Genomic DNA, 121,896 nt, shown 5'->3' with positions numbered 1-121,896 from the left:
CCTTTAAGTGTTTTGCTGCACTTCAGATCTGTTGCCATAGCGGCCAAGTGATGATGTCAAATCAGAGGCATTGGAATAAAACCACACCCCTTTTTCAACGGAAATCACAGTTGGAGTGAGATGGAAAATACTGTTCAGTTAGCCAGAGCCAATCACGTGTCACCGAAAGCAGAACAGGCTCTGGTTTCACACACAAAATATGTTTAATGGAACACACTCATGCTGGTTTGTAGGGTAGTTGCTCCTGGATAACTCACATACAGACATGTGTGAAGAGAAGGAGGGCCCAAAACACTTAAAGAAATATTTATCCTATCTCCTGGCAAGTCCTGATCCTGTAAGATGTCAAATAGATAATTGTGGGTGGATAGATGACATAAGAGCTGTGTCGTTCAATCAGTAAGACACTATGGTAAGACCTGATACCATTATTATCTATTTCCAAAGTATTTGCTTGCCCCCGCTGACCAGCCTCATACATGATGTCATGGGACTGTGTGTAGATGACTAGGACGACCTCCAATGGCTTCAGACTTTCAAAATACCCAGAAACACAAATCAAAGTAGCATTTGTTGACATACCTATGATTTTAATTAACTGGTATGTTAGTGGCAGATGTGCAAACATGTTCTCATAGCTTGCATATGATGGGATTTCTGAAAACCATAACATGACTTCAGAGGGAAAGTTTGGACTCCAAATAATTTCGATGGCTACATATAATCTGTCTTGTTGTCAACCACGCCTTGAACTCTTGCCCTCCTTCATCTGCAATCTCATCCTGTGGACCTAAAAACAGAGTGAGAGAATGAGACCCCTCCAGGATTAAGGCTTTGAACCATCAAAAGGGGCTTTGGCCCCAACAGCTGTGAAATGCCCCCCCAGACACTCTGGATTATTCCCATCAGTCTACAGGCAGTGTCGAGATGCTTCAGTCCTGTTATAAATACATGCAGCACTTGACAGAGAGTTCATATTGCTTCTGCCACACAGCCAAATTTGGCCCCTGGGTTCAATCCCAGAGGCTTCAAGTGAATCAGCTAAACCAACAGTCACTAATTCCAGCAGGCCAAGATAGGTTTATTAAAGGTCTTTTTAGTGTGTAGTTGCTTTTTACAGCCTAACCACTTTTTTTCGGTCTCCTGTGACTCAGACGAGGAATATGAAATCTTCCCACACACCCCTCAAGAGTGCCTGAGGACATCATATGCCCAAATCAAATCAATGCTGTAATTATGTAGCGATACATATGGATCACACATTAAGTATCAAGGGGGTGTGAAAGGTGTAATTAGTGAGGAGTTCTGCAAATTATTGCTCGGGCAATAATTGCTAGGGCATATATTGTCTAGAGTTAGGTTTCATTGACCTTCTCGTCACCTATCAGTCTGCCTTCTCTGAAAGCAACTTAAGTCTCAAAAGCTCAAGATAACTGGTAGATAAAATCAGAAGGAGGATTTTTGGACCATTGTTCTTTGGGTTAATAATCTTGGTGTCACTGATAAGAAAGTCTCTGAACTCAAAAGTGCAAAAGTGACCACGTTTTTAGTACATTGGTAAACACTCCTAGATAGTTTAGTGGAAGGGACCCCTTCAAGTTTTTTTGGGGGAAACACAGGCTCCTCCTCTTCAAAACTTTGTCATGGGTGTGGGAACTCCCTGCTTCATGTATCATGAGTAGGTGACTGGAGGAGGCGTGGGGCCAGAGAGAAGCAGAGAGAGAGAAGCAGAGTACGGAGTGAGGACGCAGAGAGAAGCTGACGGAGCATTAATGAGATACTGGCCGGTTAGAGTTACGGGGATGCAGTTTTAGCCATATTCCACCATTGTTTTTAAGGCTTGATTGGCGGACGTGAAAAGCGCAAACCTGGGACAATTCCAACATTTAAAACGTACTTTGGTGGATTAATTTATTCTAAAAAATGGGCTTGGAACGATTTCGCGTAAAGACGCCGGGGATAGTGGACCTCCTCACCCGCGCACTCCTTTGTATCATCGGGCTATTACTCACTTTTTCTCAGCCTGTCTGCAAGGCGTTCAACTTGGACGTGGAGAATCCAGCTGTTTACAGCGGACCTAATGGAAGCTACTTCGGATATGCTGTTGACTTTTATTTGGCGAATTCTTCCAGGTGAGTTTCTTTAACAAAGAAAACGTGTTTTCCATTTTTTTAAAATAGTAAAAGTAGAAGGAGGGGCTTTTCATCAATAAGTCCCTGCACAAAGTCTGAAACATTTGGTTATCATTTAATCTGGCCACTTCTCGTCTTCACAATTGTACACAAATATGTTGCATGCAAACTTTCCATTGGAATATGTCGTAGTTTGTTTGTTTTTTGCCAAACTTCAGAACATTTACAGCTCCCCAGTTAAAGTTACGGTACGTTTCCAATAGGAAATACGGAATGCATTTGTTTGATGTTGGCTCTGACAGTAAATCAGGCTTTTTGTGATCTCTGTGGACATATGCCTTACACAGGCTCACAACAGTGGGCACACTACAAAAAATAAAAATATTCAGGAAATTGCATTTGTTTACTAAATGTCTCCTACATTAAAGCCCAAATAATGCTGTGGCTATTTCATCATAAATAATGAACCCATTCCAAAACCTTTTTGGAATAATCCTCAAATTATAATCTTATTGCCCTACAAAATGACCTTTATTTCTGACCTTTTAATCTGCTCTGGCCTTTAAATGCCAGGAAAAAAAGCCTGTTAACTGCAACCTTTTACATTTCATTGGTCTGAAATGCTGCTGCTGTTTGAGATGCTTCCTTGCTTAGTTGGGATTTGATCCCAGTGACATCCAGCATGCTGTGATTGTTTCGCCATTCCTTCTTAAGAGATTTTGGCATCAGTCACTTTGAGGGACTTAAACCCATGCATACATGCTTGTGGTCACTTCTAATTTCCCAGTAATGTTAGTTTGAGGAGAAAATAATAGTGTGGGACATCCTGACTGTCCTAGGAGTATGTAGTCTTTACACCTACAGGGATGCAGCAAAAAGCAAGGCATGGGTTAATTTAGCTGCTGACAGATCTACATTTGTGTTGCTACCCATTCTGTACATTTTGGTGAGCCTTGGACCCAACCCTGTAATCGTAATAATCATTAACAAAAGGTTTTGCAGCCGCAGTCAAGGTTTCACTCAGACTTCCTGGCTGAGTCTGTGTCTGCTGTGAGCACCAGTGGCGTCTCGGCCCACTGTTCAACCAGCCAGCATGCTGCGATTTGAGAGAGGGCTTTGTGCCGAGTGGGCCGCCAGCAGCAGTTCAAGTTTTCCTGTTTCTCCTCCCCACTTCCCTGGATGGCAGACACTCAGACATGGGGAGACCCCCCTCCCTTCCCCTGGCCCTCGCTGTCTTGTTAAAAGCCTGCTGCTATTGGTCTTCATTCCTCTGCCTGGGAAGCAGGGGCTTCAGGAGAGCTATATGATTTAGGACGTGAAGCATGAATGCATGGACTTCTCTTCTCTGTCCAACATCCCCCTCCTTACTTCCTCCTATGCTGATGTCATTCTGCATAGCTTTTTAATTCATCCATACCGTAGACCTTCCCCCCTGTCTAGCCTCTCTCCCAATCATTTCTCCTCGTCTCATTAAGTGTGAGACAGAGAAGACGTCATCTTAATGATGACCTAATCTGAACTTTTCTACAGTTGACATGCCATGCTTATGGAGGAGGACATGAGACAATGCTTTGTACGTGCAGAGCAGTAATAATCTTTAAATGTAAGTTCCTACAACCCAGTTCCCTGTAATTTTCCTGTGGATGATGCGTATTCAGAAGTCAAATGTCAAACAAAAAAGTTAGTGGGCAGATTTAAGACCTTGAGTCATCTTTTTATCGGCAAAACCACATGTATCTGCCACTTTTCATTCACAGTTTAGTAGAAGTTGATAGATCAAAACATAACAGTACAGTCATAAAATTAATTTCTGTTATCTCTTGTTTTTGCTGTCACATCATCATCACCCACACTTTGGAGACATCAGGAGTGGGGGAGTAGCTGAAATCCTGGGGTGAGGTCAGTTGAGGGTTGCACAGGGAGTTTCGTCTTGTCAGGATTAGCTGCTTTTAGCCTGGCTCCGACTTTATGTGTAAAATTGTTGCTGCTTTTGGAAAAACCTGTGTTCATCACCCGTTGGATTACAGCGTTACATCAGCAAAATGAGACTGATGTCAGATGTAGATACAGAGACATGGGAGGAAGATAGTTCTCCCATCCATAAACACAAAGGCTTACTTTGACGCCCATGCTTGACAATGAGTTTATATATGCGGGCCTGTCATGCCCTTAGGCTTGGCATAATAAAATTAAGTTTGGACACTGGCAGGCGCCCACCATAGAAGAACGCCCGAGGATAGTGTCTGTGAACTGTGTGTGACAGCTCTTGTCAGATACACAGGAAGGGCAAGAGGATATGGTCCCCTGTTGTGTGTGTTTTTTCATGTTGAGCGAAGTTGAACTTTTCACATGGATGCCAGTCCCCATGCCCATCCCCCGTCTATACATCATGGGAAGGACTTCTGAGGGCTGACACTTTCCTCAAACACTTAATAATCAAACGGCATTAACTGACTCCTCTTTGACTTTCTCCAGTGCCAGGCAGGGATAGGGGAGTGGATCATACTGAGATAGAAGGAGTCATAGGTCAGGGGCTGTAAATAATAACAGACTTGTCCTGGAGTGTATGAAAGGACAAGACAAGCTTCTGGTGCCTGTTGGACTTTTGAGGAAACTTACATTTTAAATATTAAAAAGCTGATTGAGGACACCATTATTGAGACCGTAATATATTCCAGTCCACACATGTGTGACATGTTGGTGATGTGCATTAGATCATGGATGGTTAGGCTATGACGAGCACATGCCGAGGTCAGCCCGTCCATGTAAGTCACTTTCCTACAGTTTACCCTCTCAAAAAGGGTAAGAGATGAACTAATATTGACATTGGACTGGGGTCTCTTTTTGCCACTAAAGCAGCAATGTTTTCTCTGTCTACTCTGAGGTCCCTCTCCATATATGATTAGACTTATTTCTGTTATTGTTTTCATTGGTATCCTTTTCTATGGACCTGTTGCTAAATCAAACCAGTAAGTGTTTGACCTGCAGGAGCACATCTTGTATATTTGAGCTGCCAAGCTTTTCTTCACCCAGGTTCTCGTCGTTGCGTGCAGACAATGGGGTTCTTTGTTTGACGGCAGAAATTGTTTACTGTTTTCCAGTGGATTTCTCACTATGACTCATTTAATTTAATTTATAGCCCTTCTAAAAAGCTGCTTTAATTTTCTGTTGTCAAACTTTATGCATCTATGATAATCAGGCCAGTAGGTTGGGAGCATTAGTGTCTGTTGCTGTAGGTTGGAACATACTTAGCATGACTACACTGCAGTCTGTCTCAAAAATAAAGTGCCTGTCTAGCTTTTACTGGTCTGTTGGTAAAAGGGGCTTTAAATAATGAGCCTGTGTGTGTTTCACTGGAAAAAGATGTCAGTGTGGATGGTGACGATGTGTTTAAAGGGCCTGTGGACCCTGCTGTCACGTCTGCTATATTGGGTCAGGAATGCCCCGAGGACGTCATGTCTACTTTGGAATGGAGTTGGTTATTGGTCAGGGTCGTCCTGACTCATACTTTGTTAGATTTAATCTCTGACTGCCAGCAGGCCTGGTTTGTTTTAACCCCAGGTCGCTAAATCACTCACATCTAAGGTAACTTGATAAAGTTTATCCTTCATATAGCAATAAGAAAATGACATCATAGCCCGCTTGTGCACTATGAAATTCAATTCTAAAATTCAAATTAGCATCCGATCTCATATTTGAGATTTAAATGAGATGTAACCTCTGGCCATCACTATCATGTGGATGTGTGTGCGCGTTTGTATGTATGCATGAGTGGGTTGAGGGCGCACAGACAAAGTGTTTCAACAGCTGCTTCAGCCCCCCCCCCCCCCCCCCCCCCCATCACCATGTTTAATAAAACAACCCCTCTATCCTTAGGTGAGAGGATGGGACCCCCTGACGTGTGCATTGTGGAGAGGTGTGAACCACCAGTAGTTAAACTCCCTGCAGGAGGATTTTAGGGTTGTTGGAGGAGGGGGGGTTGTATTTGGGGATGGGGGTGGGCAACAGTTTAGTATGAGTAAATGCATAGGCGTAGTCATTTTAATGTTTTTTTTGGAGAAGCAGGAGGTTTCAGATTTTTCACTTGCCACTTGTGAAATGCTTTTTTTTTGCAACAGCTGCTTATTTACACACATTAGCTGTATCATACAGTCACAGAATGATTGTTGCTTGGTGAAAGGTCGGAAGTAAAAAACATTTGCTAAATCAGCTTGATGTTGACTTGCTGATTCAGTTATCCGGCAGTAACTTCTACCCAGATGCAGAGTAGCGTAAAATCATCCAAACTATGATTTTGAATTGCCTTTAGATGTTCACACGGCTTCCCTGTGTGACAACAAACAACATTGTTTGGCTACTTTGGCCAGAAGCACTTGTAATTTGCAGACCACCTGTTGTCCAAAACTATTATCCTTTTGAGGATTCCAAGGAAATGGTTTTGTGGTGATGGAGAGATCAGATCCTTGACAGACTGGACTGTTTATCTGATCAACACCCGGTTGGTGCAGATTCAAATTTCAATGGATCCTTTTCAAGTTTTTCCTGGGATGAGGAAATGTCTATAGATTGTTATAAAAGATGTAATTTGCTCCAGTAGAGCAACGTACAGATCTTGTTCTGCTTCTTACAGTACAGTCACCAAGAATACAGCTTCAGCACAGCACTAGCATTAGACTGACTGTAGTCAGCACACGCCATCCCAGCAGCCACTGCTACTCTCATCATCTTCAGTCTCCTGGACAGCAGCACTGAGAACATGTGTGTGTGTGTGTGTGTGTGTGTGTGTGTGTGTGAGAATAGACTGTCGTCCATGTGGCAGACGTAAGGACTAACACAGCTTCTGTCTGGCCCTGGCTCTGAGAATACGTTAGACTATTCGTATGGCTCCATGTGGTCTAGAATAAGTCATCACACACTACTTGTGCTTCTCATTTCTGTCATTCAGCTGATCTCACTCTAAGCGCCCACGCATGCTTTGAAAAGTCAATATTGCAGCAGTATGACATCATTCAGTGATTTGTTAACTTTCCAGCTCCATATTTCCACTGTTCCAGGTGTCGTTTAATTATGTTGATAAAGTGATTCTTCAGAGTCAGAGGGGTAGAGATGTTGTTGGCATGCTCAATTTCTCCACTGCTGGAGGGAGAGAAGTGGAGGTCAAGTGCTGCCTCTGGCTCAGATCAGATCACTGTACTCTTAAGTTCATTTGCTGATATGGAACCACTCCAGTGTTTAAGCATGTGTTGATAGCTCAGTGTAAACTCCATGGCTCAGTGTACATTTTTGACTTAGGTGTTGCTGAGGCTTGAAGGCCACTACAACCCCCACCCTGCCACTCGCTCCCTTTGCAACTGTGCCATAGCGTTTGTTGAGCCGTGTTTATGACTGCAGATGGTGACTGCAGCTGGAAATGGCAGGCTTAACAAATGTGACTGTGATTTTTTTTCTCACTTTCTAGCTTAAAGCAGTTATAATTGTGTTCAAGTGACACCAGCTTTGCAGCTGAGTGGAAGACAGTTAAATGTGGAATGGGGGGACAAAATGTTTGGGCTAAAGGGGTGGGGGGAAACGGAGGAATCTACCCTCTGACAACCTCTTTCTGTAACCTCATCATAGACCTTATTAGCAATGGCTACGCATGATAGTGTCACATCAGCAAGTTCCAGCAGTCTGCATCTCCCCTAATTTCTCAACCCCACATAAATGTCTCTCAATGTCTCTCCCTCTGATTGCCTGAGCTTCTAATGAGAAAAACCAGTCCTTGTGTACAGTGAAGCTGGTGTTTACACATTCTTCGCTGCAGCCCAAATCATTTACAGTAGTTTAATTAATGCTTAATTGTCTGCTGGGTGGTGGAGGTCATTAGTGGCTGTTGTATGGCAGCTGGTGGGGTTAACTATGCTAGAATGGTGAAGCTGCTAATGTTTTTCATCTGCCTACTCCCCCACTAGGACATTGCTCAAGTCTTTCGCTTGTGAAATGGGTTATTTGTTCATAGCAACATGAAACTCATAATCAGAATCAGAAAAGGGGTTTTTGCTAACTAGGTGTGCAGTAACGATAAACCTATATAAATATATCTAAAAAATATGACATTGACACTGAAACTGACAAATGAGCAAGTGAAGATTGGTTTAATTCTCCAGGAGCCAAAACATTTCAGTTGACTGTTAATGGCTTTTCAGATGTATGCTCAGCTTTGCCTGCTGTGATCTTTATCAAACCTCTGCTGGTGCCTCTTTCAATCCCACTCTGAACAGACTTTTGCTTAGATTCACTTTAGCCACAGAGGCCTGGACACAACCCTACGCGTTTGTCCTTCAGCTGAACAGCTGAGGATCACTCACCCCCTACCAATTACATATATTTGCATAACCATCTTAAGACCAAGTCAAACACTCCACCTCCACCACTTTCACAAAGGAATTTGTAATGCAGCACTCAGCCGACTGCAGTTAGAGTTTCATTAAATGCTAATGATACGAAAGCTCTACCTTTGAGCACACAGCTAGCAGATAAGGTGTAGGGCCGGGAAATGCCAGTTAAGAACTAGACTGATCCTCACCAGATAAAGACCCATTAAATGTTAATTTGTCCTTATTTACAGTGCTTTCAGATTACTATCAATCTGTGTTTGTGTGTTATGTGACTGTATGTCTGCACATCTGTGCATATCTGTGTAAGGTAGTGAAAACTCGCTTCAGCTGCCAACTTGCTGATTAAAGCATGATCTGCTCATTTTGTTATTTCCTGTGTTTTTTCCCTTTGAAAAGCTGCCACGACCAACTTTGGCTGGACTCCGTTCCGTTCTGATTCAACAAAAGATGCTGCAGCTTCCAATTTCCATGGCCTCGTTAGAGAGCTCGTCCAGTGGTGTCATTTAGAATCATTTACATGTGCTGCAGTCAGATTATTTCTATAAGGTTTTTTGCCATAGAAACATCGGTTGATCTCTCTTCTTCTGTCTGCTCCATAACTTCTACAACCTTGTTGTTCAAAATAGTAATCTTTCTTACAGTTACGTATTTTTTTTCTCCAAACCCATCTCTAGGGCTGGCAGGGGATGACTTGTAGATGGGCACTGTACTTGTTCAGAATAGATTAACAGAGTGTGGTCTGCTAGTGTGAAATATTTACTAACTGCTTTGCATATCTGTGTGTGTTAGTTTTGAGACAGCGAGAGGGAGATCCTCAGCTGTCTCATCGTGAGAATCCCTGACCAGGAAGCCTCTCTGATTTAGGTTATTGTACAGGTGGAGCTCTGCTGCTCTAGTGGGATATTTCTGCATCTGCATATGCAGTATTTTTTTCAAGTCGACTGGTTTCTTTTTCTCTCTTCCAACACAAACCAGGATTTTTTGCTCCACATTTGGAATTGGCATTGTACTGTATCTTTTCTGAGATATTAAGACCACAGTAACGGTGTTATACTAAACTCATAAGTTCTGCTCTATGACCTTCCCTTTGTTCTCCCACAGTTGTGTTTTTTCAAAACTATAGATGCTGAAATGATTTGAAAGCTTTGTACTGACCTCTAACACACCCTGCCCACTTCTGTTAGATTTTTCCACAAGCCATCCCATAACTTTCTGGATTTTGTCATCTGAGGTAATCGGGAGGTAATCAGTGGGATTAATTAGCATGGATCACAAGGCTGTGGAATATTACACAATTTAACTGCTTTTTGACTCAAGCTGGCTCCCCTGTCTTCCTCTGGACCTTGCTGAGTAGTTACCCTTGGGGGCAGGATGCTAAGTTTAGCCAAAATGTAAACATTCATGCACTACTGGAAGATCTGGGGCAGGAAAGGGTGTGCTCTTCCTGTTTTGGATCCCCCCTAGACACCGTCTGGTCTCAGTGGTCCCATGCCTCCTTTACCCACATCAATCCCAGCTATGGTGTCTGTGATGCTTGTCGGATCAAGTGGGTCCAGAATGAGGTAATGGCTAAGCCATCCACTTAAGACACATTATCTACGAGGGATATTTTTTCTAACTTTACCATGCCCAATCTTGTTGTCTCCATTAACAAATCATCACTCTGTCTTTTCTTCTTCTCTTTCATCTATGAAGGCTGTCCTACGTGTTATTAGTCCCGGGCTCACCTGTGACCTCACTGATTTTTTTCTATGTCAGTTGAAGTGGTTGGCAGCCCTTCTTGTAGTTGTACAGTGTAGCTCCTAGTACACAGAGGAGTATTGTCACAGCTGAAGAAACAAGAGTGTGACTCCACTTAGCCTGTCTGCATTCTTGTTTTCCTATTGAATCTGCCCTACAGGGATGCATGTGTGACCGTGTGAGTGTTTCTGCTTGTGTGTCTGACTGCACAAGAGTGAATGTGTCTGTGAGTATCACATGTACACATGTCATTGCAGCAGTTTCTCCTGGTTGTATGAGATTATGTAAAACAGTGCTGCAACCTGTTAAAATGTTTTGCTTCTGAGTCAGAATACAGCTCGCGCTAAACGGTAAAATGTGCATACTGCATCATGTTTAAGACTGTCAAGTGGGAGGTCTGTAATGCAATTTTTAATTGAGACCAGGCTAAGAGCTACAAATGTTTAGCATTGGTTTTAGTAAAGAAATTCAGGTTTATAAGGATCTTGTGGTAAACTTGTGATAATAGATTTACAGCAAGTTGTCTCTCTCTCTGTCTCTTGTTTTCAGTGCAAGTGTGGTGATAGGCGCTCCCAAGGCCAACACAAGGCAGGTTAACGTTACAGAAGGAGGATCTGTCTTCTACTGTCCATGGAGACTCAACCAATCAGATTGTCACACTATCGAGTTTGATACTGAAGGTAAGCAATATGATAGATGTTGAAAGGTCTGACATCTGCACTGTCAACTCAGCTGCCAAACACTTTTTTATTCTCCTGATATTCGGAGAATAAATGCTCAACAACAAATGCTTTTCTAACTTTAGGATTTTTAAATTATGCAATCTCTCCAATCTGTGACTAGCTGGTTGTTGGAGAGGTTGAGAAACTGGAGAAGGTGTTTAAACTCTTAAAATGGCTGAGGTTGGCTGATTCTCTGTACACTTTTGAAGCCATCAGAGCATTTCCTTTCTGCTCCTGCTGTCAGCAGCATCTCTGGATCAGGCGTCAGTGTTCCACTCCACTGAACTGCTGTTGGCTGCGGTGGTTCCTGGATGTGGGATGATCCTTTTTTCCTGTTTGTGTCCTCTCTTTGGGGATGAAAAGGATAATGGGGTGAAGGATAGTCCTCCCTTCTAGGTTGTGTTTGTGTTTCCTTGCCCCAGGACTTATTGGGAGATAAGGAGCCAAAAAACAAATGGGTCAGACAAAGAAATGTCCTGTTTGTATGACAGGTGGAGCAGACACTACTGGCCCTGACAAAAAGGCTCCAGTTGAGTCAGTCTGTGAGGTCGTCTAATGAATGGATTCATATTTCAGTATGTTGACGGAGTATCCCTTAGCCTGTTTTGCACAATGGAGTCATGGCAAAGTGAGGAAAGGGACAATCAAAGACTGTGTAGTTACTGGCTTATAGATTGAGCATGCCCTGAAAACACACACACACACACACACACACACACACACACACACACAATATGACTCACACATATAGAAGACAGTTACTTCTGCACTTTTGCCTTATTTCCTGAGAAATCAAAGCTTAGCACTGTTGGCCAACTTAAATTTAGCGTCCATAATGCACAATAGGGAGAAATATTCCACTGAGTGTTTCACAAGCCAAGTTTAACAACATTCTTTTATTGGACGCCGCTGCTTGGTACCCTTTGCTCCATTATTTTTCTTGCAACATAAAATGTGTTGCACATCCAGGGGTGCTGGCTGGAGGCCACAGTGAGTGATGTCATGTGCAAGCAACGATGCTTCACAGTGAAGGTCAGTCCCCTGGGTTGTCAGAGAATGTCCTTCATAGTTTTTAAGGGGCTTTGAAGGAGCTGATTTGTGTGCCAGAACTGGTTCCGACATCTGGATCATGACAGAACCACTGTACAGTGGAGGAACACTCAGTACATAGACATCTGCATGCCAGTGTGGCTGTGCCAAACAGCTGTTACTTGGATGACATTTATTGCTGCAGTTCATTTACTGTAGCCATGAATGTTGTCTTTGCCAACCCTGATAGTAAAGAATATAGTAATAAGTTCAGTGATTATGCTTGCAGTCAGAATTTTTTCTTTTTTTAAAAACTGTCTACACTGCAAATTCTTGAGTAAAGGAGTGCAGCTGCATTGTATTTTATCTTCCACTAGATTATTGTTACCTGGTCTATTTCTAAAATGAATTGGTGTCATTGGTGTCTGTGTCTCTTGGTGTGTTTGAGCTCTGACCCATAGGCCACAGACCCTCTTAATTAGCCTAACTAATTAGGTCAAAGTAGCCAGAGGCCCCTCCTATCCACTTCCTCTTCCACTGAGATAAGAGCCTGTGTATGGATCTGAGAGGAGAGTGAGGGCAGTAGGGAGGGTGTGAGAGGGGCACATAAAGTATGGGAGGAAGGGAGGGGGGTAAGAAGGCCAGAGGGAGTGAGGGGAAAGAGGGAGAAACCAGAGTCCTGTCCCTCTGCTCTGCCCCCCTCTGTTCTCTTGCTGTTGGTACTCCCACAGGGGCAGCTGATGTGATGAGTGAATTTGGCCATTTGTCTTCTCACACACACACACACACACACACAAATATACATACACACATACTCACAATGAGAGGCTCTAACCCCACTAATGGCTGTCATCTCACACACAGTTCAAAGGCGACACTAAGTCTATGGATGCACTCCAGACCCCCACACTCCTCTGCTGGTCCCAGGAGAGATGGGGCTGCGCACCATGTCACATCAGCACACCACACTAACCGTCCTACCAGGGGGACTTTGGTCAGATGACATATTGTTGTGGCACTGCTCTGGGTTTCCCTCTATCTCCCCTCTGAATCTCCTCTCTTTAGAGATTTAGCGTGACTCCAGCTGGCTGCCTTCAGTCACCTTGCATACAACAAACGGAACTTTTCATCACCCGTTATAGTGACACAAAACTAATCCTATAGCTATTGCTGCCATCTGAGAACTTGACTTAGCTTCTTTAGGCAATCACACTGATGTGCTTCATCTGCTGGCCAGATTACTGATCACAGTTATGCTGTATGGATCACAAGAGGACTTTTTTACCGCTGCTTCTGGTTGGTAACATGACTCAAATCAACACAGTTACTGTTCAGCTTCTACCTTTCCTGGTGGCTTTGCATTGGCCTTATCCAAACAAAGACCCCTGAGTTATGAAAATATTAAGAAGGTTTATGCTATAAGAAAAAGTACCATGCAGCTAAGGCAGATTAGTTAAAGTAACTAGCTCATAAGTATCCATTTGAAGTGATGGTCATGTTACTGCCTGTATGGCTAAAGCACTTCTTTTCACACATAGACTTCTGAGCACTTGAGACACTGGGAGCAGGGCTGCCTGCCATGATGAATAACGTTAGCAGGAAAGCCCAGTGATGGAGATTAAGCAGAAATACAGTTGGGTTATTAAAAAACTATAATCTCTCTGCTTACTGTCCTGTGGTGAGGGAAAGCAGCCCTCCCTGAAAGCAAAGGCGAGAAAGGCCTGTATAGACATGGAGATATGGGCAAGATAGTGTAAGAAAAATGAATAGGAAGATGTAGATTATAGTGAAAAAGAAAACAGAGAAAGAGAGACAGAAGTGTGTGCCTAAACAAAGATGACTGAGAGGTTGCTATGTGGAAGCTAGGCCAGTGTGTGTATGTTTTCCTTGGACCCCAGGCCCTTCGCTGTTTCCACAAAGACACAGAGCAGCTCCAGGCTGCCTAGTTGGCTGGGAAGAAAGACTAGGGGCGGACAGTCATGGATAGAGAGGCCTCATGGCCTCAGCCTGCTTTCTTCAAATCCACATAGGTCATGATATCTTGCAGTATCTACTGATCCTAAGTCCCTATAAGTGGAGATGGAGTTTTGCTCTTTTGCAATATGCCTGTGATTTGATCATTTACAGTGGAAATGAGTCTTCAGGACTGCAAAAGTTTAGGGTGGAGTACATCCTCACAATTGCTTAGGTTGCTCCTGACCTCACATTTGCAGTTTCGTTATGACAGCTCATACTCTGAATGGGCAGCCCTCAGTGTATGAGCTATGTGTTACTGATGTAACTTCCTTGTCTAATCAGTTTGTTTGCATTTCATTCTCCATTGCAAGACAGATATAACATCTGTCTTGCAATAAAGTTGTGCTTAAACCTGACTCCCCAGACCATCTGTCATGTCACCTGCTTCTGTCAAAGCGTTCAAGTAGGAGATCAGCGTTAGTGGCCAGGTGGTCAAACAGAGCAAAGGGTCAATGAGGTTAAGCTATGCTAGTCCAGTCTAAACCAAGCCAAGAGAACTACCATCCCCAGAGCAGTGACAGAGTAGTAAATACCATTCTTTTCAAATCCTCACCCTGATTGTCTTTGCATGAAAAATTGTGTAACTGGAGTTGCACTTGGAGCCTGGACTTAAAGCCAGCTTTCTGCCAATTGTCCAGATGTTTGCAACGGCCTGGGAAGGGAAGGGGGAATTAGGATGCTCAAGGATCAACTAAAGGAATGCATGTTTTAACATAATACTATTATTCAGTGTCATTTTCCTGTGTTTTTCCCAGGGGATCGCACCGTCAAGCTCAACGACACAGATCATCAGGTTGATTTCAAGTCCCACCAATGGTTCGGTGCCACTGTGCGTTCTCACGGTGACACAATTCTGGTAAGGGGACTCCCTTAGAGTTTCGGCTTTGCGTCACACCACTAGTGCTCTGTGCTGTTATGAGTGGGCCTTTCAGTGGAGCCTGGTCTGGCTATGTGACTGTGAGAAACCTTCTACTACTTTCTACACTGTTGAAGTGTAGTAAGTGAATGTGTTTGTTCTTTGAATTTTATCTCTCAGATTGCTGTCCATTATGTTGTTGTCATTCTGGTCCAGTTTTCACCTCCAGTCTTGACACACTGTAAAGAAACATTTTGTGCCACCCCTGTGACATCAGAGTTGAAAAGCCTGTTGTTTGGTCTGATAGTAAGGGTTGTGCCCTGGGTTGAGTTACGTGGTTACCCTGCTCCAGATGTACCACTGACATAGGCTTGGTTCTCCTCCTGAGTTCACCAGGGTGTTGTAGCAACTGGAAAAACATCTCCTACCTACAAGCTAACCCCATTCATCACCACATTTCATCCCTCCCCACCAATGGCCATCTCTCTTCAACCTTCTCTCTACCCCAGGCATGCGCCCCTCTCTACTCCTGGCGGACTGAAAAGGATATCCCCCGTTCTGACGCTACAGGAACCTGCTACCTCTCAGCCTATAATTTTACCAAATTTGTGGAGTATGCTCCTTGCCGCACAGGTAACTGCCACCTCTCTTCAAATCTGACAGGAATGTTAACATTGATAGTTTTTTAGTGTGTTTTTCTCTTTTTTTCTCTCTTATTATGACAGCTGTCCTCTTTGTGGGAGTTAGATATTGGAAAATGTATTTTATCCATGATTTACATTGAAAACTATTTGCTGATGCAGTGTAATGCCTTTAAACCAGAAGCATGTTGCACTACTCCACACCTGTGTGTTTCAGAGATCAGTGATGCGGTGGGACAAGGCTACTGTCAGGGAGGATTCAGCGCTGACTTCACAACGGTAATAATCATGTTCCTGCTAGTGAACCACCAGAGGTTTCTTGGTCTTTTCCTTTTTCATTGTAGTAATGCGCAGGTTTTATCTTTCAGGATGGCAAAGTGGTATTGGGAGGGCCAGGCAGCTACTTTTGGCAAGGTATGTATAACATATCAATCAACCATGTGAAAATCATAAAAATTCAAGCCTCAAAATGTTCTTCCAAGTTTATTTTCATCCATCTTTCATTTCTCTTCCTTTAGGTCAGGTGATCTCTGCACCTAAGGAAGACATTATCAAAGCTTACTACCCAGGTTATTTTATGCAGTCCGTGGACAGCCAGATCCAGACAAAACAGGTCATGGCTGTACATGATGACAGCTACCAAGGTAAGAGAGGCAATATAATCTTGGTGCTTTTATGTTGCCCGTTCACACAAACAATATCTTCATTTGTTTGCCAAGCAAGATGAGGCTGATGTCTTTACTCTTGCCTACAGGGTACTCTATTGCTGTTGGGGAATTCAGTGGTGATCAGGTGGAAGGTAAGTCAATAAAATAGGCTATGCACCCACATGGCCAATGTTAGGTGAGGACAATATTTTACACGATTATTGATCTGGAAACATTGTCAAAACTGGAATTCTCTTATCCTCCTTCTGTGCTTGACCTGTATATTTTCCCTTCTAAAACATAATTCATCTCTCTGTGCACCTCTTAGATTTTGTGGCTGGTGTTCCAAAAGGGCTCATGCTTTATGGTTTGGTAAGAAAGCTTAATCATCACTCTTATTTTGGCTCTCATGTTGGTGCTTTAAGAATGTGAGGCCTGGGCTTTAGACTTGGGACTAATACAAGAAAGTAAAAGAAAGAAAACAGCCTTAGTGATATTGTCACAGTGGGAATTATTTTTTGCAGCGAATTCCATACCAGAGACTGTGCTTATATTAGAACATAAAAAAACCTTCACCATATGTGGCTGCTGTGTTGCAGGTGTCTTTTCTGAACGGTACAGATCTGAAGCCCATGATTAACTACACTGGTGAGCAGGTGAGTCAGAGAGCTCCTATCTCCACCCTCTACAGCAAGCACTTCTTGCTCCAATTCCTCTGTTTTCATTTCTCGGCTCCTCATGAGAGCTCCTAATTTGTTAAGTCAGTGTAAGCAAAAATAATTTCCTTTTACAACGTTCTGTTTACTAGATTTTGGTCTCTTTCGTGGTTTGCTGTGAAGCTCAGTAATTGAGGGGAAAGTGCAGTGGCAATTAGTGCAAATGGTTCTGGGAATAGAAAAGTACTGAGCTCGTTTAAACAGTGATGATTGACTCATCTGAATAAATAAAATCATAAGTGAATTTGCTTACAGTCTGGCAGTTCAGACTGCTTCTACAATGTCTGTGCTTTTTAGACTAAGGTTCAGAAAATTCAGAAAATGAAACTGACCTAGAAAAGAAACGGGACTAAACTGGGCCAAACCTGTAAAACCCTTCAACCATTCACATTTTCTTCAAGCCTCCCTCTTTTCTTGTAATGCAGAAAGCAAGTCTGAATCTGGCTATAGCATGACTGTTTTGTTGTATTTAAGAACAAGCCAAATCGTAATGATAATCCTTTTTGGCGATGACATTTTCATTGGCCAAAGTTATTGAAACACTTTTAACTTTTAACAGATGGGATCATATTTTGGCCATGCAGTGGCAACGACTGACGTCAACGGTGATGGGTGAGTTGTAGATAATTAGCTGGCACAACCGATATTGGATGCCACCAACAACTCAGGCGTTGATTTGTGTCTGAGCTTAACTAAGTTTGTGTTATTTTCTTTTCTTGTTTGAAGGATGGTTGACCTGCTAGTGGGAGCTCCCATGTTCATGGCCCGGGGCTCCGATGGCCGTCTGGAAGAGATGGGCCGTGTCTATGTTTATCTGCAGCATGGCCCACTTAACCTGGAGCTCAGCCTACCTCACCTAACAGGCACCCAGGTGTTTGGGAGATTTGGCAGCACCATTGCACCATTGGGAGATCTGAACCAGGATGGTTTTAATGGTAAGAATGGTGATTGTAGTAGGGGGACTGATGGAACTTTGTCAATAAAATTAGTTAGCATCATGATTTATATTTCTTACCTGCATGAAAATGATCCGAGGAAAGTACAAGTGCAAATTAAGTAATAAAGTAGCAAACAATTGCAAAATCTGTAAAAAGATGGCAGTGTCGTTTGGTTGGTTAGCCTGGTCCAAACTATTGTCTGTATTGTGATGCAATTTTGTACATTTCATTTCATGGTCCCAAAAGTATAAAGCTCTGACGATTCCTCTAGCCAGTCATTAATTTGCTAAAACTTTATGACAAGGCAGCAGCAAAACTAATGACATGATTAGCCTCAGCTGTACTTTGTAACATTTAGCAAGCATTAGCATTTAGATTTAAAAGCAATGTTCACCCTTATAATATTAGATGCTTTCTCTGTTAGTGAAAGTTTTTTTACAGGGATATTGTGGCTACAGTATAACATTTTTCCTTAATTTTGCCCATTGGCAGATGTGGCTATCAGCTGTCCATTTGGGGGGGACGATCGTCAGGGACTGGTCTACATCTATAATGGATACTCAGAAGGTCTCAGGGAAAAGCCATCTCAGGTTATCACTGGGCAGTGGGCTGCTGGGACTATTCCTGCCAGCTTTGGATTTGCCCTCAGAGGTGCTAAGGACCTGGACATGAATGGATACCCAGGTGAGTGAGACTCACTCAAGTATGCAGTGACCATTAGTTTAAAAAAAAAAAATCTTTTTAGTATTTTTTCCAATTTTGTTCCTTTATTTCCTCAGATCTCATTGTTGGTGCCTTTGGTGTTAATAAGGCAGTTCTCTATAGGTACGTTGTTTTGAATCATATACTATAATCATGCAGTGTGTTTGTTTAAAATAATTCGATATATATTTATTCACGTTTTTGCAGAGAAAATCAATAGTCGTATTTACTATGAAGCTGTAGCTAGCAGACAGCTAGATTAGCTTTGCATAAAGACTGGAGACAGACAGAATTGTAAAATTGCAGGTTTTAACGTCGCTGGTAGGCAGATTTTTTTTACCTTTGGACAGAGCTAGCTAGTTGTTTCCCTCTGTTTCTAGTCCTTATGCTAAGCTAAGCTAAGCTAACCATACTGCCATAACATACAGCTGAGCTGAGAGTGGTATCAATCTTCTCATTTTACGTTTGGCAAGCAAATATTTCCCAAAATGTATAATCTTTGATTATTGAGTCTTCAATCTACATTCTTTTTGTTACCCACAGATCCCGCCCAATAGTAAACACCACTGCCTCTCTGACAGTATACCCCACCATGATCAACCCAGAAGAGAAGAATTGCATGGTCACCAATGGAAACACCAGCATTCCTGTTTCCTGGTGAGTGTTCAGCTTGTCCAGTACTGACACTCATCTTCCTGTGGCTCAGGCTTCAGTACTGCTCCCTTGGTATATGTTTGACTCAACTGCAAAATGATGGGCTTTCCCATTTTCTCCACATGCGTAAGCACTCCTATCCTGGCAGGAAGTTCTGATAAGCAATATCCTCTCCATCAGCAGTCATGGTATTCATTTATACCGAGAGCTGTTATCTAACCTGTTTTCAAAAGGTCTTCATATTACACTGATTCTGTTGAGGAGCAGAGAAATAACATGCTGAATAGCAGCATTGTTAGCCATTTTTGGCCTCCTCCAAATGTGCACAGTATTCAGTTCCAGAAAAGGGGAGAGGAAACAGATGACGGTTGCTCGCTGCTCAACATGGTTGACACTGTGCTCATGTGTCTGCTTTTTCCCCCTTTCCAGATCCTGATCCATAAAGGAAACTCTTGTATACACATGTGTCTTGATTACACTACGTTGCCTGGTGATGAAGAGTTTTTGGTGGGGGTGAAGCGAGAGCACAAGGGATAATGGGAGGGAGGACGGGAGGGGAGGGGCTAGAAGAGTTCTGCTGTTGCTTTGAATGAGATATTGTTTGGTGGTGGAACACAGCTGGGAAACATCAGGACACGTAGACTCCCGTGAGATGCACATACAGTCGTGCAGAAACAGGCAGACACAGGAGCATATACATGAAGTTATTACTGCTCCTCGAAAGAAGTCCTTGTACCTGTGCCTTTTTTTCCACTTCTCTTCCCTATCCTGTTTTTTGTTTCTCCCTTTTTCCCTTTCTCACTTCTTCCAGTTTTTGCTCTGTACCTCTTTTGTGGGTTTACTAGTAAAGGGATTGAAGGTTTTGGGGTTGCAGACTTTTGGACAGCAGCAGCGTGTTGTGCGACTGATGTCATGGGAGAGAGCTACAGGCTTATACAGACAGCCATTGACTGGTCAGCACTGAAACCCGAGTCGTTGCCCAATTTCACCCTTCTTAACTCTGCTATTCCTTTGTGTGTGTGTGTGTGTGTGTGTGTGTGTGTGTGTGTGTGTGTGTGGGGGGGGGGGGGTGACACAGATTTATCAGCTTGGCTGACGAAAGCAGTTAGATGCCAGTATGTCTCCAAAAATTTGGCATTTTTTAAATATTATTCATTGTATTCCAATTACGGCTGGTGTGTTGCAATGTGAACCATGTAAGGAGCTGACACAAAAAAAGTGGGCCATGAGAGAAAGTGAGAGAACAACTGAGGGCAAATGAGGTGTCTTGTGTGTACAGTATATTTATACTGAATCTCTGCCATAAATGAACATGTTCCCCTCATCATGTCCTTGTCCCCTCTGTCCAAAACAGTGTCAACCTGAGTTTCTGCATATCTGCTGATGGGAAGCACCTACCAGGCATCCTAGGTGATCCAATTTTCCACATCTGCATTTTATTACATATACGGAAACTGTCAAGTAGCCACCAATGGTAATGTTTTAAATTCACAACAGTCTGTAGGTTAAAGTGTTTTGACAGGTGATGTAGCTTTTGGATTTTTTTTTATGACAAAAAGTGGAGAACAGTGTGCCAAATATTTTCTGTGATCCACCTTTAATGATCAAACCTCTTCTGTGCTCAGTCTGCTTTACTTATCAACCCCTAGTTATTATCTTTAATTATTTCTTCCTTTATCCACATGTGTTCCCGTGCCATTAAGTTTAAGTTACATTGACTACATTGTGTGTGCTGTGGAGTATTTATGGAGGTCTTTGGAAAACCTGTCATTACGTGACTCACGAACATTCATCATGCCATGAATGCTCATTTGTGTGTGTGTTACGTGTTCCAGATTTCCAGGTGGAGTTGCAGCTTGATAGTCATAAGCACAAGCAGAAAGGTGCAGTGAAGAGGGCTTTGTTCTTGGATTCCCAGCAGCCTTTGCTCCAGAGGAGCGTAATAGTGCGCCATGGCGAGCGTATATGCAACCACACCAAGATCTACCTAAGAGTATGCCCTTTTTCTCACAAAAAAATCTCTGATTGTCGTTATTCATCCTGTGATTTAAGTCAATGCAATATCATAATCACCAGAATAAATTTCAATAAAAGGAGCTTTTCTAAAAAAACATATGAATCAGTAGCTGTAGTTATTCTACGATTATAATTGCAAACCTAAATCCCGGGAACAGCAGTTTCTTCCTTTTGGTATAAATTGTATCTGACAAAAGCCCTGGTATGCGTTTCTTTGACTGCAGGATGAGAAAGACTTCAGGGATAAACTCTCCTCCATTTATGTGGCCTTGAACTTCAGCTTGGATCCAAAAGCTGCAGCTGACTCCCACGGCTTGCGGCCCATCCTCAACTATCAGACCACCAACGTAATTGAGCAGAAGGTACTTTGACGTGCACTACACCTCCCCAATCTTCTATCCAGCGCAGTTACTAACCACAGGGCTTCTAGTGTGTGTGTGTGTGTGTGTGTGTGTGTGTGTGGTATATATGGTGGAGCAGTGTTCCCTAATAATGTGCATATGGTTCTTTGCTTGGATTGCTTGGACTCATTCTCTCTGAGCTGATAAGATTATTCACCACATTGAGTAATCATTCTCCGTATCACCGCCCAGCTACTCACTGACTTTCTCCTGTCCCTGATGAAAGAGTGAGCCTGCTCTTTTTAATGTAAAATCTAAGCTACTCTGCTGGGAAGAGGTCCAAGTTGTCTGCTGTTTTTTTTAAAAAATGAAAATGTGAGGCATATGTACAATGGAGCATTTCCCTGTCCCAGCAGGAATTGTTCTCAGCCTGCTTGGCTGCATAACGGTACATAGGTGACTTGTTCCAGAGCTACAGACACAGAAGGTTGGTAGATATTTCAGGGTGGGGCACAGCCACGGTGTTCGCCCATCTGGTTGAAATTTCTCGGCATTTCGCCAGTTTTCTTCTGGCAGTGAGAGAGTAGAGTTGGCTCAACAAGTGGGCATCTTTCCGCTGGGGCACAACACGCACCATATGTGACTTCAGCAACAGTCAGTTGGAGTGTTTGGGGAATGGCAATCAACGTAGTTTTATCTTCCCTCTTTCTCCATTTCTCTCTCCATGCTGGTGTGTTTCTGTCTTTTTCCTGTTGGATCAGGACTGAACCCTGTCATTGATGTTTTCCCTAGATATCAAAATTCGGGCCTCCAACAGATGTGGTCTATGGCCGAACCAAGACCTTGACACAAGCCTTAGCTAAGATATCAACCTTAAACATGAAGAAAGTCTTTTTTGTGAAACACCCAAAGAGGGCAAACTGGATCTGTGTATATGTGTGTGAAAGGGGAATGGTGTCAGACTGCCAACATATTTCATTAATCTTGCTTTAGATTGTGTGAATATAACAGTGTATAAACAGTGAAGTTATACCGCAGCCTTGGCCTTCATCAGACACATGATGCCCTATTGATTTCCACATATGCTTTGAGATTGTGTGGCAGGCCATGTGACATTTCATTGACTCTGCCAAGTTCTTACTTTCCTCAAGCCAGAGTGAGAAAGGGAGATGGTTGATGTGCACAGCACATTTTCTCTCTCTCTCTAATCTTAACATATTCCATATGTTTCTATGAGAGTTATGGACATTATGATGGATCTATTAATTTGCATAATACTAAGGTCTTGTATGAAGGCATACATTTGTGCAAAACCAGAAAGAATCCCAGTTATTGTCACCTTTTTAGAACTTGGAAACTTCTGAGATTGTGCATCAATGCCCCCATTGTTCTGAATAATAATACCATCTGACCAAATTATTGTGAATTTGATTAATGTTCTCCACTAATTCTGCCAAGTTAGTATTTTGATTTCACAGCATGATGCTTGATCTCATTATGTCACATGCTGAGGTCAGTGTTGTTGTTTGACTACAGTTACGGGCCTGCAAACGTTGTTTTGCTGCCCTACACATACAGACCAGGGTGCACATGTGGCCAAGTTAGCATGGTGGTTACCATGGTGTCCATAATTAGAGCCCCTGGATGGTGTAATGACAAGGGGGGCGCTTGGCTCTCTCTAATCTCCTCCTCCATTTCTATTTATTATCCTCATCGTCCTGAGCATCATCACACTGTCACAGTCACAGCGGGATGCAATTTAGCAATCCGCAGGGCTTTCCCTGCCACACGTTCAGTGGTCATCCACTTATCCAGCAGTGTTTCTGTTGCTTTGTTGTCTATCCATTCACTGTAATCTCTGAACCCCCACTTCTGCTTTTCATGTCAGCAGAGAAATTGTATGTCTCAGTAGTTCCTCTAGGCTGTAGGCTCATCCCTCTACATATGATCATATACTGCTGTGGATCGCTGGGTGGCGTAGCGTGTGGTAGAAGTGCGGTATGCCACATAGTGCCGTGATATGGGACACTGGTTTAGAGCTGGGAGCTGGCAGCTTTGTGCTCAGCACCACAGGAGGATCTCCTCTGGCAGGTTCTCCAGGCCAAATGTTTCGTCAGTTCATCATTTCCTTCTATTACGTTGCAAACAGAAAGCGTGTGAGTGTGTGTGTGTTTGTGCAGGGACAGCTGGATCAGGAGAGTGCATCTGTGCCTGTCATGACCTCACTGAGTCAGTAATCGTCCCTCTGAGCCACAGCATTGTTTTTAACTGTCTTATGGGCAGTGATGATGTCTTGTAGATAAGGGGGACTGCAGTGCAGGTGTGTGTGTGTGTGTGTGTATGTGTTGAATAGTTGTTGGGAGGCAGGGGGGAATGTATTAGTCATACCACATGTCGCATCTTGTTACACTCATCCTGTTATCTCCCATAAACAGATATTTAATTTATCTTGTGTTCTTAATTATCTTCATATGCAGAAGAAGTGTGTTTTTAGTCAGAACCTCCAGTATGATCATCATTGTCTGCAGCCCCCATTAAAACTTTTATCACCCCCAATGTGCATCTTTCAGGCTCAGATTCTGTTGGACTGTGGAGAAGACAACATCTGTGTTCCTGACTTGAAGCTGGCAGTCCACGGGTAAGTCTGTTTGTTTCCTTATATATTTCTAAAAATCCTCAGAGCATGTGGATTTCAGGAAATATACTAGAATGCACTGGATAATACATGGTAAACTGTGAACAGGGTCACATTCGCTGAACTCTTCACCTCTACTCTGCAAATGGGACCTTGGATTTGAGTGCTAAAGTGTAGTGTTTTTGTTGTTCCACTGATTTGTTTAGTTTACAATACCAGAGAGAGACAGTTAATAGCCACAGCCTTGCGGTAGAGTAGGGGTACACCGTCCTCTGAAAACAGGAAGCTCTGCTCTACAGGTGCTATGACAAACAGTTATGGGGAAAATACTGGAGAGATAAAAGGGATCTGTTTTGAAAGTATGGGAGCTGTGTGCCAGAGTCCCAACCTCTCCTGCTTCTGAAGCCGTCAGGAGCACCCTGCCTGCCACACTTTGATTCAAGAAATCTGTTAGCATTTTTCTCAAAAATAACAGCCTCCTTGATACTCCCTTCTCTGCTCTGTCATTTTGATTTCACATTCCTATATTTATCTACCATCTGCCTCCATTTCTTTCAATGTATGGCTGATCCATCACATATGGAACCCGCTGTGAATGCTGCTCTCCGTCCAAGTGCAACTCTAGAAATTGAGCTGTAGAAAGTGTGATTAGTGCAATTAAAATAATAGCTTGATGTTTTTGTCTGGTCTGTAGTAAATTAATAAAGCCTAATAGTAGTTCGAAGGGTTGACGGGATGGCCATGATTTAGTGGAATTTTGGACAAAAAGTATCCGTCATTCCTGCAATGTTGTTTCTTTTGTTGCACTGCCAAAGCACATAACCTGTTAGACCATGTGTCCCTCAGGGAAGCTTTAAGGTTTTGTGGAGTTTTCTAATTTTGAGCCATTGTTTGGTTTAAAAAAATGCAGTGGCAGTTAGAATCAGACCATGGTTGACTCGCAGGCCGGCTGAGGATCAGCTCCAGAGCTTCTCTCTCTTGCTCTCCTGCACTGCTCTATGAGAGAGGGCTGTAATTAAAAGCGTCTGTGTGGCCCTCCATATGGAATTTCTCATTGTTCTTAGCTGTGGAAGGAGGTGGAGGGAGTGAGAGAAAGCAAGGAAGGGGGAGGTGTTTTACAATCCTACGCTCTGTTATACAGCATGTTTGACTTTATTACCACATTGGAAAGGTTTTCATTTAATAGGGTGCGGGGGCTTTGGTGAAGAATTTAATTAATATTTTTCTGTAGCCAGGCATTAAAGAAAATAGATATGCCAAGCAAAAAGCCTGACAATTTAGTAGTTTTATTAAAGCAACAGCAATTTATTGCCCACTCTACTGCTAGCAAACACAAACAAAGAATGTCATGTTTACTCATGTTCACGCAACGGTGTAACACAACTTGATCCATGTTTATTTGTCTAAGGAGTCTTGACACTATTTAACCTGACCATCGACCCTATTAGTAATCATTTTTTCTTTGGTTGGGTCCTCAGGAACAGGAAGGAAGTCTATCTGGGTGATGACAACTCGCTGACCTTGACTTTCAATGCCAGGAATGAGGGTGAGGGAGGGGCGTACGAGGCAGAGCTGTATGTGGTGCTGCCCCCTGAAGCTGACTACAGCGGTATTGCCCGCAATAATGAGGTGACTAGAAATGCAAAACACAGTGAAAACCCACAACTTCCAGAAACTAATACACCTCTTGAGACATGATTACGGTTGTTGGTCTTTTTCTTGATGATTATCCTTTTTTTGTGGTTTGACCAATGTGTTCTCTTGTTTTTCAGAGCCTGGCCCAGCTGACCTGCAGCTATGAGACCGAGAACCAGACCCGATACCTCAGCTGTGATTTGGGCAACCCGATGAAGTCTGGCACCAGTGTAAGGACACCACTATCTCTTGGCAGATTTTTTTCCCTCTTTAGCTCCATGCCCTAATGACTTTAAGGATTGTAGAATACGCAACTCTACCTGAAATGTATATATTGGTGGTAAACAGTTAACACAATATCATGATTTGCTGCTGTTTGTAGGAAACGGTTGTATGTCATCCCCAGGTTGGATATGAACAGCACAGGAACAGTCTGTATGTGTTAGGAACTGTTGTCACAGGAAGAACAGACTCCATCTGTGCCCTCAGCTTCCTGCTGGGTAGAGTTCCCCTTTTTAACGATTGTGTCACATGGTGACATGCTTTAATAGGTCTGTAGAGGAAAACCATCAACTACTTGTTAACTGAAAGAGACAGATAGAACTTTCCAAGTGCGTTTGTTGAATGGGAGATGGAATTATAAAGAAAGAAAGGGCAAAGCAAGAACTCTCAGACACATTTAGGACCTGTCCACGTGCATTGCATCTGCCTGCGGGGCATAAAAGGAGTTCACAGACTGACACACCAAAAACATCACATATATCTATCAGAGGATTAGATGAGTGGAGTAGAGAGTGGAGGAATGGCTGCCTGATAGTCCTTTACAGTACTTTAAATAGAGTATATAAAGCTCACACAGACATTCTAGTTTTAGGTATGTTACCCACCTTTGTCTTCTCTGTTACTGGTTAGGTAATAATGTAGAAATAATGATAATGATGATGATTTATGTGTTGGATCTTCCTCTCTGCAGCTCTGGGCAGGTCTGCGCTTCACAGTGCCACGACTGAAGGACACGCACAAAACTGTTCAGTTTGAGCTGCAGATTCGCAGGTACAACTTCATGTCAACACACAATAGAGTCGCCAACAGTTTATACAATATGTGTGGATACTGAATGAGTAGTACCACAGCTCTCGAACGATGTCATCTAATCAGAATCTTTTTGTTCTTGATTGACAGTAAAAATGAGAATAATTCCCACAGTGAGGTTGTACCGTACAAGCTGGAGGCAGTTGTTCAGGCTGATGTCATTCTACAGGGGTGAGTTGAGCATTAGGATTCCCTGATATGAACTTTTGGAATTTTATTAACTCTCTGGTGCCCCCTGACACTTGTTCTCACACCCCCACTTCTCTCTTTTCAAGTGTGTCTCGACCAGATAAGGTCTTCTTCCCGCCAGTCAACTGGAAGGTGACCAAAAGCTATGGGGTGGAGCAGGATGTCGGGCCTGTAGTGGAACACATCTATGAGGTAATCAGCCATGTTCTTAGCTGTGCAGACTCATTGGGGCGGAGTAGATTGGGTTGGAAAGCAGATTCTACTGTTTAGAAAGCAAGTCAACTTCCCAGGGCAGCAATGAGGGAAAACCAAAGAAAGCACTGATTTATTCTCAGGCTGTGCAGATCCACTTTAACTTGGGTGAGATTTAACAGTACTGTACTTTGGGTGACCTATTTGTAGATTAGGGAAATAAGTAAAATATGAAAGAATGGAGAAAAAATTATTGCAGCCTCCCAGTTACAACAATCCAGCTGCTTTAGAAGTTTTCTAATACTTCACATACTAAAGTGTCCTATTTAATTTCCTTTTTTCTAGCTGGTGAACAACGGGCCCAGTGGGATCAGCCACACCCAACTTGAGCTGCGCTGTCCCCTCAGTGTCCAGGGTCACAATCTCCTTTACCCCCTGGAGTTCTCCACAGAAGGCCCCATTAACTGCACCTCCGACAAAAACATGAACCACCTACACCTCAAAGTAAGTGCTTTGTACGCAGAAGCACACCTCTCAGGGTCAAATGAGGCAAAATCAGATGGTAAACATCTCCCACCAATTTCTAGTCAGATGTATGATTAACAGCTGAGTCCTCCTGCTAGTTGGCCCACACCCACCTCCTCCTCCTCCCAGCTTCCCAGCCCCACCCAGGACACTTACCCTGCCACCGCTTTGAAGTTCCAGCTCTTTCTTTTGCCCAGCACAGCTTGATGAACCACCTCATCCAGTACACTCACTCATCTTCATATCCAGCGACGCACCCCCTTACACCCAGTAGCAGCTTTGGGATTTTGTAGGCAAAACATTTCAGTGCAGTTTGTGTTTACATTTAAAGCTTGACAGATGTTGAGCAGGGTTGTGAGTGGTCATTTATCTTAGCTGTGAAATAATGTTTTTTCCTTCCCTGATGAATTGCTAGGTATGTTGCATTTCCACATGGAGTAGAACTCACATGCTTCTGATTAATGACAAAAAGCCAAAGGGTCATTCTAACATTGGTTTTTATATTGACAGAAAGGGTGGTGGGCTCTTCTGCCTGATGAGGTCAGTGTCTGTGTTGTCCTAATGGGTGGTGTGTGTTTGTTCCCTCTCCTCCTTTTAGCTCCAGCAGACATCCACAGAACCTATCCTGGCACTGAAGGCACAAGAGCACCATGTCGAGAGGAGGGACGTCCACAGGAATCCACTCACTCACTTGACTAACCTGGTAAGATGCCTAAAGGGGAATTGTCACGTTCTATAAATACAACATGTTGAATGCATGAATGAACATAATCAAGCCCAAATGTGAAGTCGAATGTAATAAGAGGACTTGAATGTGAGGGAATGAAGAGCTTGAGTTTACAGTTAAGAGTAAATGTGGTTAAAGCCTATTTTTGTGTCACTTACACAGCAGGACAGAACACTGTCAGGTTTAAACTATATACTTTGCTGCTTTTCCTTAACTTAAGTGTACAGATCTGGATCAATTTTGGTGACACTTGGCCCTGATCTTATATGAGTCTCCTGGGATTGGGTAATTAGGTTATGATGTCGTTAAAAGGGAGGGGTCAGAGGGCACAGCCTTGTCCCGTCGTGAATACCATTAAAGAGCCTTTAGTAGTGGTGGAGGGGTGGAGAGGCTGAGAAGACATGGGACATGGGAGGGCTTTTTGTCAGTGATGCACTGGTTACTTCACAGACTGCTCTCTCATTTTCGGCTCTGGGTGTTGGGAGGCCCCGAGCCCCCACACACTAGCCCTATTGATCCACCCAGCTGCAGGTAGCTTCTCCCTCTGCCTACGTCTGTGGATACCTGCCTCCACTAAAGAGGTCTTTGTCTGTGCGCCTGTCGCTCCTAAACGTGCTCGTTTATCAAGCATGTCCAATGACACATTTGTATGAAAGACCCCATTCTCCCGTTTCCCCTTTTTCTGCACTTTTGTTTTTCATGCTCGGGACAACAGACATCTCTGTTCAAAGTGTCTCTTGATCAAAGTGTGTTAGTGTTTAGCAATGCTTGGATGAAGCTGTCAGCCCAGGTCATAGTGTAAGAATTTAAAAAATGACCTGCTGAGTCTTTGAAGAGCTGAGCATAAAGAACAAAGGACTGGCTTTAGTTGCACTCATAGTCAAAAGGCATTTCATAATTACTTGGATTATTTTTTTAAATGTTTGTCGTAGTCTCATTGTCTTGTAGTACTTCTAGTACTGCAGCAGGAATCTGGACCAAATCCTCTTATTAACATGTGTAACTATACACATAACTATTTATTAGAAACTGGGCAACCCATAAGCATTTATTAATGTCTATCAGTTATAACAGCATTATTACTAAATACAAAAATTGACACTAGCCAAAGGGATTTTTAAAAACAATCTGGCAAACCAAAAGTTGTTCTCATTAATGGCTTATTACTGATCTATGAAGCATTTGTAAGATATTTATTAGTCATTAATAAATCCATTAGTTAAACTACTATACTTAAAAACTAACTAATAAAGTTATTGTATCAGAAAGTGCAAAATCATAATTTTATTTTACATCACTTATTTTACATCACTTATTTTATTTTACATCACTTATAAAAATAATACTTGTTCTCATGTTGTTTTTTAGAAATAGGGTTGAAAATGAGATTATTTTGTCTAACCAACATTACAGAACCCAAAAGGATAAGATTTACAAAGACACAAAATCAGAAAAATCATCATTGATGATTTTTTATCGATCGACTAAATGATGAATGGACTAATCGTTTCAGCACTTTTTACAAAGTGTCAACCTATGCAGGCCCTGTGTGTACAGCAGCTGTGTAGTGAGGCTTGCATTTTATGAAGCTGTGGGAACAGCCTCCATGCCCACAAAATTCAGATAGACCACATAATCCCACCAGGGAGGATATGTGGGACTTAGGTCTGTGGCATCTTTGGCAGTGGTCCATGTTCATGTCATTTCCACAAACCTTTGTGACCCCGGTGCCCTGGGGCATCGAGGAGGAAGTGGACAGATACGCTCCTTGTCAATCTGAATACCCTCATTAAATCTGTCTAAGACTGAGCCTGAAGGAACAAGGCGGGTACTCTCTTCTCCTCTCCTGTTTGCCCTACTTGGTGTAATAAGTAAACTAATGCATTCCTGCAAGAAACCTGCATAAACCTCTCAGTCTGGGGGTGGTCTAGCTACAGCACCAGCTCTAAAACACAGTGTGTACATGTTCTAAAATGTTAAATGTACCAAGCTGCATTATGGGGATCTAATTAAGATTGTGTATTCTACAGTCTTGCGAAAAATGGGTCGGTTTTAGTGGTTGGGCAATATTATAGAGAGTGGTGCATGCTGCATTTTTACAGTCTCATGACATTCCTTCAATCTAATTTGAAGCAGGCGTGGAATAGAGATCATAACATTGGGCTCTTTGTTATATTTATTGGACCTGCAGCACTAACATGATGGTTATTTGTCCTTCCCATATCTGTTCTACCACTGTTCACTTTTGTCTGTATGACTTTCACCTGCGTTTAAGTCATGTGGCCTGGTTGGTCAAGTTTTGTGGGAATAATCTCTTTTATTACATTCCATCTATGCACAAGAATGGCTTAAACAAAACTTATTTAGCATTTCATTAACATTGTCTTAACTCCTTTCGCTCTGTTCCTGCAGTCCTGCTCTAATGCGGAGTGCTGGAAACTCCTGTGCAACGTGGGTCTGCTGGAGAAGGGGACTACTGCTATCCTCAAAGTGCGATCCCGCATCTGGGCCGAGACCTTCATTGAGGTTTGTTGGAGATGACCCTTGCCTTACAAACTCACTAGACATGTATTGTGCATGAACATGACTTCATACCAGATGACAAAGGCAGTGCAGAGGAAAACGCTGTGCACTGTAGATTAGTCTCTTCCCATAGGCCCCTCTGTGTTTTCTTATGTCAAGCCTTGGCAGGAAGTAAGAAGTTAAAACCTCAAATGTGCAGCTGGCAAAGGTGCATAGCTGCAGTAATCAGTCTCACATATTTGTTTGTGTTGACTAGGCATCAGCATTGGTTTTGGATCAGTTCTCAAGACTGTCAGTATGTCTCACACATTTGCCTCAACAAATGGGACAACAGTTGCTAAGAATCTAGATAGCACACTGGTTGTGTAGAATGCTGTTTCTATGAGTTAACCTTTTTTTTCGTCTGCCTGCCATGTCTAAGCTACACACAGACTATTTACTAGCTCCCGCATGCTGTAACAGAACGCACATGTGTGAATGCATTGAAAATTCATTATCTGGTTTCACAACTTCTCACAGGATAGGAATGCTGAATGGATTCTCTTTGGAAGAGGCACACGGTCTCTGTCGCTACCTAGTGTATTACTGGTGCATAGCATGCATTTTGAATCTGATTTTGTAACTTGCTTTATACCTTTCTTCAGAGAGCATACAAGCAATATGTACTGGAGTGCCTTGCCAGATACAGCGTGGAGAAGATGCCCTATGCCATCCTACCCAAACATTTTCCCAGTGGACACAAAAAGGTATTTAATTCATTAGTCAATTCATTCCAGAGGGTCTACTTTAATAAAAAGGTTTCATCTTAATTGTCTTTGTAGAGTTAAACTTACAAACTGGTTTTGTCATCAGGTGGTGACCCCAGTGATGTGGAACAAGCCAGATATCGAGAACTCAGTTCCTCTGTGGATCATCATCTTGGCGATTCTGGCTGGTTTACTGCTTCTGGCTCTACTAATCTACGTCTTATACAAGGTCAGTGCTGCTGTGACACTCAGATTACTGAAGAGTACTGAAAGATGAATGAAATCGTAACTAAACTGTGCTCATTTCTACTTTTAAAAAAATGTTTTCTTGTAGTTCGGCTTCTTCAAGCGATCGCTACCTTACGGCACTGCCATGGAGAAAGCACATCTCAAACCACAGGCTGCCTCTGAGGCCTAGATGACAACCGGAGCTACCAGAACCACAGTACCTGGCCATATGATTGCAACGGAGAAACACAATGGAACATGAAGAGTGGATCAGAAAGCAGCTGAAGAGAAAAGAAAGACCACTGGAACTCCGCTGTGCTGCACAAGAGGAAGACAAAAATCCAAAGATCTCCAAGCCAAATGAATGTTTTTTTTTTTCTGTTTTAATTTATGTCTTGTTTGTTGGCGGGTTGGGATTGTTACCAAATAGAACTTTTTTTCCTCAATGCCTCAACTAACATGAGACTGAACAACACGAAAGTGACTAGAAAAGAAGTGCAGGCTACCGTTAGCCTGTAGATGCAGTGAGATGTCTGTCGGGTTTCCTTTTGTTGATTCTTTTGATGGAGAGTTCTGTATTACCCCTTTAACTGCCTGTTTTTGGTGCTAATGATCTCTTGTGCTCACTGCCTCTGACAGAATATGGCCACATGTAGCTTGTGGCAGTCAGTAGCTGTGACTTACGCTGCCTACTGAGGCCTGGAAGTAGTCTTCTGGTGTTTCCTTAACACATTCTTATTGACAAAAGATTGGTAAACGGGTTTCAGGTGAAAACATAAACTGGCTATAGCAAAGGCAATATTATCTGTCTAAAGGTTGAAACCTAATCTATTGAATAGCTTAGCTTTTATCACAACATTTTAAATTTTACATAATTTAAATTTAAACCCTGACCTGTCTGAAGTGTTCCCTTGATTCTTGCCTAATGCATGCTGAGATGCTGGGCTCCAGCACCCCGCAATCCTGAATGGGATAAGCGGACATAGAAAATGCATGGATGTTTCTCAACTGTTCATGAAAAGGATCTCTCTCTGCCTCAGGTTGGTGGACAGTGCTGGCTTGAGTTGTTTTAGCACTCAAAGGAAATCTACTGATATAATTCCAAAGACACCAAAGACTGACTGACTGACCTTCCTTTGAGTTGATTTTGACTCCTACTGATCGCTTTGTTTAAATCCTGTTTGTTCATGTTCAGAGTTACCAATGCTGGCATCGTCTTTGTTGCATAGTCGACTGGGATGGGACTGGAACCACCACAGACCTGTGAAACCTCAGATTAGGCTTGAATCGGTGTGGTGTTCTCCTAAAGAGAAGAAGTCAGTGGCCATGGCCCAATGATGCCTTGAACCAAAGACGGGACAATCAGCAATGTTGTAGCCTTGACAGAGAGTTTTAGTCTGGGAGCAGGTGGGATCATCACTCTTTGAGTGTGAAGGATCCATTTTCAGCTTACAGTGTGTGTTACTGTGAGATACTGTATTTTTGATTGTCTTTGAGTAAAAGTTGCCCATGTTTAGAAAGAAAAGTGGCTCAAGCCATCCCACTACCAAAAGGCTACAGGGACTGAACATTAAAATACTTTGTGTTGGTTTCTTTTATTTGTACATAGATTTTATGTGCCTTAAATGTAAATACTTAATGTCTGTGGATTAGAGTTACGGCTGTGTGTGCTTGCATGTATATATGTGTGACTTCATGAATACATGCAATTGTGTGAATGGTGTATTTATGAATGTTTGTTTTGTGTATGAATTTATTACCTTTCCCACTGCTTAGTCCTGCTTATCCCTATCACCTCTGTAGCTTGAGATCATTGAGGTTAAGCCATTCTGCATTCTTATTAGTCTCGGTAGCATAAATACAGTCAGGAACCTATTCAGGAAGACCGCAAGGCAGCAATTAAAATACTTACAACCTCAGTGGAAATGGAAAAAAAAAAGACTGTAAGACTACCGTCCAGATGTTAGCGTCCTACAGGATGTCTTGTACCTCGACCAAAGGGATAATAACAGGCACTGGGAACTAAATGTTGTTTGGAAGTGCAATATTTATATTCACTCTTATTAATATTACATTGCTTTCTTTTGTTTTATGTTTTATTTGTGCCTGAATTGCCATAAACCAGAACTTCTTCTGTCAGAGTATGTGATACGCACATAGACTAAATCCTTTATAAGGTTCTGAGTTTTTATTTTCACTTGCTTTCTCCCTAAGCATACTTCAAGTGTGAAACTGTTTTTTTTTTGTTTTTTTTTAAAAGGACTTTTCCACTTCATACATATTCACCACTTTATTGCTGGACCACTTTTCTGATCTTGCTGAGTTTTATACCACAGACTGACACAGGAACACAAAGAACATATTTGAGTTGAACTTGGGTATGTTGACACAGTTTGATAATTTATGTGCTGTGCTGTTGCACACCTGTCCAAACACCAACACTATACTAACCACATGTTATACATTTGTTTGCCTCATCACACTCTTTTTATATGCCCCCTCTTATTGAATAGTGATTTATTATTAGTCAGATTCTCCATAAAATCCCCTTTTGGTAATTGATTTAAAATGTCTTTTAATATTGCTGGTATGAAAATTCTTTACTGAACATGTCAAACCATTATTTATAATGACAGGGGATTACATCTTCATCCATGGTTACAACCGGAGAAGGCACTGGGTTTTTACTTACATGTTAAATGTTTTTTTTTTTTTTTTTTTAACGTCTTAGCCCATTTTTCACTCTCCAGGACTTCCAAAAAGAAGTTGTACATATTTATGACAAGGAGAGTATTTTTGAATTCAAATGATAACTGATTTGTTGTGAATTTTTCTCACCCCATATTGGGGAGAACATTTTTGTCAGTGGGATAGACGGGGGGGTCTTTGGAGATCAAGTTTTACCTGTTAAGGTTTGTACTTTAAATAAAATATTTCCCTTTTTACAAATGCTTGTGGTTTCATTGAATACACACAACTGAGAAAATAATTTATTTAGAAAAACAACATTGTATGAAAGTGGCCTTACTGCCAGAAAAGGATCTGATACAATATATTAGTTTTGATGTGAAAATATTAGTGCACAAAAAACTGACCCCAAGTGATAAAATATGGCAAACATTATCTGTGGTATGTGTTCCTATGACTCTTGTGTGATCATGAGAGTCATTATTCCACAAGCAGTTTATTATATGTCACATAAATTAATTTTGACACCAAAGAGAGGCAAAATTTGCTTAACTGTACATGTTGTAACATTGTCATTGTGAGGGCATCAGTTTCCACTATGGCAAATACACCAAGATGTATACACTGGTGTGCTATAAGGCTTTTTGTATAAAAAGTGTCCCATAATTCCCAGGGACACAGAACTGGATTCTCTGGTTCAGCATTAGAGGTTCAGCACATTTTCACTCATGATGCTGTGCAGAAAGTTTTTCCATGAATGTCCAAGCTCCTTGAATTCGAGTGAATATCCACAGGACTCAACACCTCCAGAGATCCATCTTGTTTAGACGAGTGTGGAAGTTTTGTTCATCCAGGTACAATATGTTCTCTGGTTCAGATTTGTGCTACAACTTTACAGTCTTTGTACATTTGCAAGTTGATGTCCTAGCATTCTATTGTTCTTGATAGCTGTGTAAGTTTGCGCTGGTTGTCAATCACCTTCAGGTTTTGAATGTAGTGTCGGATGTTGCTGGGACTTCGCAGAGGAAGGGCATTGTCTGAGTCTGGATGAGCAGAAGAAATCATTTTTGACTCAGTAAATGAATATGAGTGTTTACACTGGTAAAGCTTCCCTGTTATTTTAAGCCAAAATGTGAATTTGAAAAGGACTAATGTGAAAAGAAACCCTTTAGCTTACAGGAATTACAACTGAGTACAAGTGAACGATATGGTAGATTACATGTAGCTTACATGTAGATATGCGAGTAGCAGGCCCTTCCAGAAACATCCGATCTGCCAGGCCCCTCTGAGGAGATGACGGCACTGCAGAAGAGAAATAGAAGTTAACATATCTGATACATCCTATCTATCTAACCTATTCATAGCCATAACCCAACATTATCTATTGCCCATTCCCGAATGCATATAGTTGTCTACAGAGTCTACTAGTTGTATGACAAGCTCAACTGGATCACTCACCATAAGGTTGGCTTCTGCATCCTCGTACAATTTTCACTGTCTTGGCTATCATGCGCTATGAGAATCGGAGGGAAAGGAAACATTTTAAGTCAGTCTCAGACAGAGGATGATATTTGTGAGGGGAATAATCGAGCCAAGCTACGTTACAAAAACATTTTCTGTCTTACCATTTTCTCAAAATTGACCAATTTGTCTACATAGTTTGGATTTCCCTCATTGATGAATGTCATGTCTAGCCATATAGAGGAAAAGAGAACATGTCGGTGATCAGTGATAAAATTTACATGACATTCACATCTAATCCCATAAAGATAATGCTAGTATCTGTTACCTTTGAGCAGCAGAGGCATGAAGGGGATGTAGGGAGGACTGAGTTTGGCCACAGCCAGTCTGTAGGCCCTGTGGTTGCGTGAGGGATCCTAACAGGAGCAGAAAATATACAGAGAACACTTTATGTTAAAATTAACAGGAGATAATAAGCTGCCTATGAATGTTAAGTAGGTAAACTATAGACATAACAGTACATTGAGAGTTTCGGGACATTTATGAAAGGTATTGAACGAGAGCACAAAGTGAAACTTACCATCAACCTCTCATAAGCACAGTAAATTCTTTTTGTCTTGCTGGGGATTCTCTGCAATAGACAATACCAAGCAAATTATTGCATGAGTCATTACCAAAGTTATTGTTTAGTAAATTACGCAACATTTATTATCATCCTGAATGTTGCATTTAGGGGTTTCTCACCTCCCAGGTCTTGTAAAGCCTGTGTACTGCACTGTTGCTCAAACCGAACATCACAGCGAAGAATGAATTGAGATTCTTCTGCTCCTTTAATCTGTAACAGAGAGGATACATAGGTTTCAGACTGACAAAATTCTGTTCTTGAAGTGTTTTTTGATTTTTGCAGGTTTTTAAAAATATTACACGTACACAAGACTATGAGTCAACAGCCACGCTAGTGGCTCTGTGAGGCTAAACTTTAATCAGTGGTGCTTTGAGCTAAATGCTAACCTCAGCATGCTAACATGGTCACAGTAACAATGCTAACATGCTGATTAAGCAGGTATAACGTTTGGAGTGTTAGCATGCTTACATTTACTAATTAGAGCTTAACACAAAATACACTGAGGCTGATGGGAATGTGTGGTAACTCATTTTCAAGGTATTTGGTCAGAAGCTAGAAGCTAAGCAGAAGTGTTGGACGAATTACAGCTTTGACCAGATGGTGGTACTAGAGAAAAAGTTACAGGGTCACTAAAGTCATTAATGGTTGTCCTCTGGGAACTATGAATGTCTGTACAAAATTTTGTACAAATCCACTGGAGATATTAATATTTTTAAGTGAAGACTTTGACCTGCTGATGGCACTAGATGAAAAGTCAAGGGATCACTGAGGTCAGTAGGCTTCATCCTCTGGTTTGTACAAAATGTCATGGCAATCCAACCAATAGATGTAGAGCTAGTTCGGTGTGAACCAACGTGGTGGAGAGACTGCCCTACACTGCCATCAAAACATGGCTATAGTTTTATGTAACTGACTCTTACACTGCAGCAATCTTTATGAACTTCTTGAGCAGAATGGCTCGTTTCACCAGGTCTTCACAGAGGCACAGTTCAGTCACCACCCAGTACTGCACCTCATTGAAGCGCCGTACAAACCGCTCTAGGTTAGCTGTCATGGCACCTGGGAATTTATGACGGCCGAATACATAGTACACAAGCTCCACCTGGAGAGACAGGAACAATAAGTCACAAGCACTGGCATTAATTACTCACACTGTGAAAAAAGGAATCTGCATACCAATTTTTACAGGTGACCTAATCATTGTGACTTTCTTCAGAAACATGTGAAGCATGCAGGAAGTGTTGTACTGGAGGACCAGCTGATCTGATAAGAAAACTGCTACTGTCAGATGAAAAGAGCCAAGGAGTGACCCAAAGAGATTCCTAGTCCTTTGTTGAAATGAGGAAATATCTGAATGCAAGTTCCAGCAGTGGATTTACTCACACAACAGAATACTGGAGCTTCACCCCGATGAGGCATTTGAAGTGTAAATAAGCAATTTTCTTTGTTCTGTATCAGTTACTTTATATGCTGTGGACATGTAAAATCTGTTGGATCTGAAGAGTTACCTCATGCATGGCAGTGAACATTTCCCAGTCATAATTGGCAAGTTCACTGGCAATGTCTTTAGAGCCCATCTGTTCAAGGATGTCAGTTGTTCCTCGCTCTGGACCCTGCTGCTCCTTCAGGGGAATCTAGGAGAAATAAAATTAACAGATAGAAAATTGTGTGTGTGTGTGTGAGTGTGTTTGAGCGGGGAGCTTTGATGGCTTTCCGTGCAGGTAAATTGCTTTGAACCACACCACCATGTCAAACTCAACTGCATGCACCATGATAAATAATGAACATAATGAAAAGATGTTTTTTCTTTAATTTAGCAAAATGTTGGTATGGAGGGCACCTATTTCTCACCAGTTGTTCCACTTCGCTGCTTGTGCAGATGAACAGTCTCTCGTTGAGTCCCAGTGCTGTGTAAACTGCAGTAGCATCCAGCTTTATCTGAGCTCTCTCTGTGTGCATTTAATTGATCAAAAACACATTTTCAGCATAATGAACTGACAAAGAACGATAGCAAAACCAATGAACATGACTCCAACTTGATTGGAAACCACATTAAAATGCGACTCTGAAGGCTTTATCCAATTTATTTTACAGGAACAGGATATATAAGAGAAAAATACACATTTAAAAAAAAAGTCCCACCTCCTGTGGAGTTAATTTTGACCAAGATGTGATCTCCTCCAGGTTTGACTATTGCCGACATCACATCCTGTACAGATGTGTTCACTGGGAGCATCAGAGTGAGAGGTTTGTTGTCTGGCCTGTAGATCTCATAAAGCACTGCACCGAGATGGGACAGGAGAGATGAGATGAGAAGCCAACATGCCAAGATATGTTGATTGATGACATGAGTAATGAGGTGTGGTGAGATGTCTTACTCATAAATAACGCCCAGACAGATGAGCTCATCCAGTTCCATGTTGCAATGTAGTGTAGTGATATAGATCAAAACAAGTTAAGTTTCACTTACTTACCTTTATCTTGTGCTCTGATTGGTTGTAACCTCCCCACTGCCTCCTCACAGTTTGAAAACCAGTCAAATAGTTGGTTCTGTAGATAGCATCAGAGTGACACAACATGTCAGTGACATTAAACTGGCAAATTACAGTAACCTGACATTCAAACGGTTTTCTCATTAAATGCATCTCTGATATTAATATTATGCGCGCAGCTGCCAACTGCAAACACTTAATATGTGTGAAGATGCTTACCCTGCTCAGTGACTGAAATCCATTCTCCAATCTGTTAAGGTAGAGAAAAACAGCGTTAGCATGATGCAATATTTATGACTTTAGAAATGTTGCAAAAATTGCAGATGTTATAAGATAAAATAAAATAAAAATTTACACTTTTGTTCGCCTCCTTTCCCTAAATTGTTCTTTCAGCATGCTGGACAGACGAAAATCACTGGCCACCTCCTTCTTCATTGTCTGGAAATTGAAAAAGCAGGGACATAATTACTGACCCCCCTCATAAACAAAATCGATATTCTTAAAATGGTTCGGAAAAATTCCAACTGAGGGACATTGTGACATAAGCATGTAATTAAAGAGAGCCTGCTTTCCCACCTCCAGAAAGTCCGAAGCAATAGGATCTTCTTTCAGCAGTAGGCCAAACAGCGCCACCCACTGGCCAATCAGCTTTACTACCTTCTGCTTGGTGTTGATAATGTAAGCAGCCTTCTCCTGATCTGAACCCTCAGAGAGCTCTGCCTGGTAGGTGCAATGACGGTTAAGGGGTATAATATAAACAGCTTTACAAACAAAGACACTGAAACAATTATGAGACATTGTGTTTCAGCAGAATGCACTAGTTATGGCAATTAAATGTTTGTTTAGACTGCATCATCATCATAAAAATGCACTGCAGAATTATTTCCTGGGTATATATGTGTATGTATATATGTATACAAATACAAACTGTCTATTGTTTTATTTATTTTATATGTTACCCTATTTTAATAGGAATGGAATTATCTGTTATGTTCAATGTGTAACATGAAGGGACTACAAACTTTTATTTCATTGTACAGCCTTGTGTTGTTTAATGGTAAATATATTTCTTTGATTCTTGAACCTTGATAATAAACATAAGCAGCAGAGGCAGTGGTAGTACACATTACTTAATAAATAATAATACACATCCTTATCATCAGCATCACCATCACTGTGTATTATTATTGACCACAACAGGATATTGGTGCTGTAGTGCGGTACACAGCTGGCTGGAGGGCATGAAGACTTTATGGGTGAGCAGAAAGTCGCTCACACATGGATCTGCAGGGAGACAAACATCACAACAACACAGAGTTAACTGACTAGCTAACTAAATCTGATCATCTTGAATCACTCAACAACCCAAGGGAAAAGGTAAGAAGATGCCTGCAGGCTCCACCTATGGCGTCATTTCCGTTAGAATCCAACTTTATTGTTTCCAGTAGGTGTTCCAGGATTTTCTCAGGTGTTCCTGACATAACAGTGTACCTGCACAGAGCACAACAGAAGAGACAAACATTAACATTTAATTTTTTATTACTCTACATGCATGCATTGTGCTTCATTGTGTGTGTTTTACTTAGTGCCTGATAATGCAGTATAATATTACTTTTATTATAATTGTTCTGCATGCTTGTATAGTACTGATTTGCATTCCTTTTAAGGGTGACTGTGCAACATCTGCCCAGGGAACAACACTGAGTATACAGCCAAGCTAGTGGCTCTAAGACTGCAATTAGGCACAGAGGTGCTTTGAGCTGATTGCTAACATGTCTTAGTTCAGTGTGTTAGCAATACTTGCTAATTAGCTTTAAGCACAAACTACAGATGTAGGGCACTGTATCTGTTAAATACAACAATAACTGAAAAGTTTAATTATGAGAACAATCTTTATACTTTATTATCGGTTTGCATGTACATTAACTGATAGCTCCCTCAAAAAAAGAAGAACCAGAACAAAGCTTTTGACGTAATCATTACATAGTTTGTCTTGCAGACTGGTGTTTACAGCACTTGGCGAGTTGACTGTAGCATACCATATGTGGACAGCGATGTTGGGTTAATTACAGATAACACGTTTATTGTTAAACTATAAAATGCCTTCCAGCACTTACTGGAGCTACGTCATAACTTCTATAACAACATTTGAGGACTCATTGCCTAATGGCATCAGGTTCAAAAATGTAATATTGTTGGCTCTTTACATAATATATCTTGGTTGGTCAACATCATGTAACTTCACTTTTATGTTTGTTAAAAACCCTTCAAGACTGATAACAAGTCATAGGCAGGGTTGAAGTCCAGTTCTCTACAGGCTGTCAGATAAAAGTCCATTAATAAGATATTAATCATGTTTCACAAAAAGATTTGTATACTGTTTTGGCGTGATACAGTTTCTGCCCACACCTAGGTGAAGTGTTTTAATGACCTACTTGTGAAGTCACTGTTGTATTGTCACAGAGGTGTGTGCTTCAGAGTTTCTCACTTGCTGTTGCTTCCTGCTCCTCCCTGCTCGGCCCAGTCGGTGCTCTTCTCCAACACCAGCACAGTTTTCCCATGCTCTTCAAGTCGCACTGTGTTAGCTTCAACATCCTAAAGGACAAGAAATACAGACATGGATGACCCAGACAAATACATATTTAGTGTATCTGTGGATCTGAATAATGGATAGAGCTTTAAGAGCACCTCAGCACCTGCAGCTTTTTTACAATCACATATGGCTTTAAATGTGTGACAGCACTTTACTACATTGTTGACATTGTTGAACAAAAAAGCCACAGTGCTGCACATATAGTAATTAGATACTTAGACAGACCTTGAGAATGCGTATAAAGTCCTGTTTATCAACACGAAGGAAATGGCAGTTATCTTCTCTCAAGATGATGGTGGCAGCACGAGGTGCATCATTCAGCAAAGCTAGCTGCCCAAAGTCCTCACCCTCGTGTAGTGTTGTTACCAGGCCCTGAATGCACACAGTACTTTCAGCATTACATTATAGCAGCATCCAATTCCTGGGAAACAAGGCATTTCATGATGAAAATTATTATTTTTGCAACCAGTAAATGGAATTACCTTCCCATGCGTGATCACATTTACAGAGCCTTTCCAGATGATATACCAAGATGTGCCTTTGTCCCCTTGACTGAACACTACATCACAAAAAAAAGTCAGCTCCAACATCGGTCATATACACATGTCTATGTAACCATCAGAATTACATGAAGATCACAAGTACAGCACACCTTCATACAATGGGCTTTATGTACGATGTTCATATTCAAGACCAGATGGGCAAAGGGAGAGATGAAAAGAGCAAAAGAAAAAAGACAAATGATGACCTGATTGCTGCCACTTAAGTAATAAATCAATGAGGAATATGAGAATATTACTGATGTAATACATGGTTTGGTAGAGATAATATATCTGAAATGCTTGTTGTGCAGAAGAGGATGTAAATATAAATGCTCCGTATTTGTATAGCGCCTTTCTAGTCTTTTCGACCACTCAAAGTGCTTTTACACTACCTCACATTCACCATTCACACACATTCATACAATGAGCCCAAGTGCTCAAACAGAAACTAACATTCACACACATTCATACACTGGTGGAACAGCCGACCTTCCGATTAACCTCCTGAGCCACAGCCGCCCCACGTCAAGATGTCAAGAATTTGTGTACCTCAGAAGATCAGTGTACTTTCTTGTGGTTCAACTACACAATGAAACTGTCGTGCCTCTCTGTGTATGTAGCAAGGCTCTCTACCACCCAAGCTCAAACGTCAGAAAAGCTGTCACACTCACAGACTGTTCCGGCCTTGGCATGTGATTCAAAGACCAGTACTGCTGCCAGCTCCTTACGCACCTACAGGCACAACAAGGAAAGAAATGAGACTGGGATGCATTGATAATTCCTGTTTTCATTGTTTTATTTTTATAGTAAGGAGGAAACTGGGCAAATGTTCCTGTTTTTAGCATTCAAGGTCAAGAGTTTTATGTTTGATTGTGTTCATGTAAGAATAATACTAGCCTTGAAAAGAGATCCAAATGGAGCTGTTATATCAAATTAAATTTAAGGTGTACTATCACGATCAAAGTAAAGCTTCTGAACTGCAGTGTAATTGCTTGACTGTCTCACTTTTTTACACATAAAAACATCTGCCTTTAAAATAATTTATGCTACAATCACTTAAAAAAAAATCAACCTATGGTGGCTTTAATCTTAAGGACATTGATGTCAAGAGCAGGTAGTGATAGTGACTTACAGAAGTGGAGAGATGAGCTGCAGCCTTGACATGGAGCAGCTCCTCATAAATGACTTCCAGGTCCTCAGCACTCCTCTGACTGGGGCTACAGGGAAGTTGAGAAAACAGGTGTAATCAAACAACGCTGGACTTTTTTGAAAAATACTTAATGACAACATCCAACTGCACTGATTCCTTTGAACGGATGTATGAACGACACAGGACTGTCATATATGATAAATATGAAAATAACTTTACTATTTAGGTATTACTACATATACAGGTTGTCATGCATAATAGTTATATAAAAGCTCAACCTACTGACCATTTGCGTAGAATCATAGTGAGCAGAGCATCGGGACCCAGTTGAGACAGGAGCGACAGACCCTCCTGCAGCTCTTCCTCTGAGTCCTTCTCATTTGTTACGTGGTTCAGGCCACACTCAGAGTCCTGGAAGCGATAGAACTGGGTGTCCTTGTCATGGAAGTTCAACTCATGTTTTACTTGATTGAGACAGAACACAAGGGGGTGGGGCATTAATGAGACCCAAATTTAACTAAGAGTGCAGACCTTTAGAGATATGGAGATTACATAATAATGTGCATTATTTAAAAAAAGGAAACAAAAAGGAAATAAATGAGTAAACGCTGACCTTAAGGAGAATTTAGTTCTCATGTCATGTCATTAGAGCTTTACAAAACTCGGATGGAAATAAGTGCAAATCTATTCTGAGTGAGCCCCTTCATTTGATGATTAAGCATTTATATCCTGATTGGAGTGGTCTCTTCCGGGAAGACAGTGCCCCATCCAGACAGCATAAGCGGTAAGTGAACACTTGATGGAGTGAGCACACATTGTAAAACATATGCCCCGGCAGGCTCAGTCACCAGATATTGAGCTACTCAAGCACTTCTGGAAAATTCTTGAGTGCAGAGACATTATTATCAGAATATATTAAGAAATACAAGAACATGACAGGAGTTTCTGTGGAATTATTCCACATACTTCGTCCGTGCCGAGGCGTGAGCTCGCTGACAAATATTATGTTAATGTGTCCTTAATTTTTCTGCGAAATTCAGCTCTTTAGCTCTTACCATGAAGAAGGATTCCTTCATCCACCAAGACCTGCCACATCCCAACTGCCTGGCTTCTTGATTGCAGGCATTCATTTTGTTTCATCAGCCAATCAACAAGTTCCTTACCAGAGCAGCATTGTCTGTGAGAGAAATTTAACATGTGAATTTGCATGTAATTTGCAGAGATTGTCACATTTTAAATCTCCAGTGTGGGTACCTGTATGTTTTGAGGTGATACTTTCTATCTCGGATCAGACCTGGGTTCCTCTCGATTATAACACTATACACTGATCTTGCTGCCTTTACAACACGATCTGAAAGAAACTTCATAAACATGAAAGAAGATTAAGCAGATAAACTATTCATTCTTTCATAGACATTAATGTGAGTTGTGTGAGTTCCTTTTACGATGTACGATTTTATGATGAGACAGTGTGAGAAAGAGTGACAGAGAGCTATGTAAACAAAGGAGGAGGATATGTAACACAGGTGGTCTTGTTAACTGAAACAGCCAATTTGTGTGTTGGCATCAGCTAAGTTAGCAAAAGAGAGAGTGTGTGTGTGTGTATGAAAGACAAGGAGACAAGTTTCTTTGCATTTCACCTCAGCATGGAGATTTTGTGTGATGGCACATACGTCAATAGCGTGTGTGGAGATTTCTGTGGGCGTTAGAGCGTAATGTGGTGTGGAGGTGAGAATGTGTTAAAAAATTGCTATTTCAAACTCTCCCACACCTCACTCAGTTCCCAGTCTCTACAACTCACTCTGTGGCAACGACAACAAACTTTCACTTTCCGACCACCCTCAATGTATTTCCTTTTAACCTCCCTCGATTCTTTTCCCCCTCAGTCCCACCCGCAGACACACATACACACAACTCACTCGGCTCAGGTGTAAAATCCAAAACGACTGCAGACAGGGGTGCAAAACCTGTCAGCCACTGATGCAGAAGCAAGGCTTATGTAACACCAATGTGCTTTGTTTGTGGCTGTAATGCGGCTGTCCTATTTCAGGCCGTTTCACGCTTTGCTTGTTTTTCAAAAACAAATCGGATCAAACCACCACCCAACAATATTGATTGTCTTAATGAGTGAAAAAAGTATAGTTTTTCATTTAGCTCCTCCCTGTTAGACTTCCCCTCTCACTCAGTCTTGTGATTCCACAAGTGACACACAAGGTTGCCTGTTTGTTCTTTGGATTTTAATCAAGGCACCGTATTTGCCCAAGATGGTGGTCTTGAAGCCCACAGAACCTAACAGCCATTTCCTATATCAATTTTCTCCTTAAGTGGAGTGATGATGTAAGGAGGCCAGTTTCAGAAACTACCAGCACCCTTTGCCTCCTCAAGTCTTCTGCTGCTCAAAAACGCCTGGTGACCTTTGACCGATCTACTGACCCCATGCCTCGATGACGCCAACATCCCCTTTGCTCTTTCACCTGGACTGGGGGCCATGGCACATGCTTGTTAGATCCACGTTCACACAGGACTGCTAATTATAATGTACAACTATAACGGACTACTGTGGGTAACACTGTGCAGTACACACTTCAACCTATCATGCCCACATCAGCCTGTTCCCAGACTTGACATCAACAAAGTAAATGTGCCCCAAGGCGTCTGCTGTGTCCCACTCACTGGAGTTATGTCGTCTAGAGGTCACCAGTATTCCCAGGGGCCCATTTTCCCATGGGACTCTCACAGTTGCATTCTCAGGCATGTCAGCTCCAAAACTTATTTTCTTGATTGGGCAATTTTCCATTACCTAACCCAGTCCTTATAAAAACAATACCAAAAGCCATATTTGATGAAGGGGTCCTAGCCCTCGCTGCTTTCATATAAACATGCAGAAAACAAAAACATTTTTATGTAATTCATTCCAGTGCTGACTGTCTGTGATGGACCTCTCTGTTAGTTATTGTCTATATGTAGGGCACCTAAACATGTTATCTACAAACTATAACTCATAGGTAATTGTTCCAAATTAGGGTCTCAAATAACAGAGCAAAAACCTTTCCCAAGTACAATTCACATTCAGGCAGCCAGTGTGCGGCGATCAATACTGATGTATGGGCCATCTGTGAGGTTTGGACAGACAGTCATAACCCATTTTATGACCGAGGTCCATTGTGCTGTTGAGGTCATTATATTTAAAAACTGCCTTAAGACTGCTAATGTAAAGTAGAATAATAAACTTCATATTGATTTACACTTAAACTCTTAAACTTACATGATCTTTACCTATGGTTCTAAATTACTACACCCACTTTTTTGCAGGGCTAGCTACAGAACAGCTGCTCTACAGCCTGTAAAGGTTACTCAAACACTCTTCAGCAGGGCATATGCTTAATATCACATAGAAGTGAACAACATCATTTGACTGGAAGAAGGTTGTAATTGTTTTTATTACAACACAATCACACTATATATACTATATATTCTGTGTATTGTAGCATTTCTTTAACTTCAATCTGGTCCTAGCTGAAAGGTTTCATTATTGGCTTTTGAAGTGTGTAGCATGTGGTTAGGTTTAATGCATTTGTCTTGTGGGGTGGAATGATTATGAGTACAGTTATCCACTATGTGTCTTCTCTGTAGGAAAGACATTTCTCTGTTTCACACTCTCTGTGACCTTGGTGGGCTGTGTTGTGGGAGACGCAGCTACAAGCTATCAATGCTGTGTGAGGAGTTTAATGCAGCTCTGTAGACTGCAGATACTTGATTTCTCTGCTCATTTTTGAGTGTAAAAAATAAGATCACAATTCTGAAGCTAACATTTCCATCCTGCAATACATGACGGCTATGGGTAAAATGTTTTTCCAGACCTTTGATTTGGTCATTTGGCACCAGTTTTTAGATCTTTCAAGTTGTATCAGTGAACTTATAACTCTGACCTACACTAGATGAGCATGGGAAAGTTGCCTAAAGAACACACATTGTGCACAACCTATGTATCCAATTAATAAAATCATTTGCCTGCATAATAGAACCATCTCAGCCACAAGAAAGTGAAAAGTATGTGTGTCTTGTACAGTGCTATCAGAACGAATGATGCTCATTACTGACTTGTAGAATCTGGAGCCAACATTTTGCTAAGCAACCAAACAAAACTCTAAGAGGTTAGCAACACCTGCCTCCTGCAGACACAATTTCTCTATAATCTCTATCTTTTCTCTCCAGCACAAAAGAAAATGCACAGACATTGATAACTTTTGGTGTTAAAAAATATCTAATTCTTCTGTCTGAGGGAGTCCACTGAATCAACAGTTTACACCTTGTTATCAGTGTTTTAAAAGTTCTGTCATTGGTATGTTGTTGAAGAAGCTGAGATGAAGCAGTGTGAGGGGCCTGGGCTGGGTGAGGTAGGGCTGGGTGAGGTAGGGCTCGGGAGGGTAGGGAGGGTCAATTAACTGAGGGCCCTGAAGTGCCCTTTAGACTCCTTGTGACTGCCGTCCCCACTAGGAATGTGTTTTTTAAGACTCGCTTGAGTAGTAATGCAGGACATTATAACAACAAAAGAACATGTTCAGCAGTTTGAAAGGATGCAAGGAAATGCAACTCTGGATGATGGCAGAGGTCAGTACAGCTTAAAGCCACCAAAAGAGAGAGAAAAAATCCAGGCAGGTGATAGTTTAAAGACTCGCATTCAAGAGCTATACCAACCAGAGTGTCAAATCTGTGGTCAGCTAATTAGCAGAGTGACAAATACAGCTTGAGAAGCCTGCTATGTGCTTACAAACCTGATTATGAAATTGCTATGGAGGTCTTGAATAAGAAAATGACAAAGGATATCAACAGACTTACTATAAGATGCTAAATAATAACTATCTCTTATGACAACAGCTCAAAGAAAATCCAACCATATTTATTATAAATGTCAGTTTTCAATAATGGTGGAGGAGAAAATCCATATTTGCTCAAGCATATTTGGCTAACCTCCTGAAGACATGCTTCAGGAGGCCAGTGTTTCTCCTTATGTTCAGAATGAGTTTAAAAACACTAGTGAGAACATTGGATTATTCTTGGCTGTGGGGAGGTGAAGTACAAAGGCATAGATCACCCTCTCTGGCATACACACCTGCTTCATAGTGTCCTTTGAATTCAGGGCCTCTGGCAGCGGGGTCTAAGAGAAAATGAAAGAGAGATGTTACTACCACTCTGCATAGCTAAAGCTTCTGAAATAAAGCAGATAATTTTGAAACGACATGCTGGAGTTCTCATTGATGATAATCTCGTTGTGGTTGCACCAAATAAACATAAATAACCAAGATGGACAGTCCCGGTAGAAAGAAAAATTTCTTTCTTTTCATTGGGATGAAGGTCAACACAAATACATTATCTCAACCTGCGCTGTGTTACCATTGTCTCCAGTGTGATGTGGGTGGGTGTAAAGTGTGTGGAATGAGGTGGGAGGAAAGAGTGCACAGACATCAGCAAAGGAAAGTACATAGCCTGCTGCCACGCGTTTTGTTAAGTGAAAAGGTTGCTTTTAACTACAGACCATCTTATCAAATGAAAAGGCTTTTAAAAATCCTAACCATTCAAAGATTAAATGCAATGCAGCAGTTGCCACAGATTCATATGTTAAGTTGAATATTTTTTCTAGAGACTCCCTTCCTTCATAGTCTGATCAGCCCTAAACTAAAACTGTTGCAATGTACAAATATTTAACAGTCCCATGTCTGTACTTCGGCCTATGCTGTATTTCCTCTTTTTGGATTGGTTTTGATGTTTTTATGATCCCTTTGTAGCTACAGTTGTCGACCTGTATTCCAAAGGCAACTGCTTTCAGTGAATTTAATTCAGAGATGTATGAAGGCCTTTTTCAAGGACGTTCTCAAGATCAAATATTTCTCTCCAGATCTGGTAGCTTGTTGGTATGTAGTGCTTTGTCTGAACCCTCACAAAATGAAGAAAAACTGATTTATGGGCACCACATTTCATTTAGCCTCAGCATTGGGTTGCTCTTGTTGCAAGAACAAAATATTTAGTAAATGGGATATGGGCACATGTTTATAATATGCGCATTTTTTTCTTTGTGCATTGTATGAACAGCTTGAAGAAAAATTTCAAATATGCAAAGTAATCAGACTCACACAGTAACTGTCTGTATTGATCAGGAAGCTTATCGACCTAACATCACTGACATACATCTTTTAAGTGTCTCCAGTCTGTCTGCAGACAGACTTTGTGACATGCTTTGTCTGGTCTGCAGTGCAGCCAGCCATGTCACATGATAGCTTGAATGGTGCAATGCCAATTGTTTTTAACTCACTCATATAAAATACTTATTTTTTGACTGAATTTAACCACATATATAGACATAGTTCATCAGCTATGACCAAACCAAAATGACACATGTGCCCCCTGAGTCCTTCCAGGTCTGTAGTCAGGTAGACATAATTAAAAACGTTTCTTCTGCGGTTTGTTCTATTTTGTCTCAATGTCTCAGCACTGGTATGCAAGTGCAACAAGGACAGTGAGTCGATGCCCTGGCATCTTCTAATGATGACAGCAACATGAGCTTGGTTTTTGCCCGTGTTAAAGGTATGCGCCTGCATGTGCTCAGAGAAGGGATTAGCAAATGCCTCTGTGCTCAGTGTTCAGTTGTGCTCACTGATGATATCAAACATAAATGAACAGTTATGAAATTAATCATATTATTGAGGCAGATCCCACTACTTTTGTGCCAGAATAGTAGATTCAATGCGCCCAAAGAAAAGATAATCACGTGTATAATGTCAAGTCAATGCATTTAATAATTTCATGATTAGGGTGCTTTAACATTCTGTCAACTCAAACTTTACACTTTTGTGTAAATCTTGTTATTGGCCTGGCGAGGACACCTCTCTGGAAGTGCTCTTGTGTAATTTATTATGTGTAAGATAGCCTGAATAAACACAAACTCCCTTGGTGCAGTGAAAACAGGTTTAACTACTCCTGTGACATTTGAGAATATGTGCAGCATGTTACGTTGAGCGATTATTAAGCTCAGGTGTCACACTGACATGCCAAAAGATCCAAAACATAATTGTTACTTATTTACTGTGTACTGTACCTTATGAGTTGCTGTTATGTAAAATGTGACATTGATATAAGCTTGTAACGGTAAGCGCAGGAAGTTCAAAATACAGTGTGTAGAAATTTACAGTTGTCTTTGACCTATTGATGCTTAAAAGGCAAGTCATTTTAGAACTTATGAGCCTCACCACTGTTCTGTGTCTTCCTGTGACCTGGAAAGAAAAACCTCCCATTCTTCTACAAGCTCTTTTGTAAACTGAGTGTGTGTGTGTGTGTGTGTGTGTGTGTGTGTGTGTGTGTGTGTGTGTGTGTGTGTGTGTGTGTGTTGTGGTGAAGGTGAACAATAAACAATACAGTATTTATAATCTGAGTTTGATTTAAAAAAAATGCTTTGTTACCTTCTTGTGTCCCCACACCCGAGCTGCTAAAACAATAAAGAAATCTGCTTTGGTTTACAGGAGGTGATCTTGAAATATCTGTAACGTGTGGTTTTGGGGACCCGAACCGTGTCAAAGTGGAGTTGAGAGGGGGTGAAATAAACCCCACTGTCTTCACCTGCTCTCTGACAAACAGTGTTCCTCTTGCTTTCTCCACCTCTCCTGCAACTCAGACTTTTTGCTGAGTTTCTTTTTTTCAAACAGTTTTAAATACAATTCTACCATATGCTGGAGGCTGGTTGTCACTTTAACAAAATCTGGGGCTTTTATGGCTATTAAACCACTGTGTGTCAGACATTCACAAGATGCCAATTTGCACAACAAAGCATGATTATACTAGCTTTTCAGAAGCTACCAACTTCTCCAGCAGGGATTTCAGACTAATTCAAGACATTTACAAACAAAAAAAGGTATCTTCTTGTTACTTGCGGTGGTAATGGGGTACATGATGATGAAGAAAATGATGATCAAAATCAATGGTGGAAAGTAATTAAGTATTTAAGTACTGTACTTAGATACAATTTTGAGGTACATCTCCTTTACTTGAGTATTTCTATTTTGTGCTACTTTCTGCTCCACTACATTTTGGAAGCCAATGTCATACTCAACTACATTTATTTAACAACATTAGTTATTGTTACTTTGCACATTAAGATTATTTAAATGCACTATAAATCAAATAATACATTATGCTATATTATTATTATTTAAGCCACCAGGCAGCACATAAATAAACTGAAATTAGTTCCCTATTTACCAACTGCAGCATTACACATCAATGCATCACTAATTATAATCCAGTGATACAATATATTATTCTGAAATTATTTTGGTATATATTAGTATATTTTACTCTGTTTTACTCTAATACTTGTTTTACTTAAGTAAGATTTGAATGCAGAACATTTATACTTCTACACTGTGTTAGCTACTGCTATTTTATACTGGAGTATTATCCTCACTCTTATCTCATCTCCTTATCATATTTGTGTGACACCCTACACTATACTAATTCCTGTTCATGTTCCACGATCTACTCTGCAGTTTTTTCTCCGGAGTAGGCTAAACATTAAAGCAGCATACCCAGCTGATGCCTCGTATGGTCGGTGATTCCACTGAGTAGCGATCCGGGAACACTCGGTAATTGTGACTGCGAAACAGATGCATCTTTTCTCAGATCAAAACAACCGACAAACAACTTTCCCAGTCAGAAGATCTGCACCCGGACTCAGCACTTCCAGACATTATTCCCGGCACAACAGATTAACCCGTCACGCTCTCGTTTACTGTACAGCCACGACACAACACGGCGGCAGTGTCAGCTCAGGACTCAGCATTCTGTCCCACAAATTCAGCCAGGCTCCTGTAGATATGTCGTCCCTGGATCCAAAACCAGACAGGTTACCTCCCCAGACGTGTCCGCCTCAGTGAGGACGTAGTGCGTAATGTTCAGCCATCCCTTGCAGCACAGGCTCACTGCTGAGTTGCGTGTGTGCGCTCTTTGGCTTTGGCAAGGAACTACACAGAGTCAGAGACTTCCCCCAGCTTTAATCTGTACTTACCTCGGCTATTAATGGCGTTTGATTTTTTTTTAGCTTGGATGTATTCCGTGTATATGTGGACAAGTGCACATTGTATATTTGGGATTTTACTTTAAAACACCGAGCAGAGAAAGTAATGTGTCAGTATCCTCAGGCTCATACAGAACTGATACTGACAACAGAATACTGAACCTGTAACATACATTCATAGCTGGTCTTAACCCTCAAGTACTTCTCTGTGATGAAAATCTCAATGAAACCACACAAACAGTCGTCTGGCTCATAGGATTGTAAACTTTTGAGTTGTCTGCCTAACACTGTAAATACACCAGATTGGGTCAAGGTTATTGAAGAAGGCATAATGTTCCATGCAGGCACTATATTGTCTAGTTTGTTCAGTACAGTAGCTCAGAGGTGGCAGCCCACATGATCTGCAGACCTCTGCATACACACTTATCAGGTTGTCCAGCTGTCTGGCTCGACCGGGTCTGTAGGCACATGGACTTGCAGATAAACATTTTCAAGGGCAGAAAGCTGTTGATGGTGGAGACCTGCAATTGATGTCTCTCATCAGTAGCTGTTCAGTTCTAGTTCCCAGTTGGATGACAGGTGTTTGTCCTTTTCAGAAGCATTAACTTAGAAATACTGCTCACTGGTTTATGGATTCATAAAACTCATAAAGCTGTATATTGTACCATCAGGTGTAATGTTCAGCTGTGAATGCCTCTTGCTAACTCTCTATAGCCTCGTCTTTCTCTGGTTCAGACATGATGTCTGTGGTTCACTGTTATTTCATTGAGTTTGTTTGTGTTGAAGTATAGAGGCAGATGACTTACTTCCCCCATGTCTGGTGTACAACGTCTTGGTGGGGAACAGATGGATTTCTCCATAGAGAGGATGGCTTGAACAGTATCTGTCTGAAAAACTGAGAAACAGGTTTGTTGTTACTTTAAGAGGCAATAAATGAACACAGGAATGCATTGTGACGTGTATTTCTCAGTAATTAGTCAAAGCAAGTAAAGAAATGTAAATCTGTGGACTGCCAAACAATGACAAGGGGGCCCTCTATCTAACTTGACTTCCCGTGCACCTCCAGTTATAACTGGATCATGGTCTGTGTCCTGCAGGCTGGCTGTTACGTAAGATTTGTTTAAATCCCAGCTATTGTTCCAGTGCAGGGCTGCCCTTCCTGTACTGACCTCAATGCCTGAGTCATTTTACCATGGCTTTCCACAAGACACACACAGACAAGAACATCCACTCTGTCCTGCTTCCCATGCTTTGGTTTGGTCTTTCCTCCAGCTGGAAAGATGTTTTTGAACTACCTCTTCTGTGCAATATTATTAAAAGTTGAGCACCTGCTCCTGTATGTTACCTCTGTTTTAGACATTACTGCTTCTTAATCTATAAGTGGGTGTGGTGAGTGAATGATGGATCTCCAAGCCTACAGAGTCCAATTTGCTTTGAATCACAACAGATAGGCACACTGCACTCCCTGTGCTTTGAAGCAACTAATTGATGTATATCTGCTACAATCTCTCAGAAAAAACCCCAGGAACATCTTACCAAGTTAAAACCTCCGTAGAGTCATGAGGATCCTCCAGTCACAGTTGTCCCAAAAGTAAGCAAGAGATCAAACCAAACAGAAAATACTGTTTTAAGTGCGGCTGATAACTTTTCTGTGCTCTGGCTAAACTTGTGTGACTCTCTATCGCTTCCAAATGCCTCACAGGGACTCATGATGATGTTCACAATGAAGGAATCCAGTTTGCTTCTTGTGACCTCCCGAGGGAATGTAAACATGATTTTGCTGATAAGAAAGAGCACATTGCTACAGACTGTTTGATAGTATCTGATGAAGTGACTGTCTTGATTGTTTCAGTGATGCACACAGCGGCACAAAGGTGACTGTTTTAAGGGATTTATGGTACTTTTGTACCAAATATAAAATGCTTCAGCCATACCAAAGGAGCTAAATGCTTTCCAGATCTACTGTATCTGAAATCAACGAATAAGGATAACACGGATAATAATCTAAGGATTGCTTTCTGAATAGTAAAATCAAGGATGGTAATTGTTTTGTGGTCCTGGGATTGAAATGAAAGTTCATTAACACTGCTGCATTGCTGCACTTTTTAGTTTTAGATTCAGAGCATATTGTACAGCTGTGACCATCAAAAAGCTCCATTTTACAGGTGAGATTAAATCTAGACTTTTCAGTGACCAGGTCACTTCAAGAGTTTGCATTGCATAGCTTCACTGCAAATGCCAGTCTGGCATTTTTACAATAAATGCTGCCCTCTATTGAGAACACAGATACCCTGCAATATGCAGTGGAGAGGAAATCCATGTGTGTCAGATTTAAACATAAATAATAAAAATGTACACAATATTTAGATTAGATATCCTCAGCACTGCAAATATTGTTTATTTCTGTTTATAATTTTATAGTTTTTATTTGTATTTTGTTTGCTACATAGCAGAAGGGAGTTATAAACTCAAAATTCACTCTACAACCTGTTGTATTGTGACAAATAAATCAACCTTGTACCTTGTATATATTGATAATTTATTGACTGAGTCCCTTTTTCATAAGATATACTAAATAAAAGATTCTATATAAGTGTCAAAAAAGATACAAATTTTAATCTATTTTAGTGATGGATTTGTATGCACTCATATATTAATTATTATTATAAATATTTGTAGTTATGTTTTTTGTGTGTTGTGTTTGTGTCTTTCTCTCTCTTTCTCTTTCTATATTTATTTTTGTGTGTGCGTGTGATTCTATTTAGATCCTCCGGGAATGGGAGTGGGATTTCCTGCAACACATCTACGCCCATGGAATGTCTACTTTGCCAACTGACATCGTTGTGCCTGTCTGGTGGTGCACACACACACACACACACACACACACACACACACACACCTTTTCCTTCCTCTCCCCTGGCCAGTTAACAGTGACAGGGAAAGACATATCTGATTTGCTTGAAATGAAGCAGATATGAGTGAAAGCATGTAACACAGATGGTGATAATTCTAAACCTTACAAAACCTCCAGTTTGTCAGCATCGTTCTAACACCTCTACCTCATGCTGCGCAGCCACATGGTGGTACTTACCAAATTAATTCAGTTACACTAACAACCAACAAATAACTTCAACATATCATTTGGAGTATAAATTTGAAAAAACAGCTCATAAAATCTTGTCAGACATATAATGATCAGGTCGTAGGTCAGTGATAGGTCAGAATATCTTATATTTTAATGGCATACCATATAAAGAATAAAGTCCATTTTCCATCAGAAGAAATAAAATAATTATACAACAATATCATAAACCAAAAAGTTTGTTACATTATTTTGACAAGTGATCAGTAACTCACCACTGGCATGCAGCTCTTATAAAATTGGCTTTCACGATCTTTTGGTTCTTCGCTTTCCTTTTTCAGCCTTTGCTCCTTTCATATGTTCGAGGATGATTTCTCAGTCATAGCAGTTTGTGTGAGTTGTTGTGGGGAGTGCTGCTGAACACAGCTTCCTGTATCTCTCTGATTGGTCACGAAGAGAGTGCCCAGGGGCATGGGTCGAATAGGTTACAGCAGTGAGACACAGCAATGTGTGTGTTTGTGTGTGTGAAGACAGGATCACAATAGAAGCAACTGCACAGTGTTTGATTTAATTTGCTTTCACTTCACAGCAACAAAGTAAATGGTGTGGTTTTCAACCTTTGCTGCAGCATAGCTAACAACCACAGGAAAGCTTTGAAGCACATTTCTATATCATGTGTATTTGATATATAGTCAAACCAGTTAACATGGCTCAGAATAAGTAATATGTTTCATGCAGAGAAAATAACTTCCTTTTCATTTTTCGTTTTCTATGAATATCTCCTTTGTAAATACAATTTGTGCATCTTGTTAAATATTTGTTAAATCTGTGTTGCTTTCTAGCTGACAGGTTGTTTTAACACAACACTTTTTATGACCATATGAACTTATGCACAGTTGTTTATATATTTTAATGTATCAAGCTAAATTAAACAACATATGCCTTTGACACACAGAGCGGTCAGTGACCTTAATGTGACCATATAATCTTACCTAATGTAGGCCTACATCTTAAAAACCAGTCATCACGTTATCACAACATCAGTGCTCTATAATGGCTGTTCCTCGTTGCTCCACTAGGGGCGGTATGTTGGCGAGCAGGGGGTTTCCTCTCTGCAAAGATATTATATGTACAAGTGATAGATGACTTTAGGGCAAATTGTTGACAACACACCCGAGAGATTCGGTTTGTTTTTTTTTTTACACAGAACAGCACCAACTAATAATCTATTGTATTTCGAGTGTAGTATAAGAGGGAAGTACACTTACACACCAATAAAGAAGACGAAATGTACTCCTCACCGACATGTTGCGGCACCGGCTGAAGACGGTAGTGTTTTCTGGAGCACAGCATGTCATCTTTGCGGTGTACATCCGATAAGCACTTGTGTTTTGTTGCTGCTTGCTTGTTAGCTAGAAATATAAATAGTGTCATCGCAGGTTGTGTGTTGTACAAGGCTCACGAACCGGCTATTATTTAGCAACTTATAAAGCTAGTTCACTTATAGGCGTCGTTGTCTCTGGTCGGCCAGTCGGAGGGAATTTCATCTTGTCGTTTTCCGGTCGTTAGTATCAAGGATTTTTAGCTAGTTACATAATGTGGCGGTAAGCTGTTGATGTTGCTTAATACCAGTCTGTTTAAAAAAAAAAAAGCCTTTATCTCTTAACAAAACGTACGCCTGTTACAAACACTTATAGAAGTAGTTGGATTTTACAATGGGAATCAACAGAGTTTACATTAGCATAGGTTATGCTACCTTTGGCACTCTGGTTGGACTTTCGGCTTTCTTAGTCTGGAATATTGCATACAAGCAGCCATGGACGGCGGCCATGGGAGGCCTGTCAGGTATGTTAAACACCTAACAGCAGTAATATAAAATGTTGCTGTGACATGCAGATTTGTCATCTTAACGTGATATTGGAGCGTTGCCTAATCCTTTTGTGTGGTGTTTGGCCTGCACAGCCAACACCACACCATAATCATTTCATATAAATGTGTTTTTTCTTAATATAGTCTCACTCTAGGCACTGAAATCTTAACAATATTAGTTGCTATCAGTATTTGTTTGAATTATAGCTGGCTCAGTATTCTTTCATAGGTCACACTTGTGCATATGATCAGATTTGCTGCTTATCACCTTCATCAGCATCACTTGTAGGCATACAGAATGCCAGTTTTAGTGACTGCCACATATTCAAGCATGTGAAAGTCCATTATGTGTTATAGCCCGTCCGATAATGTAGGTTTGAGTCTGATAATGACATTTGGGAGTTTAAAAAATCTGATTACTATATATCGGCTGATAGTAATAAAAAAAATAAACACAGAAATTAAACAACAATCTTGATACAGATCCTTTTAGATTCTTAAAATTGAAACCAAGAAACATACTGAGCGGGACATTTTACAGGTAAGGTAATATCAATATCTATCGGCTTGACTGATATATTGTTCTAATTGTAATATGTACAGTTAGAGCTGAAACTATTAGATGATGATAATCTGTAACTATTTTTGTAATCAGTTAATGATTGTCATTTTCAACACTCTACTTCCAGCGACTCAATTTAGCCAATTTTTTGTTTTTCTTTGTCTTTTTGGTCTTCTTAGCTTTTGTAGACCTTGCCATTAGGATAGATTTTTAATATATTTTATAAACTAAATGATACATTGAGAAAATAATTATCAGATTAATTGGAATGAAATTATGCCTTCAGCCTCAACAGTATATGGTGGATTATTTAAAATTATGCTTTGGATATAGTCTCCTCACTGTGTAGACCTTGTTATAAAATACATACAATGAAAGTGTGTGTTTCTATCTTTCGACAGGAGTTTTGGCGCTCTGGGCTCTCGTCACACATATCATGTACCTGCAGGACTACTGGCGCACCTGGCTCAAAGGCCTCAAGTTCTTCATCACTGTTGGTCTGCTCTTCTCAGCTCTGGCACTGGCAGCCTTCATCACCTTCCTTACTCTCGCCATTACACAGAAGCAATGTAATTCTCTCTAGTGTTCCTTGTTTTATAATGAGTTATATACTGTATAATACAGAATTGGAAGGAAACATTTATTGTTAACTCATTATTTTTGACGCAAGATGATTGATTTCCTAATGCATGTATTCATCACCTTGCTTTTTCTGTCCCACAGCTCCTACTGACCCGAGGAGCCTGTATCTCTCCTGTGTGTGGAGCTTCCTGACTCTCAAATGGTCCTTCCTCTTGGCCTTATACTCATACAGATATCGCCAGGAGTTTGCAGACATAAGCATCCTCAGCGATTTCTAGTCACTACTGATTTTATAGACTGCGATGGACTGTGAGGGGTTTTAGGCTGCCAGCCGGAGCTGGTCAAAGAGCTTTTGTAACAATGAGGCGGAAAAGCAAACATGGCTAGATTAACAAGTCATCTGACTTTTACCACATGGAGTTGCACTTGCTGAACAGGCTCTGTATTTTTCTTGTAACCTGTTCCCCTACTTTTAATGACCCACATATTATATTCCTGTAAGTAGTCATAAGTCTAAACATCCGAAGACTGGAAGTGCTTTTGAATGAATTCTCTGAGGCTATATGATGAAACGGGGGTGCGGGGGTGGGGAGATTTTATCTTGGGATTGTTTAATCTTAAAACAACTTAACGATACAAGGAAATCCCCACCGTAACAGGCTTTTAATACAGAGATAAAATGAAAGTGAAAATACTCTCAAAGCTGAAATCCTCAGAACCAAAACTAAAACCTCTTACCTGAAGCCTGCTAATGCTACGGTGACTGTGTTTGTTGGAGTATTTGAATGTTTTTACCCAAATGAGCTTTTTCATAGTTGCAGTTTTGAACCACAGCATACTCATGTCTCTAGACAGTGACTAGCTGCATTTACATGAACCGTCATATTCCACTAATGATCTGAATAATTGCCCAATCACAATAACAATGCCTCATGTAACCACCTCAGTTGTAAGAGACTGGCCCAATCCAGACGATTGGAAGGAATCCCTAACTGGGTTGAGAGGAGTTGGAGTAATCCTTTAATAATCCGTTCAATAAGAAAATAGTTGCACCTAATAACCATGTAAGTGCTTACTTTGATTGCTTCTCTCTGGTTGGAATAAATATATTCTTTCTGAGCATGTTTGCCCCACATTGGGGTAACATTAGGTAATGTGAATGAGTTTCCTCATATATTGTTCCAAGGACACGATGTGGGTATATCTTGTAAATTGTATTAACAGGCGGTACCACTTCTTCCTCTGCTGTTATTTTTCCTGCAGATTAGAAGCTTCACAGTGGGCGGATCCAATTTAGATTCTGTATAAATGCTTTGGTGACTCTAAAGGCACATTTTATTGAATCATCAACAGATAAGTTGCAGTCTCTAATCAGAATGATTTCTGAGATGATCAGATTGAACTGTCCATGTATTGCAGCTACTGTCGTAGTGTCTGCAAAGTCAGTCTCTTTGCTCCCTTCATTTGTCAGTGAAGCATTTTAAGAAAGAAATTTCTTCCTTTAAAATTTGCTTTTCTTTTCATAAGAACTGAAGGGATTTCTGCTCTTCATATTTTGTTCCACCAGGGGGCGACTTGCTTTTTTCTGTCAATAGTCCATTTGAAAATTGTGACATTCCTCTTCATAGAAAACAAAATGGGTTTGATTCATTATTGCACTTTAGTCTTTGATATTGACGCCATTGTTTTACACGCAAATCCTGATTACAGTGGTGGAAAAAATTATGTATTACACATTGTCATCTCTGTCTCACCCTTTTTAATGTTGAAATACACTATTTATAGATATTAATTTTATAGTTAGTATAATTTGTGTAAGTCAAGTTAAATAAGGCTTTGTAAGTGGCTTAGTTCCAGCTGTTCCTTATGTCTACCGTTTACCAAAAGATATGTTAAAATGTATTGTTGATGAGAGAATGAATGTGAGGATGCCACATGTACATGGAAACTGAACCCATTAAAGTTGCATTAATTGTTTATTATTTCATGTTGTCTCCTTGCTATATACTACACAGATAACGATAACAAACAATTTAAGTGATTGTGCTATCCATGCAAGGCACATATGTTGAAGTTTTTCAAGCTTTTCAGTTAATAAGCTCCACCCATAAAGTGTAAAGGGGCTTTAGAGTAGCTTGATAAGTAATCAAATAAGTGGGCAAAACACACATCTGAGCCAAATGCCTGGAAACGTGCTTCAACAGTAAGGTACTGTCCTGTCTTTTCTGATTTCTACATGAACAAAAACAGAATCAGAGTGTCTAAATATAATAATACTGAAATTGAAATCAATGTGTTAAATTCTGGAGTTCAGCTCATTACTTGCTGCTGACATTTTGACTCATTTATCAGTGACATAAGAAGACAAATTTCTTTATGTACTTTATTTTATTACTGACTTTTTAGTTGTGAAGAGTCTCTTTGCAGCTCCATCTTTATATTCAGTTATTTATGTTGTTGCTTTAACCCTGATGCCTAAACTCAGTGTAACAAGCACCTTTTGCCTAAATAAATCGCTTTTTGTTCAAAATTAGTCGCTAGTTTCCAGAAATTACATCTATACACAAGTTTGACCGTTTGTTCACTCTAAATAGTAAAATGCTTTCCAGTGTTTGCAGATATAATATAGATTTTCATATTTAACATGGAATGTGGTAGCCCTCTTAAATCGTTTCAGTCTTTTGCAGACCGTAAGACACACAATAACCTTGTGTGTGTGCTATTATTTACCTGGTGTTGAGCAAATATTTTAGCAGTCCACCGACCTGTTGGCTGATCCTTCATCCTCAAGGTTAGATTAGGGCCTTGCACTTGAAGTATGGAACTAGAAGTGTAATTATAAAGACTCACTTGTTTCTACAACTGTATAAACATAATCCTCAAATCGGTTGGGCTAGGGTTTAATATTCAAATGTTTTTGTTTTGCTGTTAAAGACTAATTATTTTAGAAAAATGCAAAAGATATGACATTCAATAAAAGACATGGTCACTTCAACTGATGGATATGTTTTACAGAGTACTGCATTGGCATGAATTATTTGTCTGTTCAGGTAATTCCTTTAATTGCACCTTGAGGATTTAGTGTTTTGTGAATTTTCTATGGTCTTAATATCTTTCAATATGCTTTAGCCATGCACCAGGACCGCCCACGTTATGTGATTGACAGGCCGGCATATAACCTCCCAGACTTTGACAGAGAGTTTGACAAAAAGAGTCGACAATTCCCTGTCGGAGAGAAAGTGAAGAAACTCTTCAGGTACAGTATTGCAACTACATGTCTTCCTATCACACAAACCTGACCTCTGACAAGCTTTGGGTTTTAATCAAGTAGTGGAGAGCCCCGTAAACTGTGACTCAATTTAAAGTTTGGACATGTGTTGTGGACTTTTACAAAGTAACAACCGGAAAACCTGAGCTCTTCAAAGGGTTTCTCTTGTTTGTTTCTGTCAGATGCTCTGTGTCGAGACTGAGGAGCTTGTTATTCAGACATCTGCCTGTACTGAGCTGGCTTCCCAAGTACAAAGTGAAAGAAAACCTACTGTGTGATGTCATCAGCGGGGTCAGCGCTGGCACCATTCAGGTTCCCCAAGGTCAGTCAATTCTCTTCTCTATATAATACCCACTGACTGATGTTAGTTGCTGCAGAGTTGGGCCAGTATATAACATAGTTTTTGTATTTTTATATATGCTATTATGATTTATGTGACAGTTATAAAAAGGTGTCTGTTCTTTCCAGGCATGGCATTTGCCCTCTTGGCAAACCTCCCTCCTGTCAACGGCCTCTATTCCTCTTTCTTCCCACTCATCCCATATTTCTTCATGGGCACTGCTCACCAGATGGTCCCCGGTAAATCAGATTGATTTATCTACAGCGATTTCATATGATGACAGTGATAAGTTGCCGGTGCTGCACTGTGCAGATCAGCCTGTCTCTGCCCAGTTTGCAGTATGGCAAAGAAAATAGATGTGACACACTACTTTTTATGTCTAGGTACATTTGCTGTCCTCAGCATTATGGTGGGAATGGTGTGTCTTAGGCTGGCCCCAGAATCGGACTTCAGTCATTTCAATGCCACTCTTAATGCTACAATAGTGGACACAGAACTGATGAATGAGGTTCGCCTGGGAATATCTGGAACCCTGGCCTGTCTCACTGCAATCATACAGGTACTCATAGCACTAAACACCTAGTCTTTTAAAGTGAAATTTGAAAGAAATTAAAGAAATGTAACGTACAGTTTAATCTAAAAGACACATTGACAAATACTTGTCTCTGTGTAGATTGGCCTTGGCTTTGTGCAGTTTGGGTTTGTAGCCATCTATCTGTCAGAATCCTTTGTCAGAGGCTTCATGACTGCTGCAGGATTGCAGATCCTCATCTCAGTGCTCAAGTACATTTTTGGCATCAAAGTGCCACCTTATAGTGGCCCACTGGCCGTTATATATGTAAGTGACTCTTTCAAATTGTGATCAAAGAACATCAAGACAATTTGGTAGTGTGATTTGCAGATAAAATATGTAATTTTAATTCTTTCTCATAGACTCTCGTAGATATTATATGTGGCCTTCCTGATACCAACATAGCGTCATTAGTATTTGCTGTGGTCAGCAGTGTAGCTCTGATTGTTGTGAAGGAACTGAGTGCACGCTACCGCCACAAGCTGCCCTTCCCCATTCCTATGGAGATAATTATTGTAAGTAATAAAAGTGTACTTTTTAAATTTTTGTTTGATTTCATGTAGCTGTTGCTCAGATTTATTTTGTAGATTTGTGACTAATATACGGTATAAGGTCGATAGTGGTGCCTGACCCCTATCCCTGTTCTACAAAGGTGGTGGTGGCCACAGCTATCTCAGGCCCTCTGCACCTTCCTGAGATCTATCACATGGACATAGTGGGAGAAATCCCTTTGGGGTAAAGCATACATCAGCATATCAATGGTTGTTTCATTAAATAAAATTACTCATGCAACAACTGTTTTTAAATACTGAATTTAGATATATTTCTTGTCCAGATTCCCAGCACCTATCCTGCCAACAGTGAGTCAATGGGAAGACATGTTGAGCACAGCTTTCTCCCTGGCAATCGTGGGGTATGTCATTAACTTGGCTATGGGCAGGACGCTGGCAGCCAAGCATGGCTATGATGTGGATCCCAACCAGGTGGAAAAACTGCATACATTTTCCTAGTTCAAAATGTGTATTTTATTACATTTTGTAAATACCATGATTTTATACAGGAAATGTTGGCTCTTGGCTGCAGCAATTTTCTCGGATCCTTTTTTAAGATCCATGTGATCTGCTGTGCCCTGTCTGTAACCCTGGCTGTGGACAGTGCTGGTGGAACATCACAGGTCAGTGCTGTGTTACCTACTCAAGGCACTGTAACTGTAATTGAGGCCAAGCATTGTGTGTAATACATGCAGTGCAATTTCATAAAAAATATTAACAAACTCAAACAGCTAACTACTGCACCTCTGTTGCTGCCCTCTCATAGTTTGCCAGTCTATGTGTGATGCTTGTCGTTATGGTTACCATGCTTGCATTGGGAGCCTTTCTGAAACCACTTCCAAAAGTAGGTGGAAATAGTAGACAACATTGTTCTCAAAACTTTCATGCCAATTAAGCCCTATATATATATATGTGTGTGTGTGTTGTTGTGTGTAATTAAAAAATATACAAAGCATTTAAATAGAGGAAAGACAAAAATCTAGGCATTGTTAGTGACATAATGGTTCCTTGGTTTTCCCAGTCAGTGCTCGGAGCCTTGATTGCAGTAAACCTGAAGAACACACTCCTACAGCTCTCTGATCCCTATTTCTTATGGAAAAAGAGCAAATTGGATTGTGTAAGCCAAAGCCTTGGATGCAACATTGCAGCACAATGCAATATCTTTTTACATATTTTATCTTAATTTATATTTATATGTTTCTTCCAGTGTGTGTGGGTTGTGTCATTCTTGGCCACATTCTTTCTTAGCTTGCCTTATGGAGTTGCCATCGGAGTGGGCTTTTCCATCCTGGTAGTGATATTCAAGACACAGTTGTGAGTATGCAAATCCATGCAATTCTCTTTCTGACCCAACATTTTAAAAAGACAATGAGTGTAAAGTGAATATTGTATTATTTTTATTTTAACAATGTGTTCCTCGTAGTCGTAATGGTTCTGAAATGGTTCAGATTATGGCTACAGATATCTACAAAAATCCAAAGGTTTACAGTAAGGTATGAAAAATTAATATTTTTGTGTATTTTTGTCATTACACATAATGTAAGGGGAATTGCATGCTAATGTTTTGATAATAACTCCACAGGTTGTGTCAATAACAGGTGTGAAAATAGTGAACTACTGCTCACCTCTCTATTTTGCAAATGCTGAAATTTTTCGCCAGAGGGTCATCAAAAAGGTACAGTGAAAATTGTCCTGCTGTCAGTCAAGGTTATTCAGATTTGAATGAATGTGTTCATGTGGCAAATGGATGTTTACGTAGGCATGTTTGTGTCTAGACCGGGCTGGACCCTGGCAAACTTATCCTGGCCAGGCAAAAGTTCTTAAAGAAAGAACAGAAGGAAAAAGCAAAAGAAGAGAAGAAGGACAAGGAGACAAGAAGGAGGAAACCCAGCTCTTTGGTTAACATGAAGGCTCAGGTGGCTTCCCAAGTATATATGACAAATGCACACCTTGTAGCTCATAGCCAGAGACACATACAAAAACGTTTTAATGGGTCAGGATTCTACTGTCGATATTTTCCACTCAGTTAAGCATTACAAAGAATTTCTGAAAATACAATCTGTGACCTTTTCTGTACACCTTTTGACTATGTACTTCCTGTAAATCTAGACCATATCTCAACTTGAACTGCAAAATGACTTTGATATGAACGATGGCATTGCCAACAAACCCGAACCTCCCACCAGCTATGTCAACTTCCACTGTTGTGACATTGAGCTGGGTGAGCAGTCGCCTGACCAAGAGCCACCCAGTCCCTCTGATGTCACACTGGAGTCCCAGCCCATGCCCTTCCACACCCTCATCCTCGACTTGGCAGGGGTCTGCTTCATAGACCTAATGGGCGTCAAAGTATTGATAAAGGTAAGAAGCTTGTTTGCAGTACTACTAAATTCACTCTTAAAACAAGAGGTTCTATATTACCTAAAAGGTCCAGTAAGAACCTTACAGGGTTTATAGAAAAGAACTCGTGGGGTTCTTTATAAGCATGAAGAGGTTTGTTTAGATTACAGAAATAGTTTCCATTTAATTAAACAACAACAACAACAAAAATATTAATAAAAATAATAATGATGATATACAATACATTTTAGCATAATACAAGTCATTTAATAATCTTTGATTAAGGTTACAAATATCGCATGCATCTTTACTGGTGTACTGGTATGGCTAATGTTAACAAGCATTAACATTACAAAATTCTTTCTCCTTTATAGAAACTAAGAATAGGCATTCTTGCGGAGCAGTTAAACATTACTGTGCTAACCATATGCTTCATGGTGACTAACCTAGTTTATTTAAATTGTGTTTACATTGCAGAAAGCTTTAAATTTTCAGCTGATGGTTAATGTTAGCTAAAAGCGACTAGCTCATGGTTAACCTAAACTGACATCTATGTTAACTGACATGAGCGTAATTTGACATTTCACTTTCCCATGTTGATGTGTTCATGCTAAAGAAACAGAGACATGTACAGTGTAAGAGAAATATCTAAATATAAAAAAGAGCTACTCAGCTTGATTTGGCAAAATTGGGTTAGTCTGCCACAGCACACTGCTGTATCTCTCCTCTTCAGTAGCCTGGAAGTTTTAAAAAAAAACAAAACCCTGAAATTTATTTTCTATACAGATCTAATATTGACCCTTTTTGTGAAAAAGTTTGGATTTTGAAGTTTGAACCCTAGCGTTTGTTACTGAAACTTTTTATGAGATAATTGTTAAGAGTATGGGTGTATACAATCATGGTTTTTCCAGCATGTCCTTGAACAGTCTTCCTTCCTTTATTTCCCACACAGATGAACACAAGCTACGTGATGCTGGGCATTAAACTATACCTGGCTAATGTTCAAGGTAAAATCTTAAATGACTTAAGTGAATTTCACAATTGTTTGCTCTACTGAACAGTTGGCATGACAACACAGACCTAGCCATTCATTCAACACTATGTCCATAAGGTCTGTGAAGGACACAGGTAGAAAGTGAGTACAAGTGCAAGTCAGAGATTACATGTCTACTTGTCACAGAGTGCCTTCCATTTCCTAGTGAGGTAAAGGGTGATCCACAGTAATTGTAATTTATTGTGATTGATTAACTTTAAGCATCAAATCAGTGGTCTTCTCTTGGCAAATAGTATAGCCATTTAACTTGTCTTTACTTACAACTGGTTTCAGTCCTTGTATTTGTTGTCTTGCCGCCTGCAGCCCAGGTGTATGAGGAACTGGAAGCGGGAGGAGCTTTTGATAACGGCAATATTCCCCGCAGTAATCTCTTCCTTTCTGTCCACGATGCCATTCTGCTTGCACAGCAGACCTCTGCAGAGAGGCGAGTCTCCCTAAAGGTAGGCCCCACTGTATAAAATAACCTTATCAAACAAATCCTTTTCATAACATCACATACAAACACCTGCTGTTCAAAGGTTCTAAGGTTAGGGATATAGGGAGGGATTAAGAAGAGTAGAAAAGCTAGATTTACTCAAAGTAACAAATTCCTCTTTTATCACTGCTTTTGTAACCTTATCTGGTTCAACAAGGGTAAACAGAAATATCACACAGATTTCTGTGACACATTAAGTGCCACAACAAACAACGTTGTAAGTTACGCCAAGGTCATGGTGCATATCCTGTGTGCCTGATTTTATCTTCTCGTACTGCCTGATAAGCATAGGCAAATTTTGAAGCATCTGACTGGACAGACATTTTCTTCAGTGGGATTTAAAACACAGCTGATATGGATAACAATGTTGCAAAATTGACAATCTTTAATTCATGATTCATTAAGGGGTATTATGTGTTGCCAGTATATGCTGCCAAGGCACAATGCTGTAGCTCTCCTGTCCAGATGCTGGGAAGTCAAAACCCCCCTGAAATAAAGCGGCTCTTTACTCATACTCAGAATGAAAATTGTAAACAGTAATTTAACCCTCTGGTATGTGATTATCTTAAAGATTATATTAGAGTTACTTTAGCTAACGCTTGCCTCTAACATCGGTATGCCTGTATTACCACCACCATCATTATTGCATAGAAAGCAAGACATTTTAGTTTTGTGTACATGCCTGTTTGACTTTGTACATTCACTTTGCTGCAGGCAGAGAAAGCAACACAAGAACTTGCCTTTAACATTAATGAGGACAAGGATTTGGAGCAGGTATGTAGTACCAATACAATCTAATACAAAATGACAGTTTCGCCTACTCATTTTTATTCACCATGAAGCCATTATTCTATATCTAAGAGTAGTTTTACTTTACAGGAAATGTTTTGATGCTGATTGCTGCAGTGAAGAAGAGACATACCTGAAGATACTAAAAATAACCTTCAATGTCACTGTAATTTATGGAAATGTTGCCAAAAATACATTCTGTGTTTGATCTTGTAACTTTTTAATGACTATCAAGTATCTTAATAAAATGTTTTAATTTGTGGTTGGGCACATTAGTCCGTACTTCAACAGACAGGGGGTGATACATACCAGCATATGAGACCCCTATACCAAGTAAGCGCTGAGCAGATAATGAGGGCAACTCTGAGGCTCAGTTCGCCCACCCGTCACAGCAACTGTTGAGTGAACCTGCTGACTGCGCAGTCATACAGAAGTGGTCTTGTAATTAACTGAGAGTGTGCATGGCCACAGCTGTGAGGTATAGCCAGCTGAGCAGTCTGGCTAAGTCCCTGTGGAGGCAAGACACTGGGAAAGGCTAAACACAAATGAAAGGAGGAATACACAGCATCAGCAGTTTCATGACTTTGTTGTCTTGCAAAATCTATTAAGGACAACAGCCTCCATCATTTTCCATAAGGCAGAAAGCAGCTACAACCAAAATAACACTACTAATTGTTGCCAGTTGCATCAGTAGAGTGACTGTAAAGAGACAAATGTAGGGCAACTAACTTGTGTTTGTGTAGCAGGTGCCGAAAGGCCTGTGGTGTGTAGCCCAGCAGCAGTGGTGTTGGTATGCTTGATGCATGAATGGATTTATGAAGCTATTAAGAAATCATCCTAAGGTATTCTGGCACACATCTGCTCCTCTGCCCTCCTTCCTCTCTGCAATAAATTGGCACCACAAGTGATTACAAGGTTTCTATGGCCATCAGCTTTAATTTGGAGCTCTGAGAAAGTCTCTCATCACTTAATGTGTGTTTGTGTTTGTGTGTGTGTGTGTGTGTGTGTGTGTGTGTGTGTGTGTGTGTGTGTGTGTGTGTGTGGGGGGGGTATCTTTGTGTGTATGTTTTTAATTTCATCACCTGCAGCTCATCCTTTTCTTTCCTTTCTAGCCTCATTGTTATCAGACTTTCTGCAGAAGCCCTGATTTAATTAATTCAAATTAGGGAAATATTCAGATTGAAATAATTTGTTTGACCATTGTTTGTCACATGGCTTTGAGTCATTATGTCACTCTGCCCTGCTTTTCTTGTCTTCAAATGTTTTTTTTTTGTGTGGTTATTTATTCAGTTACACAATATGCATACATCATATTTTATATATGCACATTTCTATATAAAGAATAAAGACATTAGACAAACAGGACCGACAAGATTCAAACGGGGCTGATTGTGTTTTCTTGTAGGTTTGTTAATGTAAAAAAGAAGAAGAAAAAAGAAGATAAGTGGATAATTCAATTAAATAAAGGCAGAAGAGAATAATAATGGTTAGAATTATTTTTCTGTCGTGAATCATACATCAGGAGCCATTTGTGGAGAGAAAGCGGAATCAGCATTGGAGGTATCACAAGAAGAGGGGCCAATAGGATGTGATGTTTTTTATTGAGAGATAATTTACTACATATTTACTAGATTTGAGCGGCCTGTGGATAGACTGAGCCAGTGGGATATGGATACCTTGGTTCTGTCTTTTCAGTCAGTAATTTGACAATTTTGATAAAAGTTAGTGTCAATAATATGAATGGTTTAGTCATGACCTCCGACCAGAAGTTTAATGTACTGAATAACTGTCCCAGTCTTGTTTTTAAATAAGAACAGAACCTTGAAAACAAAAAATAAATATTAAATAATTAAAATAAATATTTGGAAAACATTTTGCTTTTTCTTTCAGTTTAATTGGAAGAGGCATTCCAACTTAGCAGTATGGGACACATAGCATTTCCTGTGCTGTGTACAATAAGCGTGTACTTTGGAGGTAGGAGACATACTGTCTCTATCCATTCTCATTCATCCATATTACAGATTGATTTAACACAAGTAATAAACCAGCTCAGATCTAAAATGCACCCATCTACCAGAGCTAGTTACTGCTTGGCCTTTTTTACCTCTCCCTTCCCTCATTACATTTAAAGTTATGGTGTATTGCTTTTATTTATATTATATTTACTTTTTTCATTATCTAAATTTACTATAGACTTTTGCCTATTTTGCTTTATAATTTTGACCTTCTTGATATTGTTCCTTATAATTAACCCTTATCAGTAAAGCTAGAGGTAGAAAAAAACCCTATCCTTTCTGGAGGTCAAATGATGATTACATTAAATTATGAAATGTTTCTAGTTAAATCCCTTTTCAAATGAGATACCATTATAATGTACTAGCTTCTCAATCCCTGTAATTGCAAGTTCACATAAAAATTAATTTTATACCCCTTAAACATTCATTGACCATGATGGTTTAATTAACAAGGTCCCTTTTTAGAAATTTGAGACGGAGAGATTTATGTATTAAATTTGTTTACACGCCCAGTGGTTTCATACTATTGAGACTAATTGCATGGTGTCAGAGGGTATCTCTTCGTTGAGTCATGGGACCTTGTCATTTAGCACTTGTCTGCTTTTATGAAGAGCTGTCCCTGAGAGAATAGTCAGCTCTGACCTTTTAGAATCAAGATTTAAATTTGTAGCACTTTAATAAAGAGACAGGAAGCCAACATTGTATTAAAAGATTGTTGCTCAAATGGGCTGTGGGCTTGTACGAGCCATCTGAGGGAATGAGGATGACAGAGCAACAAAAAACACTTCTGGAAATTTAAATAATGGCTGTTTGACATTGATCAAGTGACAGCAGTTGGTGCTTTGCATATTCATTTAATGTATGGGGATCTATTCTGCTTCATTAAGAAACCAGCAGCGAGGGAATCATAAATCTTGATTGTGCAATGTCAGCAAATTGTCTTAGGACAGGGTTTGTTTACAAAGTTGCTAAGGGCAAATCTGACCAGTGATAGCTGGTATTAATTAATGTTGCGTATTGTCTCATTCCAGTAGTTCAACAGCAATTAAATGCACCAACAATGAACATTCTCTGGTGATTAATTAAGGCATAAAATTATTGAGGCTGCGTGTCTGACTGGATGACGCTTAATTTTTTATAGTCAAATTAAACCACAACCCCATGTCTGATGGAAAATTCTGCTCAACCTGCTTGCAATTTTTGTTGTTCTGTTTTGCAACTTGTAGATATAATGAGTTCTTTCATTTCACAGTACCATTATTGCATTAAAAGTAATCACTGTTTTAATTATTTCAAAAGACATTGACCTTTGTATAATGATAAAAACCACAAACAGAGTTTAAAATTGAGGTTGCAGAAAAGCACACAGATGTCTGTATTTTAATATTTTTAATATGTTTTTATGTGTTTTTTTTATAAATTAAATTTCACAAAAAAGTATCGTAAACCAAAGCTGCAACAAGCAGATAAAGCTTTGGAAAGATAAACAAATTTAACCTTCCTTCTGAACATGCCATCAAGGCTTGATTTGCAGCTATCACTTTGGACAGATATGCAAATGAGTGTCATCAGTGAGGTGTTTTATCATCACGTCAACTCATTAAACAGAGCGACAGGTACTGTTTGCTCTACTGTCTTCTTATTAGATAAAAAACGCAGTGTGATGACTACAGATACCAGCTCCTTACTGAGCCGTTCAGTATCAGCGGGGAAATTAGACAAGACAATGCAAAACAACACAGTGTGGTGCAACGCTAAGGGAACTCATTAGAACACTAAAGCATGGGAGGAAGCCACATGATGCTTTGCAACATGTCATCAGGGGTGTTGTGAGTGTTAATACACAATCATAATTTGATAGCTTGTACACAATTACTTCATTAAATTTTGAGAATGTTGCAGGGTAAACTCACAGCCCAAAATGGACATAAATGAGGAAATGCTTTAATGTAATGTGATAAATCAGACCTCATGATTTGCTGCAGCTTAAATTGATGCATTAAGTTGTGTATTTGTGTACTGAAAGATCATTTCGGGGGGTCATGTTGTTTGTGTTTTTCTCCAGTGCTACACGCTTTAATTTATTTAGAGCAAGGGACTGGCTTGAAAACTCTTCAAGAACCATCAGTTTCACTTCAGTTGCATCTTTACACATTGACATACTGTATTAAAGAAAGGCTTGACAAATTGAACTGTCATGAGTGTGACTCAGCTGACACTTGAATCAGACTTTAGAGACAAAGAGCAGCCATGTCTCAGTGTCTACAAATGTCAGACAGAGCAGGCTGAGACCATCAACCACACAAGCATTAATGAAATTGCCCACTGCTTCGGCTGCACATTATACCAGCATCATTAACACAAATATTTGTAAATTAGCTTTGCAGTGAGCTGTACATGAAAGCGCCCCAAACTGTTCTTCATATAATACTCATTAACCTCCAAACACAAAGCTTACAAACTGAAAACAAGGGGAAAATGGAGAAGAAAAGATCGGTGGTTTGCTCTCTTATTTTATAGTGTCCCATGGGTACCTCTGTCTCTTGTGCAGAGGAAACACACCTGTCTGAAGCTCAGAGGAGAAATCTCCTGCTTTTATCTCAATAAACAGACAAGCCAGGCAGCCATTATCAAAAGCCCTTTACTGCTTTTGTTTACCTCTCTATCATGACTCACCTGTCACCAGGGGAATTTAACAGTGGTGGTGATTTATTATCTCTTTTAAATTAAGCTAAATTAAATTCATCCATTGGAAGCATGAAGATTGACAGCAAGTCTATTGCCTGGACTTTGAACAGCGTATTGTGATATTAAAGTTAGGCACAGCAGATATTATAAAACATGATATTGTCTTTAATTACCTGTTTCTATTTTTAATTACTTTTAGTTATTTAAACATACATTGCAGTAATTCAATGCCTTCAACATAATGTGCTTTGTGCCATGCATGCAGTATAAATATCCAGATGTGCTTTTATTTTTTAAAATTTTTACAAGTGAACAACATCATAAAAGATAAGAGGAAGGTTTGCAATAAAAGTATATTCTTGTTGCACATCTAAATGCATGCAGGTACCCGAGAAATTACACTCACAGCTTTGGCCGTTTAACATGTGTAGGCTGATGAAGCATTACCCCCTTATTGTGACAACAGTACTGCTTTGTGATTCATTGTGCCTTACTCTCTAAAAAACAGCTGTCTAACTGCACCACATTATGATCAGCTCCTCACCTCTCTCTTGCATTTAACAATTGCATATCTTCATGGAGTAACTGCTTCTCCACAGCTGCTCTTAGAGGTAAAGCATTAAAAAGTGTCAGTTTGGAAGATATTTGTAGTTATTTATGTAAAAGTAAAAATGTTACTCACTGAATGTATATCAGTATATGGGTAATTACATCAGAAATCATCTACCTGGGAATCTCAATGCAGAATGTATTTTACTGTTCACTCTATATCACTGTGTGTATAAAACAATATGTAACTATTCCCATTAATTTCTACTATTACATCAGATTTATCAGTCATTGAAACCGCTCATAAGAAGAGTTCTTAAAACAACAATGCTCAACTGTAATGTTAACAATTACGTCGTTAGTGTGCTGCAATGACAGGTCACGACCACAGGATGGCACTGTGGCTTTATCTGTGAACTCACCGAGCGGCTCTTGTCTGATCAGCAGTAAAAACTTTGAAGAAGTCTCAGATTCCCCCAAGGAAACCATGAAAGACAAAGTTGTGAAAGCTGGAGCCGAAGCGATTAAAAAAAGTATTACTGTAAAAGAGCTGGTGTTGTGATCTTGTTTCCTGTGATCCATATATATTGAGCAAAGGGAGAGTGATGGTTGAGTGGGGACTGCAGCACCTCAGTGGCCCTGCAGATGAATGAAGATGCAAATGGAGGGAGGGGGAAGTTAAAGCCTTTAGTGACACTAAGCACACCCCAGAGGCTCTAGTGCAGAACGCTCAGCCTCAGCACATCAAGGACACAGCCCCTCTGTCTGAGCGTCCTCTTGGCACGCATCGTATCCCGTCCATCTACATTTCCATCCAAACAAACACTTGACTCCTTATGCTGTGCTGAGCCAATGACAAGAGACAGATGTGCCCTCCTCAGAGAATCCAGTTTGATAAGCTGCTGCTCCACAAACTATTAAATAACCCACCCCCCCACAGGAATAAAAAAAGCCCTATTTTACATGAGAATGGACATGCCTGGAAACCGTAACCTCACGCTTTGGCTTCGCCTTGGCTGTAAATGTCAATTTCATGTCAGATTCTTCGTCTATTCATCCATGACGTCTGTGATTGCTTCATCCTTTTGCAAGAGAATGGCTTGAAATGATCGTTGGACCATTCTGGTGGTACAGTGCCCTGTAAATGAAATGCATCTTAAAGTACTGGCAGACAATCACACGATCAGGCTCTGCTTTATAAAATATGAAATTGTGCACTGTACTGTATATTTCTTAAGTTATGCAGTGTGCCTCAACAGGCTCGAGGTGTTTATAGTTTTCTTTATTCGCTAAGAGCAGCTTCCTAGTGGGACCTTGGCTGCGCTATGGAGTGTCACAACCATGATGCAGGCCCCATGTGGCATGCTGTTTCTGTGAGTCATTCAGGCATACGGTACTTTCCTCTCCACTGCTTACAGAAATACAGGTGAGCCCACAGCAGGTGAACCTGTCATAGTCAGCACCTGCAAGATCCTAACAGCCAGCAGGGGAAAACTGAAGGACAGAGGAAGTTTTGTTGTGAAGAGCTCTGCTGTGCCACCTGGGAAGTTTTGTGATGAAGGTGAAACACAATATTGTCCTAAAGACACATGGTGAGGAAGACAAACGGTCACAAAATATCCTTACTATAATATTATTGGTTTTGCTTTATGTGGAAAATATGTAAAAAAGATGTTCTTCTGAATTCCATGCATTGGTTTATGCATTTGATTATTAAGTCAGTTCTAAATAAAAAAGAGCATTTAGTATAATAATGATGTAGAAGAAGAACAATCCGTATGTGTCAGATTATTTAGGTCATTATTTACGTAATAAGTCAAAACTGCCCTTTTGGCCTTTTAGAGCGTTGCTCATACAGTTCTGCTTGGCACTATAATTTGTTTAAATGTTGATTTATGAACTAATTGTCTGTAATTGCTGCTTAGTGCCCCTGTTAATCCAAGCTGTCTGCCTCCTGAAGCACATTAGGCCAGATTTGTATAATGAAGTAATTAGTTCAATTACAAAGAAGAAAGTAGGGATAGAATAAGAAACTGGGAACAAGAAGCTCGAAAGTACTCCCGCGCCATAAGCGTGTTTTCAGTCTTGCTATCATGAAATGTACTAAGCAGAGTATATGAAAAATAGCCTTGTTGGGAGCAAATGTTTTTTTTAATTAAAGCCTGCACATGTCAACAAAGTTAATTTGAATATTCTAATATGGACATTTTTTTCTGTTTGGTTTGCAATGCCAGTTTCTGGAACAACTTTGCTGCAGCATCTCATATTTCAAGTTATTTCAGCTTGCTAACAATCCTCGCTACTTCACACGTTCAAAAAATATAGCTCTGTGTTTTTCTATTTGGCTTCTGTCACCCGCCAGAAGCTGCCATTACAACCAAAAGTGCTCCATTGTCTGCTAGAATTGTCATTGTTATTAGTCTTTTGGATTGCCTGTGGAGGTATCGGCAGGCTCCGGGGGAAGCAGGCGCCAGGCTGGATAATTAGTTGTTCTTCGATGCCAGACGGGCACATTGCCGTCACTTGGAGGGGAAATGGAAAGTGGCATCACTATCACAGTAACACCGGAACAACCTTTGGTGTGAGGGCTGGGTTCCAGCGCATCTGTCACACCACAAGTCATCTACCCACTGGCATGACAATAATGCTTACCAGTCTAGCAATACAAAGTATGGATAATTACTTTATCTGAAACAGAATTATTCTTGTCATATTTGTCATCATTAGTTGTGGTGTGGTGGAATCGATATAGTTTCTGTATTGGTTCTGCTGATCATTGTGGACAAGAAGATTGAAAAATGTTGGCATTTTAAATCTTCCATAAAAGAGAAAAACAAATAGCAAAAGGACTGTTTTGCCTTTATTAATATATATTCCAGTTGTACATGTATTAAATGTTGGCCATAATTTGATGCCAATTTTCCTTTTATGGCTTCCTAGACCATTTAAACCCCTAAAATACAGATTTTGCAGACTCTGTAGCCCCTGAAGCTGCATCTTCCAGCATTACATCTCCAATCATGAGCTTACTGCTTGGGCTGCTGGTGACCCTCGGGTGACAGTTCTGCTGGTTTTGAAGGGAAATGCGGATGATGAAAAGAAGTATAGAGATGCCAGCGAACAAGGTTCCCCCGAAGCCCAGCAGGATGCCATACAAGATTGGCAGAGCCACATCCAAAGGCCCCTTCTGGTACAGAGGGACAGGACCCCGCTCCACAATCAGATCCAGGTCACGCCATGTCAGATCCCTTACTAACACACACACACAGACACAAACATGACAGACACACTTACCATCTCAATGGACTGTGGGAGCATTTTTGTCAAGTTTTAACTTGAATGAAGCACAGTGGGGAATTGAAAAAAAATGGACAGGTGATAATTATATTTTTGAATTTCTAGGTATCCTGGGAAATACTCCTCATACAGTGAGTGTTGATGTTGAGAAGTAATGAGTTGGAAGCATGCCCATGCCCACGGCCACCAAATCTAATCTGGCATCTCATCTAAACACTTAATAGATTCAGGGTTCAGTGAAACATTATATCATTTGTCATTCAGATAGTCTTCAGAGGGATAACCCAAAAACCCCCTTTTGACATCAATAGCCTAAGATTTTTGGAGCTTAGACGTGGCCACACATGTTAAGACACGGTTCTATACCAAACTAATGTGACTCTTTCAAGCTTCAGGATAAATTACTTTACCTTTTCTTTTTCTGACCCTCTGGGCTGCATGCTGGTGGTCCTTTGTATCTGATTGTATATGTGGGAAGTTTCGAGAGGCGACATATTGGTGATAGTCTTCAACATTGTGTTTCAGACTCAAGACTTTGTCCTGGTTTATGTTCTTCCCCGCCTCTGTAAACACACAAGCACAGGACCACTCTAAAAGTATTTGTGCTAAAAGTGTATGTATTTCCTCCTATAAAACAGTGTACATTTGAATTTAATTGTTGTTTTCTTACCCTGAACATAATTAGCTCTGGCAGGAGAGCAACTGTTGTCCTTCGGTTCAGAAATAAACAAAACAAACCACTCAAGTTTCTACAAGTACAGAACTGCAATCAAGTGTACAATAATTGCTGCATTCTGCATCCACCCCCCACCCTCCCATGTCTTATAACTCATCTCTTCCCATCCTCTCCTTGTCTTTTTTTTTACTCCAAAGCTGCTGATGAAAGGAGCAGATGGTTTGTTCTGTGGCTTGTGTCAGCTCCACTGAGTCCTCTGTCAGATCATTTACACCTCCTTCTATCCAACGCCACACGGCTGTGGAGTTGTGTGTACACTGGACTGCAACACATGCCAAAGACTGGCAGTGTGCAAAATATGCCACTTTTGAAGTTCCAATTAAAATGCATCTCAAAGTAATGAAGCAATTACACATTGTTGTTAAAGTCTTATGGAGGCCTTCTTGACCGAAATAAACCAATTTTTGAAAATACATCAGCATGCGCCCAAATGAGGCTTTGTTCCAATTTTCTTTTGTCAAGGGACATGCTGAGATGTCTGGCCATGAGATTTGCCTCTATCAACAACACTGTACTGTACATAAAAAGTGAGCTATTTTAATTTGAAACCCATTATTAGTAGCATCACATAGAATTATTCTATTTAAGAAGATTATTCAAGGCTACAGGTGTGTGTGTCTCAATTTGTTTCTCACCAATGGCGATATCTGTTCTGCCGATGTGCTGCAAGGCACGAGAAAGCCTGTCGTAGTAGGTCTGCACACCGTACTTCAGCAGCCACTCTGTCAGGGCCGTCCGGCACTGAGCCTCACTATCTAGTAAACACAAAACATATGGCCCTCACACAGACAGGTCTCTGACAGTCGGCTTGCTGCCAGAAACTCCCCAAGCTAAGCTGGACAAGTGAGAAACAGACAGGTCTCAGGGTGGACTTAACTTAATTTCTATTACAGCTTATAGCTTGTGACTATTAAAGGATAGGTCCACATTGTCCCAAGTCTATCGTAATAACATTATTCACATGTCTGTATGTACCTTTGGCATGTGCATATGAAGAGACAGTAGAACAAAGATGACATTTTGAACTAAAAAACTGTAACTTTGAAAATTTGCCACTTCATTTGTCTAGTATAGACAAATAATAGCTTTAGCTGAACAGTAGTATGCATTTAGGTACAGAAGGAGGACTGTGGATTTTGTCACCCCCATCACGTACAACAACTTACTTTCCATCTATTCAGGGCCAGTATCAACAGGAGGAATTATAATAGTGACCAGTAACTCTTTCAATGTATATATGGACATATACTGTAAGAATTTTTTTAATATAGACTTGATCTCTTTGGTCTAAAGTGCCAAAGATCTCAGGTGAGATGTATTATAGGTGATGATGGGTGCTAACCTGTAGCAGAAGAGGTGTCTCTCTTGGCTCTTGGCTTGAGGTCTAGTTGATTTTTTTCTGGTGAGAGGCGCTCAAGGTGATGGAATATGTTCTCCTCTGGGTTAGAGAGGGCGAACAGAAGGTCCTCGCACTCTTTAGGCGTCAGCATCTCCACTAAACGCTCCAGCTGATTGACACTGATGTCTTCTGCCACTAAACAGCCATAACACACACTTTAATCACAAGAAGTGATGTACAAACTCCAGGAAGAACACCAATTTAGCCAGTAGGCAAAAGGACCATCGCTTGTACTCAACAATCACATGAAGGCATGACCATGCAGTGCTGTGTAAATTCCAGTTAATGAAGCTTAATGCTGACACCAAACATTTCTGCAGCATGCTTGCGCAATCAGTTAGCAAGTGCTGCTTGTGGGGTGTGAAACTGTCATATTACCCTCCTCAGCTGCAGAAAATAGAAACTGAATAATCAACATTTCACAACAGAGAATAGCAATCAGCAAATTCAGTCTCGCTGTGAGTTTTTTCAGTTGAATTATTTTAACATGCAGGTTGCTAACTGCACCTGCAGTAGGAATATTTGCTCTCACCTGTGTCCTCTCCGAGTGTTGAACTCAAAAGTATAAAGATGAAGAAGGGACAGAATTTCCAGACTTTCATGTCAGCTAAAGTAGTACAGACTGGATACAAGCGACTAACAATATATGTTTATTTTCAAATGATCTAGAATTTATTTAAATTGTTAAAAAGTGCAACTGTATGAGTAGCATTCTTTGTCTTTTATGAAAGAGCCAATCACCATGCAAAAGATATTCATGTCACTGAGCAGCAGAAAATGCTGGAAGATTTACTGTAGGCCTGTAACAGTTATTTTCTCACTGATTAATCAACCATTTTTTGGATTAGTAAAGCAATGGTTTAGTCTATAAAATGTCTAAAAACTAAAACAAAATTCTATTACAAGTTTCAAAATGTTTATTTAGTCTATATATTCAATACACAATTGTATGAGACATCAACACATCCTCACACTGCAGAACTAGAGCAGGCTAATGTTTGGAATTTATACTTGATAAATTAATTAAACAATACATCGATTACAGAAATTGCCATGATTAATCTTCGGACAGCTGACATCACATTACAAAGTTTTAATGATGTAATGATGTGAATATTCTGAGATATTTATGAAATAGTATGTAAATATCAGGTGATATGTATTTCAAAGAATTACTATAACAATATGTGTGACAGTTGTTTTAGGTAATACAGATAACAGAGCTCATGGTGTGACATACACATCGGTTGCAGGTTAACCACACCATACAAGATATATGAGGCATCTTCTTAGCTTGCACAGTGTCTCTACTCCTTAACTGTTGTGTTATGTTGTCTGAGAGACTTGCATTACTTGCAGCTATGCACTTAAAACCCTGACATTGTTAAGTAACTAAAACACATTTAGAGGCCTTTCGGGGAAAATCCATTCCATGCCACTGAGACTTGGAGGGTGCATTTATATTCATATGAATGTACCCACATGCATAACCATGGGCCAAAAATATGTTGTTTTGCTCTGTGGTATTGTTATTATTTCACATTTTAAAACGTCTCCAGAGAGAGTTTGATTGTCAGGAACCAAAAACAAAACAGACCCCAGCAGTGAAGGGGCAAGCTCACAATGATCTGTTTTATTTAAAATTCTATTGAACTTAAAAGCTTTTTCCAGACCAGGTCTGGTTGAAAACCCCTGCAGTTAGCTTTACAAAAACTACAAAGTCTAGCCTACATATGGAATCTGTATCACTGGCATTACAAAGAGGGTCATGCATGTATTGTGGAGTAGAAAATGAAATTGTAATATTGAGTTATGCAAAAGTAAAACTATTATGTTTGTCTTGGCTTTTGATGTGCACCACTGGAGAGATGTTTGCTGAATGTAGTTGAGATGCATCTCTCAAGTAGGGAGAAACATGTTTAATGACATTATTGTGTGTGCTACAGTGAAGGCATGTTTTAAATTGTTAATAAGCTTCATTTGCCAAACAGTAAAGGTTGTTTGTGTGGGCTGAGTCTCAAATTCTCCATGTTGCCTAATGAAAAAAAATCATGCTCTGGGGCTGAGAAACACAGAAAGTTGGGTGTGGGTGGTATAATGGCTCTGTAATGATTTGAGATGTTGCACTTGTAGAAAAAAACAGAAACACTGGGCACAAGGTCAGGCAATTTATTCATATTAGTGAGTTGCTCAGTACAGTATCTTATTGAAAATACATGCATAATATATTTTGTTCTATTATGTCACAAGGACAATACATACAATATACTACATTCCATATACCACATAAAGCATGAAAAGAACATAGACAACAAAGATCATATAGTTTCCAACATTCATAATGCAGTCAAAATTCAACAAAATTAGTTACTTCTTTGACTTTTTTCTGGTATAGTAACTGTTAGCTTGTGAAGCCGCATCCCCATGTCTCTTATACTTCACACCACTGAAATCTGGTTAAATACAGATACAGACTCCGGTGGAATGAAGGATAGAACACATGGAATATTCTTGCAGAAAGTGTCTTGATTATAAGACAAATATACATTACATGGCCGTGTTAACTTACAGTCTGAGGTTATGATTCATCACAGTTTTCCCAAAGTAATGCAAAGTGTGTTTATTGCAGGAACACTGAGTGCTTTATTTTCCCTGTGAAGCTTCAGGATGGAGGCTGACCCTACCTGGTGCAGAGGAGGCAATTGGAACTCTATGATTCATGAGAAAGCCTATAAGGTTGGGGGGCTGGCAATGAGTGCAGAAGGAACTGGATGTTGGCCTCTCCCTTTTCTTCAGTTTAAGTTTGAGCCTGAGCCCGAGCGAGACCAGGCCTGCCCTACTCTGTGGCTCCAGGGTTTCAGACTGCTGTTGAAATCCTGGGCACTGGCACGTTATCACAGGCCTGAGCTGAATGGCTGTTTAGTCATCAATGATGCAACCCCACCACAGCCCTCCTCGAGTCCACCACTGCCACCAGACACCACGGCCAGCCTCGCTATCTGTCTGCCTCAGAGTCACGCTCCTAGGGAAACACACCACCAAGTGAACATATCGCTCACTCCCCACACCTGAAGCTTTCTGATAGTCATACTGTCCCCTCTTTCATGCACTCAAGACTTGCACACTTTTTCACACAACTGCTACCCTCCTACCCCCAAAAACTTCTGTGGGTCCTGCTTAATCTTGATACAAATGCTGCTTGCAAGTATCTGATTTATCCAGGTGATTTTATCATCTTAATAAATTCGCCACAAGTATTTTTGTAACAGAATATTGGTTATAGTTGTAGCTCAAGACAAATCTACTGTCTAGACTTTTAGCTTTCTCTGTGCATAGATGAATGGCTTACCTTGCTTAAAATGCATTACTCACCTTATTTGCCCTTTTAGTTCCCCAGTGACTCTGTGAATTCAATGCAAATCAAACTACAAAAATGCTCAAAGCAGTCTTCACAAGGAACTGAAGGCACAACTGGTCTTCTCTCTGACTTTTTTCTCTACCTGATGCAGGTATTGGTGTTTTAGAGGACTGTGCCGACCTATAAGACACAAGCACCTGAGTAGGACCACCCATTTATTCAGCCATAAGAAGCTGCCACACCCTGCCATGTGGCTTGGGTTTATTGTCAAGAATTAAGGAAAAGTGATAATAAATACAGAACCTGGAATCAAAGATTTAAAAAAAGTTTTACTAAAATAATTTTTATCATTTTTATAAATTAACATTACAGACACAACATCTTATCCAATTCAAAGGCTTTGAAAGAAGATTTCAATGTAGGTATAAACTTACAAATTAAATAAAGCTGCTTCATCTAAAATTCCCCACTGTAATTTTTGTCTCACTTTCTGGGGGAAAACCACATTCTTTATTAGGTCAGAGCATCTCTGTAGCAAATCAGAAGCTCTTCAAACTCATTTTCATAAAAATATTTGAATGATTATTTGCAACTGTGACCAGAAAAAAACTTCGCCTTTGCAGTTACAGTAGTTAAATAGCTGAGTAGTCTACCTCCTGAGTATTGTGCAGCACTAAAAATCACTATAATGGAGATTGTAATACATTATTACAATGCAGTTAACTGAATGGCCATCTGTACAACAGGTAGTAGCTAGAGATAAAACCCAGGCACATACATAAATACATTTTATTAACAAAAACTATAGCTCTGTTCTCTAGCTGCAAGTATCCTTTCACCCTTAAATGAAAAATGGGGCGACACCCGACATCCCTCACTGTGAAAGGACCGACTTTTTAAAAAGCATTCCTTCCCCTCACAATAGCAGGGTTGGGGGTGGGGGATGGGTAAGGAGGAACAGCAGCTGACACATTCCTGAGGTAGAGAGCTGCACCAAGCCTCACCTGACAAGATATTTCTCCAGAGAGCACATTTATTTGAGCCCAATCTTCTTTATATGTGATTTTATTGACAAGGACACCAATATCTTTGAGTTATGAGCTGTTGTTCTCCAGAGACAGACAGTGCTTTACCTCTGTGCTCTGTGTGGGCCAGATAGCTCTGGACCGTGTGACTTGTTTGAGGCAATCTTTTGGACCTCTGGAAGGTGACAGCTGAAAAACGAGCCTCTAAAAACACTCGGCTTGAAGGTAGCCCTGCGTCTGGCTTACTAACCACTCTGACAGAGACTTTGCAGGAGAAGTTTTTAGCTCCACTTGCCATGTTGCCTCTCACTGAACCAATAGTGTTGATATTCTTTTCACAGCTAGACTTTACCATACTTGCAGCATGTATCAGCGTGCATCAGATACATCAGCTGATGTCTCCTTGAAGTCTCTGACAAAAGTGTGTGTTGTTTTTGGGAAGCTGCCTCAAATGAAATCAAAAGCCCCAGTGTTAAACAGGAGCTACTATCCACAAAAGGCATTGTGTTTACAAATTATTTTAATTGATATTACTACAACAATATTGCAAAAATGAAAACATCAAGCACTGAGTGACAACAACCCGTCCACAAGTGTGTTTGCCTGTTTAACAAGCTCTGTGGATTAGATTTGATGGGCTGCTGGTTTATGACTACCCTTCAGATCAGATCTGGTCTTACATAATTTCAGTTTTATGTGTTTTATTCACTTAATATGCATCACGGTTTCTGGAAAATAATCTCTTCAGTGTCTCTGTTTGCTAAATGTCTCAAATCCAGGTTAGCCCAGAGAGTTAACTTAAAACTGCGGTCCTTTTGAGTTTAAACTTACTTTTGACCCAGTGGGCATACCTCAAACTTGACAGGCTGGTCAACAATGAATTCATTCCTAGGTTTCTAAAAAACAGCAAACTCCATCTTTTGGTGGAATGAACCAGCAATATTACTGGTTGAGAAACACAGTCATTCAGAATGAGCGCTGACCCTTAGACAGAGATTTGTGGAATGAAGAGGTGCTGTATTTCAGCACTACACTCCCTGAAGGCAACACATAGAGTGGAGGCTCCGTTAAAACATGTCCCTGTGAGGAATGTGAGCTTCAACACAGAACTCACATATGTAGAAAGCCTCTATGATTGCACATATGTTTGAGTGAAAAAGTGTCATTACTGTGATCTTCCACAGATGGCTGAAACACTGTAATATGTTATATTATTATTATATAATTCTAGTTAAACCTAATTTCCTGTGTGATCAGTAGATTACATAAACAGAACCAACATGTGGGAAAAACAGTACTGTATTTGACATGATGCACAACAGTTCTATTAAATTAATGCCCGCACAACAATCAATGAAAACAGCTTTGTGGTTAACAAGGTCCCAAATTTAATTTCAAAATAATAGAGCTTTAAAATCCCAGTGGGTTAGAATTTCAGTGTTAGGTTCTAACAATGGTAGTTTCTACTACTGTATTTTGCATTTGTGCCATTCAGTCAAATTAATATAAAAGTAACATTTAAAAACCACACAGATCATTTTAACCAAAACAAAATCTAAAATAAAATGCCAAACCTCTGTATGATGAAGCAATGTACCATTAAAATTACAGTATGCTGGGCTATAACACTAATTAATGTGTCAACCAATGACACACGTAAATGTTAAATAAACATATGACAGCCATTACAGATGCTTATTGTTTATTCACATGTACAGAATGAAACATGTTACATTATGAGCATATTTTATAGTGTGTGCTATTGTTGCTTCATATTTATGTTCTGCACTTTCTTTTCTTCAATACAAGACGTACCTCAAAATAAATGTGTATGGTAATCCTATTTTTGAATAATGGAACAGAAGTGCTTTTTAATGCTTAAGTATGTTATTTGCTCTGGAGGCTTTTGACATTTATTGCAATTTAAAAGTGTGAAATTCCTGGGTGTCGGCCTTGTCTGCAGGCTCTATAGCCCAAGGCCGCCCAGAGGTTGTGTCTCTACCTTGATACTCCCCTCATCTCTTTCTCTCTCTCTCTGATGCCTCATTGGCTGATTCTGTTCTGACTTGCATGGGCAGGAATGCACCTACCTTTTAATGCACTTCTATGTTCAAGCAATTTGACAATGAAGAGCGCCATCATTTTGCAGCATAAATATTTCATTCCCCATTTGGATGCAGATTCGAGATGTCACACCCAGAATACAAATGGGCTGTCTCTCCCATGGAATAAAACAGTGGCCCTGTGTGAATATGATTTGTGTGAGCACTAGACAAATATGGTGCAATGTGATTAGGTTTTACTCAATCACTGGCACTGTAAAAAAAATCAAAAATAATAAAATCTGGATCATAAACAAATTCCACATTTTCAACTGCTGGCAACAACATGGAGATGCAATTACCCGAAAGTCCAGCATTTCTGCAATTTCTTACAATCACTTTTTAAATTTTATTCTTTTTTTACTTCAGTATTTACATAAATTGATCAAACAACACTGAACGAAGTCAGCTTGAAAGTTAACTGATTTAGGCAGTTTTAGTGAACTTTTTCTGTCTTTAAGGGATGACCTCAGAAATTCCTAAGAAGTCTTTTGTTATGCATACACCTGTGATCCTGGGTCATGGTGTTTGGTAATTTCTATCACTGATCAACTCTTTAACTGTAGTTGATTACATTTTGTGTTCCATCTAGAACTAGATCCATGCTATTGAACGGAGGTGGAAAAACAAGTCCTGCAGATTTTGAAGGACTTGTACTTTACTGGAGTACTTTCGTTTTATGCTACTTTATACTTCTACCTTACTACATTTCAGAGTTTTTGTAGTTTTTACTCCATTTGACCTATATGATTACAAGTTACTTTAAAGATCAAGATTTTGTACACAAAACATACATGATCAGCTTCACCCCAACCAGATAAAACATTAAAATGCTGTTTATACACTGATGTATCAGTAATAACACTTAATAATATAAGACTGCTGATAGGGTAAATTTGTACTTATGTAGAATAATGTCTTTTTAATTGTAATGGAGTACTTTATAGTACAGATATTTTGGCCACCTGGGGGCAGTTGAAACAAGCTGTGTAAACACAATACATCCCTTTTTAAGTTGATATGATGAACTTGTTTGCAAACAGTTACTTATTTACACATCCGGCAGATACAGAGCAACATTAGCATTCATTTGGAGTTATGTTGTGTGTTACTTTGCTTGCTTTGTATTGGTCTCCACCGCATCCTAAAGAAATTATTTTGTTCTTTAGCTGCTAAATGGCCCGCTCTGTTAACAGTTAACACTAACTATGTCTGTCTGCTTTTTGGTGCCAGACTGCTAGAATACCGCAGGTTTTAAGAGCTTTTTTTTACAGAAACTGCTGCTTAAAATAAAGAAGCTACAAAACTCTGTAGAGCTGACAGAAACTGCTGAATATGGTGTGGATTTACCACCACAAGTGAACACCTTTACAACATCATTTGATCTGTTGTTATTTTAAAATATTAAGTATGGCCACTTTAAGTAAAATTTGTCAATGTCCGCTGCTTTTGAATAAATAGAATGCAACATATATATCTAGAGAGGATATCTAGAGAGTGTTGATGGTAAATATGGTCCATTGGAGCGATAAATACCTCAATATGTGCTATATTGACAGAGAAAGCAGAGTTCTCCTGCTCACAGAGCCAGCAGTGCATAGGCTACATGTACCAGGATGCAAGCTTCTGACACCCACGCTCATCTACAAGCCGCTAAAGCTCTGAGGATACTAGCTGCTGGGTGCTTTGGAAAACAAATGAATTCCTGCATTTGAGCATTTATTTTTCACACATAGCCTATATCATTACTGTTAGGACATGTCTATCAAGTACATTTACATACACGACAGCACAACACACACGATTCAGTTTCTGCTGGCATCAGAGAGCTATTTGATCAAAGGCACCACCAGTTGTTTTTTTCCCCGGTGGCTGATGTCTGGTGCAAACTAGAGAATTCTCAAATCTAAACCAATTTTAAAAAAGGGGATACCACAGACAAATGGACAGATTTAACAGATGATCTCAACAACGCACACACCAGACGATTTAGTCAAGAGGCAGGACTACACACTTTACGTTTATACTAAAGAAGTGTGGTTCTGGGGACTTGGTATCTCACAGAAACACATGTGATCAATCCTGACTTCAGACATGGAGGCAGACTGTCGTCATCAGCTAGTTGCACTTGTGTGTGCTAAATGTTTTGCACAGAAAAACAAAAAAAGAAAAGAAAACTATGGATTAACCGATGAACTCATGGCTGAGAAGAGGCAATCAGCATGGTTTACATTTTATAGTGTGAACAAATACACAACGTGTTGGTGGCGCTTCCCTATCAGCTTGCTCTCATTGGCTGTTGCAGGTTTCTGATCGGAGGCAATCTTCAGATCATGTCTGTAACCTGAGACTCACACTACAAGATCATTTGGGCTGATGATCTATTCCGACCAGCCTCGGGTTGGGAGGGGCAAAAACCGGCCCAATTATCCTCTAGTGTGGACTATATTTACCAGTAATATTGATTAGACAGCCACATAAAATGTGCAGAATTATCCCTTTAAACAAAAGTTTAGAATATGGGCCAGGTGCTCTCCAGTGCCATCCAGTGTCCACGTCTGAGTGACTGAACATCATAATTGCTTTAAAATGCTTTAAAAACAGTTCTTACATGGAGAACTGTGAGCAACATGTCGAAAGTTGCATCCCAAAATGAATGTGTTGGGGCAGGAGGGAGCTGGATAATTCTTCCATTCATGTATGAGACAGGGGGTCTGTCAGTACCCTGTGTTTATGTACTTCTCTCACTGACATGGTGTAATGGAACGTGCAGTAATAACAGTGGAGGATTGGCATCACAGTGGGAATCATTGAATACACCCCATTTTGCTGTAACATTATGCCTTATCTGAATATTAGTGGAGCGTGAATGGCTAGTCAGTGCCATCACTGCAGTGCACAACACTACAGACACCAGATCAGTTATTATTGTGTCCGAACCATCAAGAATATATCACTCCTCTTACCATGGGGTTAAAACACATTAAGTTGTAATAAGATGCATTGTTTCATTGTCTTAAGCTGTATTAGTAGTCACATTTTGTTCAACATTTTATCAGCCAAGAGTGTGTTCTGTCAGTGAGGCAACAAGCTCCCAAAACACTCCCATTTTTTTATAATGGCGCACTGCAGTGTCATCGGTGAATGAGTCTGGGCTTGCTTTCTGTTCAAAATACCTGTCTGGTTTTTCACTAAGCCTCTACTTCTATAGAAACAGGGGACATTCCAGCTGGCTGGAGGTGCTGATTAGTCCTGGTTTGTTTTGAATGAGAGTGTATGGGGCTTCTGTGTCTGTGTTGTGGGAGGGGACTGGGGGCAGGCGTGGTTGAGAGGTCAACACTCATCTATTGACAAAGGTGAGGCAGACATGACCAAACCCTTTGATTAGCTAGTCCATTAGTTAACCTGGTTACACAACAGAAGAGACATGAAATACCTGGGTCAAATTTCACGCTGCCGGAATTTCGTCTACAAAGGTTTGATTGTGTTTAGTGCAAGGATTCAGGCTTCTGTGTGTTTGTGAGTGTGGATGTCTGTGTGTGGTGCTTGTATATAATTATGTCCTATATCAAGAACTGAGCTGTACTGTCTGACTAATATGGAAATAACTTCTATCTAACATTCATGTGCAGCTTCACTCTTCAATTCAGCTGTAACTCGAGACCTGAATTCCCAACTCATATAATAAAGCAAAGGTTATTCAAGGTGTTTTTCCTGAATTCTTGTTTTTAAATACACAGATTCAAAGATGAATTGATTTTTTCCCCCCTGTGTACCTTAGGGCACAGGGTTCGGGTACCTTGATGCAGAAAGTCAATGCATTGTCTAAGGGGACTGAAAGGGGTCACTGAGAGCCAATTTAGATTCTTCAGCCTCTACAGTCCAAAGTTAATCCAGAGACAAAACAAGCAGCAGAAAAAGTGAGCAAGGTGTGACTGGGTGCACGCTGCACTGTTTTGTCTCTTTGTAAAGGTTATTTGGTCAAATTCTGCAGGTAGCATCCACAAACTACACAAAAAAAGATCAGTGGTCTTTTGCTAAATCTCAAAAGGAGAGTAAACTGTTATTTCAACAAAGCACCATTAAATAAAAAATTTATAAAATAAAGTTGTTGACAGGTGTTAAAATCTAAACAGTTTTAAGGGAAAAAATGAAAAGAGTGACACCGCCTTTATGATTGTCTGTTAAATTTGTGGTTATTAAGTAAAAAACTGGAAACAGGAGGAAACAGCTAGTTTGACGAGCCAGACTAGCTTTTTCACCCTGTTTACTTAGGTTACGCTAAGATAAGCTTCTGGCCGTAGCTTCATATTTATCCTACAGATAGGTTAAAAAAAGAATTCTATTTGTCATAGATGACCAGCCAGTGGGGAAGCTTGCTTTTATGGAAATAACCCAGCTGTGATCAAAACTATTTTTTTCAACGTCAACTCTCTCTCATCATGGTGTCAGGTTTTGATGTGCAGAAGCTAGTTAGACAGACTTCTACACTCATTTGTGTTAAAGAGATAGATACTGTAGAAGCAAGGGTAGCTATTAATTTTTTAATTGAATCAACACACACACCGTTTCTGTGAAATGAGTAGGAGGTGTGAGTGTGAAGCCATACAAAACAACAATTTAGCAGCAAAATTGGTTTTCATAACTGGCCTGACAAAACAGAAGTGCCAGACTGTTCTCAAACACACAGTACAATCTCATCTGAAGGTATTTAAAGCTTCCTCATAAAGCCGCAGGAGAAAGTGCTATTGTGGGCTGAATAACTCTTCACAGTACTCTACACAGTATCACGATTTGCTTGATTTGTAATGTTGCTTACCAACACCAGGGTAACAACATAATTAAATTGTACATTGAGGGCTGTAATCTAAAGCACTTCTTTTAAGCGTTTCTAGATCGCCATGCACACATTTTCGGCATGTAGGGAAATTCAAAGCTGCCTGGTGTGCCTGGTTCATGGTTGCTACGATTTGACAATCGCAAATAATAATAACTAAGGCTGTTGACAACGTGAGAAAGATGTTCTGGCAAAGGTCAGCAGTAGCTATAAACTTGTAACAAAAACAACACCTCTGCTGTCACTCTGAAGCTCATAATCTCTTAAAGGATTGGTGGTAGACCTGAATAGCTTTTAGGATATAAAGGCTACAACTATCCCTTGTGGAGCAGTTTTCCTCATGGTCTCCACATTTAAGTTCTATATAGAGTTACAGGATTATCCAGGCTAAATCAGAAACAGCACATTAGTGGTGACACCAAATTTGTAGTGGTGAGGCAGTTAATTGGAGACAGTCCTACATCAGAAAAGAACATGGATACTCTGGCTGTCAACTATGGCTGCCCCATGACTACCTCAGGAAAATGGAAACATTTCTTTCTTGTGAACATTTGTAAGCTTTTGTCTCTGCTTTATTTGAATCGTCACCATAGTTAATTGAACAAGTGAACAGCCAAAACATTTCAACATCATGTTTGGTTCAACAAGTTCAACCTGTGATCCTGTTGTAAATTATTTACCCTGATAAAAGAATAATAAGGTTTTTGTTTTACAAACCATAAAAATGTAATTCCTCCTAACAGTAACTGCTACACAATGTATATAATTAGTTCTAAACAATTTTTAATTTGTTGAAATGGTAGCACTTTTTAATAAATAATTAAGTACAAACACGTTTTTGCATTGTTTTTACCAAATTGTGTACCAAGTTGTATACGTTTAAACAATATATAATGAAGGCAGTACATTTTTAGTTTACAGTGAAATTAGTTTTTCTGATTAAAACCTAATTTAAAATTATTTTAATATAAATATTGCCATGAACATTCATTTTAATGGTTATAAGGGCCATAAATGTACACATAAATCTCCAGTTTATGTTCTTGAATCTGAAGCCCAGTTGTAGAATAAGGAAAAGCTCGATTGTGTGTGTGAAGCTTGAGCTGCATGCAGAACATGGTAGTTTTGGCATGTGCTTTGTGAACGAGCATGTCTTGGCATGCGCTTTGTGAATGATATCCTCTTCATAGGGAGCTTCCCTATTCCCTATTTCCCCCCACACTGCAAAGGCATTGTGGGCCAACAGTGATGTCACTCAACAACACAACAACCAGAACTGTTACTCATTCAAATGTGTAGGCTATGTGCCAATCACAAACAATATTTTTTACATTAACAGTTTATCACATGACTGTGTAATGTGAAAGAAGTTGCTCATAGCTCATAGAAATGATTAGAGTGATTTGTTTTTGAGGATTTCAGCCTCTTTTAGCTCATTGCTTTTTTTTTTTATGGCTCATTACTTTGCTGTTTATATTCACTTTCACTGTCAACAGTGTTGTTTTCAGCTGCAGAAGGCTGCTCTTTTCATTGGAAAAGTTCAAAAAATCCAACTGTACAGCAGACGGACGACGCTAGCAACTAGCTGGTGAACATAGTGGGGCATTTAGCAGTTAAACAGATGTATATTTATCTCAGGAGTTGGTCCAAAAACGTAATACAAAATGAGAGTAATTATGGACATAAATTCATCAGGTGGACACAAATGCGGCTCCAAATGAACGCTGATGTTGCCATATGTCTGCTTAATCTCAAAATAATATAAAATATTATGCAAATAACATTTTTAGCCTATAAGATGATGACGTATTGTCAATATTGTGTTTATTAGCTTGATGCAATGCCCTGAAGTGGCCAATAAATCCATTGGCCTTTTTAGCAGTAGGAAAACACCGGTGTAAATAAAAAAAATTGTGATGGCTTTTAGCTGCTTCGGTTTCAAGTCCATGCTGTCTAACTGTAACACTGTCATGGCCTACTGGCACACATGAATAGAATGGAGCCATCATTACGCTTTTCTTAATATCACAAGTCAAAATGGCTGCTTTGAAAAAGGCATATTAATGCAGGTTTAAGATCAGGAGTCCATCAGCTATGCCCTTTTTGTCATCTGTTGTTTCATCAAAATTATGTGACTGCTGTTTCAGATACTTCCTCTTCCAATACTTCTTCAGGTTAGATATTCTCATCCTCATTAGGGCCACGATCCAAAATGTTGATTCAATGTCTTGTTCACAGTCTGTCACTTACTTACTGTTGTACCACCACAGAATGACATGAGGGCTGAAAAATCCTTATTTATAGATCCAAGCTTCAGGTGTAATGTTTGGTTCCCATTGAGGGGAGGTGTGAATGGTTGTGACTGTGTGATAGAAGGTTTTTATTATCTCCACCAGACATAAACCTGGAAGGGATCATGATTTGGTTGTGTGTGTTTTTGTATGTGTGTATCTGTTCGCAGCTAATCTCGCATACTACTGGACACATCAGACTAATATTTTTTGTGCACATTTATGACTGTATTCTCAAGGACCTCTCGCGGTTGCCATGAACCACAATTATTTTATTGACTGAGCCTTTTGTAAATACGAAACATTTCATTTCAGCAGTATTCACCATTTTACGATATGTGTTATGACATAGCAAAAGGCAACACTCATTGCTCACTCCTCTCATGCAGACATACTGGACACACAGCTGCGCTTCTCAGCCAATCTGTTTTGCAAGCTTAAATTTGCTATTTTCATACTGAACAAAAGATGCACAAATATGAATAAATTACCAAAATTTTGTTCAAATTAGTTATCATTTATTTTATGAATGTGGATAACGTTCACCTTTGAAAAGAGTACAACATGTTAAAATTAAGTTGAAACTTATCATAAAGTTACTTTTCTGACTGTAAGAATATTGAATAATCCCAAAAAAGGTTGTTTGCATCATCGACACTGTCCTGAATGACAAACACAGGTTGATATTTAGCCCAGAGACGATTTGTGCATCATTCTATTTCTAGAAGTCATTGGCACTAAATTGAGAGTTTGTAATCTGGCATAAGTTATTTTTTAGTCTCTGCTTATCTGAATAGAACATGAGGAGCAGAATGAGTTTCTGACTTTTGAAAATAAGAGCCATAGCCGCCGGCTTTACATATTTATTTGGTAGCAAAGGTTGGACAACACAGCTGGGAAACTAAATTATGTATTAACATCTAATGCTGATTCCTCTTCATAGGCCAAGCGTTCTAGATGAGGAAAGGGCAACAAGGATGGCAGATGTATAGCTCTGCAAGTGCCTATTTATCCTGCTGAAGTCCGCAGAGCCAGAATAAATACTTCCTACTTTACATGTGGATAAGAATAGTATTCTGGGTTCGGGATTTGATTGAAAGCACTGCTATCTAATCTATGATAAATATTCATCACATGGCCTTTTTTATTCAATTGTTGTGGAGCCCAGAATTAATGGGAATTTATCTGGTCAGCTCCAAGATGTACTGTAGATTTGTGACATTTGTATGCCTTCTGTGTTGTAGTCTGGGAGGGTTTTGCATCCCATTGTGACCTGCAGTCACAATACGCAGTGGTCAAAACTATGCAGATTTTCTCAGAATAAAGCTGGTTGTGAAGAATTATCCAAATATTAAAGATTTATTTTACCTTCAGTCAGACATTTGAAGAATACATGTTGTCAGTCTTTTCCTTTAAAATCCTCCTCCCTACTCTTTTCTGCGATCTCTCAGGTAGGAATTTTCCAGAAGTGTTTCTGCAGAACTGTGGAATGCTGACAGGATGGAGCATGTTTCTGGTTCTCGCACGATTTGCAGAATATACACAGTTTGTACTCAAGGAACTCAGGCATAAAAAGTGAACTTGGATGAAGTTCACTTTCTGCTAAGTTGTATATATTAGCACAAACATTAACAGTCCATGGATTGTAGTGGTAGGATGTTAACTTTGTCAATGTTAAGCACATTATCTGAATATAGCCCTTTGTTATAACCATTCATATTAAAGTGAAATTGAAATTGCAGACTAAAGTTTTACCAAAGAACTCAGACAAACATTTAGGCTGACTCACAAATGAATGTTTTGCTTTCACCTCCTCCTCCACCTTCATTCCTCACACACTGAAGTATCCTACTGAGGTTACTGCAGGAGTAGATGATGCCTTTATTTTCTCCCGAACGATGCTGACACAGGGCAACAGGCAACATGAGCTGCAGCTTTGTAAAGCCTCTTGTCCTCTGTGATCAGCTCTGGTTAAGTCACTGGACCTGCCTGCCTGTGAAACCTGATCCAGTAGTGAGATTTTCTTTGAAATGGAAAGGTAATACAGTTTGCCTGCCTCAAGCATAGATAACAGTTTGGGGCTTCTTGACTCTCTCTATTATGTGGGAGTACCATCAAAATGCATCAGTGCAACACATCTCCGTGGAGGTAATGGGATCTGAGTCCCTGATAATGGTGTACAATTTGAACGCTCATTTTGGCAGGGTAGTTAAACTCCAGCAAACACCAGCAAAGTTTGACCATTATCTCCCTCGATGCTTATAAAGATTAGCAGAAATCCCAGAATTAGGCAAACATGACCTCAATGTCCTCTAATAAGAAAAATACTTAGTGAAGAGTCATCTTGGAATTACTCTATTTATTCCACTGCAAAATGAAACAAAGTGAGTTACGAAAGGACAATGACAATCTCAGCAGCAAAACTACACTGATGACCTGCAGAAGGATCATCAAGTATTTGTTTTGCCTGGCCAAATGAGAGACTGTGCACTTGTGCGCCATCTACTGAAGCAGAGAGGGTATTGTAAATGGGTAAAAGCTTAAGTACACAAGAGGCCACTGTGTTTTCTGGCAACTGATAGAACTCCAAAACATGTGAAATGCACAGTAATTTTCTTACAGTAAATGTTTGCTGCACAAATTTGTGTACATTTTTTGGACTTTCCTCTAATCTTTGCTGTTTTTAATATGTGAAATGTTTCACATAATTTTACATCTTTTTGCTTTGAATGTTTTTAAAAAACATCTGAGACATTTAGAGGGGAAAGGTGCCTTTGGTGGAACTCTTATACATCTATTACTTGACAAGGGGCCCCCAACTGATTTTTGCGGTGGCTTACAAACCAAAAATTTTGGGAACCACTGGCTTAATCTTCAACAATGCAAGCCTCAATCTTAAATGTAACCAGTATGGCAGTCAAATATATGTAGTGGAGTAAAAAGTACGACATTTCCCTAGAATTTAAGAAGAAAATGGATTTACTCAAGTAGAGTACAAGTACCTCAAAATTGTACTTAGTGTAAGTAAATGTCATTAGTTATTTCCCATGACTGGATGGCGCAACTGGAATAATAACTTATTTTTAACCTGACATTCTGTAGAATTTGTCTTTCTACTCTGATTTCATTTGAGAAACTTTCTTTTACCTTTCTTGTCTTGACTGACTGAGGCCTCACTATAACTTTCATTTGATTACTATAGAATTCATTGTGTGTCCACAGTGTGTGCCTGGAGAAATGTGAAATGAGCAGCCTACCCAGCCCCTGTTTAATAGATTCCAACTATTTCTTCATTTTTTGACATCTAATTTAATTTTGCTCTTTAACTCATCCTAATACACGCTTGACACAGAGTGTGAACACAGTGTGAACCAGCCCTATGATTTCACACCAGTGCTTGACAGAGGTTCCTCATTATTTTAATCAAACAAGAGAGAATAAAGCCTTTGGTCTCTGCATTCAGAGAAAATGTCTTGAATTGCACAACAGTTCAGAAAAGTTCCATCATAAAAACAGAACATATTTATGTATGTAGCAATTATTTAGGGTCAGGGAACTGTTGACTACTCTGCAATTACACACATATTCATACACTTTCTTTATAATCCATGGATGTGACTGTTTCTCTCTCTCTCTCTCTCTCTCTCTCTCTCTCTCTCTCTCTCTCTCCATAGTCTATTTTCACTCCTGAAATGTTTCTTTTGCTTCTGGAACTCAGATATGGATTTTTGGTGAAATGTGCAGAAACTAGATTTTTGTAACTTTTGAAAGTTACAAATGGTTTGTTCAATTTCTTTTCTCCATATGAGAGTGGGCGAGTCATGTGGATGTATTTTCTCCAGCCGAGGGAGACACATAAAAAAGAATCTTGGCAATATTATTTCTGAAACTGAGTTGACGTTATTGCAGTTTTATGTGTCATGGGAAATCATTGTGTCCTGGGCTGCAGCAAATGATTATTGAGAGCTAATAGTGTGTGATGTTTAATATAAGGGGAAGAGAAGACAAAATCACTCATAGCACCTCAGGGAATAAATTAAGGGAGAGGGAGAGAGAGGGTATGATGCATCTCTGCAGAAAGAGAATCTTTATTACCACCTGCCTGGCTTTGTGTTGGATCATTATTGGTACACAACAAATTTCATACTGTACAGCTTGTTGAGAACACTATTCCCAGACTCTGCTGAAATGAGACTGTGTGTGGACTGCAGTATTTACTGAAGCCAATACATCAGGCAAATATTGACCTGTGAAATATGGTGGGATGCCATAGTCCCTGCAAACTCCTGAGGCTATCTGCTGTATTACTTCATATGTTTGACTTAACATGTCCACATTCCTTTCATTATCCACCTCATGTTCTCAAGTGTATGAAGCCAAACAAAGATTAATTTGCTGTCTGCAAACTAGATCATACATAATTTACTTCCTTAACGTTTTGGACTCGTGCAGGCCAGTGGTTTGTGGTGTCAGTTCATTGAGTCTCCTCTACATAATGGTCCCCTGGCAGGCAGAGGGAGATTTCTTTCTTAACGACCTTCTGCAGGGCACACTACCACTGGTATGTTGTGGAGAAAAGCAGTGTGGTCTCAGGAGGCCAGCCTGTGCCTGGGTGTGCTTATCAGCAAGTAGAAGAGAGAAGCTATTTTGCCCTATCCTTCAATGAAGGGCACCTGGAGAGGCTTCAGCAGAGGTAGGATTAACTATAAAGTAAATGTGGCAACCAGACTACAGGTGGAGAGAAGAAATTAAAATAAATTAATATGCAAAATCACAGAGAAACATTACAGAATCACTCATCACATGTTTTTTCATGCCTGATAATGAAATTAGTCTGCCATATGTCAAAACTAAATATTCTGTTAACAAAAAATAGCACGATATGTTGAAAATTTCTTTGCTTTAATTATAAGATGAAAATGCCACTTAGAAAGCCAGATAAAGTGCCAGCTCCTCATTCTCAAGGGCTTGAGCTCTCCCGAGCTGCAAGAGGAGTCTTGGTATGTGTGCAAAATGGATTTAAGAAATTTCACATTACAGTTACAATGTCAAACAAATTGTTATAGTCACTTGCTGCCCACAAAGGCTAGTTCTCACCCTGCCTTGACCTTTGTGCTTTGTATTACCTCAGCTGCCACAGACCTACTATGTGAAGGTCCTTCTACTGTTATTTTCCAAGTTAATAATTAAATATATATACATTCATCTAGACATTTAAAATAACCACCCAATCAGGGTGGGGCAGTGGGTTAGGCACATGCCTTTGGTGTGGGAGACCTGTGGTCGATATCCACCATGACATCCACCAATGTGTCCCTGAGCAAGACACTTAACTCCTAGATGCTCCAGAGGTGTGTGACCTCTGACATATGTAGCAATTGTAAGTTGCTGTAGATAAAAGTGTCAGATCAATAACTAATTATTAAAATGAAGGTTTATAGACTGTTTTTACTTTGCAGGGTTGGCTATTTACAGTGGGGTTGACAGTAGACGTGTAGCACATTTAGTTCAAATTTACATTAGTAATTTATCTCTATGCAATGAAGAGCATGGGAACATGGCAGGCATGTAATTTAAAGTGAAAATTTATAAGCATTTATTCAATAAATTCAGAATATTTTATTAGATTTAAAAAACTTTAAAAAACAGTGGAACCCAAATGTATTACATTAATGATGACAAAATAGTGGGTACATATATACCAACGTAATAGCTTAATTATAGAAGATATAATAAATAAACACACATTTGTGTAATGCAAAATGTATTTCATTAAAGTTAAAATTAAAATATTTTACTCATCAACATGTATTTTAGTTAGTTTAAAGTTTTACACTATAAAAATGATTGAACAAACATGCTTACTATAGCTTTCCCCAGTGACTTTTGGCCCACCTCAGGCCTTGCCCTCGGCATCATCTCACAGTGCCGGAAGTCTCAGCAGTCTGGCAGTGGAGCGAGTGGTGATTAAGTTGGAAGGTCAGGTGGAATTGATTCTTTTCCCTGTGGTACATCCTTGCAGCACTTAAGCTGGAGACAAGTGCCAATTTGTTTTGGGAGCATAGGATTATTGTGGAGGCGTTCACTCCCCTTCTTCTCATTCATTTGCCTCTTCTCACTCTAGGGGTTTTCATCTGCTCTTACTGGCCCTTTGGTGCTACCCAGACTGGACAGCTTCAGCTGCTGGCTCAAGGTCAGACAGACAGTGGTCAGACATAGGGAGAACAAGGCAAGCCCTACAGAGATTGACTTACATAAGCTCAATTACTTCATGAGATGGCATGCTCTAACCCGGACTGATCTCTTCTAATGATTCATTAGTGCATTAATCACCCATTTAGCTAATGGGAATAACCCTGACTGTTTTAATAGCGGCTACAAACAAAAATCATTTGCCCTTGGTGTGTGAGGCTTTTCCAGTCTGTGCTGGACAATCTAGTGATGAGACCATCTCATAACTTTTGATCACATAGCATAGTGTGGTGTCCGAACAATAATGCTGCGATGATGTGTTGTTATACACCACAATAGCAACATCTTCTATTTAATATGGAGCAACATAATTGTTGATTCATTTGTCACACAAAATTTACTCTTCTTAAATATATTTTTTTACCAGATGTGTGGTCTGTATGGTGGTTTATCGGGGAAGCAAATGCAGGCATCATGTATTTCATGTCATGTAGACAATATCAAAGCAGCGTAAGCTTCAATCTGACAACTTGTTCTGTTGTCTTAATGCCTCATCAAGCAGTGACAGGAAGCTGTAATTGTGGACCGAGCTTCTTGTTTTGATAGAGCTGACTGACACAAAGCTGACAGCACATACAGCTGCCATCAGTTATGAAGCCACCAACATTGTCTACATGTTCATTGGGCTGAGCTGATTAAGAGACACCTGAAGTGTATTAAAGAAAAGAAGAAAAGAAAAATGGGAATCTTTAACCATGGGTGCTTAAAAGATGCGTTAAAGTAACTTGATAATTATCAGCACAAATAAAATGGCACATAAAAACTGGAAACCAAATGCAGTAAATACATATAACCTTAAAGGTGTTTAATGTAGATTTTGTGAGTCAAAGTTAAAAAACCCTCTAAAAGCTCAGATCCATGCTGAGATTGCAACAGTCTGTGTGAATGAATGTACATTCATTATTTGTCTTTGCACCCCTGAGTGTGTACCTGATGTGTGTATGCGTGTGTGTGTGTGTGTGTGTGAGAGTATGGGAGTGGTTCACTGGGACTATATTATATCTGTATTTCTTTTCAGCACTTCATCCTTTTCCCCCTATGGTCAGCCGTCTGCCCCCACACCCTCCCCTCCCCAATTGGGGGTGGTGGATGGAGGCACTGGAGGACTGTGATGAACAGGTGTAAAACGTACTGCTGCTAAGCGCCTCTCCACATATCCCAAAGGAAATACAGACACTGCACTCTCCCTCACCTTGCTCTGTTACATCCGCAGGATATAGGAAATGGGGATGGTGGTGTGGTGGTTTTGTGGGTGGGCTGGTTGGTTGGATGGAAGGTTGGCAGAACAACAAATGCAATCATGACGCAGGTAGTGGCTGCTTGGAATGGTAATGCTATTATAATGATTTTGAGGGAATGTCTTCATAAATGTCTGCTCTCTGGGGAGGCAGAGAGAAGACGCGGGGCCCTTACGCGAATGGGCTCTTTTCACCATGAATAAATTCATGTCCACTCCTGTGCGCTGCTGCAGCCTCTGTTTGCTCATATCGTATGCAGCTGGTTCTGTGGCCCATCCCAGGAGATGAAAGTTTGTAAACATGAATAATAATTAGGAGCAGGTCGACGGGCAGGTAATCTGCATGTGGGTTACAGAGGCGTACTTACACAGTATGCATCCATTTGGGTGGCCTTCCATTAGCATTTAGTTTGCACAGGCACAACGTAACGTTTGATCTCTTATCAAGGCAAACAGAATAGATGTAATTTCTAATTGCTTTTAAAGGAGATTAGACCTATATAAAGAGTGGGATGACTGGCAAATCGATTCCATGACTTCTGGGCATCCTTGGGTTTTGACTAGACTTTGTTAAAAATGTTACTCTCCACACATACAACTCAGCACACTGAACCCACACAAGTTTTAGGCCTATTTGAGTTTATATAGGAGACAAACAGTGTGTCTTCTTATCAGTAGGATGTATATACACAGTAAGTGTGTGTGCAGTCTGGTATCATAATTTTCAAATGATCTCTGGTTTCAGTGTTGAAAATGTGGGTATTGCATGATGGCAGACTGGCACACGGAGCAGGCTGGCAAGCATCTGGGGGATGGCTAAATTAGAGCTCATGGGTTTTATGGATTTGATACAGAGCCTCTGGTGGCACCAGGTTCCTGACTTGTTAATATAATGACAGGATGCTAATGATTAATTAAGAGCCTGATTTTCATTATTACTGTGGCGAGAGAGAGGTTTGATCTTGAAATGACTTTGGAGCAGGAAGAGAAATCAAGGCTTTTGCTATTCTGCAGCCATACCTTCTCCAGGCACTAACAAGCCCCTGACAGCAAACAAATCTTTGACAAGTCTCCCTCATTGCCTGACCCCCTTTTATAGATATTCTTAAGACTTTAATCCGGATCCAGTGACAGGCTCATCCTCAGTCAATAGGGTAAAGAGAAGCTCATGCGAGGGATCTGTGCACTTGTCCAAAGGCTGGTTCAAGCGCACATGCTCTGAATCTTAAACTGGAGCTCATCTCAAATGAAGGGTATTGAAGGAGGGATTGACATATGTTTTGTAAATAAGCTCGAACTATGCTTCCCCCCCAATTCACTAAACCTCCCTGAATTTTAGGCTTTGAAAGTGACCATTACATTTATTAATTTAGTTGACGCTTTTATCCAAAGCGACTTACAATTGCTATATATGTCAGAGGTCACACGCCTCTGGAGCAACTGGGAGTTCAGTGTCTTGGACACATTGGTGGATGTGTCACAGTGGGAATTTAACCCGGGTCTCTCACGCAAAAGGCACATGTCTTATGCATTGTAGCCACTATATGTAAACTGAAAACTTCCATGCCAATTTCCATGTTGGTCGGAATAGGGATTGGTTGATAATTCCCTTCTGCATTAAATTAACTTGCTGTCTTCAAACTTCAACCTTGTAACTTCTTGCTATGTAATCTTTGAGAACTTGAACTGAAATTTATAATGCCTGGTGTAAGTTCCCTGTATTTTCTGTGTGTGGTATCTCTGTCCTGTCAGCAGTGATCCATGCACATTCACATTTCAAAGCTTTAAGCTGGAGTGTGTGAGAGGATCTGCTGGTTATAGCTATGTGCCCTACAGGTCCCAATCTGTCTTTGTTAGGCCTGCTGCGCGGCCTATCGCACCTGCCTTAGCTAAGACTGATCACCACCATCTCCACCAGCCTGTGCAGCTAATATAACAATTCACATGCACTTTGTAATTGTCACAAGTGGCACTTTAACTCTGTCCCTTGTGTATAGTCACACACACCCACTTTCACAAAATACGCTGAAATTGAAATAATAAAGCAGATTTGAGATCTTTGCAGAAAATGTGTTAAATACACAGGTGCTTGAGTAAAAGAGTACATTTGCTCCAGAACTGTATATCACGTAAAGGTACTTCAATTGAATATTTAAATTTTGTGAGATTTTATATTTAACTCTACTCTCTACTAGGTCTTTTTCAGACCAGACATTTTGATTGTCATAGTAGGAAAAGCACAGGTGTTACTAATAACATTAACAATGGCTCCTTTCAAGTGTCCCAGTGAGTCATGACAGTGTGACATTGAGCCAGCATGTACAATACCAAGACCCTGAAATTACAGCAGCTAAATGGAATTCAGCCATCATTAATTTTATTATTCACATATATATCAAAATGTCTTCTGTGAATTCTTTTAATTAACAATATTTAGCTGTAGGTACACCGCTACTTTGCAGAATAACGTTCTATATGCAAAATAATTGTTACGCACAGAAAATATTAGGCAGTACATGTAGGCTACTGAAGTGCTACCTCAAACACTTTAAGTACAACATGTCACAATTTGTCACAACACCTGTGGTTCTTGCATTTGCTTGAGCAAATAAGTTGAATTAATTTTAATCAATTTAAGCTACCTATAGCTATAATTAGTTTTTTATATCAACAATGGCTCTCCTATGTGTCCTGGCTCGCTTACAGTAACAAATCCACAGAGTATTGTCAGCTCATTTTATAGTTTCCTTTCCCTTCTACGGGGCTTTATAGCATCTTTGAGATCATTGGTTTTGTTTTACAGCCCGCAACTTTACTGTGTTGGTTTATTCTCTCTGCTCTCAGAACCATTTCCAGCAACATGTAGCTGTTTTCAATATAAACAAACAAACAAACAAAAACTCAAAAAGCCCACTGTATACTAACTGCCCAGCATAAAATGGCCAATGACTAGCTGGTAAAAATAGTGGAACATTTAGCAAAGAGAAATTTTAATTTATCTTTAAGACATTAATGCCATGTTTCTATTAAACCAAAAACATTTCAAACTCAAATTTAAATTAAAACATACCAAAACTTAAGTTACAAAATTTTCACACAACAACTGTAAAATATCTTAAGTTGTGATGTTATTTATAATTCTGAACATCTGTGCATTGAATTAAACAATTACATCTGGATGAATCATTGGCCTACATTGAATGGTTGTTAACTTTATCAGGATGTCAATAGTCATTATTGCTTATCTTGTCTTGATTATCCTCTGAGCTGTAAAATCAATTAGGCATATTCCAATCCATTGTGCAGGATCTTACTGTATGATGATTCACTGTAAACTGTATGTCACCCTTTTATAAATGCATTTCTCTCATACATTTCTTCCCTTCCTATGAGCAGCAGAGATTATTCAATTTTCTGAGTACCTCAAGAATAAATCTAATGTACTAAATAATGGCATAACTTCAACTGTTTCTCCAAGGGAGAGTACAGGTCACGCAATACTAATCACAAGGCTAATATGGTTGGATTCAGTTGTAAGCATGATGTATACAGAATTGTAATGATGAATACAGATGAGCCAGCGTGAGCAGAGAAATGGAAAATATTCAGTGTAGAGTGTACAGGTTAAAGGTGGACAACGTGACCTGGCTTGGTTTAGCAGCCCACATGGAATAATTGTGAATTTCCATATTTAAGGGTAGACCTCCCCACTGATCCACACACTCCACACACACACCAATGGAAATATCTTCATTATTACTCTGTAAGCTCTCTGAATGACTCCATATTTCCTTGCCTGATTACATGATCAAATATAAGAGTGACAAAAAGCAGTGTACAGAAACAGGACACTGAAGTAGTAATAATCCCCTTATTCCCCCCAGCAAATCCAATTTTAACAGCATATTGTGTCTGGATAGGTGTTCATCCTCGACTGAATTTGATGGAAATCTGCAATAACATGTGGGAATCCCTGAGATAATGCAAAGTGACATTGCCATTAGTGGCTTTGTTTTCCACAGTTCTCTCCTGATATAATTTAATGACCCATTGCAGAGTTAGAAATCTATGTAATTAAGAAAGAACACAGAGTTGTGATAATAATGCGGATAAAATCTGTAGATCAATAACAACACACTGAGTTTCTCTGACATTAAAAACACAAAGTCAAAACGCATGCATGTCGCCTATTTGAATAATCAACAGACTGTAGCTTTCATGGGGTAGTGAAAAGCTGTAGGTTATTGAGGAATTGTCCCCACTGCAGCCCTGCCCTAAGCCCTCCACGTCTCTGGATCAGGGTACACTAATTTGATTTCACGGCATGCCGTTGAAGATGCATTAATCTTTCCCAGACCATCGCATGCCCTGAGCAGCTGGAGAAAGAGGGAGAGTGAGACACAGAGAGGGAAGTGGGGTCAGAGCGACGTGCCTCCCATGCTAACAATGTTCTCCTGCCAACAGAAGTGCGTCCCTCCAGGCAGGCAGTGTAAACAGTGCACACCATCTCTAAATCACATTCACACCCTCAGAGACTTTCTGGGCTCTCTGTCCCTCTCCTTACCTCCCCCCTCTAACTGAGGACTGAGACAACATGGTCAGTTGGCTGCTTTTGCTGGTGCCAGTAACAAGGGCTTTTTTTCATTTGAATATTGTGTCACCTACTTTGTTTTTTTTTGTTCTTTGGCATTTAGTGCTGTTTCATAGTAATTCTGTGCATACAATTATTTGTGTTAACTGAAAAATGTCACACCTTAATAACAAAATTTTAACACATCACTTCATCTACTTATTTTGTACAACCAGTGACAAAAGTGCTGATAATAATTGTATTAGCTCCTCCAGCTCCTATATATGTAGTCTGGAGCCTATAGGTTGGCTCCGAGACAGCTGTGTGCTCTGATAGCTTCTGTCACATAATCAAAGCTCCATAGCCGGGAGGCAACTTCTCATATCTTAATATAAAGCAAAGAGGAAATAAAAAGATCCATATGAGAGCATATGTCCCCAAGTCGATTTTTGGTCAACAGAAATCAAAGAGAAAGAAGAAGAAGAGAGGGAGGAGATAAAGGGGACCACCATAGACTCTTTCTTGCTGTTAACCCCCACCCACCTCCTGTCCCATTGGCCTACCCAACTGTCATCTCACTCTGGGGTACAGCACAGCTCTGCCAACAGCTTCCTTGTCTTGTTCCATTGATCCATTTTAACACACAGTGGTAAAAGCGTCAAACGCTGCATGCCATGCAGGATTCATACCGCTCCCTTTATGGTTTTCAAAAGGAAATGATGAAGGCATGAAAATATGAAAATGCTCTTCACAGGGGTCTGTGAAGGAGGCAATTTCCACCATGCCCATGTCTATTTCCCATGTAGAGGAAAATAACACATTTCTCTGATGTTCCTCCACACAGAGCAGCAGTGCCTCTACTTCTGCTGAAGCTTACAGAGAGGGTAGAACAGATTGGGGGAGTATTAAATTACTGAGGAGGCTGACATTTTTAAAAAGTCTTTATTTGGTTTACACCCCTGGGGTATGTAATCATAGCCACAGCAAATCCTTGGATTGGCTTATTAGCATATTCATATGTTATTTGTTCACATAAAACTTTGTGGTTGTCCTTGATAAGCATTTTTTACTGGTTGTTTGATTACAACACAGTGGTATATACTGTACACAGGTGATAGGCAACACTACGGAAGCAGCAAAGGTAGTGAAGCCATTTCTATTTACCCATTCAGAAAACAAGTTTAAGTTGCTGGTGATAAGAAAATGAAAAATGCAAGTTCATATATAACATGTAAGTCTTACAGTACATATAATGCTTACATATTAAGATTTGTGTTTTTTTAAATTGAGATTGTTAAAGCACAAGTATCTTGTGCATTCACTTAAATAAGAACAGATTCTGTGAGACCTGTTTGCACCAACTTTTCTCCATATCTTCTCTGCTAATGCAGTTTTAGGATGCTAGGCTTGAAACAATGGTAAATCCCTTCCACATCCATCCAGGTTGATTAGTTCTTTTAAATAAACATAGGACTAAAGAGGGATCATGGTATCACTGTGATGAAGTGAGGTAGTGTTCCAGTAAAGAGCCATTTGCATGAAGGAGACGTGCCCATATCAGAATTTGATGAGCTGCAATTGCTTGGTAAATAAATGAATTAATCCTGTCTATTGTCCTTGAGATTTATTCAGCCAGTGTCCTCACAGGAGAGTAGAAGTTAATTAAGATCATCATCAAGAGGGATGTGGTTCGGTCTAGCTACTCATAAAGATATTGTGCTTGAGTGGAGGAGCAGTCCTTAAAGTGACTGCAGTGTACACATCACACTTTTTTAATCAAAAGATTTTCTTCCTTTTTGAAGATATATCTACTTTTGTACGATCAGATATCTGTCAGTGGACAAACACATTTCCAGTTATCACTCCCCACAAACGAGGTTTTACTGAAATATTATCATCTCTTGGAAATTTGCTATGCAGTATTTTCAGTATTCATCCTCCTACACAAGTGAATTTGTTCTGATGATTGTACTGTTCAAACTTAATGCCTATGTCTTTGGTAGATGGAGGTTTTAAAGGATAATACTAAAACCTCAGGAGTTTAACTGAAGAAAATACCCCCTGGAATTGGAGTATGTCTGTTTGCTACTATTTATATTCAGTTATCTGGTAATATTTGCTCTTTCACAGTTTGAGACACAAAAATTGATTCAACTTCAAACACTATTAAATGATTCTTTTATTGAATACCTAATACTGTGCAACTAAATTTGCATGGAACAGAAAGTGAATTGCCATTTAGGTACAGGTGCAAGTTAAATTCTGACCGTACCAGAGATGGGGACTCGAGTTTAAGTTTAAGTGTGACTTTGTGTACGAAGACTTCAGACTTAACTCGGACTTGAGGTGCAGGACTCGTGAACAACGTTTTTAGGAAATGTCTTATGAGAGCTTGCTGTTTTTCCCCTCCCTACATTACCTATAACCTACCTACGTAACACATGTGAGAGAGGACAACAAACAGCGGCAGCTGCTGTGCCATTCATCATAAACTTACACCAAGGCCCAAACAAAAGAAGCACTGAAAGCAAAATAGGTTAGTAACCTGAGGTTAGTAAACATGTTTAGATCAGCATTGGCATCAGGTTAATTATTAACATTGGCTGCAAACAGGTTACAGGTTTAACCTTTTGTGGATCATGTACCATGACAGTTTTGTTTAGTTATAATGTTACACTGGTTTGAGAGTCTGGGGAATGTGTTGACTCACAGTAGTTTATAAGCTATCATTAATTGCATTGCACATTACATGGTTGTGTTCTATAAGTGAAAAACAGGTAACACATTTATTGTTGATAATGTAACATTACAGTTTTATTTAGTTAACATTACAGTGGGTTTGAAAGTCTGGGGGTGTGTTGACAGTAGTCAATAAGCTGCCATTAAAGGTCAGGCACCATCTTATCTTAAAGAGCTCATAGTACCTTACCACCCCACCAGAGCACTGCGCTCCCAGAATGAAGGGTTACTTGTGGTTCCTAGAGTCTCCAAAAGTAGAATGGGAGCCAGCTCATTCAGCTATCAAGCTCCTCTCTGTGGAACCAGGTTGCAGTTTGGGTTCAGGAGGCAGACACAATCTCCACATTTAAGAGTAGGCTTAAGACTTTTCTCTTTGATGAAGCTCATAGTTAAGGCTGGCTCAGGTGAGTCCTGAGTACCTTAGTTATGCTGCCATAGGTCTAGACTGCCGGGGGACTTCCCATAACGCACTGAACTCCTCTCTCCTCTACTTTCTCTCCCTCTCTATGCAACCTCATCCCATTAATTCACGTTACTAACTTGACTTCTTCCCTTTCCTGTAGTCTTATGTTTTGTCGTCCCTCTCCTCTCTCCTCCTATCCTCATTTTCTTTAGGTGTTTCTGGCTCTGGAACTGTGGAGTCAGGATCTGTGGTTGCGAGTCACCTGCTGCCCCCGTGTTCCTGCTTGACACCCTCTGCTACAATTATTATTACTAGTCCTATTGTTATTATAATTGTTAAAATTATCATTAACATTATGATTATTATCATAAAAATACTATAAATATCTGTACCATTATTCATTCATTCTGTCCCAACATTACCTTTACGGTCTGTACTTCTGTGTGTATATTGTGTAGGCTGCTCCCCCCTATCCCTCTATCCCTCTCTCCCCTTTTATGGCTATCTCTCTCTCTCTCTCACCCCCAATAGGTCGAGGAAGATGGCTGCAGGCCACCCTGAGCCATGGTTCTGCTTGAGGTTTCTGCCTCTTCAAAGGAAGTTTTTCCTTGCCTCTATCACCTAGTGCTTGCTCGTGATGGGAATTGTTGGGTTTCTGTAATAATATCAGAGTTTCTCTTTTATGAAAACTGCTATGAAATAACTGTTGTTATGATTTGGCTCTGTATAAATAAAACTGAACTGAATTGAGTTAATTGCATTGCACTTTACATGGTTGTGCTCTGCAAGTGAAAAAACAGGTTACATTTACAGAATCCCTTATAGCTATGCAGTGTTCTAAGCAGCCTGGTTTGAACGCAGCAGGTGATACAACATTCGTTATAACCACGAGTGACTTGAGACTTGACTTGGACACTTGCTCAGAGACTTGAGACTTGACTATTTTAGAGACTTGGACAAAGACTTCTGAGCATCTCTGGACCATACCAACATTTGTACATGTTTTTGCCTCTTTACAACAGATTGTGCACATATTAAATTACTGCTGACACTTTTCCAAAGAATAGGCTTCAATATTAACGGATACAACTTTTTCTGGCAGTCACTGATTCATCAGCAACCCTTTTAATCCTTGAAATTCATGTTACAAGTTTTATATTACTGTATTATCTTATTGTTTGTATTTTGTGCTGAGTTTTTCTGACAGACTATGGACGCAGCACTTTAAGCAAAGTGTCAACCGTTGGAGGTTCCCACAAGCACTTGAATGCACCAACAAGAAAAATCTGCTGTCAACTCCATTCCCATGCAATGTTATTTCCAGTCAAGATTACTTCCAAAAAGGCAACATGATGTTCATTGTGATTGCCTATCTGAAACAAGTTTAAAGTATCTGAAAGAAGATTGTCATCCTGTCCTTACATGAACCAACAGTAAGAATGAAATATATACATGGAATTCTAAAGATGCATGCTGCTTTGAAAAATGTAGAGAATAGACATGATTTGCAGGAAATCGACTAAACATGCAAAACCATCAGTATGGTCTTCTAAATTACCTCCTAATTTTGGACCTGCTCTGTTGCTCTCAGTGCCAGTCAGTTTGAGTGAAAGTAAAAGACTCAAACCTGCCAAACAGTCAAAAAGGTTACTCCAGGGAGCTGACACTTGATTATGTCACCAGCATTATCTCCCCCTCCAGCACATTCACTCATCTTATCCCTATCCCTCGAGCAAACGCTGTACTTCACTTAACTCAGCAATTAAGGGTCACATTTGTTCCTGCGAAACATTTGGACATGATGTTTTATAACCACATGCACTGCAAAAAATATTGATTTACACAGACAACTCCTTACAAAGGAGGATGGATACTTAATCTTCAGTTTGGCAATGTTAATAAGATATATCTTTATGGACATCAAAATTAAGTTTAGGTTAATGTTTAATTGCAATAGACATGCAATAAATTCATCTTAAGAAGTGTAATTATGCAGCCATCTCAACACTAGATGGATCTGTAAATATTAATATTTAATATATTACACAATTATCTGATAAAATATCCCTGACTGAAATTAATGCATACCGTTAGCTTGATTATATGTGTAGCATGTCTAAACTACGTATGAATTTTAATAAATTTATGAGAATTAATACTCAATTATGAATTTTAATATTCAGAAAATATTAATCCATAAAAAAGCTCTCGTTTCGCAGGGGCACCACCGGTGTTGTTATTAACCTAGAGTCTCCGGACCTCTAGGTAGCTTTTAATAATTATACAATTATTCACCAGTGATCAGTTAGTTAATAATTGCTCAATTATCTTAAATCAATCAGTCTCATATCTAAAAGGGTAAATTCTCTTGGCAGAGACTTAGAAGTAGGCAATACACACAATTCCTTGGTTACAGTGAATTTATTAACTAACTAAGGTGATATAAAGAGGTGGTTAAATACATCAGAGAAATAAACAATGGCTAAACAATGAGAATGGAGGTTCGATTGTGGGAGGACTTGACTCATACGGCAGCTAATGAATGCAATTAGATGATAACTCTGCATTAATGCATTAATGCATTAACAACTATTGGACATCACTGGGCACAGAATGCCTTGTTTTGCCTTACGGTAGGTCGGCGGCCTGCCTTGGCCTGTTGCCCGATTCCTGGCTTTTTGCTAGGGAATTCTCCTAGGTTCTCCGTGTCTAAAGGGTTGTCCGTCCTCTGTCTGGCAACTCGGCTGTTCTTCAGGTGTCCTTTGTTGTCACTGGCGAAACCACGTGGCTTGGTCTGACCTTGGTGAAGTTAGCTCGACGAAAAAAGCTTAAAAAGGGAACTTGGTCGTTCTTGAATTAGACTAGTGTAACTTAACGGACTGATAACTTTAACAAAACAAAAGAAAGAAAATAAAACAAGGGATGTTGCTGGAACTGAGGGAAACTGAAGTCGCGGCACTTCGCGTGTGTAGCTTCCAGCGAAACAAAGACTTTGTTGCGCTGGTCGAATTCTTAGGGCGTTCTTAGGGCGTTGTTGTCTGAGGCATGGTTCCCCAGAGGGCAGTCTTTCGTTTCCCGCAGGGCGGGCCGTTTCCGGTTTCCCGAGGGACTGTCTTTCTAAACTTTTAATATGTCTATAAAAAGGAAAAGAAAATCTATTTGTGCGTATTATAATCAAATATTTTCCCACAATCAAACCTCAATGGTCAAACGGTTGTACCATTCTAAGTTTAAGCATTTGGGTTTAAGCATTTGGTAACAGGAAAACAATTGTCAGTAATTAGACCTTAAAAGGTTAGCGTTTCAGAATGATGGCATGTAATACTTATTTCGTCCACTTGGGGGTGCTCAGGTTACATGACGACAGCTTAGATTAATCCCAAACAATCTTCTCAGGAGCTGGAGAAATTGGTTATTTAGCCTTAAATTCAAGATGGTAATTAATAGAGTATAGTATGACATTTCTTTATCATCATTTCTAAAGGTGTTGTCAGAAAGCATTGTGAACAAGCATTGGTTACACTTAAAATGAAGGAGTGTCCTTAACCTTACTGAAAATTAAAACACTGCAAAAGTAACTTATTTAGATTCTTTTCAGCAATAATATCAACAACAGATAGCAACATGGTAACATAACTACTCAAATAGAGGCAAACGTAATCAAGTAACTAAAAGATTATTTAATTACAGGAAATATAACAGGAAATGCTTTGAGTCTTTGGAGACAGCAGTCTTTGTTTACATAAAGTTCAGGGCCGTCCTTGGTGTCCTGGATTTTGTCACACCTGGGTGAGAAGGAGTATCCCTTTGATGAGAGGTAATTAAAACACAGAGCAAGGCCAGTTGCCATGGCTACATCTGTGGGGCAGTTTAGGGTTTCCCGCCCCTTTCTTTAAGAAGAGTTCTGATAGGCTGTTCGTAATCTCTGGTTAGTTTCTTTGTCATTTTAACAATTCAGGCACCGAGAGGCTTATCTCGGCTGTTGCCAAAGGTGGCCAGTTTTACGATCAACTGCCCCGGAATGGCACTTAGGGAAAGCGACCTTTCAACCCCCCCTCTTTTGGGGTCTCTTCAGCCGTAGAGGGTTGATAATCAAACCCCCTCCTTCTCTCTGGGAGAGAAAAGAGGAGTTGAGTCTCCAAATTATTTAATATAAAATGCACAAATCCACACTGTTGGTCCACTACATATGTAATAAGCTAATCCATCCATTGTCAACCACTTATCCTGCGTACAGGGGGCTAGAGCAAGTTGCAGTGATGGATGGACAAACAACCACTCACACCTAAGGACAGGGTTCACCAATTAACCTAGTCCACATGCATTTGGACAGTGGAAGGAAGCCGGAGCACCTGGAGAGAACATGCGAACACCACACAGAAAGGCTGGGGCAACCGGGGTTTGAACCTACAACCTTTTTGCTGTGAGGCGATAGTGCTAACCACTGTACCACCGTGCCGCCCTTTAAGCTCATCACATTGCACAAAACTCTGTTTATGTTTAACACCTACTGAGATGTGTCATTACAATATCTAAAATCTAAGTGCATGGTCCCATATCTTCTCATTACTGGTGGAATTCTTTTTAGATGTCTTGTTTTTAGCTTTGCAGAAATTGCAGGCACAATACAAGATGTGCCCCATATTTAAATTATTTTTATTTTTTTCCATTACAAAAATATGTTGTTGCCACTGTTGGCTATTGTCCCCCCAGCAGCTATTTATGTGGCTTAAGAACCAGGCTTCGGAACTATACTTCACGTATATTTTCTTTCTGTGTACTTATAGACACATGCAGTGGAGGCACAGCAGTGATTGAAGTGAAGCCCTTAGCGGTGACAGTTCCAGCGTTGATATTAATGGGACCCCACATAATTGCGCATGCCATTAAGGAAGTACAGATGCTATCAGGGAGTGCACACATCGTTATTTCTCAGTGTAACACCTCATTAATATTTGTTGTTTTTTAATTTTTTCCCACCACCTCCCTCCCACTTTGCGAGAAGGAGGGCTGGATTGGATGCTGTGCGGGATAGAAAATGACAGAGAGATGAATCTTCCTGACTCCAGGCAGATGTTTCCTGTTCAGCATTGAAATTAGAAACACACCCTCACAAGAACAGCATGGCCACTGGAAAAAGTGAAACATTTCTGAAGATTATAAAGTAGATTTAGGCGCCTCTGTCGCATGCCTGAAACTTCCCCTAGTAATTAAAGGTCAGATGGCTGAGAGCAAGGCGTGATCTATTCAAAGATGTGGGCAGGAACTGCAACGTCCCTCTGTAACCTTTTGCTGTTGAGGTCCTTGTTGGGTTTGTTGTGACCTGTAGTTGTCACGGTCTGTGGAAACATTTTTGACTTTTTCGACCTGAGTGTTCAAGTGGTAAATATCGTAACACTACAATTTCAGTCATTTCAAATATTAATAATCCAGCTCAGTAACAAGTGTGTGAACCATTGTAGTTTAGCTGATGGATGAATTCATCACTCATATTCATCACCATAAGGAATTAAAGGGATGCATTATCTCCACTAAACTCCTGCTGAGGAGAGAAACAATTGCATTTGAAGCACTCAGTGAGTCACGTTCTGTTTATGATTTGAGTCCCTAACAAGAGCTGTCATTTTCATGCAGCTCTACATGAGGAAATTAAAATTCATTTTCTCCTTCCTAGGGCTGAGTCAAACCTCATAGCATCATTTTGTCTGAACAAAAGATAGTACTTACTGTATTCCTTGCACCAGCTTTGAAATGTACTTTTTAAACCCACACTTATGTTTTCCTTTACAGCATTGCCTTTCCCTCCAGGCTTTCTCTTTTCAGCTTAAGAGATAAAAAATTATTTTGAGAAGCACAAGTGTGAATATTGGCCTTGAAGTCTATATTCCTGTCATCTATGATTCTATGATTTCTTTATCATTCTGTACTATATCACCTTTGTTAAAGGAAACATACAGCTACATGTTCTTATTACACAACAAATTTAATCCATAAACATGTATTTTCCTGAATACAAATGAAAGGTATATTCTGATAACACCACAATCTCTTAACTATGAAAAAAACCCTAGGATGTCTATTGTTGTAATATTATGCTAGCCATGATGTTCTCATTGACACGGAGGAGGGGATGTTTATTACAGCTGATGCTGTTTCATGTTTAATAGCACTGCTTTACTACTGCTGGTAATTTTGCAAAACATTTGCAGTTTGCCATACAGCGTTTACTGCATCAGCAGTTCCTATCGGTAACAAAAGAGTTAAGAAGCACATTAAAGGGGCTATAGGCTGACACTGTGGAGGTAGTTATATTCATTGCACCTCCTCAGCTCCCACTGGCACTTGAGACGTATGTGGCGGTTGACGTAAAAGTGACTGTAAAAGTCACTGAAAACCTGATTTCAGCAAATTGACCCTGCAGCTCTCTGTGTCAAGATTATAGCCTCCTTGATAGCACAGTTAACCGTTTCATGGGAAATGAAGAGAAAGGCTGCATACTGTAGTTACTTTTACTTTATAGTCAGTAATTTCACAGTGCATTTTCTAAACATCTAAAACACGAATTCCTCGTCAAACACTTCATCTGAAATGATGCAACACAAATGAAATCAATAATGTGAAAATTTCTGATGTTTTTTCAGCTAGGTGTTCATTATTGAGTCTCCTTTTTCCCAGCACCCCACTCTTCAAAGAGACTCATGGTTAAACAGTGATTATTCACTTAGAGACATCACCAAAGACTAACAAACTATTAAAAAATACAACATGTAGACCACATGCTGCAAATAATTGTTTCCCCACTAATGACCAAGTAGCAGAGGCGGAGACAGAGCATTCACCCTTTAATAACCTCTGTTTGGGCATCCTCAGTGCTTGTGTGGCAATCCCGCATAGGAACATTACTGTAATATATGGCTTTGTTTACAGTTAGAACCTTTAGTGCCACTACAGTTATTCATCTCCACCACCTTATTACTGTTATTTGCAATGAGGTAACAATTTCAAGGCAATTTTCCTGCATCTAACTAGACCAACTGGGAATATGTTTGTTGAGAATGATATGACTGGGACACATCACCATCACTCCTCCACATATTACTGTCATTTTACAGAGCTCCAATATAATTACTGTATATGAATAATGCCGTGCAATATCTCACTCTAAACGAAGCAGGCCCTAAATTGGCCCCTGAAGGAAATCTAAGTTGTTCAAATTGAGAAAGTATTTGATGAACTGGTCTAAGTTTTATATTATTTCTACTTGGAAACTCACTTTCTCTGTTTATATACTCCTTGACAACAATTCAACCCAGTCCACATTATTGTACTGCATGTGCGGTTAACTATAAATACGGTGAACCCCCAGAATCAGATTACAATGAATCAATGCCTTGATACCTAATCCATGATTTTAGATTTTATTCAGGTTATTTAATTCAAGTCACGTGTACCCATTACTTTCAGTGATAGCAGAAGCATCTTATTCCATTTCTCTTATTTGTCTCCTCTGTACCCTTGCTTGCATCTCTTACTTGCTCCTCTGAACAGCATTAAGAGAATTGGTATGTCTGTAATGATGGCAAACCAGATCGATTTCCAGGTCAAGTGAAGGACGGAGGACAAAGGAGAAATTAAATAAGATAAATGAGATGCACCAATGGCTTGACTAAAGCTGAAAGAAAATAGGAAGCCAAGAGTTAGCAAAAGTTTGTTGAGCCAAGGGCCATTCTTCCATCACATAGAGTTTATTCCATATCTCCATATCTATTTCATGTATTAACTTATTAGCTCAACACATGAAGGTAACTCATATTACCATCACAATATGATGTAAAAGTCTCAGTATTAGACATCTAGCGAAAGAACTGCCTTTAACTTCTTGTGAGCCTAGGCGTAATGTCCCTCAGGATTGGAGGGACTAGCCTAATGGTGACTTTGGGATAATTATTGGCATTACTATTCCAGCCAAAATATTTAAATTGTGTTATTTTAGAACTTGCTACTCCCCAAGGAGATCACACCACCTGTGTCTGCTCCTCACGCCTCAGTCCCCTGTGGGCTGAAGCCTTCTCCAAACAGAGGACAGCAAAATGCAAACAGACTAATGAGGGATTTATCTACTTCCTTCCTTTTGACTCATACATCCCAGCTCCACTTCTGCCCTGTATTAGCATAGTTTTTTTTGTCACACAGTGAGATCATAATCCATTTGTATTTCCTTGAATGTAGCACAAGGAAGCTGCAAAGTCTGTAATTTTCTGTCAACAGCACTGAAATCATCCCACTGTTCAGTAATCCAATTAAAATTATTCTTTAGCCCAATTCAAATGAGGGTTCTTCCCTCAGCACTACCACCAGATCAGCAATGTGGGGGGTTGTTAAGCACGTATTACTCACTGTGGGTGGTTTGCCAGCAAGACCCCATCAGAAGAAATATTATACTGTGCCTTCATTACCCTCCGGACCAGAAACATTTCCCACAGCTAATGAGAAAAATAGTTTTGGTTTGAAACAAACAATGTTTTTGCTGGGACCCAGACACAAAATTACTGGTGTTCTTACTGTAATTTACATGGTTCTTTTTGTCATCCCCCCCCCCTCCCCCACCCCCAAAAAATGCTGTTATTGCTGTCACAACTGTAGTCCAAGTTAATTTTTCAAGAAAACATCAATTATGATCTATAATGGAAAACCCACTTGAAAACCCTGAGAGGGGAGGGAGAATACTCTCCACAATCATCCTAAATATCTTTGTTCTCTTTATCCAATCCCATTTCCTCTCTTTCTCTTCCCTTCCCTCTTCATTTCTTTCCCTTTTCAGTGATCCATTCTTTCTCTAATTGGAGCTGATGAGGATGGGGACTTCATTACCGGCTTGCTATGAATTATTATGTGGTGTAATTGGCCCTCCAGTCCCACAGGAGGTGCCCTACTCCAGCTGGTCTAACTGGAGGAGGCTCTTCTGGCCCAACTGGAGGAAACACTTCTGGCCCAGGTGGAGGCCTTTACACAGCTGAGGTCTAACTTTAACTCAGCAGCAATTCCATTTATGTAGACACTGGAAAGTGCAACAGGCTCCTGCTGGAATAATTGGATTCTATGCACTGTTCATTCAAAATGGTTTACAACAGATGCTTTGCCCATATTTATAGTCTTACTCGTAAAGCTGATGTTGATTAAAATCTTTCTTTTCCATAATCATGAGCTAATTAACATGTGTTAATGACTTCTAAGATGCTAATTGAGAGCCAGTGTTTACACCACAATAAGCAATACATTCAAGCAGTGAGAGTCACTGATGTATATGGCTGGCTAGTCTTACAATGGCACATTGCTCTCTTAAGATACGTTCAATAAATTATGTAGTCCTGTCAGAGTGACTGATAATTACCCCAAGGATCACACACTGAGACATTTCTAAAGGATTCTCAAATGTTTTCCTCCTTCACTCATTACAATTACTGCTGTCTCCTCTCTCATTCAAGCAGATTAGCAAGTCTGAATGTGATGTGGTCAAAAAAAAATTAAAAAAAATCTAAATGTTGATTGCTAATTGAAAAATTAGAAAGTCAATTAGAGGCTAGAGATTTAATTAAAGTGGAATTGAATGGAAATCTTGCTCCACTCAATGGCTCTCTCCAATGTATAATCTCCACAAGGCTCTGATTTGTCTTGTGAGTGAATGCAGCTCTCCTCTGTGTGTTGCTAAAATGCAATTGGCTTTTCTAGCGTAGCCATCTTACAGATTGATTTGAATTCAATTACGGTCCCTTCCCTGGCTGTGAGAAAGATGAAAATAATAATGTAAAGTCATTACGTGGATGGCAAGTCTCTAAACAAAGACAGACCTGTATCTGCCCCTCCCGTGAGAAGCCCTTGTGGAGACATTTTCTAATTCAGGCCTGAAGCTCACATGATGGAGTAAGCAGTGGAATCTGCTATGAAATGGCATGCTTGAGCAGCGCTTCAAATGTCTTAGTTAAGGACATCACCGTCATTCTTTAAGGAATTGATGGAAAAATTAAAATGTCACTCATGAAAAGTAGTGTGTGCACAAGCTTGCTACCAATCCATTATCAGGGTTGGGGAGTAATGGATTAGCCTACATATAATGGCGTTACGTAAATTAGGATACAAAAATAAAGTAACAGTATTCCGTTACAGTACAGAAAATAAAGACGTAAACAGATTACAGGTACTAAACAGATTACAGGTACATTTTGTAAAAATGGGGATTAGACACAGAGATTACTTTAAGCACAAAGTTTCCATTAAACGGAAAGTTCAATGTAGTCACGGCCCCACCCTGTCATGCAGACTCTGTGCGGACTGATGCCAGCTCAGCTCAGTGAGTGAACACAGGGCAACCGGACCCGACCGACAGAGGCCAGTTTGACCACTGGGACGAAGGTGTTTTTCTTGCCGGTGTGGCTCTTATCACTCTGAGTCAGTTAATGAGGCTGTGTTCGGTCCTGTTCATGTTGATTCACCGTTGCCCGCTCCCCCGGTGACGCTCCCCGAAATCATTCCCCCGCCCTTGGCCAGAAAACCTCCAGTGCTTGAGTTAAGGTGTAAACCTAAACCCACACTCCGGGTTCCCAGTTCCTGAGTTCCCAGTACAGGCAGAGTGAGCTAGTTTCACCAGTAGCTGCAGGCTAACTGAGCTAATTAGATAATGGCAGCTAGCTAGCAGCAGTAAGCTGACTTTCTACAGCAACAAGCAAAGCTACGTGTCCATCAGGGAACTCGTATATTGAGGCAGAGCAGCCGGGAAACATCAGAGAGAAAACCAGGCAATATTTTCCATCAAATATGATCCAGTTTCAGCAAAATCAGTGAAGTTGTGCTTTCGCACAGTAATCAGTGGTTTTCAGCAGCGTCATAAAAACAAAGAAAGCTTTTCATTGGACACTAAATGCCCTCCAGTGCAGGATGATTCATCCTTTTGCAGGAAATAACACACTCTAAAATATCATCAAGAATAGGGTAACTACAAAACAATTTTTTTTTTGTCATTGATGGGCCAGATCCTGCCATATGACATAGGCCTAGTGCAAGGCAAAAACATTTAGGCCTAAACATCGCATCTGATTTCATGGGAATGGGATATTTTATGCTTCTGTAAAAATACACTGAGCAGACAATGCATTTTTGATACTCTTTTGACTTTAAATTTGCGTATTTAGTATTGTAAGTAATCCAAAAGTAACACAAAGTAATCGGATTACATTACTTTTATTTTCTGGTACTTGGATTACATTACTGATTACATTTTTTAACAAGTAATTAGTAATTGTACCGGATTACTTTTTTAAAGTAACCCTCCCAACCCTGTCCGATGTTGTCAGACTCTGGGGCTAGCTGTGTCTGTCTCAGATACCACCCTGTAACACTGTAGCCTTACATCATTGTTTACCTCTCACGTTAGTCTACCTCATGGAAAGGTGTAGGTAAAATTGGTTAATTAAAAATGACAACAGCCTGAGGAATCAGCAGATAAATGTGTTCCAGGCCCGGGTTCTGATGCATGAGAGCCCCACAACAGTTTGTGGCTTCACAGTGGGAGTTCTTTGACAAACAGCTGTGTGAAAAATGAATATTGTGTTGGCTAACCGTAATCTATAGTTTTTTCTGCTTCATTGTGTATTTTAACGTAATATGTTATGGGATTTTATCAGTACTGCTGACTGCTGCATTTTTTTCTCTGCCCTGAACATTTTCCCTACCTCTTGGCAATGAGTGTAGAGATCCATTAAAATGATTGATTGAGCGCTGGATATCTGAAAGAAGATGAAATGCAAGACACTTATCAAAACCCAGACATGCCACACCAATATAGCAATGTTGGTTAGGGTAAATAAAGATTCTTACGAATATTGGATTAATATACATATTGCTGTTGTTGGTTGGAATATCTCCAAAATGTCAGCTTCCTAGGAGAAAAACAATTTTGAGTTTGACAACTTTACATTTTTGACACAATTAAAAGGGTTCTCAAAGGTGTTTAATAGGTTCAGGAATGTTTTAGCCATAAAAGCAGCCTGGCTAATGTCAGTCTGTTGGTTGGTCAGACTGAAATATCTCAATAATTATTCGATGAAATTGCTGTGAAATTATGTACAAACATTCATGGACCCGGGAGGATGAATTCTACTGACTTTGGAAACTCTGATCTTGCTTGGATTGGTTGTACTTTGTGTTTAATTTGGATGTTAGCATGATAACAGGCTACATGGTAAACATTATAGCTACTAAACATCAGCATGTTAGCATGTTGCCATAAGCACATACAGCAATAACAACACTACCTTTAAGTGCAGCCTCACAGAATTGTTAATATACTTTAGACTGCTGCAGTGAAGGACGCCATTCTACAATTTATCTGAAAACCATGAAATCACCATTCATCTAACTGCAAAGATACAAATAAAGGTTTGGGGTATTTTGAAAAGATAGCACAAGGATGAGTAATTTAATTCAGATACTATCTAGTCCCCAAATGGAGCACACATCTCCTCTCTGTGCTTTATTATGTAAAAAGCCCTCTGCAAACAAACTGAATAGTCATTTGTTCAGTTTGGGTTTGGCTCCACTAAGTAATTTATCCCCTCTCATTATCTAAGGCATCCTCTTTCACTGACAAAGAAGGCAAGGACAAACGTTCACCTTCGCTTCTCTGCTTGATCTAGTTTTTCTCTTAGGTTGACAGAGCTTGCTGAAGCAGGACAGACTGGATTTTCTCTGCAGCATTTCTTTATAATCCCACGTTGAAACATCCTGGATGATGGATCGGATTCTTCTTTGAAAACAGGGCTGCAGGTTCTGGCCTTAATAATTTATTCTTAAAAAAATCCGATTCTGATGTTACTGACTTCTTGGTTGCACAGTGATCCTGAAGTTCAGTTTTTGATTGCTGGCTCTCTGAACGTTTGCTGCAATTTGGACTCAGCCTAAAGATATACCACAGCTATATAGTTTAGATATTATTTGGAAAAGGAAAAATAAAGGTTTAATTTTTTAAATTTCATATCAATTACAAGGACAGGTCTTGTAATTGGTTGTTTACAGACACATGATTGTGTTGTACTAACAATACAATTTAGTTCTACGGCAGCCATAACAAACATAGATCACTACTGAATAGGTGCAATACAGCAGACATCTTTAAAACCCCATAAAAAGTTATATCCATGCTGCCAGGATTCACTTCCCCCTCTCTTTCCCTTTGCTCTTGTGAGTGTGTGTTGGATTGTGGCTATTGTGATTTTACTGGTATTTTATCTTTCTCCTTACAGGAACTGAGTCCTAAATGGACTTCTAAGAATATTTTATATTTGGCACCCCAGCCTCTTAAGTAGATTGACTTGTGGCTATTATAGAAAAAAAATTGCAAAGGCTTTCTGTAATAGTCCTTTAAGAAGCCATTAGGGAGTCAACAGTAATAAATTATGAACAATACTGTAATGAGCTTGCAAGAGAGCACTCCCATAGAACTTATTAATGATGACTGGTCACAGACACTTAATTTAAAGCATTAACTCTGATTCATTTGTTAATATTTATCAGAATGGGGGAGTGTATGAAAAATGACTTGGAGGAGCCAAAATGTTATTAAGCTCGGAGCTGAAATTACTTCTGCTGCCTTTTCAGAGCGCAGGCAATTTTAAGTCCACAAATGAACTGCCCTCCTCAAGTGCCAGTAGGAGTTCGACCTTATCCACTGCATGGTACTGTACATGTGCTACCGTGAGAGTGTGAAATAGAACGAAAATGTCTCCAAGGGTGTGAGCGTGACTTCCACAACCTTGGCGAAGGGGTAGAAGGCCACAGAGGCGACCTATGGACAGCCTGAGGCAGAGCAAACACCCCCAGCAGAGTTCCAGCACCTAAATATTCAAATAATTTATGCAGCATGGAGTAAGGGACAGGGAAGAGACGGGTGATGGAGATAAACAGCAGGGGTCAGAGTCCTGCTCCACTCTCTGGTGGCTCATCTCCCCGCATCTCTGTATCCAATGGGTTGACCAGCCTGCCCCTGCTCCTCCTGCCGCTTTGTCCCTGCAGCTGTCTGTGACAGGGCCTGGAGAGAGGGGTGGAGGAAAAGTCACTCCCATCTGGTACAGTCGGATCAGCATGGTCTGAGATGGGGGCATGGAGGGTCATGTGTCCCTCCGCATCAGTGACAAGACCACTCTGCCAATGATGACACTTTGTCCACTGGGGATAGTGTTTTGTTTGTTTTTTTTGCTTGATAGAAATGGGCTTTACTTTTTTTTGTGGG

General features: G+C 40.0%; 5 protein-coding genes and 1 long non-coding RNA gene across 8 annotated transcripts; 3 read left to right on the top strand and 3 right to left on the bottom strand.

Annotated features, from left to right (window-relative positions):
- The first annotated feature begins 1,693 nt into the window (after positions 1–1,693).
- itga5 (integrin, alpha 5 (fibronectin receptor, alpha polypeptide)) lies at positions 1,694–34,968 on the top strand. Its single transcript, XM_038721945.1, has 30 exons — positions 1,694–2,132; positions 10,799–10,929; positions 14,772–14,872; positions 15,382–15,505; positions 15,731–15,792; positions 15,882–15,927; positions 16,032–16,157; positions 16,268–16,312; positions 16,489–16,532; positions 16,760–16,816; positions 17,436–17,488; positions 17,603–17,811; positions 18,307–18,498; positions 18,594–18,639; positions 19,060–19,173; positions 20,525–20,580; positions 21,006–21,163; positions 21,411–21,548; positions 24,098–24,165; positions 25,641–25,791; positions 25,935–26,027; positions 26,771–26,850; positions 26,980–27,060; positions 27,165–27,270; positions 27,616–27,774; positions 28,394–28,498; positions 30,935–31,048; positions 31,690–31,791; positions 31,898–32,020; positions 32,126–34,968. Exons 1-30 carry the CDS (start codon positions 1,924–1,926, stop codon positions 32,207–32,209), a joined length of 3,177 nt encoding a protein of 1,058 aa, XP_038577873.1. The 5' UTR covers positions 1,694–1,923; the 3' UTR covers positions 32,210–34,968.
- Positions 34,969–34,987: 19 nt separating this feature from the next.
- rapgef3 (Rap guanine nucleotide exchange factor (GEF) 3) lies at positions 34,988–56,828 on the bottom strand. Of its 3 annotated transcripts, none has more exons than XM_038721947.1 (28): positions 55,992–56,828; positions 53,441–53,529; positions 48,684–48,728; positions 44,825–44,931; positions 44,626–44,747; positions 43,857–44,034; positions 43,553–43,637; positions 43,092–43,152; positions 42,361–42,437; positions 42,104–42,250; positions 41,774–41,880; positions 40,688–40,776; positions 40,491–40,569; positions 39,862–40,012; positions 39,641–39,723; positions 39,505–39,535; positions 39,268–39,343; positions 38,936–39,073; positions 38,645–38,742; positions 38,302–38,427; positions 37,714–37,895; positions 36,913–37,003; positions 36,749–36,799; positions 36,497–36,584; positions 36,333–36,397; positions 36,166–36,220; positions 35,938–36,009; positions 34,988–35,750 (listed from the first exon to the last, which is right to left on the bottom strand). In XM_038721947.1, exons 2-28 carry the CDS (start codon positions 53,492–53,494, stop codon positions 35,632–35,634), a joined length of 2,577 nt encoding a protein of 858 aa, XP_038577875.1. In that variant the 5' UTR covers positions 53,495–53,529; positions 55,992–56,828; the 3' UTR covers positions 34,988–35,631. The 3 variants fall into 3 exon arrangements, with proteins under 3 accessions (XP_038577875.1, XP_038577876.1, XP_038577874.1); XM_038721948.1 differs by lacking the exon at positions 55,992–56,828 and adding an exon at positions 54,171–54,317; XM_038721946.1 differs by lacking the exons at positions 53,441–53,529; positions 55,992–56,828 and adding an exon at positions 52,147–52,565.
- Positions 56,829–56,914: 86 nt separating this feature from the next.
- slc48a1a (solute carrier family 48 member 1a) lies at positions 56,915–60,711 on the top strand. The gene is made up of 3 exons (XM_038721949.1): positions 56,915–57,561; positions 58,549–58,716; positions 58,871–60,711. Exons 1-3 carry the CDS (start codon positions 57,432–57,434, stop codon positions 59,005–59,007), a joined length of 435 nt encoding a protein of 144 aa, XP_038577877.1. The 5' UTR covers positions 56,915–57,431; the 3' UTR covers positions 59,008–60,711.
- Positions 60,712–61,849: 1,138 nt separating this feature from the next.
- Positions 61,850–68,380, top strand: LOC119906036 (solute carrier family 26 member 9-like). The gene is made up of 20 exons (XM_038723511.1): positions 61,850–61,985; positions 62,180–62,319; positions 62,466–62,576; positions 62,721–62,896; positions 63,011–63,175; positions 63,271–63,423; positions 63,561–63,643; positions 63,744–63,891; positions 63,969–64,082; positions 64,226–64,303; positions 64,481–64,576; positions 64,667–64,773; positions 64,883–64,952; positions 65,042–65,134; positions 65,235–65,375; positions 65,569–65,820; positions 66,752–66,806; positions 67,157–67,293; positions 68,043–68,102; positions 68,208–68,380. The coding sequence occupies exons 1-20, from the start codon at positions 61,861–61,863 to the stop codon at positions 68,217–68,219; spliced, it is 2,316 nt and encodes a 771-aa protein (XP_038579439.1). The 5' UTR covers positions 61,850–61,860; the 3' UTR covers positions 68,220–68,380.
- A 7,838-nt stretch (positions 68,381–76,218) lies between these two features.
- LOC119906074 (transmembrane and death domain protein 1-like) lies at positions 76,219–79,432 on the bottom strand. Its single transcript, XM_038723587.1, has 5 exons — positions 79,334–79,432; positions 78,745–78,936; positions 78,038–78,157; positions 77,077–77,229; positions 76,219–76,621 (listed from the first exon to the last, which is right to left on the bottom strand). Exons 1-5 carry the CDS (start codon positions 79,401–79,403, stop codon positions 76,323–76,325), a joined length of 834 nt encoding a protein of 277 aa, XP_038579515.1. The 5' UTR covers positions 79,404–79,432; the 3' UTR covers positions 76,219–76,322.
- Positions 79,433–80,954: 1,522 nt separating this feature from the next.
- On the bottom strand, positions 80,955–82,302 carry LOC119906106. Its single transcript, XR_005444929.1, has 2 exons — positions 82,174–82,302; positions 80,955–81,823 (listed from the first exon to the last, which is right to left on the bottom strand). It is a non-coding gene; the product is annotated as an uncharacterized LOC119906106 (long non-coding RNA).
- Positions 82,303–121,896: the final 39,594 nt, after the last annotated feature.

This window comes from Micropterus salmoides, unplaced genomic scaffold (genome assembly GCF_014851395.1).
Source record: "Micropterus salmoides isolate LMB-PRFRI ecotype aquatic unplaced genomic scaffold, ASM1485139v1 Ms_hic_scaffold_16, whole genome shotgun sequence".
Taxonomy (NCBI): domain Eukaryota; kingdom Metazoa; phylum Chordata; class Actinopteri; order Centrarchiformes; family Centrarchidae; genus Micropterus; species Micropterus salmoides.
This window is presented reverse-complemented; position numbering and strand designations above follow the sequence as displayed.

Bases quoted from the DNA above. Each gene is read 5' to 3' on its own strand.
- rapgef3 (XM_038721946.1), bottom strand. From the start codon at position 52,230: ATGCATCTGTTTCGCAGTCACAATTACCGAGTGTTCCCGGATCGCTAC. The intron at 43,638-43,856 runs GTCAGTAGGTTG...ACTTCCCTGTAG, and splicing joins ACTATGATTCTACGCAAATG to CCCCAGTCAGAGGAGTGCTG. The intron at 36,585-36,748 runs GTAAGTTTCACT...TGCTCCTGTTAG, and splicing joins GTGCTTATGAGAGGTTGATG to GATCCCTCACGCAACCACAG.
- LOC119906074 (XM_038723587.1), bottom strand. From the start codon at position 79,403: ATGAAAGTCTGGAAATTCTGTCCCTTCTTCATCTTTATACTTTTGAGT. The intron at 78,158-78,744 runs GTTAGCACCCAT...TGTGTTTACTAG, and splicing joins AGACACCTCTTCTGCTACAG to ATAGTGAGGCTCAGTGCCGG. The intron at 76,622-77,076 runs GTAAAGTAATTT...TGTGTGTGTTAG, and splicing joins GAGGGTCAGAAAAAGAAAAG to TAAGGGATCTGACATGGCGT.
- slc48a1a (XM_038721949.1), top strand. From the start codon at position 57,432: ATGGGAATCAACAGAGTTTACATTAGCATAGGTTATGCTACCTTTGGC. The intron at 57,562-58,548 runs GTATGTTAAACA...ATCTTTCGACAG, and splicing joins GGCCATGGGAGGCCTGTCAG to GAGTTTTGGCGCTCTGGGCT. The intron at 58,717-58,870 runs GTAATTCTCTCT...TCTGTCCCACAG, and splicing joins CGCCATTACACAGAAGCAAT to CTCCTACTGACCCGAGGAGC.
- itga5 (XM_038721945.1), top strand. From the start codon at position 1,924: ATGGGCTTGGAACGATTTCGCGTAAAGACGCCGGGGATAGTGGACCTC. The intron at 28,499-30,934 runs GTAAGATGCCTA...CTGTTCCTGCAG, and splicing joins TCACTCACTTGACTAACCTG to TCCTGCTCTAATGCGGAGTG. The intron at 31,049-31,689 runs GTTTGTTGGAGA...ACCTTTCTTCAG, and splicing joins GGGCCGAGACCTTCATTGAG to AGAGCATACAAGCAATATGT.
- LOC119906036 (XM_038723511.1), top strand. From the start codon at position 61,861: ATGCACCAGGACCGCCCACGTTATGTGATTGACAGGCCGGCATATAAC. The intron at 64,083-64,225 runs GTCAGTGCTGTG...GCCCTCTCATAG, and splicing joins GTGCTGGTGGAACATCACAG to TTTGCCAGTCTATGTGTGAT. The intron at 65,821-66,751 runs GTAAGAAGCTTG...TTTCCCACACAG, and splicing joins GCGTCAAAGTATTGATAAAG to ATGAACACAAGCTACGTGAT.